This window comes from Balearica regulorum, chromosome 1 (assembly GCF_011004875.1).
Source record: "Balearica regulorum gibbericeps isolate bBalReg1 chromosome 1, bBalReg1.pri, whole genome shotgun sequence".
Lineage (NCBI taxonomy): Eukaryota > Metazoa > Chordata > Aves > Gruiformes > Gruidae > Balearica > Balearica regulorum.
Genome location: NC_046184.1, coordinates 48,695,346 through 48,796,959, shown reverse-complemented (window position 1 = coordinate 48,796,959; position 101,614 = coordinate 48,695,346). Strand labels below are relative to the sequence as shown.

At 40.5% G+C, this 101,614-nt stretch overlaps 2 protein-coding genes across 5 annotated transcripts; both read left to right on the top strand.

Annotated features, from left to right (window-relative positions):
• The first annotated feature begins 12,281 nt into the window (after positions 1-12,281).
• On the top strand, positions 12,282-72,636 carry POC1B (POC1 centriolar protein B). 4 transcript variants are annotated; one of them, XM_075748319.1, is made up of 12 exons: positions 12,282-12,430; positions 12,702-12,786; positions 21,381-21,552; positions 22,323-22,502; positions 23,787-23,894; positions 24,817-24,932; positions 25,318-25,451; positions 26,217-26,285; positions 31,430-31,582; positions 40,798-40,884; positions 70,133-70,315; positions 71,556-72,636. In XM_075748319.1, exons 1-12 carry the CDS (start codon positions 12,416-12,418, stop codon positions 71,658-71,660), a joined length of 1,407 nt encoding a protein of 468 aa, XP_075604434.1. In that variant the 5' UTR covers positions 12,282-12,415; the 3' UTR covers positions 71,661-72,636. The 4 variants fall into 4 exon arrangements, with proteins under 4 accessions (XP_075604434.1, XP_075604453.1, XP_075604445.1 ...); XM_075748338.1 differs by having other exon boundaries at positions 40,798-40,928; positions 71,556-71,696; XM_075748330.1 differs by lacking the exon at positions 40,798-40,884.
• On the top strand, positions 12,412-17,936 carry GALNT4 (polypeptide N-acetylgalactosaminyltransferase 4). Its single transcript, XM_075748296.1, has 3 exons — positions 12,412-12,430; positions 12,702-12,786; positions 13,260-17,936. Exon 3 carries the CDS (start codon positions 13,282-13,284, stop codon positions 15,031-15,033), a length of 1,752 nt encoding a protein of 583 aa, XP_075604411.1. The 5' UTR covers positions 12,412-12,430; positions 12,702-12,786; positions 13,260-13,281; the 3' UTR covers positions 15,034-17,936.
• Positions 72,637-101,614: the final 28,978 nt, after the last annotated feature.

The window sequence follows — 101,614 nt, the reverse complement described above, 5'->3', positions numbered from 1 at the left end:
GTTATGCTTGATCGCCGATGATCATTGTCAAAAAGACTGAAATGCTGAAACATATTCCTGCATGCTATCATAAACCTAATTTCAGATGTTGCACTTAGAATCAATCCAAGTTCAACAGTTAAGCCGTAGATAGTTATTTCCAAACTGACTACATTTGGGATATTGCCAAATACAAGACAAGTGCTCCTGTGGTTTTCTTGCCTTGTTTCAGTCTTGCAAGGCTCGATGGTTGTACTGTAACTTAGAAAGTAGGCCTTTGAGGAAACTTCACTGAGAAATATGTTCAACTACTAATCACCCTAATGAAATTATACAGCTCCAGAGGTTTGCTTTGAGGAGGGAAGAATAATGTTATGAAATAAAAGGGCTTAGCCATTTCTAAGAATGGAATTGGAGGGGAAAGTGTTATTTTTCTGTTAATGCTTGTTGCTGCTAATACTCTACCTTCTCCAAGCTTTTGAGCAAGCTTTGAGACATGTCAGGGAGGCTCTCCTTGTGCTGGGGCTCTCTTTTGCTTTCCCAGTGGAAAGCATGGACAAGTTGCAACCTGCTAGATATCTATATAGTCATCCTTGTCCGTTGTCCAGCAGAATCTGTGAAAATTGTACCTGTTCTGAGCAAACTGCGCTGCCTGGTTGCACGGGGATGCAGCTGGGTTGCAACTGAGCCTTTCACAGCAACCGTAATCCCTGATGCTGGCTCAGCTTACCTCCTCTGCTCCCGCTCCTCTCTTCCTGCAGTGTCCCCTCAGTTGTGCCATTTCAACAGCTTCTGTGACAGCGTGGTGAACCACACCGGAACCGCTTCTGGGTAAACTGCTGCTGCCCGAGCTGGCACTGCCCCTGCAAAACGCGCTGCACGGGCTCTTCTCTGGACAGCAAAACTCGAGCAGGAAGGTGCTCCCCTCTGTGGCTCCTAGTGCCCCGGTAAATGGAGGTGGAGGAAGCAACTGCTAAAATACTGTGGGTGAAGGAAGTTAAGTGGGGTCGTGGAAGGGGGGAGTGGAAAGAAAAGCATGAGCAGCAAGGAGGCTGCTGAGAGGGTCAAGGGAAGCAAAATAGGATAACAGGATAGGAGTGAAAGGAGCAAAAAGAGTGAATATGCAAGCTGAAAAGCGAGTAGCTTAGAGCAGGCTCCTCCAGATCGAGGCATTAATGTCAGGAGTAATACAAAAATATACCCTCTGTCAGTTCATACTTTTCCTGAAACATTTCAGTGCTCTCTACGTCTTGTCTTGGTTTAGAGGAGAATCTACTAGGGCTTGTAGTGTGAATCTGAATATCGAAATTTGACAACCAATGTGGATCATTGTATGATTTCACGTGAGTGATGAGAGGTTGGAGGGAGTGTAACAAGGCTAGAATACCCCATGTTCTAAGTAAACTGATGTAAGAAACTTAATCTAGTGCTTTTGATTTAAAATACCAAAATTAAATGTGGCTGACATAATTAAGTGGTGTATCACAGTAAAACATGCCCATCTGCAAGTGTTCACACATTCAAAAGTTTCAGGATGACATTCAATACTATGGAAGGAAAACTTCCTTGCAGCAGGTATGGTCTTGAAGGCAGCTCTTAAAGCACACAGGTAGTACCTGACAACAAGTGGGAAATTCAAAGCATGTCCTGTCTGTTCTATAGGTGCAAGAACAAGCTGGTTTTATTAACTGCAGATTGTTTTTCAAACCAAAGTTTAGTTAAGGATGGTATCTCTTAAACTAGAGTGGAAATAGCCAACAAACTGAATTTCTGAATAAGAATTAGTGCCAAAAATGCAAACAGTGCCCAGAGTAAGTTAGGTGCTATTGTCTGTAATCGTTTGAGCATGAATTTAATGTTTTGACTCCGTCAGAGAGCTTGTGTGGTGAGAAATACCTATTAAGTTGCAGCCTCGCAGCACACAAAAGGAAAACTGCCTGGGTTAGCTCTGAGCAGGCGGAAGCCATCAGAGCACGCTTCCTGTGCGATTCCTCCTACTGCATCTGCAAAAGCTGCGGCACCCAGATACCCTGTCTAACTCGGAAAGGGAAGGCGCTTTGACTTCTGTTTTCTCTTTCTGCAGTGCTCATGGATTGCAGTGATAGTGATGTGCTGCATATCTTGTCTGCTAAGAGGCCCTTTGGATCCTCCCACGGCTGGGACCAGTCTCCGTAGTACCTGTATGCTAACCGCCACCGTAAAACACCCTGCGGAATCCCAACTGGATCGTGATGGAGATTCTGGGTATAGTGTGTCCATGTGCAGGACCCTTGCGACTAGAAGTGCGCAAAATAATGAAAACAAGTAATGTTTTGTGATACAACAGACTGCAATAGGGAGCCAGAGCAGTGTTCTCGCAAATTTGTTTCAACAAGAAAATTGCGGGCATTTTTCCTTGCTCCATTTTGTGGTATTAAGCAGATGCTGCCTTCTGCTTCTTTCCACTGTACAGTACGTCGGTTGTTCAGCCATTCAGAAGTCATCCTTCTCTGAAACAAAACCAGTCATTATGCTGATATCAGCATAAAATTTCATAATGTTAGAGCCTCTGCAAGAAGTCTTAAAGCAAGCTGACGCACTTGTCAGCTAGGCATGTATACAGCCTTCCTGCAGGAGAAGACAGGGAGTTTAAAAAAGATGATGTGGAGTGGGGAAGATATTTGCAGTTTGGACTTTCTACCCCCAAAATGGCCCACTATACTTGCATGCCTCATCAGTGGAATAGGACCCATGAGTTAGATTTTTACCATTTCACAAGCAGCATTTGACAAGATGTAAATCAGACTGGTATCTAGCTGTCTCATTTATGGTGGCAGCTTTTATACTTGATGTAGGCATGCAAACAGAACAGTGTATTTAATAATAAAACTTCTGAGAGTCTGAAACTACTAGTACCCCCTTCATCTTTCTGTGTACACCAGCCACACAAGTGATATTGAAGACAAAAGCTAAATAATAGCAGCAGGAAGCATCTGTGTTACTCTGTCACGTTGTGGGTTTACCAACTGTCATGCTGGAAAGCTCTTCCTGCCCAAGCAGCCAGTGCTGCAACAGCAAAAAAAAAAAAAAAAAAAATCATTAAAAATTCTGTACAGATGCACGCTTTCCTTCTCTAAAGAAGTCCCTACCCTGCTCTGCTATAGCAATGGTGAACACAGATCAATTGGCATTTAGGGTTGCCTATGAAGGGGCAAAAATATAATCTGTAAGGTTTTCTTTCTCTCATGTGACCCAGCCTTCTCTGTAACGATCCTGAATCTGAAGCAGCTGCCACTGCTGCTGAGAAATACCTTGCCTTACTCCTGTCCCTCTGGAAGCTAACTGAAGGGGAGAGTGGAATCAAGTTCTCCCAGTTCCTTTAAGGGTACTAACAAAAATCTAGTTCAGCCCGGGTAAAATAAACTGGTGGTTCAGTCCTTAGATCCCTGACACAAAGGGGCAGCAGAGGAGAGAGCAATGACATTTCTAATTCAGTGCCCAAGTCATCTCTGGACCAGTCATGAGATAGGGAGTCAAGGATGACTTTGAGAGGATGCATTGGTGGTGCGGAGCTGGGAGATTAGCATGATGACATTGCTAAGCCAGTGCATATAGCGCAGCGCTGTGCTAAGCACCCGAAGTCTCTGATGGGTCAGACCCTGGCCTTCAGCAAGCATTTAGCAGAAGAAACTAATGCCAGAGATAAAATGCGGTATGTGCACCATGCTATGCAGCTGAAGACCATACTCTTCGCTGAAGAGTATGCTCTTCTGCTTCCTCCTCCACCTCTCTGTATACCATGGTGCCCCTCCTGTGCCACTATAAACAGGCTTGTTAAACTGGAAGTCACAGTGGAGGACCCAGAAGCTCAGTTGGCTCACTGACCTCCTCTTGTGATTTTTTAACAGCTACGTACTCCCTTCCTCCACTTGCAGCTGCAGGTGTTCAGGCACCATTAGGTTCTTTGTTTTCCAGTAACAGTGGCATATTGGTTTTCTTTACTTGTTTCTGTAATAACATTTATTATCATTTCTCATACTTGGTACCTGGCAGTTCTGGTCATTGGTTTCAAGCACTTGCTTTAGTTTTTCTGTTGTACCTTCACCGTTCACTCATATTTGATATGTTTATGTGTGTTTCCCCTAGTCGTCCTTGGGTAAGTGCAGACGAGCAAGCTTATGGAAGACAGAAAGTAAGGTAATTTCCATTTTCCCCTCCCATCAGCAGCAGAAAAAATAAGTTAGCATAGGAATCATGATCGTGGTTGTTACTGGTTGAGCATGAGGTAGCAACTGTATGCTGATGAAACTAGGAAAATTACTTGTCTAAGGGGTGCAGTTTGACAACTTCTCTGAGACAATGTATTGGCTAAATATCGCCAAAAGGATCAGTCCCGCACGCGGCAGCAACCTCCAACCATGATGTGTGCCAGTTACCATTGATCTGATCCCAAGAAGAACCAATTCAATGCACTAAACTGTCAGAACACTAAACCAACAATAAATAAGCAACCACCACGCTACTATTCATGTTGGTTTAGCTTTCTAAGCCACTTCACTCCTAGGTCAGATGACCGCTAGTGCCAATATGAAAAGAAGGAGTGATGATGCCCCTTTTGGCAGCAGCTACCCACTGGATTTATTTATGTCTGGTTTGGTGCTACAATTAAGTATAAATATGGTACAGAAATGCAAGAAAATTCAATATTAACATATTAACCTGATTTTAAAAGCACCTGAAATGAGCTAGCCTTAAACTAGCATATTGAGACATCCTGTCAATGCACAAACCTTGACAAACCTTGCTGATACCGGACTGCCCATTCACCTTCAGCCTGAGCTAGGAGACACTTAAAGCAAACTTAGAATTTATCAACATAAGCATAGGGTATTAAAAAACAAAAAAAAATCCTTGAGTTCTGACTCAGGCCTAAACCACGCTGTGAATCCAGGTACTGCCTACATACCTGTACACCTCTTGCTATCAACCGCCATATCCAAGGCAACGCAAGAAACACAGAAACAGCCATTCCCTTGATCTCCCATATGACTCTGATACCACCCAAAAAATCCCCAACAAATAGTTAGTGGAAAACAAAAGCTACAGCCATACTCAAATACAATACCACTGGTGTGAATTTAACCAGCTAAGATGACCAAAGAGACTATTTCTTTCTTAACCTTAACATAAAGTAAAGAAAGAGTACAATAAGAAATGGGATCTGAACAAGGCGTGACACAAAACATTGGTTGAATCTAAAATAATAGGAGGATCATGGAACAGAAAATGTCATTAGGCAAGTGGGACTGTGTTATGCTCATTTATAGGTAATTTTAGCAAATGGTCTTACTTAAAAAACAAGTTTTTCAAGTCTGAATTTTATTTCTACATAATTTTGGGGGGTAAGTATTCCCTGGAGGCACACTAGTAATTTCTTGGGGCCCTGAAATCAGAATTGGGAGTCAGACATTAATTCTGTTTCTGATTTTGCTGTAATCTCCCATAAAATTACTTTCTTTGGAGTGCACATTTTCAACAGCAGTCTTCAAATAGCCTTCACCACCATGTATGCTTCTACAGAAATGTGAAAGCAACTTCCTACCTGTAGAACAATTCTAGAACTAGAAAAATGCTTCACAATCTCTGAATAAAAAACACCATATTAATGTATCTGATTATTTTTGCTATAATATACACATCTTGTAATTTTTCATTTAAACCCACCAGTTCCCCAAAACCTCACAGTAACACCTATGCATCTCTTTCTGCATTGTTCTTTCAAATACAGAAAAAAACCCACATTCTTGTCTTTGGTCTTCACTGGTGTGCCATCAACTATCCGACCTCACTGATAATACTGTGAATTGTTACACAGTCTTCAGTTCATGTTTCTGTCTTATACCCCATTTGTCTATCTATGTACAAAGGAAAATCTGTGTATTTTTCTGAGTGTTTCTGACAGCTTTTGGGGTTCCTGAAATATACTGAACATTTGTAACTGGAGGTGGTAAAAACAGGTGCTTCTCTGCATTTTCTGTTTAAAGCAAATGCATATAGTAGTTTTCCTTTTGAAAAGCTGAGTCAAGCATGATGTATTAAGGTTTTATCATGCCTTGTAATCTATCTTCAGTTTAATAGTTGAAAACCTCACCCATACAGTTTTAACATAGTCTGGTTTAAACCAAACCACATGAACTTATAAAATACCTACTAATATGAATTCTGCTATGTGCAAATACTAAGTTCCTTGTTAACACCCAGCAAACAGATTTACTGCCACCTTTTATTCGTAAATTTGTCAGCTAAGCCAGAATTTTGTTGCACAGAGTTTGGACTTCAATAAAAGCTACATTTTTTTCTAAAATTAAGTGAGCTCCGATATCAAGAGCTTATTTTTCTAGTATAATTTCTGATTTATTAAGTTTCTCTTGGTCTTGTTTATTCCATTCTCCTTACCAGATTCTTTAGGTGAAGTGTTGCCTTGTGATACATACCTAAACAGATACTTCACCAAGCTAGGCATCTCCATACAACCATTCACTGTTCATCAATTTTCATCAACTCGCTCTTGCAGTTAATATCCGCATTATACTAGATGGTGCTGTTGTTAAGCAGTACTAAATGGAAGATATTCTATAAACACCATTCTATACGGCATCTGCTGAAGCATTAATAAATTTGTTCTAACCTTTGCTACATTGTACTAAATTCTTCCAAACTTGTTCTAACCCTCATGAACCCAGTAAGACAGATGAATAGCTCTTGATTTTAAACACACACTACCAAATAGTTTGCTAAAGTACCTTGATTCCAACACATTGAATTTTGCAGCGTGACAGTTTCTCAGGTATTGTATACAATGGCAAAGAGCCATTATAGCACATATCTATTTAGAAAACAACAGCTTTACTTATTTTAGAAAAGCTAGATGCAAGCACATTGAAATAAAAATATATTTACCAATGTACCCGTGTTACTGACAACACAGCAAACATTACCTTTATTGATCATCATTAAAACATTACCAACCACCCCCCCAAAAATAACCCCAAAAAAACAAAAGAGAAAAACAGAGAAAGATGTTCTTTAAATTTGGAATTTCATGTGGGTATCCAGCCAGATGATAGTGATTCCACTGCTGTAAAACACCATAATAGGAAAATATCCCAGAAAATTCCATAGTCAAACCAGTCCCGTTATCAGAAAACAATCAGTGGCTGCAAACATTCTCAGATTCAAATAACGCACATACATTTTGACGAGTATGAGTTGTAATCTGACATTGAAGGTAACACTAAGAGTGGTTTACATGTAGCTTAGTGTGTGCTTCAGCTGCATATTACTATGTCAGTCTTTTTACTGGGCTGTTTGGGTACTTAGGGAGAAACATTAAGGAATTTAATCCCTGCAGTCATTAGAAAGATATGTATCTTTTGTACAAAAGCATCTAATTAAAAGGAATAAATGGAAAAAAACCCTTTGGATAACACACCCACTTTTATACAAATTCTAATTACTTTAAAACAAGTTCTTTGGCAGAGTAATTGTCACTTTCAACTTCTAATCCAGCTTGTTATTTGGTATAAAGTGCTGGTTTAAAATTATGTAGTTTTCCTTTACACATTTCCCTTCAGGTACTTTAAGTTCCCTTATTTATCTTTCAGTATAATCTATATACTGAACAAGGAAAAATCTCAAATATCTATCAGCTACAACAGCCCTCTGACCATCTTCATGGCCCTCCTCTGGACTCTCTCCAACAGCTCCATGTCTCTCTTGTACTGGGCCCCCCAGAGCTGGACGCAGCACTCCAGGTGGGGTCTCACGAGAGCTGAGTAGGGGGGCAGGATCACCTCCCTCCACCTGCTGGTCACGCCTCTTTTGATGCAGCCCAGGACATGGTTGGCTTTCTGGGCTGCAAGCGTGGATCGCCGGCTCTTGTTGAGCTTCTCATCAACCAACACCCCCAAGTCCTTCTCCTCAGGGCTGCTCTCAATTCATTCTCTGCCCAGCCTGTAGCTGTGCTTGGGATTGCCCCTTCCCATGTGCAGGACCTTGCCCTTGGCCTTGTTGAACTTCATGCAGTTTGCACAGGCCCACCTCTCCAGCCTGTCAAGGTCCCTCTGGATGGCATCCCTTCCCTCCAGCGTGTAGACCACACCACACAGTTTGGTGTTGTCGGCAAACTTGCTGGGGGTGCACTCAAGCCCACTGTCTATGGCATTAATTAAGATATTAAATAGTATTGGTCCCAAATCAGACCCTTAAGGGACACCACTCATTACTGGTTTCCATTTGGAGACTGAGCCATTGACTGTAACTCTTTGAGTGCGACCATCCAGCCAATTCCTCATCCATCTAAGAGTCCATCTATCAAATCCATATCACTCCAATTTAGAGGCAAGAATGTTGTGGGGGACCATATTAAAGGCTTTACAGAAGTTCAAGTAGATGACATCAGTTATTCTTTCCTCGTCCACTGAGGCAGTCACTCCATCATAGAAGGTCACTAGATTAGTCAAGCATGATTTGCCCTTTATGAAGCCATGTTGGCTGTCTCTTATCACTTCCTCATCTTCCATATGCTTTGACATAACTTCCAGGAGAATCTGCTCCATGATCTTACCGGGCACAGAGGTGAGGCTGACTGGTCAGTAGTTCCCAGGGTGTGGGTGTGATATTCTCTTTTCTCCAGTCACTGGGGGCTTCGCCTAGCTGCCATGACTTTTCAAATATGATGCAGAATGGCTTAGCAACTACACCTGCCAATTCCCTCAGGACCCCGGCATGTTTCTTAGACTAAAAGTAACATCACATACATTCCAAATCATCCTTGCATTTCAAATCTGTATGTACCTACTTGATATCTTTTTCTTTTCTATTTTCTTGCTGCTGTTGGCAAACAGCCTTTGATGGGATTTTGATAGGAAAATTTCAACAAAACCAAAAAACCAATAGCACTCCACAAGTTACTTTACAGTCTTAATATTTATTTTCATAACCATTTTGATGCAGGAGAATAAAAGGTAGGATCAGAGGTTGGAAAGAAGCTGGGGGCATAAGGTATAATGGTTCTACAACTGCAAGACAGCTTATAATTAAATCTTTGTGCCCTGAGACTACATTCTTCTGCTCCACGTAGGTGGATGAATAACTGACACCACACTGGCAAAGCATATCTCACACTCCCCTCTAGCGCCCACAGCGCAGCACCGCCTGCCTGTGTCCCCCGTCTGTGAACAGCCTGAGGGGCAAAGGCCTCCCCGGGCGTCTGGACACAGCTGCTCCCAGTATGATCCCACATAATTAAAGCTGGGGTTCTCAGTTTTATTTTAAAGTAGGATTAAGTTAAAAAAGTCCTGATTTTAGATATGACAGAATTTTAAGTGGGCTAGTATATTACACTTGCTACTTGCACACATGAATTACCTCAAATATTATGAAATTATATGTGATCAGTGTAATTTCTGTGTGCATTGCAACATACACGCACAAAGGGTACCAAGTTTGTCTATGCGTCCTTGAATTCTACACGTACTTTTACTATGTCCTTTGCTACAGAGAGCACGTAGCCTGCATGAACCTTGAGCTACAATCTTAAAGTGCTCCTTCGTATACATGATTTCTGTTTGGACATATAATACCTTAACTCAGTGCCTGAGAAAAAAACTTCACAGCTGCTGAAACAACAGCCTACTGAGACATGACGCTTGGGAAAAATATTTTCTGATGTACCATTTATCATCATCACAGTGCACAACAACTTAATACAGTAGATTGCACTTGAATATCCCAGAACAGTTACTCTCAACCTTAAAAAGACAATGCCAACTCATCATCGCATTAAATTATTAGGAGTTACAATAATCTTAAAATATTTCTAAAAATAAAATTTATGCATGCTAATGAGAAAAAATAATCACCATAAAAACTATTACCTGCCAGCTTTATAACTACAACCATTACAGCTAATTATATGTCTGCGGCAAGGGAATACTTTGCTTCCTACGAGCATTTGGGACTCTTCAAAACACTCTCAGGTGAGGAGAAGCAGCAAGGAACGGAATAACTTTGTAAGCCCTACAATTTGAGAAACAATCTTCCAGCAATTTGTAGAAAGAGAGATGCCGCCCTCTTTCTCTCAGTAATCGCAGTCCTTCCTTTGTTTTATGCCTATCACCTGGCACTTTGTAATTCAGGAATTTTGTGGGTAGGTACAGATTTCAGTTTATTGCTAGCACCCTAAAATGAGTAAAGGATACTGAGCTGCTGGAAGTGTAGCACCTGCGAAGAAGGCAAAATGCAAAAGATTCAGTATGACTGGGAATGGTCATTTAGCTCAGCTTGTAAATAAAATAACATGTACTTCTGTCCACTGGGTTTTAAGGAGCTTCCAGAACACATCAGAACATAAGATACCAGAAATACTGAGATACCATAACACACAATTACAGCAGCACAGACGGTAATTTCTCTCATTCAAGAGAAAAGAAAGAAACGGAAAGGAGAATATGGAATAACTTAAGATCACTCAAAGTCTGGTACTAAACCTGCTTCCCAGAGGGATAGGATCTAAACATAGCTTGGCTGTCTCCCTCCTGCGAGGCATAATTCACAGCTGATAAACCCTAGGAGAAAGAGGATGGTTGGAAAAACAGTTGAGAAATGGCTTGAAGACATCAGTAGTGGTGAAGAGGCCAAGTGAATTTAAGTTTAACTAGTTAACTGTTTTTGCAATGTGGTAGAATGTGGGACATTTAAGTCTTATCATTACCAGCTTTTTTTAATGCTACATTTTTACTTTGTGCTAACTAAATAATGGGAGATAACACAAAGGGTTGGGTGAGTAAGCTGCGTGGAAAAAACACCAAACCAAACCAAGAACAAATAATGACATAAATCTGTAGCTTTACTTAGGTCCAAGTTACAGTCAATGATGTGCCCTGTGCCACCATTTATTTTTTTAAAAAAAAAACACCTTCTTTTGTGCTCTGAAGCTGTAAAGGCAAATTATCAGCCTGTGTAACAACAATGTAAGGAATGGCCAGAAGATTTTCATGGAAACCTTCTTACATACTTGTTGCAATAATCCTGCTTTTTTTAGCACTTCTAAAATTTTTATTCTAAATGTTAATTTCATGGTTAAACACAATTGATTTGAAAACTGTCATACAACTGACAAATCTTACATGTTGGCCTAATTATTGACCTGATTCTGTAGATGTATGAATTTTATGTCAGATGAAGCTCTATAAAATGCAGACTGGATTCAAAAAAGGGTAATTGCAGTATAAATTACTTCACGAACACTTGCATATTGAATGATGGTTTTGCTGTCACAGCCCTCCCTTTTGCTAATCGATATCATCAACCCTCTTTTTACTAGCATAGCTATTGGAGCAGTATTTTTCCAGCGAGATTGCTTCCCTTACCTAGTTTAACAGGAAGCTGCATAAACATTCACAGCACTAATAACACCAAAATTTTTGTGGGATTTTTTTATTTCTAGTTGTACTTTTTTAAACCATTAAAAGATGGTTTAACAACAAATGCATATGATACAAATACAAGCATTGACACGGCAATCTATAAAGCACTAACAGGCTACGAAACGATGGGAGAAAAGACAGAGGCCACTACTACCCAAGGTGACTTAATGCAAAATCAGACTGAGGTGATAAATTGATGCAGGATAGCTCTGTTTATAACAGAAGTAACATGGGCCAGACGGCCACTAAAGAAAAGGCCCTCAAGCCCAGGAAGCCAAAGCATGCTCCGCCTGCAAACAGGCCGGGGCAGCGCCTCAGGCCCCCGGGAGGAGCAGCTCAGAACGGAGCAGCTCAGAGCGCCGCGCTGCCACCCGGTTTGAGAACCAGCCCAGGCCGGGGAGGGGGGGGGGGCGGTGGTTCTCTCACAGGCTGGTAGGAAAACCTGTAGTTTGGGTTGATTTTTATTTTTTTTAAAATAAGAACCCTCAGGTCGAGTTTCCCACCTCCTGCCCCGCCTGCTCCAGCACCCACCGAACCGCGCCCCCTCAGCCCCTCCCAACCACGAGCCGCTGTGGCCCAACCAACGGACAAACTCAAGAGCCTTTAATTTGTCCGGCACGACCGGAGGAGGCCGCTCCGCTCCGCTCCGCAGCCACCCAGCCCGAGCCCGGCCCCCGCACACCCGGACACCGCTGAGGAGGCGCCGCCGGCTCGCGCGGTAGCCAGGCAACGCGAGGGGCGCTGCGACGCTACGCCTTTAAGAGGGAGTCGAGCACCTACACGACCGATAGGCGGCTCTGCGGCCCCGCCCTCCCACAGGGCGGCCGGCGAATGGGCGGATGGAAAGACGCGATCTTGGCGCCGCGGATGAATTCGGGGCTCGGCCGGTCGCGCCTAGAGCGCGGGGGGTTTGACGGGCTGCCGTGCCGCTCCAGCAGCCGCCGTTGCCGCGGCGCCCCGCTCCGCCCATGGCCTCCGCGCTGGTAAGGGCTCGGCCTCGACCCTGGGCAGCCAGGGCGGCGGGCAGGCGGGATCGGGCTGCCGGCCCGCGAGCGAGACCCGCGGCCGGCGGGTGTCGCCGGGCGCTGCGCGGCTGCAGCTGATGCGGCCGCCGCCCCCGCCGGTGGAAGCGCGCAGGGTGCAGGGACCACTCACCGCCGTGCTCCGGCCACGTGCGGGACGTTAACGGCTCCTGGGGGGGGACGGGAGCCGCGCCCCCGCCCGGAGCCTGACGGTGCGCACCCTCTCCCCCAGGAGGACCCCGTCTTGATCCGGCCTTTCCGAGGCCACAGAGCAGCAGTGACGGGCGTCGCCTTCAACGCGGACGCCGCGGGGCTGGGTGAGTGCGGGGGGCCCGCGGCGGGGCCGGGCGCCGTTTGCTTTTTCGGGCGGGGCGGCTCGCTGCCTCCTCCCTTCCCGGCAGAGCCGCCCGGCGGTTCCGGGCGCAGGTCCGGGCACGGAGGCGGGGCGGGCTCCCGCGCCGGCCGGGCGGGCTGAGGAGTCTCTGCCCCTTCCTTAAGCGACAACTTTTTGAGCAAACCACAAGGCGGGAGGAGGGGTTTGTCCCGCGGCGAGAGAGGAGGAGGAAGTGAGGGGAACGCCGAGGCCGGCGGGGCGGGGGGCTGCTCTGTGTGTCCCCTGCTGCCCCGCTCCCCTCGCGGTCCCCCTGGAAACCTCTGGGCCCTCCACGGCGGGACGGGCGGCAAACTCGGCCGGCGGCCCGAGCCCGAAGCTGGGAGTGCCTGCAGCCCCCCTCCGCGCTGGGGACGCGGGGAGGAGCCAGCAGTAGTTCACGGAGCTCCTCTCTGCTAGGGGCTGCTTTTAATCGCCTACGATGAGGATCCGTCTGGCGAGAAGATGGACGTGGGTCCGCAAAAGCTGCGTGTTTCTCGGCATCGTGATGATCGCTTACTTTGTGGTCGAGCTGTCGGTTTCTTCCTTCGGTGCCTCCCTCGCCGGGGAGAGCATCACCAAAGGGAAATGGGAGAGGCGCTTTTCTGACAGAGCAGAAGAAGCTGTGGATTTGGCTCGTCCAGTTTATGACAAATCCCCGCCTGATCCGTATGCCCCAGGAGAATGGGGTAAGCCCTCTCGCCTGCAGCTGAGTCCTGAGGAAAAGAAACAGGAAGAAGAACTGATTGAGAAGTATGCAATTAATATCTATTTGAGTGATAAAATCTCTCTCCACCGGCACATTGAAGATAATCGACTGAGTGGCTGTAAAACTAAATCTTATGACTACAGAAGACTGCCCACAACATCTGTTATAATTGCTTTTTACAATGAAGCCTGGTCAACGTTGCTCCGAACTATACATAGTGTTCTTGAAACATCACCCTCAGTGCTTCTAAAAGAAATTATACTGGTGGATGACTTGAGTGATAAAGTCTATTTGAAGGCTGAACTTGAAAAATACATTAGCAGTCTGAAAAGAGTTCGTTTGATAAGAACCAACAAACGGGAGGGATTGGTTCGTGCACGCTTAATTGGTGCTACCTTTGCTACTGGTGATGTCCTCACATTTCTAGACTGTCACTGTGAATGTGTTTCTGGTTGGCTGGAACCACTGCTCGAGAGGATTGCTGAGAATGAGACTGTTATTATTTGTCCTGTCATTGACACCATTGACTGGAAAACATTTGAATACTACATGCAAACAGCAGAGCCCATGATTGGGGGGTTTGACTGGCGGCTGACGTTCCAGTGGCACTCGGTGCCTAAACATGAACGTCTCAGGCGCAAATCTGAAACCGACCCAATCAGATCCCCAACTATGGCTGGTGGCTTGTTTGCTGTCAGCAAGAAGTATTTTGAGTACCTGGGTACCTACGATACAGGAATGGATGTTTGGGGAGGGGAGAACTTAGAATTATCCTTTAGGGTTTGGCAGTGTGGAGGCATGTTGGAAATTCATCCGTGCTCCCATGTAGGCCATGTGTTTCCAAAGCGTGCACCCTATGCTAGACCGAATTTCCTTCAGAACACAGCACGTGCTGCTGAGGTGTGGATGGATGAGTATAAAGAACACTTTTACAACAGAAATCCTTCGGCAAGAAAAGAAAACTATGGAGATATTTCTGAAAGAAAGATACTAAGAGAGCGTTTGAAATGCAAGAGTTTTAAATGGTATTTAAAAAACATATTTGCTGAGTTGCATGTACCAGAAGATCGTCCTGGCTGGCATGGTGCTATTCGCAGTGCAGGAATAGCTTCAGAATGCCTCGACTATGTCTTACCAGAACATCATCCTACTGGGGCTCACCTTTCTCTCTTCGGATGTCATGGTCAGGGAGGCAATCAGTTTTTTGAATACACATCAAATAAGGAGATTAGATTTAACTCTGTAACTGAGCTGTGTGCTGAAGTCCCTGAGCATGAAGACTTCATAGGTATGAGGAGCTGCCCAAAAGATGGATCTCCTATTCCAGAAATTATTATATGGCATTTCAAAGAAGATGGGACTATTTATCATCCTCATTCTGGAAAGTGCCTTACTGCTTATCGTACAACTGAGGGGCGTGCTGATGTGCAAATGAGAACTTGTAATGCTGCAGATAAAAATCAGATTTGGAAATTTGAGAAATAATCACTGCTGGTAGTACGAATCGAATGGACTGTAATCTCCAAGGTTTTTACATGTATGAGCAGATAGCAAGGTTTGATTGTATACCTCAGAATGTCTTCAGATGCATCTGTAGTGGTGTAGAAACTATATCTGCTGTGGTGAACTGTATGGAAAGCAAAAGTAAATACTGGGGTTTAATTTCTAAAATGTTGAATACAGATCTAATGCCTTTTATTTTTATAAAATTTTGATCCATTATTTTCTTACTTTGTCTTGATTATGGTAAAACAAAGGCTTTTGAGTGGACTGAGGAAGGATTTTTTTTTTTTTTTGTTAAAAATTACATGCATTAAACCTGCAAGATAATGTTATATGAAAGTAAAGAATCTTTACTTATACAAGTAGAAGTTAAGGTTCTTGCAGTGGAATTAACTGACTTAGGTTGCAGATACATACGTTATAATGTATCTAACACCCTGAGTAGTGCTACAGTAGCATGTTACTAAATTGACATTGATGTGGAAAGTTGACTCTTAAACCTTGTAATACTCAGCAATTTTCTGGGAATTTGCTCTTAAGGGTTTCAGAGGGACAACTAGTTATATTACATAGAAGAAAAGGAAGGGGTGGGTTTTTGGTTTGGTGGGGTTTTTTTTGGTTTTTTGGGTTTGTGTTTTGGGTTTTTTGTGGTTGTTTTTGTAGATGGGCTTTGGCATTGTTTTGCAGTCTTGTGCCTATTGTGGAAAACTTACCTCAAGAGGGTGAGTCAGGAGCTCTCATGCATTTAGAGAAGAGTGTGGTAGCAGTGGAACCAAGGACATGCTGGCAGTACCACAAATAGGAAGAAATAGGGGTGGCTACCAGTAAAAATTCTGTTTAAAGGTAATGGAGAATGAGAAAGCACAGAATTGCATTAGCTACTGCTGTTTCTTATCTATATGTTTAATATTTACATTGCCTCTGTGTAAGATTTTCAATGTTCAGCCTGGCATCCTAGGGACATATAGCTTATATGACTATAACATGTATCCATTTGGGGGTGTGTGTCTGTCAGCAGGGTAGAGGAAGGAAACACAGAGGAAAGCTTGAACTGTTTCATTTTGCATCATTTATTTTGGCAACAGCTGGCATACGTCAGCCTAGGTAGAGTTTTGAAATGATGTAGTGTACCCTGCCACTTTCTAGTCGCAATAGTACCATGGGAGACCTCAGGTAAGGTTGGGAAGCTGGAGTTCCTGAAGTGAAGGGAGTTGAGAAGGCAAAGGGCAGCTTGGAGGAAACCAAGATTTGTTGGTTAGGTAGTTCAGAGCAACTTATTTAGAATGTTTTCTGTATCCTATTATGCTGAGTTTTGAAGAATATTGATTCTTGAATCATGTCACTAATCTGTTTTGAGTGTAATTATAGACAGTAGATATGATATATTGTGTACTTGAAAAAAAAATCTTGTGTTAATATCTGTGTTTTTAGCTTTGTATGATTTAAGTTGAACACTTATCTTAATGTTTCAGGCATTCCAGCTTTTTTGATTACTTTCACTGAAGTGATAAATGTTCTTCAAGGTAGGAACTAGAGCTAGTGAGCAATAAGAATCTGGATGCTTGAGGAATGTAGTAGGTGTGCATTTGCTGCAGGTGTTAGTAGGTAGAAGGTTTAAAAGGGAGCAAGTGAGACCTGAAATAAGTGAAGATTTGCCAAAAATCAAGCAAGAGTAAATTAAAATGTGTTCTTGAATCTTAGTGGATTTAAAGAGTTGAGAGGTTTGAGTGGAAGCAGGGGAACATAGGAAGAGAAGAGAAGAAAATTTGGAGCTGTGGATGTAATGTTGAATCATGCTAAAAATGCTTGCCACTGTGTGGCATGGGTTGATTTAAGTCTTTAACTTATTTTTAGGAAGTTACTTGCAATTTGATTTTTTTTTTTTCCCTCTCTCCTTTTTTTTCTTTTTCCTCCTAGGCTGATTTTTTTTTTTTTTGAAAAAGGGAATTTCTTTACTATATAAGGGAGACATGCCTGAAAAATTCCATTCTACTCTGCAGCAAGAAATGTTTTCATAGACCTACAAGTTATAAACCATTTATCAAATTTTAAAAGGCAGCCAGTCATTATGTACTGGAGCAATAAATTAAACAAAGTATGTGCTTTTGTGAAAAGCTTGCTGTAAACTGTTAACATTCAATAGAAATGACAGGAAAAAGGCCTGAGTTCTTCCTCTACATGGCAGAGCATAAGTTGTATGTGCAATGCATGTTTCCTCAGATGAAAGTAATTAAATGGTGTGAATATAGACTATGCAACTTTTATACAATTAACTTTTTTAGGACTTGGCAAAAACTGCATTTCATATAAAGAACTACCTTCATGTTAAAACTGACAGTCAAAGTGTTCCTTATATATTTAAGCAATAAGTCTAAGTGGATCGGCCTGTTAAAGTGTGAAGTTACTCTCTATGTATGTGAACCCTTTTCCCCACAACCTCCCATGCTATTTATATGGTTATTTAAAAACTAAAAGGGAAAAAAAAAGGCAAAAATAAATAACCAGGCCCTAAAATAACTAACTAACTAGATTTGTTTCCAATGGGAATAAAAAAGGTTGGGGGGGGGGGGGAGGCGTGGCTAGAGAAGGAGAGAGAAAGAAGAAAAAACATTGCCATTTTAAGTTCCACTAGTTTTGAACTGAGTTGCAGCAATTCTGCAGAAATACTCCAATCTAGTTGTTTTTTCAGCGTGTACAAATTTCTCGAAAATCTGAAACTGAAAGGTTTTCTGTTCTGTTAGACTTTGAAAGTTTGCGGAACACCTGTATATATTTTAAACTACTGATTTTAAGTGACTTAAATTGAATGTAAACTTAACACTGAATAAATGTGGGAGGGCCTTGGGGTTTCTTTTGAAAAAATAAAATCCAGAGTGCTAATTAAATGTTGGCTGGTGTTCTGACTCTTCAATTCTCTTCCACTTGTGTAAGTGCATACAGTATACAGTAAAAACCATGATGAACTTGAACTTCATGGGAGCTATTAAAAGTTCCTCATAACTTATGCACTGTGCTTAGAATCCCAGATCAGTTCCTTTGACAGAGGTTAAATTAATAACTGTTTTCCTCCAAGTAGGATATCTTGTGAATCACTGTTAAATATGTTTGTATTATGACATTCCACCTTCTCACACTAAGATTTGCAGGGTTCCTGTAAAGTGTGTGGGGTTTTGGTGGTGGTTGGTGTTTGAATATTCACATTTATGTCATGTGCACAACCCTGTACTCCATCTGACCTGTAGTTCTTGCACTGGACAAGATAATTATATTGTGGATGCTTTGGTATTTGGGGAAAAAAAGGGTGACCAGGAGGTATATCAAGCTGTTACAGTCTGGCTGAGTATGTCTTTTCAGAGATTTTTCACAACTTTCTTACAGCCACCACTGTGGTATTGTGGGAAATGGGAATGTAATGATAATTCCATATTGCAGCAAATTGTGTCTTCACCTATACATGGTATACCTTTTCATATATATATCAATATTCACAACCTATAAATTGAACTTGGTTTCATTGCAAATATCATAAAAATTTTTTTCTTGGCATATGTGAAGCCCAGATATCTGTTTAGAGAACTGCAGCAAAGTGGTGTGTAAACTTGGCCTTTGGTGTTAAATTCTGATATGACTCATCACTAGAAAAGCAAAATACTTAGAGGTACGTCAGCAATACTTGGGCGTGTACAGAAAGCACTGATGTTTAAAAAGAAAAAAAGAAAAGGCACTGAGGTTATAAACTGGACTAAGTTTCATATTGGAGTCAGCTCAGTGTGAATCTTTAGCTTTCTCCTTTCTAGTTATATTTTGCAGTTGGTCAAATCTTTTCATTACTACAGCAAGGACAATTTTTGCCTTTCACCTCTAAATAAGGTTCTGCTTACGTCGTGTTTTCTCTGAGGAACATGTGCAACAGACCTCTTCTAGCTACAGACCATCTTGAAGAATTGTTCTGGACCTTCTGCGTTTCTTTTGTTTCAGTTCCAATACTTTAAATTAGCCATGGAGGTCTGTTGTGGACCATTTACTGGTAATTGAAAGTCAGACTGTAGGGTGCTGACAGACCATAACAACTGGGTTTGGTCTGCATTGCTGTAGAACCTACTGTAATCTGTCCTGGAAGGTCCTTGCTCCCCTCCTTTTGAACACTTAAATGCATAGACAGCATGAACTTGAGGGGACAAAAAAGCATACAGGGATAAAGCAATTCTTAAGATACTGTGCTTGAGTAAATTAGAGAAGCATTGTTATAAAGTAGGCAAAATCCCTTAAAATGGAATAAAAAGAAAACCAGAGAAGTTTAGCCATATGCACCAAAGCTGATTTCTGCCTTCTTGCATAGGGAATTGCCTGGCTTGGCTGAGCCTTGTTAGTGATAAAGGAACCTGGTGTCTTTGGCAGGATAGGGACCAAAGCTGAATATAGATTCAGAGTTTTGGCTTAGAGTTTCCTTTTCTGGGTTTATGCCTCTTGTACTGTTCGGATATAGACTTATATCATCATGTGTGCCTTAGGAAAATAATTCTGCAACAGATGTCCCGCTTACTTCCCCTTCCCCGTGCAGGTCCTGAACCTCTTGGGTGGTGTCAGTTGGGCTGGAACTGCAGCATCAGAGATAACACTAGCCTTTGAGTGTCACGGTAATGAGCGGGTGGCTTCAAGAGAGAAACCTACCTCAGGGTGGAGAGAGATGCTGTGTGAGTGTAGGCAACGGGTAGTTCAGAGGTAGAGCAAGGAAGATACTTGTGGATGTCTCAGGGAAAGCAGTACTTCAGGTCACTGCTATTGTCTCATTAACCTTGGGATAATCCATCTGTGAGAGAGCAAGCTAGAAGAAACCAGGCTTTGAATTTATTGTATTGTCATCTTCGAAAAACTGAAGGAAATATTTTAGAACTGAAAGCGAAGAGAGCTGGTATTACATGGCCTTTGTGCAGTTCATAAGGCACCTCTTGGTGTTGTCCAGGTAATTGGCAGTTAGTGCATTATTTGTTTTAGAAACCATCAATCTTGCTTGTTCTATCCTTCCAATGTGATGCCTTCAAACTCTGTTTTGGCTTACATTTCACTTTTTCCGTTCTGTTTTATGCCGCTGTATGTCACATTTTTCTGATTCAAAGGGGGGAAAAAAATCATTCAAGTACAGTTAGAAAGAGTGCTGTAAAATAAAGTTCTGAAAAATTGGAGCGTGGAAAATATCCTCTACTTATGTGTCAAATGTAGGTCTATTGATATGGATACAGGGATAGTCTGGTCCCACATCTTTTACCAGAAGCTAGTCTTTTGGGAGTAAAAATTTTTCTGTGCCAAATCCCTAAGGAGAGTTTAATATCTAATATTCGAGGCTTGCCTTGATACACATGCTAATAAACAGACTCCACTCCTTTGTGCTGAATGAGGTTGGAAAGGGAAGAACCATCATTTTCATGTCCTCTTCAACTTCCAGGAGGTCCCTGTTCTTCTTCTCCCTCCCTTTCTGTACTAGGGGTAGGATTTTTATAACTGAGAGGTAGGAGTGTGTATCCCTTGTTTTTATTTGACTTGCATGCCAGCACTTAGCAGAGATGAAGATAATAGGGGCATAGGAATATCACGCTCCTAAGTGTAATTCAACTGCTCATTGCTTTTGCTGCTTATAGTTTCCTAAAACTGATCAAGGTCTGATAAAAGCTATGTCTGTCTTCTCAAATGGAGATAGTATGGTCCACCTGTAAATTGACTGCAAAAAAAAGTTCCTCTCTTTCTATTATCAGACTGACAACTTCACGCTGTGTTTTGAACCAGAGAAACATTAATATTAAGAAATTGATTAAATAGGATTACAGAATTGTCATATTTGGATATTCACCTCAGCATAGATATCTGAAGTGTTAGAAATAATAGCTTGAGTTTAAGTTGACCTGTCTCTTCAGAGTTAAACACTTGATGCGTGAAACAAATTCCATCTCTGAGATGAAAGTGAGGTCACTGAAGAATTTGTCTCGTTCTTAGTATTTGGTAATGCGAAATCTGGATTCATACTTAATGACATGTGCATGATTGGCTTTGGATTTTTTGTTCTATATCTTTAAAGTACTTGTAAGCCAGTTTGTTTAATATGTGGGAGAGCTACCTTTTAAGAACTATCCTCTACTCCTCCCAGTTTTCTGATGTCCTTCCAAAAGCCTGGTGTTGGCATTGCTGGCTGCCAGGCTTCTGCTCAGGATAAGTATCCATTAAGACCCAATAACTGCTGCCTCCCCCTAATACTGGTGAATCCAAATCCATAGCCATTAGCTCTGATTTTTCTAACAACAGTGAGCGGACTCATAATATCTTTTATTTTTTGCCAGCTACCTCCTCTTTGGACAGCTTTCTTATGGTGTGGCAGCTGAAGACACAATGCAGAGCTTACAAATTTGTAGGCCATGCGGAAGCGGTGACCAGCGTACAGTTCTCACCAGATGGGAAGGTACTTGCTTCAGCTTCTCAAGATCGTACTGTCAGACTATGGATTCCTTGCATGTGAGTATAACTGGGCGATGCTGGCTGTGTGTTTCATTAATGTGCAATGTGAATATTGGAGTCTTTACCCAAGAGAAGTTTCTCTGTCTTTCCCACATACCTGACTGGGCTTTGACAGAAACAGAGATTGGGAGCACAAGCAACATAGTTCTTAACTGTGTTACGTTGTTTGTTACTGAATATTCTGTAGTTTCTGGGAGGTGGGAGGGGCAGGGAAAGCAATTCGGAGGTCATAATTTCATGTGTGTAGGTCTATGCTTGGTATTTCTATCTTAGAGGATATATTTCTTTCAATAAGGATTGCATGGCTGTACTTCATTTTGGGGAGACAAGTGACAAAGGAAACAAAAAATAGCATTTTTGGAAAAAAAAATTTTCAATTGACTCGTCTTTTTAGACTGTTCTCAAGTAGTAGTGATTACGAGCTATTCAGAATGATCTTAGAAAGATTGATGTTACTTTAACTCTTAAATGTTTTGTAGATTACTATATAAAAAAAATTCTTTCACATACTGTATGGAGGCTAATGCTTCTAGTTAATTGCACTGTTTTCTAAAACTAGTCATATTAAATACAATTACTGTTATTCTAATATTTAATATACAAAGAAGGCAAAAAATATCGACAACACTAAGATTTAGCTTGTATATGTTGCTTTTTCATTTCTGTAAGATTCAAATGTGTGAAGTTTTGAGTTTTATGGAGTTTTAAATTCTTTTCCATTTAATATAATTGTGGTTTTTGTGTTTTGGTTTGTTCCCCCCCCCCAGTCATGGAGAATCATCAGTACTGAAAGGTCATACAGCATCTGTTCGTAGCGTGGGCTTCTCACATGATGGCCACTTTCTAGTTTCAGCATCCAATGATAAATCAATAAAAATATGGAGTGTTCGCCGTCAGCGCCTTTTGTTTTCTTTATTCCAACATACTCATTGGGTTCGCTGTGCCAAGTAAGCATTGGTTTTATTCTTTTTGTAAAGAAGCAGAACTCCTAACAAAAGGGTTTTATTTCTTAGGGCAGAACCAAGAGAAGAAAAATCTGTGAATAATAAATGATGATCTATCACTAATAATAAAATTTTAATAAATCAATCTTACACAAACATTTTATATGTATCTGAAAGTTACAAAAACTTTGAAACCTGAAAGTTTCCTCTATGTTAATGTATGTACATATTAAATCTCTTGCTGGGTATTAATTCTTTTACTTTAAAGGATGAATAAGGTCTTCTGTATTTATTTTCAGTCAGGTATCCTATCTTTTTCCCCAGTCCTGTATGGTTTTGTGCTGTATTAACTTATTTCACAGCATTCACTTGTTTCTAGATTTATTACGCACAGTAGGGGTTTTCCCAACTATTCTTGGAACAGTAGTGGCATAAGAGAACGGTCGTGAGTCAAAATGCATTGAGCTTCCATAATCGGAAAAGGTAAAAGAAACGGTCTTTGTACTGCAAGTTAAGATTTGCACCCTATTTAAAGGCAAGGCAGCTCCTCAAAGAGAAGAAAAGATTGTTCTTTACTAATTTTTATCCCATATTAATGGGAAATCTGCAGCTGAGAGGCCTGATTTAAACCTCTTGAGAAAGTTATTTAACACTGGTGAAATGCAGAGCCCTACAAAGTTCCGAAGTATCTGATTGTTGAGAAGAAAAATAAAAGCTCTAGGAAATAATATGTGGAAATTTTTGAACAGTGTTCTAATGTCCTTGTGCAGTTGCTCAATATGAGAAATAATAAGGACTGCTGAAACTATAGAAAAATCAATCTTCCTGTTTAAAAACCTAGTCTGCTAGTCTAGGAATAATCATGAATGTTTTGCTGACAGTTTGTAAGTCTAGAGAGAACTCACAGGAGAATATATATGTAGGTTAAAATGGAACACAAGATTCTACTGTCCTCTTTGTCTTTTTACCTATAGTTTTCTATAATAATCTCTTTGGCATCTGAAGTAACAACCTTGGACTGCTGTTACCTTCCCTCCTCCTGCACCTTTCTCCTGCTCATGGCTGGTTTTAATTGTAGTTGACTGTGAAATGGCGGGGAATGGGGGGGGGAGAAGCTTTTCAGTTTTATTACTCCATGAGAAAAAGGAGAAATTCAAATGTTCTTTGAATGTTACGCATTTGAATTCCAAACAGACTTTCTTGGTTCTGGTGTTTTGCTACTTATTTCTCTAATGTTAGTCTAGGTAGTATCAGTTGTTTAGTAATGTATACGCTTATGTGTTCCAGATTTTCACCTGATGGAAGACTAATAGCATCTTGCAGTGAGGATAAATCTGTTAAGATCTGGGATACAAGAAATAAAACTTGTATTGATAGCTTCTTAGATTATGGAGGGTAAGTGTTACTACAAAAAAGAAGAAATGTAAATGTGTAGTTTTAATGAGATTAACTTAATATTTTGTGGTGTTAACATATATATGTTGTAGCTGAAAATAGATCAAACTTCTTCTGCCACCAATGTGAAACAAAATAATTAATTTCATGTTTTACTAAAGAGGTTTACTGGCTGCACTTATCCAGCTGTTTTCCCATAGTCAAGAAATAAGCCAGAGACAAATCAGATTGTTCTTGGATTTCTGAACATTTTCATCTTTTTCCTCTGTTTCATTTCCATCTTTTTCCTATTGTTTCATCAATAATGCTATTTGATATTGATTGCTTCAACAAGGAGAGGTTTAACAATTCTCCAGTTGTTGATGAAAACAGTATTCTGTTAGCTTCAGTGACCTGCCCTATTTAGGTTTAGAAAATACTTGCTTTTACTTATCTGCAGTTTTCTTAAACATCTCAGAACTAGAGTTTTAATTGGCACCTGCAATGCAATATTAATCTTGTATATATGCTTTGCTAATTTCATGGCTGCCATCTGTATCCTTTTTCCAAGCTAAAAGGTTACAGCTATTCTGCTCTTTGACAAAATTATTTTACTTGCTGCCTACAAGCTCTTTGCAGCACTTTCTTCTAGGAACTTTTGTACTCCAACATAAACTGTGAATGTATGCGTCAGGACAATGTCCTATCTTTTTAACAAAAGCCAGATTATACAATCTGATCTATCATGCACATCTTGTTTTCTCATGCTTATTTCAGTCGCTTGAAATACCTTATTTGAGTTTCCATAGATGTGAATTCCACACAAGTTTGTGGTAACTCAGTGTTAATATTGGGGGTTTTGTGTGTGTATGTATATACATCTCCAAATTTCTACATTTCTGTAGAAACATGTAATCAATCTATTTTCATTAATTATATTTAGATTTGCAAATTTTGTGGATTTCAACCCAAGTGGTACGTGTATAGCTTCTGCAGGTTCCAATCATACAGTGAAACTGTGGGATATTCGAATGAACAAGCTATTGCAGCATTACAAAGGTAAAAGCAATGTAGTTTGTTGTATTTTCTTTGGAATGGAGTTCTTTGCAATGAAATGTGATTTATTTAGGACATATGATTTCATTCCTTACTGGGGAAAGTGGACAAACAGGTCATATTGGCATTTTGTAAGTAATCTTTTTGTAGTCTAGTAACCCTAAAAAGCCATACTGAATTCTGATTGTTCCTTTACAGTGCTTCCCTTAATTTTTAGAACAGAACTAAGCAAATACTTTGGAGAGTCTGTTATGCCCCAGCACTTTGATTGTTTTTCCTTAAATTAAGTAAGTTGTTCTTTAGGAAGTAGAAAAGAGCAAAGAAATAAAGAATACATTTCCTGTTAGCAGATATCTATAGTCTTTGAATATTGTCTTCTGTAAATTAGTTCACAGAGCAGGGGTTAATAGTGTATCGTTCCATCCTTCTGGTAACTATCTCATCACTGCTTCTACTGATGGTACCCTTAAGATTTTGGACCTCTTAGAAGGAAGACTTATTTACACTCTTCATGGACACAAGGTATGCACAGTAATCCTATTTAAAGGGAGATCTTAACAGGTTATTCAGTATCTTTTTCACAAGGAAAGTAACATTTATGCCATTGTGTGTTGTATCTTGCAACTTGCAGATAAACATTAGTGAACAGTGAAGTGTATTAATATACCTTGTCACAAGTGCATAAGGAAATGTGTCAGTTTTACCTACAACCATGCAATTAATCTGTCAATATTGTATGCATACTTAAGTAACAGATCACTTTCTGAGTTAATTAATAATTCACAATTTTGACTGTCAAAATCAATTATTTGGCACATTTGTCTTTTTGTGTATTGAAAAACAGTACTTTCTAAGGATGGGGAAGCTTATGGAAGATGACTACTGTGAAAACAGGCAGACATTTTTCTCCCTTTCCTCTTAATGCAAAAACCCCCCTACTTCTGATATTGAATCACTCAAAGACATTGTCTTCAGCAATGTAATATATATTTGATAGTTTTTCATTACAGAGTTAAAGCATAAAATCTAAGGAAAATGCCACTATTTTCCCAGTATTGATTGTAGTAATTGTAATGCAGCATCTTACAAAGATGTGCAATGTTAACTCTTCAATCAAGTTGTTTTGTAAAAAAAATTCAATACAGTTAAATTCTTCCTTATTTTATTAAAATTGAAAAATTTATTTATATTAGATAATGGCATAAGTGGTTTTCTTTTTGCGTTAAAATACCATGATTACAGTAATAGTGTGATTTTTAGTGTATGCTAACTTTTTTTTTATTTCAGGGACCTGTACTTTCTGTGGCTTTTTCAAAAGGTGGTGAAAAATTTGCCTCAGGTGGAGCAGATGCTCAGGTTTGTGGTATTGTCTCTTTAAATTAAATGTCTCCATGTTTGTTAGTGGATAGGAGTTAAATATAGTATGTCACAGTATCATGCTAATTACAGTATGCTGACATGCATTCTGTCTAGTAGTGTGTTATACAGACTTTGTTTAGCCTAAAATTAATTTTAGGAGAAAAATCATCATAGAATCATGGAATCACAGAATAGTTTGGGTTGGAAGGGACCTTAAAGATCATCTAGTTCCAACCCCCCTGCCATGGCCAGGGACACCCTCCACTAGACCACGTTGCCCAAAGCCCCATCCAACCTGGCCTTGAACACTTCCAGGGAGGGGGCATCCACAGCCTTTCTGGGTGTCGTGGTTTTACCCCAGCCGGCAGCTGAGTACCACGCAGCCGCTCGTTCACTCCCCCCCATCGGGATGGGAAAGAGAATCAGAAGAGTTAAAGTGAGAAAACTCGTGGGTTGAGATAAAGACAGTTTAATAGGTAAAGCAAAAGCCGCACGCACAAGCAAAAGCAAAGCAAGGAATTCATTCACCACTTCCCATGGGCGGGCAGGTGTTCAGCCATCCCCAGGAAAGCAGGGCTCTATCACGCGTAACGGTTACTTGGGAAGACAAACGCCATTGCTCCGAAGGCCGCCGCCCCCCCTCTCTCTTCCCCCAAGCTCCTTATAAACTGAGCATGACGTCATATAGTATGGAATATCCCTTTGGTCAGTTTGGGTCACCTGTCCTGTCTGTGTCTCCTCCCAACTTCTTGTCCACCCCCAGGCATCCCGTTGACAGGGCAGTGCAAGAAGCAGAAAAGGCCTTGGCCCCGTGTAAACACTGCTCAACAATAAGTCCATAGAACAAAAACATCTCTATATTATCAATGCTGTCTCCAGCACAAATCCGAAACATATCCCCACACTAGCTACTATGAAGAAAAATCAATCCTCTCAGCTGAAACCAGGACACTGGGCAAATGATAAATACAGCATTTAAAATCTTGATCTTAACTACTTTCAATTGGATGTTATGATGAGAAGACCACAATGCTAGCCACTTCTAGTTTGCATATTAAAATAAAGGAATGGTTTTTAAATAGAAATATTTTGTGTTGCACTTCAGTGTCAATAAAGTAGTTGTGTTGCAATTAATATTAATGCCTACACACTCCATTAGGCTTTCACTTCTTTTAAAGTCACTACTCTGTAATTGTAAGAATTAAGTGGGAAAATTTTGGCTAGAATTCGGGGAAAAAAAAATCTTGTTAGCTTTGCTAATTTACAGTGGTGAAACAGCAAAGTACTGGATTTCATGTAGGGAAGAGTTTGAGCATTTAAAACAAAGTTATTTTAAGTTAAACAGCAAACAATACAATTAATCTTCATCTGCTGTGATAAATATCATAATTACAAAATTATTATCAAGCTTGGAATCATCTCTATCAGGTCTTTACATTCTCCAAAAAGAACGAACTTTTGTAGGCCAAGGCTTAGAATTTCGTGATCTGAAATGTTGCTTAATATTACTTGTCTTTTTCATTGTTTCCTCTTACAAAAAGCTACAATCTAAAAGCTCTATGTAGACACGGAAAGCCATGCCATAGAAATGAAGATGTTTTGAATTTACCATAAATCATGTTTATATTCTTTTTTGTGGAGTTTGAAATATGTTTCAGCAAGTAACAGTCTTAGAAATTAATAAATACTTTTCAATTACAAACTTCAGTATCATTAGAAAAAAATACAGTCTGTTTCTGGTTTTGATGCTTCAGGTAGCACGCTTTTAGAATGACTTGAAAGCACTCAAAGAAAAAAAAAATTAGAATTGCCTTCTATCACAAGGCATTAGCAAGAAGCAGTGCCAAGACTTGCAGTTATTGGAAAAGTGAAAATGTTAGTAAACTTCCAATATTAATTTTACAAGCAGAAAAAAAAAAATGAGGACAAGATATTTAGTCCTTGAGCCAGTAGTTTAATCTTTTATTTTCCATACTAAAAGTTTTTTAATGAGAATTTTTCAGTTCCAAAATGAAACTTTGATTCCTAGGTGATCATGAATTGTTGACCTTATTTTTCATGAGTCCTTTCTTTTGAGTTTTATGATGATTGGTATATTGTACTTAACTTGAGAGGAAGTGAAGTGCATGTATTAAACTAGGGTACATGACAGAAGATTCACCTGAGAAGTGGTGATGGAAAGGACCTACAGTATTAAGCCTAACTGAACCTCCCAAATAATGCCAGCGTACCCTGGAAATGTCTGTCTTATTGCAAGGTTCCTTTGAATTTGGGGTCCCCTGACATGACTGCACTGAACATGCATGTCATTCATTGCCTTTGTCCTGCTCTGTCTCCATGCTGTAGAGCTGGTGGTGTGTGGGATCATGGGGTGAGTAGGTATTATAGTGCAAAATCTATAAGATGACTCATGCTTCTCAGCAGTTTGGTATAGTGGTTTCATGCTGAATGCATGAAAGGGAAGATCCGATTTCATCAGGAAGTGCTTTTTTAGGTAAATGTTGAATTAAAAAAGTAGTATGAGTAGATTTAGTAATGAATCCTGGTTTTTATTTACCTTATATAAAAACATGCTTTTATATCTGATGTTTTTCCCTTTTTCTTGTGAACGTTCTAGCAGGAGAAGGCTACTTATTTTGTTGTAACTTTCAATTTTGTATTTTAAGTTTTAAAATGTGCAATGCTAACCATTGTGTGGTAACTGCCTATGTATATATATCTTTATAGTAAACATAGGAACTTTATTCCTCAGTGTCCCTTTTCTGTTGGTGTATACAGACGTGTACTCCACAAACATCCTTTTTTGCTGACCTGTCTGTAGCCCTCTTCCAGGTCTGCCAGGAGAATAGTTGTGGGACCTCTTCTCAACTCTCTGTGATAGAATTAGGTTGGTTTACTGTAAACATAGGGTGTGTTCATTTGAAAAGTTCTGCTGGCAGATTGGCAGTGTCAAGCTGATGAGGAGAGGCTGGCCATAAAAGTATCATCTTCTGTCCCTAGTGCAGTATCCAAAAGACACTGTCCACAGCATGAGTTGGAGGCAGCTGATTCACTGTAAGTTTACCACAGATTACTGGCTCTATACACATATTATTTCAAGATTATTACAATTTCAAATAACAAAAAATCTGTTTTTCCTCTATCAAAGAAGGAGAAACAGTATCTCTGCTTCTAGTTCCAAGTTTCTTTCTGGTTGGTGTAGAGCCAGCTGAAAGCTGTGTTCAGAAGCACATCAAGTATTTGAAACAAACACTGGATACTACTTCTGTTTCTTCCTGTTTGCTTCTTTCCTCAATCAAAAAAACCCCCCTGAACATGTAGAGTTCTGAAGTTCATGTTCTTCACACTTCTTACTATATGTGCACATGACAAATTATTTCATTTACCTGCTTCCATGGGAGATGTAAGACCTCTTACTTTGAAGTGAAAGAGCAAAGTGATACCTATTCCTTTGGAAGGTAGTAGCCTATGCTGTTAATTCAGGTCTTATCATATAGAAGATACAACTCACTGTGTCTGGTGACTGCCTTGATGTGGAGGGAAATACTTTCTTATGGAATAACTTTTCCTAGGGTTGTGCATAGTTGCTTTCACACTGTTTGAATTGCAGTTGAGATACTCAAGGCATATACGGATGTTTCCATGCTGGTTTTACTCTTGCTAATTTGTCATCTGTAATGATGAAGCTGCAGTAGCATGGCCTTTCACTTTAGAGCAAAAGTGCTCACCACTGATGAAAGGTCCTACTTCTGCTGTCTCCTGCCTATACCCTTGTTCACACTCAGTGAGCCAGTTCAAATAACTAAACCAGCAGAAAATTAGCCTGAAAAAAATGGGGAAAAGCCATATAAAAAATGTGAATAACTTTATGCTGGATTGGGTGATGGGGTTAGTGGAACTATGCAGCTGAGAAGAGAGGGAGAGAAAGCAGGACCTCCCTCTTAGAGTACAATGAGCTGCTGTGAATCAACTAATCTAACACCTAACTGTCCTGCAAGTGCCAGGTTCTGAGACAGGTTTCTATAGTTTGTACCGAGATCCATGCATCCCCCTTTAATCATTACTAATGTCTGAGTTAGTTTGGGTCTATCTTTATTGGTGCACTGTGTCTCCCAGTGCATATTTACGGTCTTCCACTCAACAGAGTCATGAAAGATATTGAACCTGAAATGAACTTGTAACAATGCAACTACTTAGGAATATATTAAAAATATGATATATTCTGCTTGGAATTTCTGTAAACAAATCTGTGATTTGTATTGCTTATGTATAGTTTATTAATTTCTGAAAAATACTTTTAATGGTTGCAAAAGATTTTTTGGCTGGACAGGCAAGTAATTTTAAGTCAGATCATGGTCCCATCTTTGTTTCCTCTAATTTAGGTAGCAGCTGTAGAAATCAACATTGGACTTCTGGAAACTGCCATCTTCTAAGTGTTATGAACTTCCTTTTTTATTTTCTTTTTTCCCTTAGCACTTAAAGTAACAAAGATGACACAAATAATGTAAACTTGTAGTAAACTTAATTAAATTACTTAAACATACAATTGTTTTGTGACATGAGAGAGCAATATCATGTGTTATGATTTGGTTTTCTGGCCTATCCATAAGGCTGCGTAGACTTCCTTTGGCTCTTACCTCTGCATTCTACTACCTTACTTCTGCATTTGGCCGTGGTGTGACTGTTGTATATTGTTTCTACCTTGAATGTAATTGGACAAGGTTCAGAAAACAGATTGCCGTTGCTAAAACACTGGAACCAGGTGCTTTAGAGTTCTGTGGAACTCTGTCATTTCTCTTATCCCCTCAAACTTCCTCATTTGACCTGCAAGCCTTTATAGGGGACAGAAATTTGATAGTGTATGACTACTTGATATGGCAGAAAAATAACTTACTACAGTCCAGTGCAACAGAAGTTTGTTTTGTTTTATGATTATTGAGACATCTTTTAAAGATTTTTTTTTTTTTTAATAGACTGAACCACTTCTATTAGACTTGGGGAAGTGCCTGTGTTGTAGTAGAGATCAGAGTGATGACAGCAGGCTCATCCTGATCTACTAGTAATAACAGACTTCACTGAATAGTTATTTTTTGGGCAGTGAATAGGCTTCAAGTAGTTACTGATATGATGTCTTCTTACAGGTATTACTATGGAAAACCAACTTTGATTCATTTGATTATAAAGAAGTTCTTAAACACCATATTAGAAGAACGCATATTGATGATCCTCCTCATCTTCTTGATATTTACCCGAGGTCACCTCATCTCCATGATGAAAAACTTCAGTCAGTTGAGGTGAGTGCAGCAAGTACCCTAATATAGGCAGTAAGAAGCTTTTGTAAACACTGTCTGTCTAGCGTTTATAGTTAAATGTGCTCTGTGTATACCAGAGAACTTCTTGTTATGTAGAATACTTTGGAAGCAACCATAACTTATGAATCCACATTAAGGTTACTAGGCCAGCTGATGCTGTCAGATTTATCCTAGTGAATTCCTTTCATGCTTCTTGTGTAAGTCTGTACTCTACATCTGATCTAAACAAAACATAGTCTGGTTTCTGAAGTAATGTGGCAACTGTTGCAGAAGATAGCTGAATCTGCAGTGAGCTTTAGGATACTACTCGAAATATTATAAGCAGGACAAGGTGGCGTTACTACTGAAAGTCAAATACTTGACTGTCACAAGTTGTCCCTTTTTCCAAGACCTTTAGGTATTGTAAGAAGATCTTGACATCTATCTAAAAGTTTAAAAAGCCTTTCTAGGTTAGTAGGGTGTTTTATGTCACTATGTAGTCCGATTTCCTGATAATTTTATTCTTCAGCTACTTTACTGTCAAATCTTCTACCAGCAACCCTTGGAACTATTGGGAATTAGGGAACCAAAGTGAAATGTCAAATATTCTGTGTCAGCGTTTGGAAAATGCTGTATTTGTCAGGTTGTCTGAAAGCTATGCTAAATAGGTAAACAGTGCTATTTGCCTTAGATAAGACCATTGTTTATGCAAAAACCCCAGGGATATACTTGTGACTGTCCTTGGTAGATCTGGCTAGCTTCTGCATGATAATTACCTATACTTTTATCTCTTTTTTTTTTTTTTTTTTTTTTTTTTTTTTTTTTTTTAGGTGCCTCTAGTGTCCAAGAGCTGTATCTGATACAAATCTAGGAACATTTTGGTTGCTGTCATATACTAATAGAGTACTATAGAAATTCAACATTACCTGTTCTTGTTCATGTAAAATGCAGATGCTGCTGCCATGGCACTTGTTTCCTGCTCAGACTTTTAAAACATTGAGATTTGAGGACATTGAGCTGCTTTTTGTGTGTGTCTATGCAATATGAATATATGCAATATGAGTAGTATAAAGATTGAAAATATTTTGGTGGAGGAGGGGAACCCTGATAGGATCCATCACTAAGTGTTCTCATGTGTCTGGTTCTGTTGTCAAGTTGGATGTGAAGCTTTCTGATGCTTAGCATTTTGGTCAGAACAAGAGCAGGACAAGCTTCATAAACAAACTTCTGTGCCAGACTGTCATATTCCTTGTAAGGTCAATGAATGAAGTTAAGTTTACTGGTAGCAGCCTACAGTACAGGTGGTCAGCGCTGGAACAAAGTCAATCACAGCATTTGCCAGCAGATTTAAACCACTCTTGTTGCATCAGCAGTTTGCTTCAAGACCCATTCAAATTGCACCCAGTTATAATGTGTGGCAAACAAACACAGTAGTTTCTAGGTGCAGGGTTCAGTTGCTTTCTTTTCAGGTCAACTTTTCCAGACTTCTGTTGCTCAGATGCCTGGCAAAGATATGAATAGTCTCTCAAGCAATTTTCCAGATTTTTTTTTTTTTTTTTTTTTTTTGGGCCCTGGTCCCAGGTAATTGACAAGCTCTGGAAAAGCATTAATGAGTTCAGGCTGAAGTTAAACTAAGGCTAGGAAGCACCTCATGACCAATAGTGAAAGAACACATAAAGGAAATTTGATAGTTGAATGTCAAGAAATTATCAGTTAGCTTTGACAGATTTCACTTAACCTTGTATCTGCATTTCTTGATGGCTGTAAGATTTGTAGCAGCTTTTAGACTTCTGGGTTAACTGCTCCATAGTAGTGAAAGGGCTCTATGGCTTTGTCATTTGTCATAGCAAAGTTTTGGACTCTTGTGGTATATTTCTGGCCTGATTTCAGGATATTGAGAATAAGGTTACTGTGTTTAGTTTTCTATTAACATCACATTATCTGTAGAATAATTTGCTCTCAAATTAACATGAAGTATATTATATTCTTTGAGACAGAACAGTGAAAGCTTCAACAAAACTGGTATTACTGTAATGTACTATATTTTTATATTTGTAATTTAAATAATACAATAATAATGATTAGGAACTCTTTTTGCAGCTTATTTTTACAATTACTGTAATAATATAATAGTTTAGATAGTTTTAAAGTGAAGTTAGAGAGTTTTGTTGCTGTATGTCTTTTCCTTTTTTACTGCCCCTCCTGTCTCTCTCAACAAAAATTATGGATTTTTTTCCTGTGATGAGGAAGAATGGACCTCACCATCTGGATAGAGACATGATTTATCCAGAGAAAACTAGTATCAGATTACTACCAGCAGTAACATGCTTTAGTTGCACTAACTATCCCTGAAATTTTTCAGTGTTCAATCTTCTTAAATATTTCCTCCTGTAACTGGAAAAAAAAAGCAGCATTTCTAGCCCCACTGTGCTATGCTGTACTCTGGAGAAGGAAGAAGGGAAAAAAAAAAAGGAGGGGGGGGAGATTTTTGACCCTCTTTTCAGTTAAAACAAACATAATTTTATTTATTTATTTTTAACATTCCAGCATCTTTCTAAGCAACAGGCAATAGAAAGCATTTTAGCACTTGGCAGTTCCACTGCAACACCACCCTCATCTTTCTGTGGCTCATCATATTTCTAATATACCAGGGAAAGGAGAAATTGAATCACAGGGAGCTTTTGGAGGTCATCTACTCTTGTTCCCAGTGGTACATCAAGTCAGCCATGGCTGTGTTTAGTTAGAGGGCCTTGAAGAGGGATGGAGATTCCCCAGTCTCTCTGGGTGATCCATTCCACTACAGCACAGCAATTGTAATTACATAGTCTTTCCTAGTATCTCATCTGCACCTCAGATAAAATGCAGAACTGCTTGCTTTCTGCTTGTTTTCTTTTTCATGAGGAACAGGGGAAGATGACTGATCTTAACTAAACTAGTAACAGTAAAGTACCAGTATTTTAAGAGACTTGGTAACATACACAAGAGTTACAGGCCAGCAGAGGTGGCAGTTCAAATATGAGTTATTTAAAAGTATAATGACTTTTTAAGGTTTGCTACAAGCCACTACAATGTCATGAGATATGTTACAATACATTGCCCTGAGTTACGCTGAGCTGGTTAAGTTTAGTCACCTCTGTAGCAGGAATGAAGATGGATTGCCTTAGGATAAAATTCAAAGTGGTACAAAACAAAAAGTTCAACAGATGTACAGTTAGAACTCAAGAGGGAAGTAATTCCATCCATGGTTTTTTTAATTCCTAATGTTGCATGCCTTTCCAGGTTTCTTACTGCTTTTGGATAGTTGTTCCTTCTCTATCCCTGCTTGTCTCAGTGTGGCAGAACTTGATTCTGGGAAAGTAGTATACACATAATGGAGCTGGCTTTGCTCAGAATTTATTCAGCAGGGTTCAGAGAGACAGTTACAGCATTTTCAACTGGTGATGTGTGAAAACACTGTCTTGAACAAAACAGCTTGCACAAGACCATTAAGAATTGCAGGTATTGCCTGGTATTTTGCCTTCAGGATAATGACTGAAACGTGGAGCTTGAGTGTACTTTTCACCTTTTCTCAGAACCTTTCCTTATTCACTCTTCAAAGCTATATATAGAGCCAGTAATATTTAAGATACCTTATCTAGTTTTTTTCTCTCTCCCTGCCTACTTTTTGAAGCATAATTAACTTTTACAAGAAATTGCTTACTTGTATCTCCTCCTCTTCAGACCAGCAGTAACATGAATTTTAACGCAGTGTTGAATTTCATGTTCTTGACTTATAAACCTTTACAACTGTTCTCCAACTGCACTGATCAATGTGATTCTTGAATATTCAAATAAGTAGAGGTTTAAAGCTTTTAATCATGACCATTTGGAAATGTAAGTAAATGCCTTGTTCTCTGAAGGCACCTACATTTTCCATTGACCATAGACGTAATCTTGGGTGACTAGCTCAAATACAGGTGTCTAGCAGTACATCTAATTTTAGCTGAGATAAATCCCAGTCATTGTCTCCCTTTTGAAATAAGGAGCTTTTGGAGATATTTGAAAACAGTATGTTTTATCAGTAATGCAATTTTAGTGCAATATACTAAAAGAAATGCATTCCATTTAGTGAAAGTTGTATTTCTGAATTTCCTGTGTTTGTACATAATTAATCTTTCATATACTAGAGACCTCTTTAAAGCTGATGGAAGATAGAAATAACAATTTCCATTAAAAACACAGCATTGAGGTTTAAACACATTAAGATGTGTAGAGTTTATACCTTGAGCATGAAAATCTACTGTTGCTTTAGTTTCATCTTAACTTTCAGTGTAATTTCAGTTGTAAATATTTTCTCAGATGAAGGAAATCCAAATATACGCTAGGTGGCAGTAGAAATAAGAATATAAGACTTGCTTGGCTTGAGGGCTCCAATCTAGCAGAAAGAACAGTGTTTAATCAAATTGAAAGCTAAATTTATTCTCGTTATGTTTGGAGAGACTATTTCACAGCCAGCTACATCACTTTCCTAGGAAATACTTTGTGAGTCATTTTAATTTTATTAATTTCTAGATTTTTTTTTTGATATAACACTAATGTCTTAGGAAATGTATTAGAAAAATAAAGTGAAGTGTGGGGGTTTTCTGAGGTTGGATATACTTTGTTAAAATCAACAGAGGGATATCTGTAGGGGCATAATCATTTGCTTAAAGCATATGGCTGAGAATCACATACTTAGTTGGGCCTGCTTCTTTCATTCCTCCCTTAGTTCTCTGTCCTAAGCAGTGCTCCTAATTCTTGCCTCTCTCTTTAAGTAATATGTTTTGATTTCATTCCACTTCAGTCTTTAGCAACCTCTAATTCCTGATGTGAAAGATTCTGTAGAAAACTTCCTTCAAATATATTTTCTTGTACTGTGGATCAAAAGTGTGATAATTGTATCATCATATTGGAAGAAGATAATGAAAATGCTTATATATCAGTCTAACAGATAAAGGAAAGCTTTGGAAGAGTGTTTTTGAAAATCTTTAATACATGCCAGTTCTCTCTACTTTGCATTTTAGTGTTTTGTTTTTTCTTCTTATTTTTTAAAGTTAAGTTTTTCCAAATATGTTTGGTGAGATTATTTGACAGCTAACTACATCACCTTGTCACAAAATGTCAAGTCATTTGAAACTTATACACTTCTGTTCATTCCATTATCTCATTATTTTTAGTGCAATATTAAACATGAATATTTGCAAGAAGAAGGGTTTAGCTACAGCCTTCATGTTTTTGTGCTCTTTTCTTTAGACACTTTGCTATTTCTGACTTGTTGCTTAACAGTTTTATGTATCTCTACATAGATATATCATTTAATATGGCCTATGACAGTTCCTGCACCCCTAGTCTCTGTTTGCAATGCCGCTCATCCTCCCCTTATCTCTGCTGAAGAGGTAAGCAAAACTATATGCAGAGGATACTTTCATTTCAGCTCCAGGATATGACACTTCCACATAAAGAGCACATTTTTCTTAACTTAATCATACCGTGTACTTATTTAGCAACTCTGTATCAAGAAAAGCATTTAACTCATTCTACAATATCTCTGATGTATATAACAAGGAGATATTATCTCAAAGAAGCTGTTTCAAGAGCTACTAGTAATAATATTACAGTAGCTCCTCTACAGTTGAATATTGATAGGTGACAGGCATCTGCTGTCCTTCTTCAGCAGAGTCCTGCAGCTGAATTGTCCTCTCTTCCTTTCAGTGCCTAAATGATACATGTCAAAAAGACTTTGGGCAAAGATACCGATAATATGATTGATGCTCAGATAATATATTCTTTTTATTTTAGGACTGACTGAAGGTCAGATGCAAATGACCGTGATTATGCTGGGCCTAAACAAATGTTTAGTACAGTGCCTGTCAAAGGACAAAAGTCCTTTAGTACAGTACCTGTCATTTGTTAAATCTAATAGACAGGGTATGTATAGAGGAGAAAAAAGTGAAAGTTGCAGTTCCTCTTTTCCTCACCTTATCTCTGATAAGGTTATATGCACAACTATATGCAGAGGAGACTTTAACCAAGTTTCTGTAGAGGAGAAACTAAAGGAGAAGTCTAATTAAAGTGGTAGACATTTCAGACGAATCATAGAATGGTTTGGTTTGGAAGGGACCTTAAAGATCATCTGCCATGGACAGGGACACCCTCCACTAGACCACATTGCCCAAAGCCTCATCCAACCTGGTCTTAAACTCTTCCTGGGATGGGGCATCCACAACCTCTCTGGGCAACCTGTTCCAGTGCCGTACCACCCTCACAGTAAAGAATTCTTCCTAATATCTAACTTAAAATCTACCCTCCTTCAGCTTTAAACCCATTGCCCCTTGTCCTATCACTACATGCCCTTGTAAACAGTCCCCCTCCAGCTTTCCTGTAGGCCCCTTTAGGTACTGGAAGGCTTCAATAAAGGTCTCCCTGGAGCCTTCTCTTCTCCAGGCTGAACAACCCCAACTCCCTCAGCCTGTCCTCATAGGAGAGGTGCTCCAGCCCTCCGATCAGCTTCATGGCCCTCCTCTGGACTCGCTCCAACAGCTCCATGTCTCTCCTGTACTGGGGCCCCCAGAGCTGGACGCAGTACTCCAGGTGGTGTCTCACAAGAGCGGAGTAGAGGGGCAGAATCCCCTCCCTCGACCTGCTGGTCACGCCTCTTTTGATGCAGCCCAGGACACAGTTGGCTTTCTGGGCTGCAAGTGCACACTGCCGGCTCTTGTTGAGCTTCTCATCGATCAACACCCCCAAGTCCTTCTCCTCAGGGCTGCTCTCAATCCATTCTGTTGCCTAGCCTGCAGTTGTGCTTGTGATTGCGCCGACCCACGTGCAGGACATTGCCCTTGGCCTTGTTGAACTTCATGCGGTTCGCACGGGCCCACCTCTCCAGCCTGTCAAGGTCCCTCTGGATGGCATCCCTTCCCTCCAGCGTGTTGACCACACCACACAGCTTGGTGTCGTCGGCGAGCTTGCTGAGGGTGTGCTCCATCCCACTGTCCATGTCGCCGACAAAGATGTTACAGTGCTGGTCCCAATACTGACCTCTGAGGAATGCCAGTAAGTTAGTACTTACTGTGGCTTTGGTTGTCCTTAAGATCATCATCTTACTTCTATTAGTTTTAGCCTAAATTTCTGCATGTAAGTTATAGAAATGCAAATGTACTGAATAAAAAGGCTTTAGGCAGTACAAGATGCTATTGCCTGCCTTCCCTGGCTACTAGTTCCAGCTTTAAGATCTCATTCTACTTAACAAATGGATCTCTGACCTAAAAAGTCTATATGTCAATGTATGGACCCTAGCATTAGGGATTTTTGCTTGTGGAAATAACACTGAAGCTGTTACTGAGTGAGCAGCTCTGGCTGACTCAGAGTTTTGACAGTCTTCAGGTGACTGAAGTGAGTTTGAGGGGTTTTTTTGGTTGGTTGGTTGTTTTGGTTTGGTTTTTTCCCACTTTAAAGTAAGATGACTGGAATTAATGTTGTCTCAAATAAGGCTGCTGTTGGGCTACTGATAAAAGTTGAAAAGAGCTAAGTTCATTTCTCTTTACTACGCTAGACTTTTTAGTGATTTGAAAGTCATCTAGTCTGTCTGTGAATTTTGTCAGTTCATAATATAGTAAGAATAGTACTTCCATACATAACACTTAGAGGACACATGATTTAGGCTGTAATACACCAAGATAATACAATGGTAGGGGAGAATATAGGGAGTATATTCTGATCCTTAAGTGAAACAGTAAGATAATTGAAAGCAGCGGCTTTCTCAAATATTATATTCTCTTTGTTAACATTTCACTTTCAGGAAAGGACATTAGCAAAATGTTACTAAAGTTACAGATTTACTCTTATAACCAACAATAAGCGAGTAGTCCAACTGTGATATTAAGAAGTCAAAATTGCTGGCATCATGATGATAGATACCTGAAATGGAATACCGCCTCTTCTGATCAACCAGCCTCTGACTTTATTCCAATATAAAACAGTTTTCTGTGTGGTTTTATGAACAGCATGGTTTGTGTTTGGCTGGTTAACTTATCACAGATTTCAGTGTTCCCTCCTACCTGTTTTCCACAACAGGTTTTTCCAAGCTATTTTGACAATTGGAGTTGGTGCATAAGAAGCAAGCACGTAGACAGTCTGGTTGCAATAGATGACTGAGGAACTTGAGTGTGATTTGAGAACTGATCGATCTAGGCCGCTATGTATGCGCTCACTGTTAGCTTTGGTGCTAATGATGTTCCCACTGCAGTAAGGCAACTCGGGCTTAGGGGCTGGCTTAATGCACACCTTCCTATGCATCACTGGGCCAGAGTAGCTGCAAACACATTGATCCTAGCTCAAGCTGAATGGTAGTGGGACTTAAACCGCAGTATGAGACCGTGAGTGAGGATGTGCCCTAAGTAAACCACAAGAGGCAGGGGACCAGTGCAACATCAAAAATGGGGTGCCACATAGTTGCACATGGAAACCTCCATGAGTGGAGGGCTGCTGCTCTCCTTGGACTGTTGCAAGCTAATTGCATTGCCAGGAGGCAGCTCCCGAGTCCAGAGTTGAGGGCGGTACACCGCTTCTGCCTGGGACAGTTCTCCTGGTGGAAGGAGGAGTGGGAAAGACAGCCTACCACTGCACCCACAAGTGATTGATGCTGGCAGGTAAAACTCAAAGGTGACTTTCATGAGCTCTTATAGTTGTGCGTATACAAAAACTTTCAAAAGCACATGCAAGTGACAGAGTTGAGAAATTGTTTGAATACTTCACACTGTTCAGTATTTCAGCAGCTTCGTTGGCTGCTCTGTTAATTGCAGGACTTCATCCTTGGGCAGGTTTTGAGTTAACTGTCCTAGTAAATCCATTTCAAACTAGTATTTATAACTTAATTTTTATTGATTTGTCATAAAACTGTACTTCTTAATACTTGCACCTCTTGCAGGAATCCTTTGAGTTTTGGGTGATAGATATTTATGAAGTAGAAAATATATTTCGGTAGTAAATGCGTGTCTGGATTCTCTTTCTGTATTATATGACCGTATTTTACACGGTTAGGGAGTAACATCCTACCTTTATTTTTACAAACTTTAAAGTCTATTTCCAGTCTTTAGTGAACAGCGGTGCCTTAATGCAGCAAGTGGTCCTTTTTATTTCAGTCTTACTTCCCTTTCTCTACTGGTCCTGAAATAATAATGATTATAATTAATTTTCAACAGGTCAACCCTACCTTTGATGTGACTAATACACAAACACTTGACCCACTTGTCATAGAGATTAGTTCCTCTTCATCTTTCAGCATTCCGGTAAGGTGCCTTCTGAGAGGGGGGAGAAAAAGAAAGACAAAAGGGTATAGCTTAAACCAACGTGTTATCAGAAATGTGCTCTTTCTGTCTGCATGAATGAAATATGTTTTTTAATGACCATCGACTGCTTAGAGTTCAATATCCTAGTTTCTCAATTTAAGCTTTCTGTCACAGTTCTCAAGCCAAACCAGAAGATGGTGTAATAGCAAAGCTTTCACATTATACTAGTAATTTTACCCATATACTAAGCAGAAATTCTAATTATAAGCCTGTGCTAATTATATCCAAATATTACTGTTAAAACTTGTGGCTTATTCTCAAACACTTTTTGTAATTCTGTCTTTATCTGCAAATAATGGGAAACCTAAAGAATAGTTGCCTCATTGATAAAATTCCAAAAGTGATGTTTTATTTTTTCTCCTTTTAAGGCATCTAGTAGTTCTGTAGGAGAGAAAAAAAAAAGTAACACATTTTAAGACAGAATCATAGGACTAGATGCTTCTAGTGTTAGCTTTTCACATGACATTGGTATGGCATGTGGGAGGAAAGGAAGGCAATGTTTTAACGGTAGTTTCGTAGGAGGAGAAATATGCTCTCCTGGTATGAAATCTAAAAGACGTACTGTTCTAGAATTAGGTTAAAATGAGAATTTCTCTTTTAGCTCTGAATCTGTTCCTGTGAAGGCATAAATTGTATCTTGAGCAATTTTAGTTACCATAGCAAGAGTTTGTGTGGCTGAAGGGTTAATACATGTGAATTGGCAGTAGATGTGGTTTCTGCTGTTCTATTTTGCCATGAACGCTTTATGAAAAGGTATGTTGTGAAGATACTGTATGAAATTCTTTAAGATCATTTGTTGAAGATCATGAAACAGAGGTTGATGTCTAAAAGAAACCTTTTCTTCAAAACAATCACATAATAATTTTTATTTGAGAGATGATAATATATTTTAAAGTTTAGCAGTTGTGTTTTCATAATGGAAATATGGTTCTTAAAGATAATTTCTGTGAAAAGTAATTTGCAGTCTTACAGAAATCTCTTTAGCAGGCTTGACAGATAGTGGATTGTGGTGGATATAATTTATTGGTTACCTATCACTTTAAAATATTCTGCGTTCATTACTTCCTGATCTTAATACTGATCACAGAATTCAAATGTGTGGTTACACTGTAATTCTTTGTTACATACCTATAAATCTGTCAGTCATTTCATCTCCTTCATTAATTCTTTTGATATGAAAGCAATTTCTAAAACCTCATGCCCAAAACTCATAGTAGGAATAAACTGGCCCACTAGAGACAACATCTTCTTGATGGCTAGCTGGCTTTGCAGTCATCTTCGTTACAAAAATGTTGCTTCAAAATTCATGCCTTTTTGTTTGTGTCAGTAATCACTAATTTTTTTTCCCATTCTCTTGATCTCCTGTTCACTGTGAATTGTCACCTTTCTGTATCTCAACATTCACTATTTGCATCTTTTTTTTTTTTCCATCTAGCAACACTTCTGTATCCTTGCTACTTGGACTACAGCCTTTACAGCAACTGCTCTGTCCAGCACACCTCTGTGGACACAAATCCAGAAACCATTTGCATGATTTCTCTGCCACTAGCATCCCTCCTCCCTCATAGCATGTTAACACTCTCCTCAACTTTAGTAACCTGTCTGGTCTTCCCTACTTTCTAATGTCAACTTATCTTTTAGTGTCGTCATCCTGTCCAGTGTCTGTCTGCATTACCAGCTTCTGTTGTTCATAGAATTATCGCCTGTTTCTTAATTGGACCAGCCATCCAGTTTCTTTGTGTCTTGTTTCCAGAGGGTTCTGGATCTTAGTGACTTGGACCTTTTCATCTGAAGCTATCTCAATTTCCCCAATGTTTAGAGGCCCTTTCTATAGCGGCTTCATGCCTTCTTCATAAAAATCCAAGGGGGAAGGTCAGATGCTGGATTTCTTCCCATCCCACCTTCATTGCCAGATTTCCTCTTGATACTGTTTGTCCTCACTTGAATGATACTGTGTTTCTGCATTATTTGTGTAATATATATATATTTTTTTAAATCCTCCTCTAACTTGAGGTTACCAACCTCTAGTCTAATTAATCCTCCTCCTCCAACCCTCCCCCTGATTCCAGCCCCCCTGGGTTGCTCCTTTTCTACTGGTTATCAAAGACAATATCACTGTACATTTTTTTTCCCTGCAAACTTGTCAAGACCCATCTTAAAGCTGTTTGTGGTTTTTTGGTCCTACTTCTACTAGAAGAATGCTGTTCAAACAACTAAAAATTTTTTATCAGGTTGCCAGGTTAATTTACAAATGTCTTGTCTATAGCTACTTATTCTTTTCAAAGTGTTTTGCTCTAGCTTAAGCAGTTCTTCTGCCCTTCTGATATGCGTAGAAAGAAAAATGCGTTCTGCACTTACATATCTTTAAGGGTTCTTGTTCAATGTCTTTATCATGCATGTAACACAGCAGGCCCCTAAGGGTTATTTAGAAAATACCTTGGCAAGTCTCTGGATCACTGGAAGTAGCTAATGAACATATTTAATTTTTCTGCTGAAGAAGAGAGATACAGCCTTTCTTGGATTACTGTCTCCAGTATTAAAAGACCAGTTTCTCTGGGACAAGTAACAACATTGAAGCTTTTGTAGGATCTGTGATGAGTTCCCTAAAGGTCCCTGAAATATCTTCAGGGAGATCAGAAGTCTGTACAAAACCTTGTAGTGTTTTATTGAATGGCTATCAAAATTCCTAACAGTAAGTGAGCAACCGCTCATAGATCTCAAGCTATTCCAGGAAGTAGGAGAAAGTGTTCGTCCTACTGAGAATCTCTTCTTTGGCTATTGGGACTGTGTCCTTTCATACTGGTCATAGGAAATATGCTGTTACTGCCCCTAAGATGACTTGTGGCAGAGCAAAAAAGTATTTCTTTTCTTCTCTTCTGTAAGGATTTATTAATAAAAATCATAGAGCAGTATAGGTTGGGAGGGATGTCTGGAATCATTTCATCGAACCTCCCCTTTAAGTGAGGCCAACTTGGATCAGGTTCTGAAGGGCCTTATCCAGTTCATTTTTTTTAATATGTGTAAGGATGGAAATTCCACCACCTCTCTGGGCAGCTTGCTGTAGTGTTTGACTGGTGAAAATATTTTTTTTCATAACATGCAGCTAGAATTTCCCGTGTTCCAACATGTCTGTTGCTTCTAACTCTGTCACAGTGGTCCTCTAAGAAGTGTCTGGCGCTCTCTTTTTCTTTATCATAGAATCATAGAATGGTTAAGGTTGGAAGGGACCTCAAAAATCATCTAGTTCCAACCCCCCTGCTGCGGGCAGGGACACCCTCCACTAGACCACATTGCCCAAAGCCTCATCCAGCCTGGCCTTGAACACTTCCAGGGAGGGGGCATCCACAACCTCTCTGGGCAACCTGTTCCAGTGCCTCACCACCCTCACAGTAAAGAATTTCTTTCTAATATCTAATCTAAATGGACCCTCCTTCAGCTTGAACCCATTAGCCCTTGTCCTGTCACTACACTCCCTGATAAACAGTCCCTCACCATCTTTCCTGTAGGCTGCCTTCAGAAACTGGTAAGCCACAATTAGATCTCCCTGGAGCTGCCTTTCCTCCAGGCTGAACAATCCCAACTCTCTCAGCCTGTCCTCATAGGAGAGGTGCTCCAGCCCTCTGATCAGCTTCGTAGCCCTCCTCTGGACTCGCTCCAACAGCTCCATGTCCTTCTAATGTTGGGGCCCCCAGAGCTGGATGCAGTACTCCAGGTGGGGTCTCACAAGAGCGGAGTAGAGGGGCAGAATCCCCTCCCTCGACCTGCTGGTCACGCCTCTTTTGATGCAGCCCAGGACACGGTTGGCTTTCTGGGCTGCAAGTGCACACTGCCGGCTCTTGTTGAGCTTCTCATCGATCAACACCCCCAAGTCCTTGTCCTCAGGGCTGCTCTCAATCCATTCTGTTGCCTAGCCTGCAGTTGTGCTTGTGATTGCGCCGACCCACGTGCAGGACCTTGCCCTTGGCCTTGTGGAACTTCATGTGGTTCGCACGGGCCCACCTCTCCAGCCTGTCAAGGTCCCTCTGGATGGCATCCCTTCCCTCCAGCGTGTTGACCACACCACACAGCTTGGTGTCGTCGGCAAACTTGCTGAGTGTGCACTTGATCCCACTGTCCATGTTACCAACAAAGATGTTGAACAGTGCCGGTCTCAGTACTGACCCCTGAGGAACACCACTCGTCACCGTTCTCCGCTTGGACATCGAGCCGTTGACCACAACCCTTTGAATGCGACCATCCAGCCAATTCCATATCCACTGAGTGGTCCATCCATCGAATCCATGTCTCTCCAATTCAGAGACGAGTATGTCATGTGGGACAGTGTCAAATGCCTTGCACAAGTCCAGGTAGATGATGTCAGCTGCCCTTCCCTTATCCACGGATGCTGTAACCCCATCATAGAAGGCCACCAAGTTTGTCAGGCACGATTTGCCCTTAGTGAAGCATGTTGGCTGTCACCACTCACCTCCTTGTTCTCCATGTCCCTGAGCATAGTCTCCAGGAGGATCTGCTCCATAATCTTGCCAGGCACGGAGGTGAGACTGACCAGCCTGTAGTTCCCTGGGTCTTCCTTTTTACCCTTCTTAAAAATGGGGGTTATGTTCCCCCTCTTCCAGTCGGCAGGAACTTCGCTGGACTGCCAGGACTTCTCAGATATGATGGCGAGTGGCCTGGCCACTTCATCCGCCAGTTCCCTCAAGACCCGCGGATGCAACTCATCAGGTCCCATGGACTTGTGCACCTTCAGGTTCCTTAGATATTCTCGAACCTGATCTTCTCCTTCAGTGGGCAGTTCTGCATTCTCCCAGTCCCTGCCTTCTGTGACCTGGGCAGTGTGGCTCAAGGATTTGCCAGTGAAGACTGAGGCAAAGAAGTCATTGAGTACCTCAGCCTTCTCCATATCCTGGGTAACCAGTTCACCCATTTCATTCCAGAGGGGACCCACATTTTCCCTCGTCCTCCTTTTATCACTGACATACCTGTAGAAGCTTTTCTTGTTGTCCTTGACATCCCTGGCCAGACTAATTTCTATCAGGGCTTTGGCTTTCCTAACCTGCTCCCTGGCTGCTCGGACAGTTTCTCTGTATTCTTCCCAGGCTACCTGCCCTTGCTTCCACCCTCTGTAGGCTTCCTTTTTTTGTTTGACTTTGCCCAGGAGCTCCTTGTTCATCCATGGGGGCCTCTTGGTGGATTTGCTTGACTTCCTCTTTGTTGGGATGCATCGCTCCTGAGCTTGGAGGAGGTGACCCTTGAATATCAGCCAGCTGTCTTGGGCCCCTCTTCCTTCCAGGGTTTTGTCCCATGGTATTCTACCAAGCAGATCCCTGAAGAGGCCAAAGTCTGCTCTGCTGAAGTCCACCCATTAGATATTTGAGATGGCAGTAACATCTCCCTGTATCCTTCCATCTTAAGGCTGAACAAACCTAGTTCTCTTCCTTTTCTTGTACATCATGTGTTCCAGCCCCCTCACCATCTTGCTTGCCCTCCACCGGACTTGCTCCGGGATGTCACTGTCTGCCTTGTGTTGAGAAGCCTAAAATAGGACACGGAACTCCAGATAATTAAGGTGCAGCTAAATATCACTGTCATCTATTCTTGACAACAGTCTGGAGAAGATTTGAAAAAAAACAAATATTTAAAAACTTAATGTTCTTGCGTCTTTATTGTGAATTTAAAATATATGTTTAGATATTTTCTTAGCAGTTCACTTATATTTTGAGCTTTATCTGTATGAGGAAATACTGGTATTATCTCTTCGTCCCACTCCTCCTCTTCTTTTCAAGGAATTTTAATTTGTTGCTTCATCAAAGCCAACAATTCATAACAAATTCCACACTTAAAATGCCTATTTATATGGGGGTTTTAAATTTACTTACTTTTATTTTCTTGTTTCAAAGACTAAGCCAAGATATGCAGGTATGAATGTTCACATAGGGATTTTGCTAGAAAATACTTGAATTATTAAATTCCCTGAACTCAGAACACAAGCTGAAAAGAGTAAGGTGTTTAGACTTAAAGCTGTAAGGCCGGTGTTTTTTGAACATGGTGAAAAATCTGTTTTTGTCTAAGATTCACACTGATGCAACTTCCTTTGTAAACTTAGTGAAGGGAATGTGGTCATTGTGTCAGTGGAAAAACTTCAGTGTAATCTTCAGTATGGAGCTGCTTTGTTTTTGGACTATAATTACAAAAACATTAAGAATTCCCATCTGTGTATTATTATTGTCAGGAGAATAGCTTTGAATTTGAGGATTCTTTTTTTTTCAGGTCTCTGTGTTAACTGAAACCAGTATAAATACAATCTATATATGCTTTAACTAACTGATATTTGTGTAATGCCCTGACTTTTCCAATGGTAAGAGCCTTCATATGTTTCAGGTGAAATGTAAAAAAAAAAAGTGTGTTCTAGCCTTTTACACTCTAAAAATGTTCACGGAATTAGGGTCAAGGTTTGGGGGCTGGGAGCAATATTTCTTCTTTCTCTGTCTCATTGAAGACTCTGAAAGCATTACTGCCTTTCTCCCATCCCCTCTTCTTCATGCATCAAGCAGCTTAATATTGCCTTTTGTTTCAGAGTTATTGAAAAGGAAAAATTGGAAGTCTTGTTTCCCTTTTGTGACTATTTCCTCATGTTTCATCCTCTGAATTTACTATTAGTTTTGAGGTTGGATTTTTTTTTCAAGTCTGTAAGGCAATACACTGGTAAGCTCTGGTCCCTGATAAGCTGTTGGGAACAAGGGAAAGTTGATGATGTTTCGGTAGTTTTTACTGACAGCAGCAGGAAATCACTGTAGAGGCTCTCTAATGTTCCATCCCCTGACCTTGCTCATGTAAACAGGATTTGGAGGAAGCAAAGCAATGTATTCTAATCTGGAAGTCAGAATATCTGTGCTGGCTGGGAGGTGTTTGCTGTTCTTTCTCTTCCAGTGCTAGTTAACACTGACAACAAGACATATTTATTGTTCATTTACAGTACAATTTCTACGAAGTTAAGATTGGATTAATTATTGGAAGGGGAAAGATAAGGATTGTTCCTGTTTGGAGCAAAAGGAACATACTATGTTTTAAAATAAAAGGTGACCAAATAAATTCCTCCCTCCCAATTTGTAAAATATGTGAAAGCAAATAAGAGCATATACAACTTTGATTCCTCAAGGTAGGACATTGTTAGTTACCTGTACTGCATTTGTAGTAGGTGTCTTGGTGCAAAAAGTAAAAGTATCTGTACTCTCAATTTATCCTATACACATTGTTTCCCCAGTATGTATTTTAGGGTTAAAGTATTTTTGACACAATTTTTTCTGCCTTTATTTTGAGTACAATTAAAAAAAAAAACCCAAAACCCACCCAAAAAACAAAACGCCCAAACCTAAAACCTACCCCATATATTTTGCAAAGATAGCAATTACAAATGGAAAATTTGCATCTATTCTTCCATCTCTGTGTACATGAAGGCTTACACAACTATTCTTCTTCTTCAAACTTCTTTTGAAAAGATCATGGAGTAATGTCTCTTCCTTGCATGGCTTAACACAACTCCAGAATTCTGTAGAACAGGATTACAAAAGAAATTTTATCTTAAAAGCTAAAAACATTGCATATTTTTCTTACGATACAACTTCAGTTTTATTCTGATTTACATCCTTTCCTGGCTCCAGCCTTACATGGAAATAAACACCAACTGTCTTCAGTGAGGTTAAGGGGAAGGGAAAAGGAAGAAAGGAAAGAATAGGATTTTTATACATAGATCATCTCCTCTGGGGCCCAAGTCCAATTCAGCAGGGAACAGCCAGTAGAACAAAACTCATATGGCGCTTCACAGCGCACAGTGGTTGCCCTTACTGCTTGTTTTAGCTCATCCAAAAGCACAACAGCTTTCTGTAGTTCATGGATATCAAATGTTCTTGGGCCCTCAGACATTTAGCCTTTCACTTAAACTCTGATCATTGCATGATATTCATACATTTTTTGCTACCAAAGGAAAGTTCTGGCACCATCCCTTTGAAAGGAAGACTGGAATCATTGTTCTCTAAGAGAAAAATGTCCTGCTTGTGTTCCTTGTCCAAAACTCAGTTGCCAGTTAGACTGATCTCTGCATTGAGGAGTGATCCCACCAGTAGAAGGGCTTTGATAAAAATTGGCAGTTCCCAGCATTTCCCATCATCTTACCTTCCTTGCTCCCAGATAGAGAAATGAGAAAGGCCGCTCCCTGAATAGCTAGGGATCTCTTCATATACTGCCATTGTTCTGATTACCAGAGAATGCATATTTGAGCGAACTGCCGACTCTGTGATCTGAACTCCAAATCACAAACACAGAGTGAAGTTAGGGAATAATGTGAAGAGATCCTGTTTCTTCCAATTTTGAGGTAGTGCTAACTATCTGCACCTTTTCCATAGATGAGCATACCAAAACCTCTCAAACAGGCTCTGAATCTCTGATGCTGGGTCTTATAAAAACATGGATTAAATGCTGTAAGTAGAGGAACTCAGAAGTGTTCAGTGCAGCAGAATAAAAATAAGAATTTGTAAGCTCCGCCTTTGTATATTTGCAAATGAATCCTCCTCTCTGTCCAATCTTGCTCTTAGACAAGCAATTTTTAGTGTCATCTTGGCTTACAGTACACTCCAGACAAACCTTTTTACTCTTTGCACGCTGTGCAGTACAGCATGTGGGGCTGGGGGAAGAGGATAGGCTGCCTTCTCCCCACAGCTCTGCAGCTAATACACGTTCAGCTGCGCTCAGGGAAGGAAAGTCTCCCGTCCCGCCCAAAGGCTGTACCTAATCTGTCTGGAACAACCATGAGGCAGCAGAGACAGCCTCTTCTGTTGCCAGTGAGGGACCTTCCACAGAAGGTATGGTGTAGACAAACAAAATGGCTCATCTTCTGCCACAAGTGCCAAAAGGATGAAGCGTTTGGCATATTGAACAGTGACTTTCTAAACTTGCATTTTGAGCCTCTGTAGAGGCACAAGCGTGTTTAGAAAGATTTGTGTACTTAATCTTAAAAGCAATATGCTTTGAGACCACTAGTATCAAATAATGCTTAAAGATCAGATACGTGAAGGTGAACTCAACATTTGTAATAAAAGAAGAATATGATCCAAATGGCCCTTGCGTTTTGCAGCGCTGCTATTCTAACACAGCGTGTAACTGCTGGTTTACAAGGAGAGAACAGGAAATGTGTTGTGCCGCTACATAATTAGGTAATAATACATGTCTTGATGTTCCTCAATAGGCTTCATTATATTCTTTGAGTGAACTGGAGCTTGAGAGAAAGTCAAGTTTTCATTGGAGACAGAATTCTGAATTTGGGCACTAGAGAGTGCAAGAATATATTTCCTATACTATTTTTAGCCTGCTTTCCTGAGGAAATGTACCTTATGAGATTGTACTGTTTATTTGTCTGTCTCTGTCCTATCTCGCTAATAATTTTTTTTAATCAAATAGTTGGTGTTCTGTTTGTTGTTTGTTTGGTTTTTTTTAACCAAGCTTGGAAATAAACAGTCGGTAGAATAATGAAACATATTAGTGCTGCCATTAAAGAAAAAGCCAGTGAGATGTGACACTGAATTCACTGATACTGGACTAGGCATAGACTAGCTACTGGTGACCTGCCCTGTGAGAGTGTCACAGCACATACGGAGGGAGCTCGAGTTACTGTAGGACAGGAAGCTCAGGAGAGCGACCTAACAAGGAGAAAAGTCTACCCACACACACCCCTGAAATAAACACCACCACCACCACCCCCCGCCTCAATATTTAGTTTCAATATTTAGGCTTCAATATTTAGTTTCCTCACAATGCAGTTTAATTATGTTGCCTTTGCCCATAGCGACACTATTAACGGATGCTGTGGCTGGACTATTGGTAGTGTTTTGTAAGGTAACTGGCTTGCTGCAGATGACTTTTAAAACTGGCAATATCTTAGTTTGTATAGGGTCTTACGGCAACAGTGCAAAGCTTCAGGAATGCTTTTCAAGTCGATCTATGTCTGTATATTGTTCCTTTAGCAAATCAGCACATTTCTGGGAACTAGAGGGATGGAAGTTCCAGGTATTATTTCTGTTTCAACTTCCTGAGATACTGTACATGTACACTCTGACCTTGTCTGCCCAAGCAGTGTTTTCCCCCGCTTCGGCTGGGAATCTAAGCAGTATTCACAGTTCTCACAGCTGATTCTGCGGCATGCAGAAAATGCCCAACAGCTATCAGCCCACACATCCAATAACAACTGGTTCCTTCCTCTTCCTGGGGAAGAGTAACATCCTCTGAGAAGAAGCGTCCCCTGAGGAATGTAGGAACAGCAGCAAGCCTTTCACACAGGAAATTACTACTATAGCACTTGTAGAAAAGTGTTTCTGTCACTTGGATTGTCAGTCTGTAATGAGCTTCCTGCTGACCTAGATGATGATTTACTACTGATCTAAATGCCATTTGTGAGTCATTTAGCTTAATGGAAGTTAATGAAGTTAGCATTCAGTAGTTCTGTTACTCTGTAAACACCTGTTTCAAATTTTTTCATGCAGCAGCACAAGTTAAGTTTTGAACTTCTTAGTATTCACGGGACTTTAATAATTCTGAGATCACACATTTTGTGGGACTGAAACAAAGGAATGTTTAGATTGGTTGGTAGTGTGTGACTCTCTTAGAGAAGGTTGCAAGGTTTTATTTTTGTTTATCTTAAGTTGGATAATAAAGCTGAGCTACAGATCAAGCATGTCAGAAAACAAGATGCTCAAGCTAAAATACTGCCCTTGAATTACCCTTTGTTCTTAAATACTACTGGAGTCTAAGTTTAGCACAGCATGCTTGCAACTGTGTGGAAGAACCTTGAATACAAAACAACACATATAGATATAAAACCAATATGTTATTTGAAATGGTTAATGCAAGTTTGTTACAAAAGCAAACACTTTAATACTGTTTAAATATTTTCTTATTTTTCCTTAATGACAGTGCTTGAACAAGGACTAGCAAATTGTATTTATCATTTAGATTACAGTGATATCTAAACCCAGAGGGTGCTTTCTGCCTAAAAGCTTGTTTGAGTGTTTTCCAAATATATCAATTGTTCTAATACAACACATCTCTCTTTGCAAACCATGCTGCTTTACTACCTGGTTTGCTGTAAGAGATGTAGTTACTTGCTTCGTGTGAGATAATGGAAACACTAAGATCCAAAAATTGCATAGGTTGCTTAAAACAAGACTGAGACTTTTCAAATAAAATTCAGCACCAAGGGCAAAAATGTTCCTTCATCAGATACATGTTTGATATAGGAAAACTCTGAAAGCATCTTGGCTTGTATTTTCCACCAAAATAGTTTTGGGGTCAGATATTAGGTAAGACAATGCTAAAGGATGATTTCACAGTCATTTTAACTTAATGACTGGTTTTGTCTGGTTAAATCCATCCAAGCGAATTCCCTGATCTGCTCAGCTATCCAAACACTAATACCAGCACAAAGGAAATAATAAGAAAAAAATATTTGGAGATTAAGTAGGAGGTTAGTGCTGGCTGCAACCTAAAAGAGGTTGACTGATGTCCATGGAGCCATGTGGATTGTGCTATAACATATACAGGTATGTTACATGTATGACACATCAGAAATCATCTTTCTTAAGATGCAATGGAAAAATACGAGCAAAGGAGGTGGTAGTAATGGCTTCCTTTTGTTCAGGCAGTGGGTGTGTTGGATTCGGTTATTTTTTCAGCCTAGGAGAATTCAGCTTGCTTTCTTCTGTCTGCATGGCTGCAACCTAAACAGCAGGTAACCAAGACAGAGGCTGAATGGAGGCAGCTCCATCCTTCATGCTTGAATTTGAAGCACTGTAAAGTAAAAGCTGAAAGTATATGGTATCAGAGGAAAGTAAGTGAGAAGCAGTCCATGGTTAGTCATTAGCGTGTTCTGTAGGGAACTACTGGATTCCATCACCTTTATGCATTTTGCAATAAATAGTATTGGGGAGGGGGGGAAGTAGGAGCTGTGTGACTGACGGGATGTGGAGATACATGGCATCACTGTTCTGAAAAGCTGTGTTGTTTTTTTTTTTAAATCCCCTCACAGTATGGTACTCTGGTTGTACCAGCTTGGGTTGGTGGGAGGGAGGGAGGGATAAGTAGATGCTGTCCTCTGGCATATTCTAACTGCGTGGAGATGGTGCTTCCTGAATGCCAAGTGTTAATTCCACACTGTGTGTCAGATTCCTGAAGCACAGGCATTGCAATGCAGCCCTGAGTTGACTATTGCATTTTTGTTGTAGAGGAAGATTATTTTCTTGATATAGAGATTTAAGAGAATTAATTACTTTATCCTTAACCTATTCTTAGATAAACAATTATCAAATGTTCCTCACTGAAAAGATTACTCTTCTAAGCCATGATTCATTCTTATAGGTGTTTCCTCATTTCTTACACATCTCTTAGGACAGGAATTCTGTGTCCATACTTCCAATTTTTGCGAGCAGTGTGTAACAGTACAATACTACCTCTTGCTTGGTACTTTCAGCTAGTTATAACTACATGTGAGAAGTTACTGTAATTCTTCACTCAATAACATTATTATGTCAAAGTTTTATCATTTCACTCAGTTATATATTATGTCATTGTAATTCTTTTCAAAACCTCTGCTTTCTATGGTGTACTATTCTAAGTGTCTTCATGTCTGAGATATTACATGTGTACATATGGTTGCATTTGGACAGTTGAATGAAGTCAGATTGCCAAGTAACCCTGACTGTTTTAGTAGCTTCTAGTATGCCTTTTTGTATCATCTGTAAATTTGATCTTCCAGATTGCTCATATGTTTTCCATGGGTCTGAAACAAGATTTCAGTGGAATCGCTAAAACCAGCATAATTCTTTAGTAATCTTCTGATTTAACTAGTTTTGAAGAAACACTAGCTAGATAATTGACTTCATACTGCATTACAACCCAAAATATGTTAATTAAATTTGTAGCATGCATATTATGATTTTTTTTTTTCAAAAAAGTACTTTTTATCAGCAATGGTTTGACTAGAGAGGTCTTCGGTTTGACACACCATTTCTTTCCTCTCTCAAACCATACTGATTTGCTTGACATTATGCCTTAAATCTTTGATATATATATATTAAATCAACTTTTCAGTGTTTTTCCCTGACACAGTTCTCAAGCTGACTGTGACCTGTGACCACACAGTTATCCTGTTTATCCTTTCTAACTACTGATGGAATGTCAGCTTCCTCACTCCCCTGGTATTTCTCTGTTATTCCAGGATATATTGAAAATCAACATCATTACCTTACTTGTTAAGTTATTTCAATACCATTGAGTTCAAACTGTGTAACCCAGGATTTAAAAATATTTACATACAGTGTAAATTGTTTAGCAGTCTTTTTGCTACAGTTGGAATAGAAAATATTTTGCCAGAAATACAATTACAGCATTTATTATCTTCTGAAATGGAGGACAAAAAGACTTCATTAACCACTTTAAAAAATTTTTGCATCACTTTTAAACACCTCTAGCTAATAAGTATGCTATTGCTAGGACTTCTTTTGTTCCTGATATTTGTAAAGCACAAATAATCCTTGAGTGACAGAAATTATGTAGCCTAGCTTCCTACAAATCTGTGTTTCATAGCTGACTGTAAGGTTTTATTTGAAGCTTTTCCCTTGCTTTGAGGTAATTATAAGTTCTTTTTTTCTCATAGGATTCTCTGGTCTCCAATAATGTGTAAACTTATGCCAGAGTCTTTCTCCCAGTGGGAGTACTTACTGATTTCTCTCCTTTAGCTGGCAATCTATCCTCAGGAAACTTATGAAATCAGCTCCCTCTAGAATATCTCTTCTTCCATCAGACCCTCTTAAATCTGCAACAAGTTCAAAACTTAGAAGTGGGGTGTGGGGACAAGCAGATGGAAATTAGAGTCTCAGCATTGTTTCCTTAGGAAAGTGGGCTAAAATGTCCTTTTTATTGCTTCTAATTCTGATGGTTGTAGAGTTTTTGCTAAGGCCTTCAATTATCCTGATCAGCTGTGTTCCACCACTTCTAACTTATGGTCATTTGTATTATCCTGCCTTTTACAGTTGTAAAAAGCAACAGTATATTTTATCTGTGAAGGCTCTAAATCCCCAGCAGGAATGTGGCATTTAGGACTGGAATGCCAGCTGTTGATCTGGGATTGTAGTGCCAACTGCTTTCATTTTTATTGTCATTTTAACATCAAGTCTGGAGTGGGGCACACAGTAGGGATATGCCTTCTTCCATATCCCACTGAGTGTGGCATCTTCGCATCTTGACTAGACCTCTACCTGTCATAACTGATACTGTACAATTGATTACATGTTGTTGACCTCTCCTATGCAGCTGGAAGCACACAGTCAGCCTTAATCAAATGAAATTAGTAAAGGGGATGTAATAGTGTGATATTGTGTTTTATGTCCCTTTTAGCATAGTTGTGTTTATGTTTCTTATCTATACCCCAGTGGATAGTATTTAATGCAGTTTTTCATTAATGCTAATTTCATGAAGTACTTAAATATTATTTACATCTTTATATCTCTTTCAATTCAGTTCTATCCCTAATCCAGCTCTAACCTGTACAACCAAACTTTTTGGAGAAATGTGCTTTACTTTCAAAGAAAGTTCCATGTGGTTGTGAGCACAGGGGAGCACAATCACATTTCAGAATCTGAACTGCTGTTCTTAGCAGGAGTATCCTATATGTAAGTGTTACGCACTTAACTTGATTGATCTCTAGAAATTATTTGTGTTAATGTTGTCCATTATTATTATTAGAAATTATTTTCCTTAAGAGACATAGATGACAGGGAGCGCCAGTGGTGCTGTGTTTCCATTAGAGTGTGGGAAATGATACATCCTCTTGTACTTTGCATGGACATACAGTTCCATAAATTGTTGCTATCACAAGGCTGCTGCTGGTGATAATAAAATACCAAAGTAATTTTCTTTTTGGAAGTTTTAAAAGATCATATTAGTACAAATAAGGGAGTTTTTTCTAAAAACAGGAAAGTTGTAGAGAGATTGCAACTTAGTTATCACTACAAAGCAAGAGGGCTTTAACTTGAATCCATGGTGATTCTTAACCAAATTTCTGTTCTGTTGCTCGGTAAAGCATCAGACCTCAATTCCAAAGACATGGCAAGCAGGAATAGAATAAAAGTTTCCAGTTTCACTTTGTCCTGGACTAACCAGAGGACCAGATTTCCAAAACAGAGGTGGGGTAGTTTATTGAGAAATAGTGACATGAGCAAGTTCTTGTGCTTCAGCTCCGAGTTTTACATGTACTGTGGCTTTCGATCCTACTTGTGGAACATACTGACACTCCTGTTTTGGCTTCCATTGTGATTAGTCACAGTAAAAGGATGTTCCTTTGCACCAAAAAGAAACAGTTGATGATGTAGAGTCTACTTTTTTTTTTTTTGTCAGGACTTTGATTCTTACAAGAATATACTGAATCATGTAGACCTATGTAAAGACAGTGGTTTTTCAATACTGTTTTAGACTGTGATGGTTCTGATCTGGATGTTGCTAATACAAATGTAATTCCAAGACACTTTTTGTACACTACAGCAATAGGAAGGTGTCGTGGTTTTACCCCAGCCTGCAGCTGAGCACCACACAGCCGCTCGCTCACTCCCCCCATTGGGATGGGGAAGAGAATTGGAAGAGTTAAAGTGAGAAAACTCGTGGGTTGAGATAAAAACAGTTTAATAGGTAAAGCAAAAAAAGCCACGCACACAAGCAAAGCAAGACAAGGAATTCATTCACCACTTCCCACGGGCAGGCAGGTGTTCAGCCATCCCCAGGAGAGCAGGGCTCTGTCACGCGTAATGGTTACTTGGGAAGATGAACACTGCCGCCCTCCCTTTCCCTCTTCCCCCAAGCCCCTTATAAACTGAGCATGATGTCATACAGTATGGAATATCCCTTTGGTCAGTTTGGGTCATCTGCCCTGTCTGTGTCCCCTCCCAAATTCTTGTGCACCTCCAGCCATCCCGCTGGCAGGGTAGTGTGAGAAGCAGAAAAGGCCTTGGCTCTGTGTAAGCACTGCTCAGCAATAGGTCCATAGAACAAAAACATCTCTATATTATCAACACTGCTTCCAGTACCAATCCAAAACATAGCCCCATACTAGCTACTATGAAGAAAATTAACCCTCTCAGCTGAAACCAGGACACAAGGTAAGCAAGTTAAACAATGACAGTATATATAATTGAGTTGTCATATTTTTTTCCCATTTTGAACACATAGAGAATACTAATGTTCAAAACAAACAAAACACCCCAAACATACCACAAGTGCTAGTAATGTAGCAGCAAACATAATTAAATATGGAACGTGTGCAGAAGAATTGCATGGGTGTTTAACAAATTAATTTAAATCTGGGTGGATGTATGAATAAAATAATACACTGTGACCGGTGGAATTTAATATTTATCTTCAAATGGTTAACCCTTTATTTAGTGTTTTGATTTATTTTCTTAATATTTCTTAGTATAACGTTTTAAAACTGTGCATGTTATAGGGGCTGTAGTTTATTTCTATTCTAAGGTAATAAGAGTTTGTAAGGTGTTTTATTTAAGTGTGTGTGTGTATGCATATATATATGGAATATATAAATATATATACACATACAAAAATATTATATATATAAAATACATACATAAAAGTATATGTATCTTTTTATATATCTCCTTATATTCTAAGGAGATACGGTTTGGGTTTTTTACTGCCCTATGTAAATTGCATTATTTTCTACTTATATACATAAAATGGAGAGACGTGCGAATCCACAGTGAGCCTGATCTTCCAAATCTCTTCTGTGCAAAAGACACTGCACCTTGTGGAATGAAGGACTAAGCATTGGTCTCATTTCTTGTGAGCTGGGTATCTGCTTGTAGTATCTCACCTTTTCTGGCCACATAAGCATCACTACAGAGAATAAAAACTGTTAGGTGGAGTTTTCTCTTGTACCAAGGAAGAGTAATAAGATGTGACAGCGATTGGATCCGGAACACAAAGTTGTGAATTGTTGTGGACACTAAACCAGGTTGCTTCCCTTCTGCTGCATTCGCCAACTGCCTCTGCAGCTTGGTGGCAAAGGAATGCTGTAAGAATCACGAGGCAGAGCTGCTTCAAGTTGTTGGCCTCGTAGCATTTTGCTGCTGAGAGAGGCAGGAGTTTGTATGAGAATCCCCCCCCTCTTTTGGATTGGCAGGGAGGAAAAACTGACTGCAAAGTAGCCAGCTGTGTCACGTCATTACTAATATGAATCAGGATCTTAATCCATAAGACGTTCTCACTAAGTTTTGTCCATATGCATTTTAAATTAGAGCCATGAAAGAAATTCACTATGAGAGATATTGTCAGTTCCAAAATAAGAGATTGCTCCATGAGAATGGTATAGATGCAAACTCCTTCTCGTACCCGAGGACCAGATTCAGTGATCAAGACCTCTTCTAGTAGTATGTTCCTGTGAAATTTAACAATAACAAATGTTCTTGCAATTGTAACTCACCGAGTCAGCCACCGTCCCTACCCTTCCCCCTGCTGTGAGTACCCAAATTCAGTCAGAGTGGTGTTGCCATTTATCCCATGCTGACAGTTAGTCACCTCCAATGGCTTGTTAATTTTTGTCACTTTAGGTAGGAAGAAATTGGCTAAAATACAAATACCAAATGTCAAATAGGGAGAAGATAAATCTTCAGAGTCTGGTAGCTACAAATTGCTTGAGCAATGAAACTCACTCTCTCGGCTTATCACAGAGAGATTTTTATTTTTTTAATTGAATTCTGATTTTAATGAACTGGCAGAACTGCAGAACATATTCTTCAATCAGTGAGGTGTTTATTTTGGTTTCCTCAAAGTTCCAGCTGTCACAGCCCAACAGTGGGAGAAAATTATGAAGCATTTCAAAATAAAGCTATTATTAGCAACCTTAATGCTTTAACTGTAATTTTTATCGTTGTTGAATTCTTTTTTTAATACCGCCAAGCAGAACCTACCTACCTACCAATCTTATGTGCCAACACATTTAGCATTTTAATTGGTGCTGAACAATGTGTGTATTTTGACAGAAGTTTGTAATAGAACCCTAATTAAAATAAATGATTTTTCAAGAGTATAAGAGGCATGTCAGACCACTCCAAAGTTAACATTTCCTGGTTATTTGTATGCAATTCTCGGTTTCTGCAGTTCCCTAATTTGATTCCTATCACGGTAAATTGTAAAACTCAACTGCCTTAAGTACAAAGTTATGCTAGCACTGGTGAAGCAATTTTGAAAATCCCACCTCTGAACTAAGCTCAGCAGGGCAGAGTATTGTTTTCACCTGGACAAATTGGACAGCTTGTCCAATCCTTCAGTGTATTACTAGTGCTGAGCACTGAAATAGCTCAGTGTAGACTTTTGCTTCTTTCTCCAGGTACTAAATGAAAGCTAACAAAAGCACATAAATTTGACTTTTCAAAGAAACTTTTGAAGCTTCATTTTATTCTTACTGGAGTTTTCTCTGACACTTTAACTATGGTTAAAGTATTTGATGTCCTTGTCAAACTTTTCATCGTCCATTCTAGGAGTAACATTTTATTAGCAAAAGCCTTGGTCAAATGCTGAGGAACAGTGTTCCTCTATTACATAGTAAATTTTTTTTTTTCCTGGTTAAAGGGGATTTCAGTTCCAAGCTGTGAAATATTTGGCATCTTTTCTTTCTTTTTTTTTTTTTTGGGGGGGGGGGGGGGTGTGTTTGGGTTTTTTTCCTCCTAATAATAGCATCTGGTTCTTTGGCAAAGTCTTCAAGCAGTCATGCTGGCCGTGTTGGATTTAACTTGGACTCTACTATGCTGGATTGCTAACTTAGTTTCTAATGCTTTTTACTCTTTGATATTTTCTTGTAAATAATTTGGAGGAGATTGTTTGCTCCATAGAAGTAGGAGTAAAAATCCAATGGTATTGTCGATAGCCACCCTGTGAAGTTGTAAACCCTCCTGTTACCCCTGCTCGGAAGGGCAGTCAAAGCTGCCAGATCTCAGCTAACAAGAGATTTATCTGTGAAATCTTTGTGTGGACACCCTGCACCTCCTAGCATCCCCTAACAGGAGGCAAGCTAGGTTTGTCTATACAACAGTTTTGTTGACACGAGTTATGTTGGTATAAAGTACCAAAAAAACCTAAGAAAATTGATACCGTAGCACTGACACTGTTACCCTGACAAAACCCATTGGTACAGGTACAGCTATGCCGACAGAAAGGAGCTTCTGTTGGCTTTGCCTGTAACTTTGAAAGAAGGTTGTGTGTAGAAATGTATGGGTATGTACATATGTATGGACTGCCAAAAAGAACTTATGTGGTCCTTCTACAGCAGGGGGCTCTGCTGATGTAGCATGTGTATGTGCACGAAGGGAGGCTCCACCTGGGTCTCCTGTGCAGCAGCCTCCCACCCTTGGGAAGCACCAGACCTCTGTGGAGACTGGGGCACAGGGACTGCAGCTCTTCTCAGCTTTCTGCAAGGTTTAGGAGGAGGTTCTCACGTCCTTCAGTCCTTGTCCTGGCAGAGTCAGTCTTCTCAGGATTTTGTCTTTCAGTGATTTTTTTTTTTTTTTTTTTCATTCTTATTGAGAGGTGGGGTTTAAGACAGAAGCGTGTTCCTTTAGCTGTTCTCATTTACACACAGGGTAACTTGGTAAGGATTAGTTTTGCCCCAACAGGTTAAGTATAAGAGATAGTTACCTAAGACAAATCAATTACATATTGTAAAGTATATGATTTAGTTTGAAAAATTGAACTTAAGAAAAAGGGCTTTGGTTTGGTTTTCCTAGGAGTAAATGTGCCTTCAAGAATGAGAAATCCCTTTGGGTTTGTTGAATGATCTCTTTTCATTGTAAATGCATTTTGAACAATACCAATGAATATTTCTTCTAGGTGACTTTGCCAGCCATTTGAATGAGATACATGAAGTGCTAGCCCTTCTATATATTTTAAACTCGCACAATGTATCATATTGTTACCAGCTGTTGTTTCTTTGTAAAGTTCAGTCGGACTTACTTAGCTAGCTATAGGTCTAACACAGAGACTTTCAGTTAGTTCCTTAAGTAGGGGGAAGAGGACAGAAAGAAGCCATGAGCAGGCAATCCAGAAGAAGGGCTGTCGTTCCTCTGAGTAGATGTGTTCCTGGTGAAGATGCTGTGCTGTCTCACACTCCTAGATAACCCTGCCTCCTTCCCTCCATGGATTCGATGCCCTCTGTGAACCTCCGCAATCTCCTACTTCGAGTATAGGGAGTTTGCCCACATACTAGGAAAGTCCTAGGTTTTTCTACTTCTGTTATTACTCATTAGCATTTGTAGTATCAAATATAGCAGAATAATCTATTTATAGTATTAGAAAAGAGGCCTTCTCCATATAGGGTCTTGCTGTTGTTATTTCATTTCTGATTTCTATTTAATTATGTTTCCAGTTTCTGTCACAAGTATTCCTCCTGCCCTTCTTCAACTTTTCCCTGCCCTAGTATGGACAAGAAGTTCAAGCAGAGTATGTAATATAAATTTTATTAGGACTCTATATGGGTAAAAACAAGTCATCACTTGAAACTTCAGCATTGATTTTAGCTGTAAGATGTTCCCTTGGATGTGCGCACATGCAGTCTAAAGTAATTTGCCTAAATTAAAATTGGCTACTTTATTTTGTAACTGTGAATAGTGGGAATGTTTCTATGGTTTCATGTTATCTGTCCTCAGCTTTACAAAGCTTCCTGCTGAAGCTGAAGATATATTGAAGATCATTTATTACCTTCCTTTACCTTTATTCCATAGGGTACATATTGTTATTTTTAGTGGATGTGGTGCAAGTATTTTTATAATTTATGAAGGTGTTTGAATATGGTCTTCCTGAACTGGTATATTTAGACGTCACTTCCTGGCAGGAAATTTCTCACCTTTAGAAATTGATCCTTTAATGATTTCTGTCTGTAGTTTGTGTGGGATGTTAATGACATTTATCTGTCTATCTATCTATCTATTTATTTATCTTTCATTAGTTATTCAGCAGTATTGCTTGCTTTATGGGGGAAACCCTCAGTATTCTCTAAATGCTTAAAATGTAGTGCTTTAACGAGAACATGTTTGAGGGGGCTGTGGTGGGTTTTTTTCCTTCCTTTACAAGCTGTATAGCTACTCTATTTAGGTACTGTTATTTCATTTTAAGGGTTAGGTTTATCTAAATTCAGTGGAAACAGAGCATAGCTATTCAGTGTTTGTGAATCCCTTTACTGAATCAGACTCTGACTGTGCAGGGAACTATTGATCTTAGAAATTAACATCAATGAGCAAACTAAAAAAAAATAATCTGTTTTTAAGTAATGCTTCGGTATAACTGATGATCTAAGAGTTTAGAAAAATATTTCAGAAATATTATTTGTTTCAAACTTGATGCACTCGAATATTTGTGGACTTGTATGAGGTTTTTTTATTGGGGAAATGTAATTAATTTTTATATTGCTTGGAGAAAACGAGGCTTATTTTTTGGCTCTTTTTCTGTGTTCTCTTGATGTGAATGGAATATAGAGAAAATTTTTTGTTCTGTACTAGATTCTGTACATGTGGAACTGCAAAATCCTAGTTTACAGTGTTTTCTCAGACCATCAGCAGCAATCTGGGAAAAAGCTGACATAACAAAACCACATAGCCAGTTTCTCACTATGTGTGTGAAAAGAACACTTGTAAAGTATGATATAATTTCTTTACATAAAACTATCTATTCAGGATATCTTGAGATATGCCTGTGAACAGAAGAATTTATTATTTCATGCCATCATAGCAATGCTAAATTTAACATAGCATTAATCCTGATAGCAATAAATAAATCTGATTAATCAGACCATAGCTGTAAGCGCATCAGAATTTCAGTTAATTTTGTACTGGTATTTAAAAAAACCCAAACAGCAAAACAGCAAAGTTAGCAACTAGTTTTCATTGTACTATACTGGCCTCGTGACCTCTATAATCTCAGTTAGCTTCAGGTTGAATTTGTTGTCTTCAAGACTTAAGAAGCTGCTATTCCATTTTAGGTGACAATGCTTGTTTTGCTAAGGAATACAATCTGATAATCTGGCTTGGTTTGTCAGCTGTGAGTTTGTAGCCTGACACCACTACTCATGGTCAGGATGTGCTACCTTCAGTATTGATGCTGGTGCTGGAGGAGAGCAGACCAAATAGTTCCTTGTCAGATTGGATGAGGTGCACTTACAGTAAGTGTTTTCAATTTTTGTGTTTAGCTTGGACATTCTTTTAAGAGCTCAAAAGACTGAGATTTATAAGATGCCATGAAAGACTTTCAATTAAATGTGAAATTCTGTGTTATGAGTTGTTCTGAAAGAGGTCTGCTCAAGCTAGAAATGCTTGGTAGAACTTTTATTTTAGATGCGCTGCATCGTTTATCTGTATTTTACTGCTTGAATGCAAAACTTCGATTAAAGTTCGCAACTAAATTATACCAGAACTACCGCATCAGATAGCAAGGGACAGAAGGCTGCAGTTTGCCACATGGCAGGTTTCTGCTGTGCTGATTCATGTGCGTGCGAGAGGAGAGGAAATGAAGAGTGCTGTCACCAGCTGAAACTACAGGGAAGTTTTCTGCAGTAGAAACTGATAAAACAGATTGTGATTTGACATACTCAGTGTTAGCCTAATAGATCAGAGAGATCTGTTTTATGTGGATCGCTTATTGACTGAAAAAAATAATTTCAAAGCAATAGAAGCGATCTGTGAATAATTATGGCCTATGAAAAAAAAAAAAAAAGGAGAAAAAAATCATCTCCCGACCAGTTCAGTTTAGCATATCCACAGTGAACCATTTTCATTCGAGGGTACGTTCACAAGATGGAGGAAAAAGCAGTGATAATGATCATACTGTTACTTCTCCTGAGAAACTTCCCATTATTTCAAATAACCAAAAAGCACAGGAAATAAAGATCTGGTAAGGTTGGAGGCTACTCTGTTATGCCTTTGCTCTTTGGTCTGTTTGAGCTTAATGCCCTACTTATGACTAATTGTTTGTAGTTGTTTTAATCACAGTATCAGAAATGTTTTAGTATTGGTAGGCAAATGTACCATGTGTTCAAAATTTAAAAGATTATTTTTAAAAAGCAGACCATGCCAATTTTTGTGATTCATTAGGAAGCTTACCAATGTCACTTTTTCATATAAGCCCATCTTAATTATAAGATCATTAAGATATTCATTTGGAAGCTGTTGTCTGTATTTTTTTAATTTGAAGCTCTTAGAAGATTGAAGAATAATGATTCTAGATTGAGTGACAGAGACTTGTATTTTTTCATATTTTTTTCCTTGAGGGAATTTTTTTTCCTCTATAAATAAAACTGCTCAGGCATCTTTATATATGGATGCATTTTACTCAGCTTCTATTCTTATACATCGTGAAGCGAAGGGAGACTGGGATGTAGTGTTTGTTTCTCTCTGATCTGGGAATGCTTCATGGGAAAATGTTTGGGAATAGGCAGAGGTGATAAGGTTATGTGTAAGGATTTTTCACAAATTGATTAAGTACCACCCACAGAGTTTTGGCTATTTTGCTTGACAGAAAACAAAGATGAGCAATTATGGTTTGCTGTTTGTGACATCATTTATAAGCTAAATTTAATTTTCGGCTGCACATCCGCTTGGTAATGTCATGGTAATAACTTCCTATTGATTAATTAAATCTATTCCTTCTCCTCCTTATTTGTAACTCACATGAAGTTGCCCAAATCTGTGTCCATTTTATTACTAACGGGCTGTGAATGAAAACACTGTACACATTTTAATTTTCTTTTTAGCTTTGCTCAGAAGTTACAATTTAAAATTGATTGCCTTATTCAAATTTATTCTCTCAAAATAAGCTATAGCTCTAAAGTATTTCAGAATAGTTTCAGTTTTTTAATTATGAGGCATTTTTACTACATTGCTGGCAACATAGAATTGTAGTTTATGAATTGGTAGTATTTAAAGTGCTTAGAAAGGGGCTAATTTGAAGGAAAGGGAACATCTAGTTCTTGAAACACTGTAAAATAGGCTGTTGGGTAGAAAGAGTTTCTTTAAAAAGAACTTTTTTATAAAAGATTATGCTGAATGAAAGTGGTGGACATGAACTGATCTGTATCCAAAAGTAAAGAAAATCTACTGAGACTAATGTCACTCCTTTATAACAAGGTTTTGGCATTTGAGTGTTGTACTAGATTTCAGCAGTTTTGGACCCTTCACTGAGCTGGAGGAGATTGTAAATTTAGATATTAGGAAAGCTTAAAATATATGGCAGCATACTTGATGTCTGACAACATTTAAAAATCTTTACAAATTTCCAGAATACGATAAAAATAACAACCATTCTGGCACAACTTAGATAACTTGAAAATTTGAAACGGTCTCACTTCATTTCTCTCTTACTAATTTTGAAAGTTCCATTATTTGCTTATCTGTATTTGATGCTTTCAGATTTGACAAATATCGAGGCCTTTGCCTTATTTACATAAGCATTTCCGTGTTGCCTTGTCCCTATACATCTTTGAGTATATAACAGAAAAATCTCAATTTCCTGCTTAACCCACTAAATTATAAGAAGACTTTTCCAGTACTCTGACTTGGCAATGTTGGTGGCAATTTACTGAGCTACAAAGCATTTTTCGCAGCCTATTATTCTGAGACATTGAATTTTGGATCAATTTTACTGTAAGAAAAAAAAAATGGTGAGGTTTTAAGTAGCTTAGCATTTACTCTGTTTACCTGAATTGACAGCTTTCCTCCTTGGGTTGGAAGAATCTATTAAGGTTGGCTTTAATAGCAAAATTTGTAATCACTTTGTGGGAGCTTAAACTGAAATCTCTACTTTATTTTCAGTCTGAAGTACAGCAGACTTGTTTGACTGAAACTGAGAAACAACAATCTAAGAGTAGAACTGTTTTTAGAAGAACTTGTCCATGTCTAATAACCTCAGATTATTTTCTTCTCCTGCTCCATTAATTTAAATTACTTCTAAATCCTAATACTTCAAATCACAGACAGCAAATTTTTAATTTGAGTGCCACTGAATGTTAAATATTTTTTATTATTTTTAAGTACGTGAGAATTAATAGATTATTCGTAGGACACTGAGCTTGCAAAGCAGTACGCCTTTAAGCAAAGTCAGTTGAAGTTTGCAGTTACATCTGTTTTGGCTGTGTTATTTAATTACTTGTATCATTCAAATGGCAGGAAAATGAATGTACTTTTCAAAACATGAGTACAAGTAGCTTTGTTAACATTGGAAATAAACCTAGTGTAGTTTGTCTAATGAGCTCATTCATATTGTTGTCTGGGAAGACATGGGTTCCAGCTCGGGTCTTTCTTGCACTTCTGGAACTCACATCCTTATTCCCCTCCGGAGCTAAGGAGTGTGAACTTCAGGTGAGAAACTCTGGCAAATGGTTCCCTGAAGCTTTCAGGAACTTAATTACTTCTGAGACCCTTATCTCTTCATTAGGTTTGATTAAAATCAGCAAAAGGTGCCAGAATTTTCAGAGGACACATACAGGTGTCTACAAAGAACAATTGCATAAGCTTTACAAATTGTTCCTGCACCAACTGGCTGTTTTTCACTGACACTTTTAACTTCCCTCATCAACTGCCTTCATTTTATAAGGCATGTGATAACCAGGCAGGTTTACTGCTGCCGTGCAGAATATACAATGCTTGAGTTCTGTCTTTCCTGCAGTGTGTCCCATCTACCCTGAAAATCTTTCCTGAAATTTGTTGCAACTTAATCAGTGAGCCCTCTACCTCTCTGTGATATTTAGCTAATCCTGGCTGAGGTTCGGAAGCTTCTGGGCAGTCGAGATTTACAGACAGAAGCAAGGTTTCTGTTATCTCACTATCTTTCCATAGAAATCTCACTAAGAAGTCCTGTTCTAAGAGACTCTCCTGTTGAGGTTAAATACAAGGATGTTCTTCATAGCATGATTGGTTGTAAGGCAGGAAATCTTTAATGTATGGCAGTATTTTTTTCTTTAACATTTGAATGCCAAATTGAGCTTAATCTTTTCCATGTTCATCAGCATTTGAGACTATCTCCATCTTGTGATTTAGTAAGCGTGCCAAAAAGCTTCCATTAATCCTGTTTCCCAAGGACCTCAGATATAACTTGGTAAGTCAGAAATAACACAGTGAATCTGAGCTCTTCTAGGATTGAATTAATGGTATCTCATATAACAAAATCTGTAAAGGGAAGACACAGACAGTCTTAGGATGCAATAATCCTATATACTTCATGTTCATCTAAAAGTGTATGGGATACATTGTGAGCCAGAATATTCTGAGATATTTGGAACACCTTCTTTTGAGGAGTTCTAACACTTTAAAGCAAGGAGCTAAAGCGAAGTAAAATTAAATGGGAAATTAATTTTCTGCCTACCTTGTCCAAAAATCAAACCATTTGTATTCTGTTTCATTTTGTGCTAACAAGAGACTCCTTTACAATGTACCATCTTTTGGAATAATTTGAAGTGGACATCACAAGATTTTTCATATTGAGAAGAAATTGAAATTCATGCTGCTGGAGAGAAAGATGTGATTAAACCATCTAGTTAGGAGTGGGGAAGTTCTGGGTTCAATCCTTTCTCCTATGGAGTTTTTATTCATGTTATCCTCTTATATATAAAATACAAAGTCTTTCATGGGAACAGGACTTACTGCTCCCGACTGAGCATCCTAACCATTGAACTAAAGCTGCTTTCTGTTGACCAGTGGCAAAACTCAAACAGCATAGCTGGAAAGAGTACCCTTTCCTCCACGGTTTCATGCCTTTAAAAGGCAGCAGCCTGGCTGACAAAGCATTGCGCTGAGGGCCATGAGTTTAAGTAGCCTTAGGCTGAGAAGGCCAGTTCTCTGTGGTGCGATGCAAATGATATAACCATTAGGACATTCTGTAGAACAGCCTCGGATGTTTAATGTTTGAAATCTGTAGTTTGATGTCTAGCATGCTTTTATTTTTTGACACAATCCAGTATCAATACAAATCACTGATGGATTTCAGTATTAGTTGCATCAGACCTTTATTACTTGACATGCTTAGTTCATTTGCATAAATCAGTCACCAAGCACAGAAAAGAAGGCTGAAGGGGAACTGGAAGTCTCTTCTAGTTCGTTTATCTGTTTCTTTCATCATAATGAAATCAATGAAAGTGACATATCACCAAATACCATAGTACTATCAGACCTGGAGAAGGGTTCCATGTGGTTTTGCAGCGTTTTAAGTTAAGGTCTGAAGTATATGCACGGGTATCTCCCCGTGTCCCTATCAACCCCATGCTCTGCACTTCATGGGTTTTTGCTTGGGGGCTGAGACCTGTCCTTGCAGAACTTCACTGCACAATGGAGTTTTTAACCCAGAAAAGGTGGTGAGACATTCTTCTTTGCCCTCCTCCTCCTAAGATACAAAACCCTCTTACCCCACCGCAATTTCTGCTTTCAGGCATTCCTCTCCTTAGACCCACAGTCTTCTACTGACTCTGTATGTGTGGCATTTTTGGTTTGTTCTTGTGCTTTGCTAGTAACAAAGATAGACAGTAGACATGACTTGTCTCTTGCTTAGTTCTCTCTCCTTGATGTAGATAGCACAACCCCAGCACTTAGGGGAAAAAAAGATTTTGGAAAATTAGCAACAGTGAGTGCAGAGAACAGAGCATGTTAGTTGGTCAGGACTGTGCAGGATGGCACTGAACACATAGGAATAGTATTGTGGATAATGCAGCAGTGTAAGTTCCTGATAATATTGATATGATTTATTATTACTTATATTTAAAATCAGGAGATTGTCATAGTAGTAGTATTTTATCCATCGCTCTGATCCTACTTGATTCAAAGTCAGGGTCAACTACACATAAATCATTCTTGACAGAAACTCATCAATATTCCTAGGTAATCTCATAAAGGTTTGTCACTAATTCTACCTAGCAATTTACATCCTACAAGATTATTTTATAGACTTAGGAGAATTTTTTTTAATGGCTGGCAATGATTTTAAGACTCTTTCTTTTGAAGATCCTTTCAGCTTTACAACATAAACATATTTTGAGTACATTGTAAATATTGTGTCTTTTAAATACATCAGGTAAGACTAAAATTTTCCCTTTGCATAGCTAATGAATATTTTAATCACCTGTCAATAAATTTCAGAGAAACTGTTAAATGGTAACCATTTAAAATTTTTATTTTGTCAATGTTGTAGATATAGGAAATATAATTACAGATAATAAAACTTTACTACCTCAGTTTATTTTAGTGTAAAAATAAACTAAAATTATCTGAAGGTATAAGAAGTTTTTTAAAAAAGTCACAAAAAGTCATTAATAAATCAGGTGAAGTGTTGTTATGAAGGACCTTCTAATGAATTAGTGATGATTTAACCTTTCATGATTCAAAAGTGCCATTAAGAACTTCAAGGCACAAAGAAAACCAGAAGTGATTGGGAAAACTTTCTCACTTACCCTGAAGCAATTTTTATACATCAAAGTTATTTCTCTCTTAATTTTGCATTGTGTGGGTCTTTTCTGTTGTTTCCTCCTCCCATTTTCTCAAGTAATCAGTTCCTCAAAAGGTAGTACCACAGAGTAAACAACTAAAAACTACTTAAGTTGGTTTTTTGTTGTTGTTCTGAAAGAAGAGGTAGTTCATACTAAACAAAGGTTTCATACTATGAAGTAGGAAGGGACCCTTGTGATCATCTAGTCACATATGGATTTTTCATCCATATGACTGCTGTGAATGAATTTCTTTGTGAACTAGAGCTATCTTTTTGAAGAAAATTCCAGTCAGCAATAGTATTTATTCGAGCTTTAATTCAAGCTCTAGTAGTACAACATGTAGTTCCTAAATCATATGTACCTGAAACATGTACCTAAAGACTGCTGAGATTTCTCTTATTGCCTCATCCGTCACAGCTGAAATTCTCTCTTAGGGCAGAATGAATTGAAGTGTTATGAATTGGACCTGGTACAAGAAGCAAATCTGAAGGCCCTTGTGTGTGTGCATATATGTGTAAATAGATTTTTTTTTTTTTAATTAAAAGCCAGACTTTTTTGTCTATCTTGTTGCATGGTTCCAATTAAATGAAGACAAAGGCAACTGAATCTTCAAATGGTGTTTCTGTATTCCAGGATGATGTCAGCAGTGAAGATCTGCAGTATGCCCCTGCTTCAGTCTTGGCAACAAGTTCAAAAAGGAAGTCGGAGAATGAGAGGGAATCAGCTGTGCGTTATGTGGACAAGCAAACAGGCATCTCCCCCTCCCTGAGTAACGCTTTGGAGCACATCGTAGAGCAGCTGGATGTTTTAACTCTAGTAAGTATGCAATAACAGATAACACTTGCAGTGGAAAATGATAATGCTGTCAATGGGCAAAAAACCCCAAACAAACCAGGAACTGTGTTCATAAATCAGAATGTTACAGTCTATGAGGTTATTTTGAATAGCTGTATTGTCAAGTGACTGTTTTGCTTTTTTTCCTTTCAGCAAACACTGATCACATGTATTGTGTTCACTAAAGTGAAAGCTTCCTGCTACATAATCCTAAAGATTATTGCTATATTTTTAACTCTGGAGGAAGCGAGTCACTATTTTTCAGTAGTGAGATCTGGCATAGATTTGCCAGAAGCCAGTTGCTTAGCAGACATTCTCAGATTCCAGCTTGAACGGTCATGTGTTAGCAGGGAATGAATGAAGTAAATTGGCAATATACCATTAAATGCCTTTTCAAACTTGGTGTTCAAGGTGTTGGCTTAGGTAGGAATCTAAGCAGTGGAATAATGATGAGTGTCGGTGAAACGGCACAAATACTAGTCTCCATCACTGACTCTGAGTAACTCGTTTGCAAATGTTCAATACCTCTTTTTTAGAAATCCAGATTTAGCCAACCTAAGTTTTAAGATACTACTCTGACATCTGTAATATATTAACATTAAAACAAATCTAAAGGGAGTGCCAAAGGGTTTTTCTGCATTCTTTTTCAATATATATGTTAACTCAACAAATAGGTTTTGGGAAATAGGGAGTCAAGTCATCAGTTGAAAATGATTTGTGTAGTGAGTTGGATTAAAAATAAACTGCCAGCCTGTGTCCAGAAACCTATCTTTCCTGATGAAAGTAATCTCTTGGAGAATGCCTTTTAATAGGGTTTTTTATTTTACTACTTTTTTGGGGGGATGCTTTAGAAGTTTCTTTTAGGTTTTTGGAAGACATCATTTAGGGTCACCCGTGATGGCTGGTTTTCTATTGAAATATAGATGCAACTTTCGCATAGTATTTCAGAATGATTTATATATGCACGTATATATTTGTCTGTCTTTCTCAGAGAAAATATTTTGTGAAAACAATTTTAAACCTTTAGACAATCTCCATAGATACAAAGCCATTATTTTTAAATATGGTTACAAATAGTGGAATACCTAAGGAAAAGCCATCTTGGGATATTTTTTTTCCTGTTGATTTAAAAGGTTTTTTCTTATGGTATTATTTAGCACACTTTTATAATACTGTGTGAGTAATATAAAAACAAATTGAAATTACTGTCCTCTTCATGCAGACTATTTCAATCCTGGAACAACGTCTGACTTTGACTGAAGATAAATTGAAAGAATGCTTAGAAAATCAGCAAAAAATGTTACTTCAGGGAAGACAGGAAGAATAAAAGATGAAAATGAACTCTATTGATGAATATATGAAATATATTCACAAGGAAATAATAAATGTTACTTCATTTGCTAAAAGCAAAAAAAAAAAAAATCCTCATTTTCTAACAAGTCAATGCCATAAAAACAGAAGAAAAAGAAATACAACACATTCTAAACATTGGTAGCAAGCAGATAGTCCGGTTATATATTTATTAAAGTACAGCCCAGCCAAAACTAACATTTTCTCAAAACATTCCCATTGAATGTTACAGAACTCTTATTTCAACCTAATAAGATCTTTGAATACAACTAAGCAACAAACTACATATTTTTAGCTTCCAAGTGAAATTTGCCTTCTCTTTACATAGCAATTATTATGGAAGTGCACTATGCAGGTTTTTTAACTCAGGTAAGGATTATGAAAATACTGTTCTTTGTGCTAAGGCAACATTACTCAAGTTCCTAAATTAAATAAGACCCAATTAGCCCTAACTGCAGAAATGCCAGAGGTTTTCTTTGTCCTTTACATACTCTTAAATATTTTACCAAAAAGTAGTGACAGTTACTCTATATCTTCTAAACATTTTAGTGATAATTGCAAGAAGATGTAGTGTAAAAACTTTTAGTTACAAATATGAAAATGAAGTCACTTAAACTTTGAAACTATAATTGCAACTGTGTGAATTCAGTTGCAAGACTGATGCAGTCAAGCACTTCTGCTTATCTCATCCTCATCAAAATTCATTTTTCATATTTAGAAAAATAAAAATCAGCTTCATAGTTCTGAAGAATATATTTGAACCAACAACAAAATGATGCAATATCTATATCATAAATACAAAAGATTCTCATCCTCCAAGGACTTCCACAGGTGCTCAAGCTTTGCATGCTACGAATGTCCCCCATCAGTTAATGTGTTATGAACAAAACCATAAATCAGGAAAGATTTTGCAATCTGTGATCATTTTGGTTTTATTTTTAATAAAAATGCAATTTTTAGAAAGACAATTGTACATCTTGGTTTTTAATGGAAAACATCTATGCTTCTTTATGTCTACCTATTATTTTTTAAATGGCAATTGCAGAACACCTGTGGTAAATTCACAATCAAAACTAGGTAGTCATCCGTTTCTGCAACTTCACATTTCGTATGTTGAAAAAAGAACACTTGGGGAGGGGGGGGGGGAGCATTTTAATCCAATTCTGCAACTGACTGTATATAGATAAAGCCCATTTCCTAGGCTGAAACTCATTAACATCAGTAGAGTTCAGCTTAAGTACAGAAGCTCACTGTGCGAATACTATTGCGTTTCAAGCCAAAGCAATGAGCAGACAGGTTTTCTTTTATCATTTTTCATTTTCTCTCATAGTAATCACCTTCGGATAGCCAGGCATCACCTCGCTTGCTTGGTAAACTCTGAATTTTACCAGCAAGTACTACATATTTTCAGCTCAGTCTTAAGTAGTACTGTAGTACTATAAGAAACAGTGTCCTCTTATAAAAAATCTTAAATGCAACTATTTCCATGCTACATCCTAGCCACAGATTTTTTGCGAAAGGATGATCTTACATATTCCAATGTAAACAACCTGACCTTTGATTATGCAATTGCTTATAATGCTATATAATGCATAATGTAAATACTGTCTTTTAGGTCAGATGTACTTTGCTTTATGCATTTGCAAATACTCTTGTGGTCTTTACCTTTTCTTGGCTCCATTAGAAGACACAAAACCATGTAGCTATTAAAATCCTTTGCTTGTTTCTTGTTTTCTCTGAGTGGACTATATATATGTTTTAAGTATGTAGATTATTTTTTTGGTAAGCTTTTCAGAATTATTTATCAACAAGATTTGGAAATTTTATTTCTATATTTTTTAATAAAATATCTGCTGAAAATTTCCTTTCTGTCTTAGCTCCTATCGCTAATCCTTCTTCCTTTTCAGTACCTTTTATCTGGAGCATTTACTACTTAATCCAGTTTCTTCCTCTACTGTTTGTGAATCTGGTGAACTAACATAACATTTCCAAATTAAGGTACATTCTTGTCATTGTATCAGGTGGCCTGTTGATATTGAAACTCAACATGCACGACACTCAGGATGTTTCTATAACTGGAGATGGTTGTTCGCGAACAGGACAGAAGAATTTTCCTCAGAGTGTGACACAACCACAACCAGCTAACACGGTGTTTCTTTTAAAGGAACATCAATGTGGGCTAGTTGTCTCATTCTCTTGATCCATATAATTTCAACTAAAGCTATGGAATAGAAAAACTTCCTTTAAAAGCACCTGAAGAGGCTGGTTAAACTCTCAGAAGTATTTACTCTAGGGTTTGTGCTCTCGCAAATAACTGGTGACTTGACTGATTTGAATTATCTTACAGGGCTGGAGGAAAATGACTGCTGTAGCCTTAGTTGTGCTGCTGCATCATGTGAAAAAATAACTGCACAACTTTTTAAACGATTATGAAAAGTATATCTGTATCGCAGACTGCAGTGAAGTACTGAAAATCCATACTTATTCTCAACCAGCTGAACCACGTACCTGATGCAGTCCAGCTTTCCTCAAGCTAAGTTATTCCTCTGATAGTAAATGTAAATGGGCCACCTTCTTGCAGAAGGACTGCTTCCAGCATCCAGGCCAGCTATTGCAAAAAATGGCTCAATTATAAAAAAAAAAACCAGCAGCAATGTCTGAATGACATGCAGTAGATCCCCCAGGTTTATGGAGGAGAGAGAGAAGGTGGCAGCAGGAATAACCTCTCCTGCCGGCGCTGCTGGGAGACTGTCTCTGGAGGAACCCAACTTCAAATTCCTGAAGTTTCAAAGTGTTATGCAGTAGCTCAGCAACTCATCGTACGTGCGCCTGCAGACGTTTTGAAACAAAAACGCTCTTCCAAATTGAAATAAATGCTGTCAGTTGCTACTGTGTCTTAAATTTTATTTCTAATTGCCATCAAAGTTTAGTGGAATTTTAATGGAATTTTTAACTTGACCATTACATAAAGCACCATGCTGAACCAATAAAGGTATTTTTCTCAGTTTTTCATTTTGAATGGCAATAGGCACTTCCTTTGGGAGTATGTTTAGAGGTTCCTAATTATCACCATGAGGACAGACACTGAATGGATAAATGTTGCAATGTAGGACCTTAAGGTACTTCACTTTTTCTTTTGATCTGAACATACTGGTTTTCAAATACCAGGGCAAAATGAGACTGAGACGTTACTTAGTGCCAATAATCCATTGTGCTTTATGGACCAATTTGACAACTCCACCTATTCTGGATTTTGTCTTTTTATTTTGGAGGTTGTTTCATTTTTGGTTTGGGTTTGGTTTGGGTTTTTTTTTAAACACACCACTACATTCTCAAAATGGTATTTACTTTTTACTACTGCTGACACAATTTTTATAAAATTATGGTTTTGGAAAACCAGTTCCTGGAAGCAAATGTATCTGAACAACTTTCTCCATCTTTGAGGGATTGCTGTATGTTCTTTTACGCGTGTAAGATAATAATTCATTGTTTCTTTATCACCATCTTTATGGTGAGAAACTTAAACTGTAGCTTTAAATTCTGATTAAACTAATCTTCTGGCCAGAGAAATTGTGGTAGAATAGGTTCTCCTCGCCATTTTAGGATGGCTCGAAGAGATCCCTGTAGCATGAGGGATTCTAGAAATACAACTTCCCATCTTTATTTATTTATATTTATTGAAATAAATAAATATGCCGTGCTATTATAAGCAGGAGGTTTTTTTCTTCCTGAAAGTCTTATTATAACATTGCTGAATTATTTTCATTGTCATATCACAGCACAAAATAACTCTTCGTTTTTTTTTCTGAGCGAGGGTAGCTGGGACCTGAGTGTATTTCCAAGGACATAACTTTATGTAACCTGTTTACCTTGTAAGACTTGTAAAAATCAGAAATTCTGTACTCTTTGCCCCAAACAATTAATGAATATGTATGTTCACACTGGATCCAGGAACAGTATGTTTTTGTCAGAGTGCCCCCTCAGGGACTTTTGCACGCTTTGGATGCATAATACAATTGAAGTCATTTCTTTGTGAGAAAATAGGTTAATGACTTGCCAAAAGGCAGATGTTAATTGGAAAAAGTGCATACAAGTCCCTTTCTTTACAATGTATATGGGTTGCATTTGTTATGACTTGCATCCAAGAACAGGTGCAATTTCAATTGACTCAGCTAACAGGATGTGCTGAGTACACTCCTCACCAATTTCACCAGAAATTTTAAATCCAGCATAAAAAAAATGAGTTTCTAAACTAGTCAGTGAGTGATGAGCTGCATTTATTACCTGTTACAGAACATATTTATAACTTAGTATTGCACTTAGACTTAAACATCTTAATAATATTAAAATAAGGTCTTGGATTATTTATTGGTATTGAAGAATTTTACTAGTGAGCACTGAGAAAAGTTACACAAGACAAAATGTGTCATCCCTTCTAAAATACTTCTTTTGTAAGAGAGTCAGCAGTTCTAGACAAGGTACCACCAGTGTATTTGTAAATGCAACTTAAAGCAGAAAAATTGCTTATTTTCACTGACGCGTTTCCTGTCACGAAGCTATACAATCAGATTAAGGTCTTCACCTTGCCTCGCTTCATTTTCCCTGTCTTCAGAAGCAAAAATTAATAAAACAAGTGGAAAAACACCACATCTGGGTGTGTCAGGATCAGAAGAGCTGCTGTTTGATAGTTAGTTAGATTCTGAGGATCTCTGGGAATATCTAGGCTACTCATACGAGTCCACTGGAGCAGGGACTTCGGTTTGGATCCACGTGCCTAACTTAACCTCGTCCTTCAAACGTCACTCTCTCTCACCTGAGGAGGGCTGAATGTAAAATTCATCTGCCTGGGAAGCAGTGACGATCTAGACCAGTGCAGGAACATCTAGTTCAGGAATGCCCCAGGAGTTTTGGCGTTAATGGGGGTACTGAGTCTGCTGGCGACTGGGGTCACACGATTTTCCCTTGCCTATAGCAGGGGACCTGGGCATCAGAGGGCTCAGTGCACTTGCGGAGGCAGGAGTGGGCTGAAAAGAAATGCTGAGGGTCTCAATGCCATCAAAAGAAAGGATTCTGCAACTCAGAGTAGTAATTACATTTGTAAGTCCCTTTATGTCCTGTGCCCTTACAGACCTGGGTAAAACGGAGGGCCCCAACTTCTCTTCAAAGCTACTAAAGAGGAATTGCCAGAAGAGAAGATGACAACTATTTGGTATCTGTTTCATCCTTTTGTGCTTTATATTGTAATGAAGTAGTACCTCTGTCTCAAGTTTTTTCCTCCTCCTAATCCCCAGAGGAAATTCCTGCTCCATTTAGAGAGATAGAACATTAGGACAAAGAGAAAGCAGCAGGAACTGCGAGTCTCTGTGCTAGAGGGTGTCACTGAAACCTTTTCTGGCCACAGTGGTGGAAGCCAAAGGCTCACAGTGCTTATTCAACACCTGTATCAAAAGTCAATTCTTTGGTAAGTCGGAAGACTTATAAGGTTCATAAGCAAAGGGTGTTTGCAGTGGTCTGCTGTTTATTTGGACTTTATGAACAAGTGTCATAGAGACAGAAGTCTGGGAAGGTCAAAGCAGTAAAATCCTTTCTCTGATTTCTGCTAAGAAAGATTCAGGTGAGCCACGTTGGTCCTGCTGCTTCGTGCTGCCTTCATCTCGCACATCTCAAAAAGAAACGTAAGATGCAATGCGCTTGGGTGGTGAAAAGGACAGAATGTTTCTGGCAGCAATTCTTCCTCATGAGAGCACTTGCCGAACAGTTTTTAATCATTATTTTTATTAATGTTTTCACCCTATGATACATGCTGGGAGCACAAGACACATGATATTTGCTAGAGCCTAAAAAGAGCAAATTGAAAGAGAAAGATGAGATGGTTAGTGATGGTTTCTAACTATGTTCAAGTTTTGCACTGATTACTGGGGATAGCCTGTTAAAATTAAGCGATGCTACACCTAAAAATTGACATTGTGAGCAAAAGCAGGGCTTAGCTCTTCATCTGTAAGACTTGAAAATGCTTGTACTTCACAAGACCAGCTTTCACTTCTAAGAAAATTTCATAAATGTAATAAGATGCCATTAGCTTTTCAGTTAAGCAGTGAATGTAATCAGGAAAAGCATAGTAAATTATAATATTTGATTATACGTAACTGTACTGAGTGGTTTTGGTCTGCGCTGCTGTCTCTCTGCAGCTTCATTGCTAAAACACTGTGAGCTTTTGTGCAGCTTCTGCAATCTATTCAGTATAGACCTAGCCTATAAATAGCCACATTATTGAAAGACGGTGAGAGGTTCATTAGAGAAGTTGTGACAGCCTCGTTTGAGCCAGGCTGATATAGTACCACTCCAAATTACCAAAGGGTTTCATCATGTGGGTAACACTGAGCACGAAGCTGGGCTTTTGGCCATGCAGTGGAGTAGATGCCCCTCCAGTCATCCCCTTGATCAGGACTCTCACAAAGTACACTGCACTTCTTGCCGGCTCTGGGCACAGGGATTTCTTTCCAAAGGAAAGCACAGCGTGCCGGAGCTCGTGGTCAGGCCGATCTCATCCCAGCCCAGGGCCAGGATGCAGCCAGGGCGTATGCCGGGGGCCGGGGCCGCAGGACATCCTGCCCAGTGTACCTACTCGCCAGTGCAGACGCAGCCAGGGAGGATTAGTCATCTTAAAATCACACGCAGGCATAAGTACTTTGCTGACTCAATAGGAAGTCGCTGGCTGAAATCAGTGGGACTTCTCACATGATTGAAGTTACATGCTGAAAATGTCTTAATCTTGTGCGCTGTATTCACATAACTGGGGGGCAAAGAAAGAAAATTTGAATAGCGGCTGATGGCTCTTTTCTTTCAAAGGTACATGAAAAACAACTACAGCCATTACAACTTGAGCTTCTGGTTACTTTAAATGGGTACTTTGCTATTTATTTCACAGCGCTCTGAATTAGAGCCTCCCCACTTCTGGCTCTGGCGCTCAGGTACATGAAGAATATGCAGGACCAAGACCTCAATTTGTATGCAGACCTTATCCTGTGGCCTTTTGGGTACTCCTTTGGAAGAGATGCTAGAATGAGAGAGGTTTCCAGTGTCATTCAAAACCATAAAAGAGGAAAAATCCCTCATTTTGTCTTTTTTTCTTTTATAAAGAAAACTGATCTCAGCTATTCAGCTATTCCAAGTTGTGCATGTGTTTTCTACATTTCTCTCTTTTCTGTAAAAGATCAAGTTAGTCATGTCGAAGTGAGAGAGTTATGCCCTTGTTACATAATCTGAGTATTGGGAGGGAACTACCCATACTTTTCTGTGTGAGGGATTTGGGAGGAACAGGGAGGAATACAAAACTAACAAGCCATAATATCTGAAAAGTGCTATTCAGAATGAAAAAAATGATGGATACAATAAAATTGTTCTATCCTCACCCAGCATCTCACCATTACTTTTACATTTGTGTACATTGTAGGGTAACAAAACTGAGCCTTCAGCATTCATCGTGAAAAACCACACTGAAATGCCCAAGGTCTCATTTTTAAGATTTGTCTCATATAAGGAGTCACTTACAAAACTGTATATATTGTGGCCCATTAATGTTAGCTATGACACACCCAGTTTGTTTGGGTTTGGTTGGGGGTATTTATTTATTTATTTAGGGAACGATTATGCCATAAGAAACACTGGTTGGGAGCTTTCCAACAGCACAGGTTTTTGTCAGAGAATGCCGATTTGTCGTAAGCAGAATGTTTCGCAGAAGCGTCTCTGTTTGGATGAACTTCCGATGAAACACAGGCAGGTTTCCATCACAAGCCCGCCCGATTTCCTGCCAGCTTGCCTGGCAGCTCTCCAGGCTCCGCGGCTCCGGGATGGCTCTGGAATGAACCTGTGATTCTTCCTGACTTTTTTTTTTCCTTTTCTTTTCTTTTTTTTTAAATTAGAGGGAAAAGGTCTTGGGAGAAATACACATTAGCTCTGCCTGGCTTTTTCTGATTGTTCAGAATTAGGTATTTTGATAATAAGGACCTCGCACAACCCAGTCCCTTGGTTCGTTACGTGGGAGGTCCAGAGCAGCTTTCCTCCCTTCCAGAGAAGCTGCTCAGGTTAAACTGCACTGGACGTGAAATCCTTTTTGTTCCACATTGAGCTTCATTTCCGAGCATCTTCAGGTGACCTCCCTGTGCCAATATTGTCTCTTCATCTCTATTTTCTAAAATGCCTGATTGCACTGCGGTCTCTCTGAAGTAGCAATGCCCTTCAGCACTGTCTCCTTCACGTGCTTCTCCCACGCCAGTTTCTTGTACAGAGGCTGCATCAACCGCTTCAGCGTCTTCTGGGCACTCGTGGCTGCTGCAGTTGTGGACATGAGGTGGTTTCTTGGGACGTTAAGCACAGAGATATACCCTAGAAAGCCACCTCAGCGGCTGGCTGCTTGTGCTTTGGCTGCTGCTCCCTGGTTTATCTGCTCCATCTTCACTTGGAGCCAGAGATGTTTCTCTGCACTTCAGTCTGAATCACCCGGCGGGTGCTGGTTGTTTCATTTTTTTCTCTTTAATGTGGGGTTATCTGAGGGCAGGACCTGGCGCAGGCGTGTGTGTGCCCAGGGTCCTGGGGGCTCAACAGGTGAAGCAAGCTGGGGAAGGCAGATAACTTCTCTTTCGCTTCAGGCCTCACGCTGTAGGCAGTCAACTTTATCTGCCTTTGTACTCCAGACTCTCAAGCTCTAGCAACCTCCTATACATTTTTTTCCTTCAGCCATTAAGTTTCATCAGTATGTTAATTGTGTCTGTGTACTTGGGCTAACTTGACTTTGAAAAGCATCTGACTGAGAAAAAGCATTCGGCCAACATTGAGAAGATCTGGTGATAAACTCTGGAGGTAATTTGGTCTTGGTGTTACCAAACAGCAGGATCCAGCTGTAAGCGGCATTTTAATATTCTCTTTAAGCATTAGAGTATCTATCTCATTTTTTCCAGACCTCTCAGTTTTAATGATATTTTCTCAATCAGGAAACCCATTACATCCGAAAATGGTTGGTGCAAGAGGCTGGTGCAGCCAACGGGATCAGACTATATTGCTGTCACAGCATGGCCAGGGGCTACAGAAAGAATGGGGAAAGAAAGGGATATGCCTCAGTGTAATTTTCTAAGCGATGCTGTTAAGCCCTTCCAGACACTGCAACCTCCAAGGAGAAGAAGAGGCTTTAAATTTTAAAGGTGTGTGTGGAAGAGGCAACACCAGCAGAAGCAGAATGCAGGCAGAGAGAGAGATAGGGAGAGGACTAACATGAACTTCTGCTTAAGTACAGCCTCTGATAATTAGGTTGACTGGTCTTCCCAAATATACCCACAATCTCTGCCTCCCTCTGTGCTAATACTTTGTCCTGCCTATATTGTCTGTCCTACTGTAGCCCATCAGTTCTTTGCTTATCTCTTCCTCTCTCTGTTTTCACACTCTCTTCTCTCCCGTCCTTTTCCTTTGAAAAAATATTTTGCAGCCTACAATTAGTGCGCTTGGCTGAAGTCTTGTTCGGCGTATCAGGAAGTTTTCTGGATCACTCATGGGTGGAGTTTCCCAAAAGCATCAATTTGGTATTAATGTTGTACAAACAATGAGTCTGCCAAACCCTGAATAGTGTGAGGCAACCTTGAAACGTTGTGCCTCCTTGCAGATTTCTCTCATGGGTTACCCCACACATGGCCTCCGCAGTCACACAGCAAAAATGACCCCAGGCATAACCTCAGCATATGCCAGGAGGAATCTGCCTTGGGTTGTTCACTCATTTCTTTTGATCGGCCTGAAGCGTCGGTGCCGATACTGTTGGGTAGCTGCCTGTCCAAGTGGCCATTAAGAAGTCACGACAGGTAACACAGTTAGAAGCACAGGCACATTTTCAAAGTTGCATGGGAATTACCAAGCTCATTTCTGCCAGCTGTCATGGGATAACGAGCTGTATAAATGACATTGTTTGCAGCAGCTACGGGATCGAGTTTGAATCAGTACGTTGTCTGCAAGAGGATTTTAAGTAAATATTACAGTTCATACAGCACTACTGTGGCTTGACATACAGAATCATCTCATTTGGGAGCCCTGGTTAGGAAAGTGGTGGGCAAGAGCTCCTACAATTATTTAAACCACACATTAGGAGTGCCACAAATAGCCCTCATTTCCTACATTTCTGTTTGTAAGAGGCCATTCCCACAAATTTCCCAACATTTGAATGAAATTTTCCATGCTGGGTAGCCTTTTCAGAATTAAATTTTCCAGAAATTTTCAGCTTTTTTGAAGAATAATATGTGACACACACACACACACACCCCTTTTGGACCTTTCCTGGAGACCTTCTGGCATCAGAAAGCATATGGACAGCTGATGGGAGCGAACTGGTGTAGGAGACATTTCTTCTGAGGACACAGGCAGGCAGTTCACTTAAAGCCATGGAAGAGAATGACCCAGGCCAGACCAAAAGCAGATACAGTGGGACGGACACCAGCTCAGTTGCTTCACCTGCTCAAGAGGCAATGGCCGGTATGGTGAACCTAAAATTAGAAAGAAAATACATACAGAGAAAACTATCTGGAACTGTATGTTAAAATCATTTTACTAAGGCAGCTCTTGAGAATTGAATTTTATCTCTGCATCTGTATCATCAACCTGGCAGCTGTACTCTGTGTAGGAAGCAGTGGGATGGAAATGTGAAAAGGCTGGCAAGGAGGGGGATGTAAAACCCAAAAACCGGAGTCTGTGAAGTTATAAGCAAGTGTTTTGAATTCTCGGTTTAGATCTGAGAGATGCTACAAGGGACAAAGGAACAGAGTTTGAAGCGAGAGACAAATAGTGAAAAGCAATGCTGTGATTACAGGTCTAGTCAATAGCTTTTATGTCAATAGGAAGATGAGGAGGAGAGGGAAGGGCCTTTAGAGGGAAATAATTAGTTCTGCATTAGAATTGTAAAAAGTGGAAATGTGAAAAGCTGCAGAGGAGGTTGCCTGCTATTCTGCCTAAGAAAAGAGTTCTGCTATCTATCTAACCATGGTTTTATGAACTGTAGACCATGTTTATTTGTTGCTCTTCCTATTCAATTTTATAATGGTGAGTGCATCCTTTTGCATTTTTTAAAATCAATTTGATGCTTGCAGATTGATTTGCCACACTAACATCCTCTCCCTCCCTTGATCCATTCAGCCTCTAATGAACAGTCCATGCTGCCTTCCTCTCATGTGTTCACCACCCTGCTGACTCCAAGGCATTTTCCAGCCTCCTAAGTACCCTGCGGCATTTTTCCCCTGCCCCCTTTTTGCCGGTGGCACTGAGTAGGTCTCACCCCGTGCGCCGTGCCTGCTGCTCAGTGCCTGTTGAAGGCAGAAGGTCCCGCTCGCCTGCTAGATGCTTCCCCGTGCGTATTCCTCAAGCACGGGAAGCTCCATGCCTGGGAAAGGTGGCGAGCTAAGCTCAGCATCAACAGGGAGCCCTAAAAGGTTTGATATCCTGCAAAGTCCAGCCCTGCCACTGAGAACGCTTTACATCAAGCCCTGTCTGCTGCTTCCCAGGTTGCTTTCTCCCAGAGATCCTGGCACAGTGCGCAATGCCTGGCTGTACGGAGAGAGGAGACAGGGCTTGCTTCGGAGTGTCCGGTGAGGGTTTGGAGCAGCAGCCTCAGGTAGATGCAGGGGCGAAGAGAAAGGAAACCTGCTCAGTGAACTGGAAATTCCCACACTCTGTTGTCAAACATGCTTGCTCACTGGTGTGGAAAAGGGAAGCTGAGGAGAAGAGAAATGAATTTGAATGCAGTTTAATTGGGATTACGGGCATATGGTGTGGTGCATTTGTTTTCCTCTTCCTGCTCTGCAGTGGGGCTCTAATACCTTCACACATTTGCCTTTATTTGCCATGTCAAAAGGGGAGACAGCAAGCGGCTTTTTTCTCCCCCCTCTTTGGGGCCATGCTAACAGCTTTCACTTCGCCCTGAACTTTGCCAAAGGAACAATCATGATTTTCAGAAAAAGTGCAGCCAGATTGCAGAAACAGATTAAGCAGCTCCAACTTATTTTTATTAAACTTTTCAGCTGCTCCTGGGAGGGCCTTTGCTATTTTCCAGCAGCAGAAAGGGATGGATTCAAGGGGAGAGAGGGGACGTGATGTCCGCAGTACCACATGCACATAATTCACCAGCAGCTGGATAGTTAGGTTTTATTGTTATGATAGTATATTTAGTGTTTTGTAAAAAGCTACTTGGGGAGCTGTTTCCCTTGTTGTACAGCAGTTTGTTAGCTGTAAGATTCAGACATAAGCCTTTAATTACGCCTAGCATCTCCGCAAAAGCAATTTCAGTTCTCTCCCCTGCCTCATGCAGCATCTTGGGATGCTCTGCATTTGAATGTGAACAAGCTATTGTTTAACATGGCTTTAAATTATTATAGAAATGTTCTGTAGCATCCACAGGGAAAGCCTGCTCCCATCTGCCCTGTTCATTTCTCACAGTTGCTTTGGGAACCAGGGCCAGTAATCACAGAAATTTTGTTTAAAGGTTAAGCACAGAGTAGTGTTATCTTCATACACTGTGCAAGCTAATAAAAGGTGAAGGTGTGGCTCAGAAACATTTAAAGAGAAACGCAAAGCTTAAGATTAAGCATCTTTCCCAGCCTTCACATAAGCGTCTTTCCATTCATTTTCCAGAGCTGTATATGACACAGTATAGGACTTGCAGGGGACTTGCAGCCTTCTCCTGCCTCCCCTGACACAAACCCTCTGCAGTAGACTTCGGTCAGCTCGGTGCCGTGGGATCCCAGCCTGACCCTCACACTAAGTCTGTACCTCCTGAATAAAAGTCGAGACTTTTATTTTTCTTCTGAGAAATATGTACTTTTTATTATGGCTTAGACTTGCAGAAAAAGTATACAACATTGCCTAATGTTACTCAGTATACCCTATATTTGATGCTCCTTTTGTCCCAGAGTTTCTGTTTCAAATAATGATGAAAAAAGTTGTATTAAATTTACATCAAAAGAAAGTTGGGTAAGCAGAAACATGAATAACAAACACATGCATAATGTGATTCTGAACAAAGAAACCTGTGCTGTCAGTGTGGGAATAGGCCACGCAGGAACACATGTATGTCATTGTAGCATATTGCTAACACATGTAGGGGTCATCCAGATACGTTCAGGGGCAGCTGAGAACCTTATTTGAAGATAAATTTGATAGAATCGGGGCTGTAGGTAGTGAGGCAATGACCGCACATTACATCTTTATAGAGTGGTTACCACAATTCTCTATGTATGTGTTATCCTATGCAGGCTTCCATGTACAGGGTGTACCAAAGGGAGAGTGTAAAGAATATGTAAATAGTCAGCGTAAAGATTCACTGAAAAAAATTACAGATGATAATAACATTCTGAAAGTAGTTCATACACATCTTTAAAATGAATGAAAAAGAATTATAATGAATTTCACCCACCCAGACCTCAGAGCTTCAAAGCAGTATCAGCAGCCTGCGATATTACCAGCTTTCCCAGTGCAAGGCAGAGCATGGCCAAGGGGCCACGGCTCTGCATGGAGGTGAGGATGCATTTGCCCAGAGCAACTGGAAGGCTCTGGATTCAGGATCTTAGTTCAGAGCTCTTCTGCAGGAGCTGAGGACATGCGAGTCTTTTGCAAAGGTAATTCAGACTGCTTGTTCTGGAAATGATTTAGCATTTTATACTTGTTACGCAGAAAAAGGTATGCTTGACATTTGTTAGTAATACTCTTGGTTTGGTTTGGTTTGGTTTCACCAGGTATTTGGAGTCTTGAACAGACACTGTCTACTACTCTGAACGCATTTCTGCTTTCCTTGACTAGCAGCTCTGGCCCGTTCTGCTGTCCTTCATGTCACCCTTGAACCAAGACTCCCCTAACTGGCTGGTCTTTATCACCAGATTTTCCGAATGTTCAGCACCCATAACATCGCAGCAGATTTTCAGAAGTGGGCAGCCATCAGCTATGGCAATTACAATTAGGAGCAAATTCTCAAAAGAACTTGGCATACTGCCCCAAATCTGGTCCCAGCCATGGATACGTAGTGCTTTCCTGCAGGAATCACATCTCCGATTTTGGGAGTCACCTAATTCTGTGCCCCACAGGGTCCCGGATGGGAGGTGTGCGATCAGAATGAAGGTGGCAGGTAAGTGCCTGTCACAAGTGGTGATGCTGGTTTGTGATGCTTGTGGTGCCAGAGAAGGACAGAAAAAAATGAGAATCCAGCTATTACGAAATGATAGTTATGAATAGGAGGAATCCATAAACACAATACACATTTTATGTTAATAAAATCAGGTGGCTGGCCCACTGCATGCAGGGATCGGTGTGCAAATAGCCACTTAAGTTTTGGCACATTATAGCTAAACACGCTAGAGCAGGTCTTTAAACCTTGGGCCCCTGAATTATTTTTAATGGATCTCCAAAAGGTACCTAAGGAAACCAAGATTTATATTCATTATGCTAGGATCTTAAATTTCCATCTATATCATCACTGAAAGATGCTTAGAGCTGCACAAATTCAAAACAATTGAAAAAAATCACTGGAGTAGAATTACAATCAACCTCAAAATAGTAGTTTTCAAGACAGTAACCACTGAAAAGTCAGTTGTAGAAGTTGGTTTCTTGAACTTCTGCCGTACCAAAGGCAGAGCCAAGGATAAAATAAACTGGATTGAATCACTGAATGTAGGATCAGGGTTATCCAAGGGCCTGCTGGCCCTTCTAATTGACCCTTGAAGCCTATCCTACCTATTTTGGGAGCAAAGTAAACGAAGGCTTTTCACCAATTTTTAGACTAATCCAAACAAATGTCAAAAAGACAAACAAGGAAGCAAATAAACAAAAAAAAGTCCCCAAGCCAAAACCAAACAAGCAACCAAAGACCCTCGTCAGTCCCTTGAGGTAGGCAAGGTCACTGCCTGGGAACGCTCTCGTGACTCGCAGGCAGACAAAGCTGCTCCAGCTCAGACGTGACGCAAAAAGACATGACAACACGGCGACATACAGCTGCTGGCGCGTGGGGCTTGGCTCAAGGACGAGCCCTCACTGCCCAGCTGTATTTCAGTGCATCGCTAGCATGGCTCGGACTGCCACCCCTCAGGTCTACAGTGAGTAAATGCACTCACAGTGTGTCTGAACGCTTGCACAATGTCCCACTACATGCACATACGGTTGCTAAAGCCCTGCCCTGCCAAGGTCAGTGGGAATTTTTGTCACTGACTTTGGTGCAGGCAGGATTTCCCTCCACGGGGACACACCTCCTCCCGGATGCATGTGCATGTGAGTGTTTGTGTATATACATAATGTTTTACAGTACAAAGTACTTACAGGAAGGCATCTTCTCTCTTTAAATGTTTTTCTTCAACTTCGTATTGCATGAAGTCAGACCCTCACTGTCACAGCCGCAGTTTCTCACAGCTTAATGGTGTTGAAGAGCCCCTCTTGCTCCCAACTGCTGCAATAACAATCAGGCTGGGAGGAAGGGGAAATGAGCAGTGTAGCACACACTGTACCTTCTACACACCAGCTATTGTTAAGAGCACGTTGCTCCAGACAGAGTGGCAGCAAGGCATGGGGTGGGAAGCAGGTGTAACCTGCCAGGAACACCAGTCTAGCAGAAGTCAATTTTTACTTCAGACAAGTACCCCTCCTTCGCAGCTGCCTCTTGCCACCAAACCAAATGAGATTTTACATTCCTGTTGCCCAACACTTGATAGCTTAACAAACGCCTTTATGGCAAATCAAGAGCTCATTTTGTCATCTCGGCACTTTGGTCATTCATCTGCAAAGTCACTGATTTTTTTTTTTTCCTTCAACTCCGTATCAGAGCAGAGCATTTCATGTGCAACAGTCTGCTCTCAGGAAGCACTTTTTCAGACACTTTGCTACAGTTTGGTTACTTTACAGAGGAGTCTGGAATCTCTCCTGCTTGCTTGCTTGCCCTGCTTGTCCAACTGATTTTAATCCTACTTTCTTCAGAAAGCAAAAGGCCCACCAGCAATGGCTGCCCAGTAGTAGCAAAGTAGCCCCAATGGAGTACTTTGCTTAAGCAAGGCCTACACAGGTGTGCAGCCCAGCATGGCTGGCCAGGTTTGGACTGCTGCTGAGTGGCCAAAGCCCAGCTCAGTTACCTCACCCCCTAAATTCAAGTGCAATGCATTGTTGGAGAACTCATCTGCCTTTCCAGAGTCCCTGTGCTATTCTCAGACACCCTCTGGGATGGTTTATAAACATCAACGTGATAGTCACAGATTCACAGAATCACAGATTGGTAGGGGTTGCAAGGGACCTCTGGAGATCATTTAGTCCAACCTCCCTGCTAAAGCAGCATCACCTACAGCAGGTAGCACAGGATGGTGTCCAGGTGGGTTTTGAATATCTCCAGAGAAGGATACTCCACAGCCTCTCTGGGCAGCCTCAGAATAAAGAAGTTTTTCCTTATATTGAGACTGAACTTCCTGTGTTCCAGTTTGTGCCCATTGCCCCTTGTCCTGTCACTGGGCACCACTGAAAAGAGTCTGGCCGCATCCTCTTGACACCTGCCCTTTAGATATTTATAAGCATTGATGAGATCCCCTCTCAGTCTTCTCTTCTCCAGGCTAAACAGACCCAGCTCTCTCAGCCTTTCCTCACAAGAGAGGTGCTCCAGTCCCCTGATCATCCTTGTAGCCCTCCACTGGACTCTCTCTGGTAGTTCCCTGTCTTTCTTGAACTGGGGAACCCAGAACTGGACACAATATTCCAGATGTGGCCTCACCAGGGCAGAGTAGCGGGGGAGGATAACCTCCCTCAACCTGCTGGCCTTGCTCTTCTTAATGCACCCCAGGATACCATTGGCCTTCTTGGCCACAAGGGCACATTGCTGGCTCATGGAGAGCTTGTTGTCCACCAGGACTCCCAGGTCCTTCTCTGCAGAGCAGCTTCCCAGCAGGTCAACCACTAGCCTGTGTTGGTGCTTGGAGTTGTTCTTCCCTAGGTGCAGGACCCTACACTTGCCCTTATTGAACTTCACTTGGTTCCTCTTCGCCCAATTCTCTAGTCTGTCCAGCTCTCGCTGAATGGCAGCGCAGCCTTCTGGTGTATCGGCCACTCCTCCCAGTTTTGTATTATCAGCAAACTTGCTGAGGGTACACTCAGTCCCCTCGTCCAGGTCATTGATGAATATGTTGAACAAGACCAGACCTTGCCAGAGGGCATGAAGCCAGCGACTTACACATTCAACCCCCATCTTTGCTGTAGCGCAGGAGCTACTGTCCTGCAGTGCAATATTAAAGCGTACTTGTGCTCAGGTTTAGTTCACCCTGCTCTTGATCCACAGCCTTTAGAAATATTTTGTTTTCAGATACCTGCCTCTTTGTTTGCTGAGCACTCACACACCATGCAATGCAATATAAATGAGCATGTTCAGCCCAGCTGTCACATCATAAACAAGCATGATGAAAGAACATCACATCTATGCCTACTACTACCCATCAGGACATTATCTCTGCTCCCTTTCCTCCACTGAAGCCTGGAAATGAAGTACTGCCTCGTATACACTCCACTTATGAAATGCCTTCCCTGGCTGGCTGTTCCCTGTCCAGGATTATCCATCAGCTGCAGGACACAACTGCTTGGCAAGAGAGTCAGTGGACCATGAGAAGGCCTGGCATTTTCTGTCCCTTACTAAGCATTTTCTCCACTGGTCCCTTATATTTCTTTTCTCCTTATAGTTATTGGTCCTCTTTTACCATGGGATCATTTTTGGGAAAAAGAATCCAGCCCTGTCTCCTCCTCTCCCTCGTGCAGCAACTGTTGACTCCAGTTGGACTCTGCTTGGTTTTCTTCACGAGTTAGATCAACACACTGCCAAAGGCCCCAGGTATCTCTGCCAGCAACTCGTCCCCGATGGTCTTCCTCCCCTTCCCCAGCTGCTCTTGCATCACTCACGGGTGATACTGTCCTGTTCTTGGTAGTTTGGCTTATTTAGCTGGGCTGGAATGATGCTGAAAAACAATGGAAAAAACCCCTCAGAAATGGTCTTTCCCCCAAGGAAAATTCTCCTCTTTAAATAGCCCCTTTGCATTTGGGAGGAAAAATACAATTTTATCTCATTAACATATGATTCCCCCGTCATCTGCACTTCTGAGTTCTGTAGCTATTTTATTCTTGCTCCTAATACATATGATTTAATCTGCAGCTATGATGTACAGATTCAGACTACAGGAAAAGGACTGGAGACTCTGTATTAGTAATCAGTTCAGCTTTATTTTTCACTCAGCAGTGACACTGGACAATTACAACTTACAAGCAGTTTTGGACTCAACAAGATGCATCTGTCCCTGTGCTGCAGTGGAGATGCATCCGTCTGTGCCCTGAGAGCTGTTGTCTCCTCATCTATCACTTCCCACCTGTGGCATCGCTTCATCTAGTCAACAGTAACTTGCCGTCAGCGCTGCCAAGAAACTTTGAAACTGTTCTGGATTTCATAGCAGGAAGGGCCCTAAGGTGCACTTTGTATGTCAAATGCCTCAGAAACCGGTTCTGTGCTACTGCAAACTCTTACCCAAAATACATGTGGATACAGTGGGGTTTGCTGCATTGTTTTAGAGCACTGGTATAATGTACTCTAATAAATCATTTTACATTTTGCTTTGCACAGTTCAGTGTTGCACTGCTTACGCCTGATAAGGGGTAAGAAGCCATCCCTGTGTGGGACTGGGCTGGCACCGTGCAGGCCAGCGCATGTAAACTCAGTGATGCAAAGTCCAATCTCCCCTGTACTGCAAGTGCCCTTGTAAGAGTAACAAACTTGTCTAATCCTTGCAGAGGTATAATTACGCCAGATGGTCTCCCCGCGTCTGTTTCTATCCCAGTGTCTGGGCTGCTGAGCTGTCTGGGGGCCAACAGTGTCATCGGGATGATGGCTTGAGCCACCCGGAACCTGGCTCTGGGGAAGCACCACGCAGACATGCCTGTACTGCTTCCAGAGCCAGAGGAGGCAAGAAGTAGGACGGCTGTGTCCCCACGGGGCTAAGCCCGAACCTATCAGCGCTACGCAGAGCTGGCTGGGACACGGGTGCACCACCTCCTGACGCGGAGAAGTGGCTGGGACGTGGGGCAGAGAGACCCAGGCTGTCTCTGGTGTGGCTCTGTTGGAGCATGAACCCTACACCCGTGCCAGCTCTTCTTCAAGCCCCTGAAGTGCCAGTGTGCGCCCAGCCCCGCTCCCGGAGGATTTATTAGCTGCTCTGGGGAGCGCTGGCTCACTGCCACCGCAGCCAACACATCTCTTCAGAAACCAGAGTGCTGGGAACCCTCTCTGAGAATTAAAGCAGTTGTACCTGTGTTGTCTGTATTATTTCCATTTCCAGGAGTAGCTAACCTCCTGTAAAGGAAATCCGTATGTTGTTTTATAATGTTAGGAAAACAGGCACTTACCATAGTAACCCCTGCACTGGGTGCTCCATCATCACGCCTCGCAACTCAGGTATAACTGATCATAGATGACACGTACCACTGGAGAGATGCTTACCCGCAGCTCCCATCTTCACAGTTTTTTTAAAACTCCTTGTGCTAAATAGCATGCTTCAGTGTTGGGCTTGCTAAAAGCACTTGTGTTTTTGTCACGTTCTGTTCCCAGAAGTCAATGACAACTTCAGAGGGAGCAGCGATGCCGGTGCTGACTCTCTCAGAGTCCTTCCTCATGCACTGTTTTGAGAATCTAGGTGGCCAAAAAAATCAAATTTGACTTTTAAAAATCAAATTATCTAAAATAATAAAAGGAAGTTATCAATGAACATCTTGCTTTGAAGCACTGTTTATAAAGATTAATAAAACATTTACATATTTTACAAATCCATTTGTGACAGGATTTCTAATTTGTAGGAAAACTTGACACTTGTAGCTTGTCTAGATTGAAATGAAAACGAATTTCAACACGTTGAAAATCTCCCCAAAGTGGAAATTCCCAGTTCTAATCTACTCTGAAGATCACACAAACAAGATCATATTTTTATGGCAGTAGATCAGAACGGCATCATTCCTTTCTTCCATATGGCAGGGATGATGCAAAATAATATCTGGAGCAAGAAGAAAAAATAATCTGTGACTAGCTGGAATACAAAGAAAAAGAGCTTCATTGAAATGATCTTTTCAGAGCATCATCCCTCGTAGCTCAGCACCTCTCAGGATGAGTTTGGCGTATGCTGTGCTATGCCAAACTTCTGGCTTCAAAGTTTCAAACTTCAGGCTTGCTTCTGCAGCACTGACAGCTAGAGGTGCAGGATCTGGCCCTGGGCAACCTGCTCTGGCTGACCCTGCTCTGAGCAGAGGGCTTGGACTAGATGGTCTCCAGAGGTCCTTGCCAACCTTGGCCTGTTGCTTAAATAGCCACTTTCCCCAAACCTTAATCACAGCCTGCTTCCCCTTTGCTCTCTTCCCCGCCGTCTTCCCTCCAGGAGCCACCTCCCCACAGCTGGCTCGGGGGCCAGTGGTGGCCATGACTGTGCCCTGCCAGGGACACCAGCATCAGGCTGCACCTCTCTGTGCCCAGCACCATCCTCCTGCTGCCTGGCTGGCCCTTGCAAATGGCACCATCCGCCTGGAGAGAGGGTGGTATTGTGGAAAGGCTGTGTTTTCACCGCCCAAACCAGTGAGCAAAAGAGTTGGTTTGAATGGCCTTTCTTGTCAGTGAAGAAGGTCAGTGCGTTTGCAGGGCACAGGCATGGCAGCCACTGAGGGAGCAATACTTGGCCAAGTCGGAGATCCAACTGGGCAGCACCAAAATAGCCAATTAACTTCATAGCCCATTAAAGAGTGAATGGCCTAAAAGTTATCCCGCACTAATGGCATCAGTCCTCCATGACTCCCTTCCAAGAGGCTGAGGTAAACAACTCATTTGCAAGAGTTAAATTGTCCTCAAATGCAAATGCAAAAAAAAAAAAAAAAAAAAAAGGCTCATGAGATCCACTGTTCAAATAAAAAGTGACAAACAAAAGCCACTACCTCTTACTTAAGACAGAGCTATGGGGAAAAAAAAATCTGCAGAAATCTAAGCAGTCACCCTGAACTCACCATTTTTTAACATAAATGAAACATTTTTTCCATGTTAGGTCTCCAGTGATGCTGCTTCTGCTGTGTTCCTTTGACAATTTGTGAGATGAATTTGAGACCTGGGACATCTCACCCAATTTGTATTCATTTTAAGGCAGAGTTTAAAGCATCTCTTGCTTATGGAGAAGGAATTAACTTTTTTTCCCCAGTGATGTATTTAAGTATCTTGCACACTTATTTTACAATCTTTTTTAAATGAAGCTGTCACCGCCTTGACATGTCTATTTAGAATTAATTTTTCTTAGACTATAAGTGATAACATGTCGTTGCTTGTCCGAGGAGGACAAGAACATCTTGTAAGAATAAAATTCTCAGGATTCTTTCACAGACATGCTTATCTACACCCTGCAAGTAGGTCTTGTGTGCTGTGTTCATAGTGAGCTTGGAAGTTATAGAGGCAAACCAAAGCCTGCTGCTATAGCTGTTTGTGTCCCTGTGAGCGTGCGTGTGAGGATCAGATAATTAGGTAACCGGCAGACTAAGCAGCTGCTATTTCTATCCATCTTGATTAAATAAAAAATTAATTCCATTTTAATTTCATTTCTTGGAAATTGAAAATTTTTCTGATCATAGCATCTATTATGTAACACTTAAGTAGTGCAGTGCTGAAGGATGCCACAGGTCATGGATAAGTATTTGATCTACAGTCAGTCATATATGTTAATAGTAGCAAATCACCTTTCATTTCTATCAGAGCAAAGAAAAAACTCCATGTCTGTTACATAATAAAAAAGTGAATGCATAAAACCCCGTGCCCAAGGGACTCGGGCACCTGAGAAAACAGGCGCAAAACCAAATGGTGCAGGTGAACTGATTGTAAATCAAAACCAAACAGCTCCTTGGTGGGAAGCGTTTTGCATCAGATGCAGGGGCCAAAAAGGCATGCAGGGGTGGCCATCGCCCCTGTGACCAGCTGCAGAGCTGGGAGCCCAGTATGAGATGCCCAGCTTCAGAGCAGCCCTGCGCCCGCAGCGCTCCCAGCGCCTGTCCTCCGCCTGGGTGAGCAGAAGCTGTTCTTTGTCAACCTTAAAGGAATACCCAGAAGAGGGTGGAGACTAATGTCTTTTCCATTATCTGAAGAGCTCACAAACAAGTGTCAGCTCTTTGCAGCTCGAGCGCTGTGTTCAGTTTTGGGCCGCTCACTATAAGAAAGACATTGAGGTGCTGGAGCATGTCCCGAGAAGGGCAATGAAGCTGGTGAAGGGTTTAGAGAACAAGTCCTATGAGGAGCAGCTGAGGGAACTGGGTTTGTTTAGCTTGGAGAAAAGGAGGCTGAGGGGAGACCTTATCGCTCTCGACAACTACCTGAAAGGGGGTTGTAGCCAGGTGGGTGTTAGTGATAGGACAAGAGGAAATGGCCTCAAGTTGCATCAGGGGAGGTTTAGATTGGGTATTAGGAAAAATTTCTTCACTGAAAGGGTTGTCAAGCACTGGAACAGGCTGCCCAGGGAAGTGGTTGAGTCACCATCCCTGGAGGTAATTAAAAGATGTGTAGACGTGGCGCTTAGAGACATGGCTTAGTGGTGGACTTGGCAGTGCTAGGTTTATGGTTGGACTTGAGCTTAAAAGTCCTTTCCAACCTATATGATTCTATGATTCTTTCTCCCCTGCTTCCCCCACCCAAAAGGGCTGGAGCCTCTCTGGAAGGCAGCCTGGTACAGAGGGACATGGAGGCACTCCCAGGCCACAGCTGGTGAACACTCACAGGGAGCCAAAGGAGCGCCGGGGCACCGGATGTGCATCACCAGGGATTTAGGGCTACATCCAGGGGAGGCAATCCAAGAGCCTCTCTGTAATTCCCATCAGCGTCTGTAAGGCCATAGATGTTTTTCTCAACTATAGCATTTTCCGCAGGACCCACCAAAGCAGAAAAGCTGTGCTCTTTTGGCGAGTGCAGGAGCATGGCTGCCATGGCAAGCTGACTGCACAGAGCTGCCTGCTGCCCAGCGGGGAGCAGCCGCCGTGCCGAAAGCCCCAACACAAAGCCAAATCACTGACACCGACCCCAGCTGCTTGTCTGCCTTTTGGTAGGGGCCAAGCCCTTCATTTGAGAGGATGAATCTTTTACTGTCGGTGGATTTTACAACCTGTTGAATCCGTTTCTGGCCACATATGAACACAAGCTGCAATAGGTTGTTATTTCAGTTCTGAGGAAGTGTTTGACTTGGGAGCAGCACCGAAGAGAAACCTGCTGTAAAGGAATTTGCTGTCCCTGGGTCTGATGCTGCATACATATCTCATCATGTTTATTGCTATGGGTGTCTCTCTGATGGTGTGCGGATTGCAGTGGGAAACTTGCTTAGTATTTAAGTCTGCAAATTCTGCCAACAAGCAGAAGTTGTCAACACGATTAAGCCTAAATATCAATATCCTGATTCCTCAAAATAGTATTTGGTTTTAAAATTCACCATCAGAAAACAGCAATAATAGGGTTTTTGGTCTACCCATTATGGTAAGCTGCCTTTACGATTTCAAGATTTTCTTTGTTAGGCATGAAGGCTAGAAAGACTTGTTTCAGATACATGAAAACCAAGACTGTAATGAAATTACAAGACTTGAGGAGCTAAGGCTTAGTGGAAAGCACAACATATGACATGCGATTCACACTAAAAGTGGGAGAGTGAGCCATACTGCAGTATAACCGCAGCACAGGTGTGCAGAACTGCAGGAACCTCATCGTCAGGAAATACAGTTACGCAGTAGAAATGTCTCCTAAGCCTGTATTTCATGCAAGTCTGAAATGACACTTCTTTACAGCCACTGAATCCAGCCAACAAAACCTGCAGAGCCCGTGCTACTCTCCCAAAGCCTCCATACTACTGGTACAAAGGCACACAGGAACTAGTTGGCAACTGCCACTCAAAGCTGCACTGAGGCTGTGTTTTCACAGGGACTTTGTCCCGGGGAATATTAAGAAATCTTTCCCTTCGGTTTCCATATCAGGTTTTCAGATCAGTGCTCTTCCTGGCCTCTCCTCCTCCGGGCTGCTCGCAGTGTGGAGTGCTCTTTTCCTGTTTACCCTTATATCCCTTTTTATTACTAGGCGGGATTTTTTTTTTTTTTTTTAAAGCACACTCAGGCGCCTGCTTGTTTTTTCTAAAGCTCTACAGGGATTTGTTGGCGTCTTTTGCAGCAGGTCATCCTGTTTTCAGACAAAGTTCCTGTCTTGTTAAAAACAGTCATTTCTGGATGTCTCTGTATGGCTCCTGCTTTTAATCATCCTGAGTCCCTGAGCCATGCAATCCACACTCCAAATATTTAGGTTTTGTTTGTTTGTTTGTAGCTAAAAAAAAAAAAAAAAAAAAAAAAAAGGAAAATCCCACAGAACATTTTCAAACTGCCGCCCTTCTGCAGAACAGGAGACCTCTGCACGCCGCAGTAACAGAGGCCAGCTGTGCACAGGCGCTGGCACACTCAGGACAAAGGCTATGACTAGCAGACAAAACAGCGGCGGCAGCGACAAGCCCCTTTACCACCACTAACAATGCCCTTGCTGCTCTGGGTTAGAAGCAAGCTGGCTGCAGACGCCTGACTCTTGGGTAAGTGCCGGCCAGCACAGCTCCCTGCAGCCACGCTCAGCCCCAGGGACAGACCCGCAGGGCACAGATACAAAGATGGGATGTACCAAAGGAGGCCTGGCCCATTTTTTGGGCATAGTCTGCACTCTCAGCACCCAGCCAATAAAAAAAAAAAAAAAAAAAAAAGGATGACGCCGTCTCGTACAACGGCAATAATTTTCAGAGCAGACCAAAGCTCTGCATGGCTTTCAAACCCATGGATGGACTCTAATAGGGCCAGTATAATGCTATGGAACTTGTTGGGTTTAAATTTTATGTTGAGAGAAAAACTCAGTCATATTCCATCTATTTTAATTCTGTACATGCCCCCTACTACTGCAGCAAGGACAACTATCCGTGCTGACAACACCTCCTGTGATGAGGGGACCGCTGTCGGTTTAATTCCACTGAGGCTGGGACAGATACTTTACATGGCTTCGTTTGAGACAGCAGCAAGAGATTACTCTCCATGGCTCCCTTTATAGCCAGAGGTAGAAGTTACTCTCTCTTGGGGGGCAGCTAGTACCCCTAAATTAGGATGCCCTGCTGAGCTCTGCTCTGTGGAATCTCTCCTCACTACCCTAGTGAAGGAAGCCAGGGTCCTACCTTTTAAAAGTCAGAGGATGTGAAAAAACCCTCAATAATTTGGGATGAAAGATGCCAAAGTGTTTAACAAGCATATTTAGTACCCTTTACATATAAATAGATGGGGGAAGTCAGTTCACAGAAAGGGATGTATCTCACCATAAGCTGGGACAAGAAGTCAAGTCTCTTTTATCTATCCTCGGAGCAAGGTCCTGCTCTATCTGCTGGGCTGTGCTGTTGCCTGCAGTGCTGCAAGGAGGACTCACTGGAGCAGAGGACTGAATCTCTGAGCTCCGGAGCTAGCACTTTCCAGCCTCCTACCTATTGGGAAATGCTGTTATTACAATGGCAAAAAAAAAAGACAAATAACTTATTCTCCTGACTGGCTCCCAGTTTGCACTACAGCAAGCCATATCTTAAAGGGTCTTGGGTCACCTCCTTGAAGTCCAGGAAAAGCTCACTTTCAAGTGTACCTCCAGGGTTTTGTGTACTGTTATGTTCCAGGAGGTGATGAAATGTGTTTCAAAATATGTATGTTTAAAGGTGCCACAGCCCGCAGCTCTGTTAAGAGAAAGGGTCTATTGTGTACTTCCCGATGCTGAACGCTCATGCAAAATCATCATCAATCAAAGTTTCAGGCTTTGGTAAATTTACCCCTGACAGTTCTTATAGGAAGATGTTACACAATCCCTAACCCAAATGCTTTGATCTCCTAAGTCAAAGTCAATATGTCCAGCTGGATAAACAGCATTAAGCCTAGCACTGCTTCCTGTGTAAAAGTGATAAAAAATTGATAAAATCCTGACTTTCAGAAGGTGCTTTAAATCAATGGAGTACAGTTCACCAAAGCTATTAATACCACCCCTGGAAGTCCTGAATGGAAGCAAAAAGCTTTGAAATTTTCATGCTCCTTAGTTCAGAGACAGAGTTTAAATTAGGTTGGGTTTAGGTGGCCACAAACACTGAGCCATACTCTGGGCCAGTAGCAATGAGAACTGTGCCATTTGCTTAACTGGACCAGAGTCCCAGAGCTGAGATTCAGCCTCCTCCACTGCCAACCTCCCTGCAGCGCAACAAGATCAGCTTTAAAGGATGTGCTCACAGAAACAGATTTACAGCCTTGTCCCTAGTCCCTGTCCTAACCAGTCCTCTCTTCACATGTATTAGATATGTCGCCAACATTTCTCCTTTCAGGGTCCTACCATTTTTCAAACCCCACTTAGTCTCCTTGGACTCATAATTGACCACAGTGAGAATGCTTCCTCCTCCTCCTCTTCGTATTATCACGGGCCCACAGCTCCTCTTTCTGGGCAATAGCAGGGCTGGTGGGGTTCAGGCAGGTTTCCTTCCCTCCGGCTTACTCAATTCCCAGCATCAATAATCTGTTACAGATCCTGTCTTACTGCCCATTCCCCTCCTCCCTCAATAATAATGACATTCTTGAAAGCTTGAGATAAATATCCCGTTACAAAACAGATGATCAGGATGAATATTACTTTCATCCTCTAAGTCACTACTTGTGGGGGAGTGGAGATAGTCTGTTTAGCCATATGGATAGTTTTCCATCTTTCACAAATGTCACTGACAGCAGGGCAAAAAAAATTTTTTGACGTGAACTTTGGGTTGCTTCAGCTGAAGTTGATTCTTGGAAGGTAAAATTCACCCTGGTCCAAGGGCCACTCCAAATATAGCCCACATGTTCTTATGAAAGCCCTGAAAATATATGGGAAATTTCAGAAGAATGTGGACCTTGTGCTAAGAAAACCCTTGGAAGAAATCTTTGACATACAGATCTCAGGAATTCATTTTGATTCCTTTGAAATGATACACCCATCTCCTCTCTTCCAAGTATACACTGACTGTAGGTTCCTAGAAGTGCTATGTCTTCTAGAAAAACCCCAAAGTGCTTCCTAGAAACCCTTCTTTGGACATCAGCGAAGGAAAGGAGGCAGAGAACAAAGTCTTCCCTCCCACTTCTCAAGAAGCATTTCATACTTCCTCCAAAAGTGAGCTAGACCATGGCCACAATGAAGTGTGAGATGTCCTCTCACCCAGCAGCAGAAACAAAACCAAACACCTTGAGTTTCAACAAATGCCCTTGCTGGACAGATTATGACGAGCTAAAGAAAACAGTCTCTGTCTACGAATACATCAGCTAAGGCATTTTCTCCTCATGCCGGTAAGAAGAGCTCAGACAGAGACCGGACTAGGTGGGCAGCCTGTTCTCAGACAGAGAGACCACGTTTCATGGAGCACTGTTATCTCAGGTTCCGTGGCCCCATTTTGTCTAGACCTTGCTCCTTCCTCCCTGACCTCAGCCACAGTTCATAACCCCACCTCCAGCGAGCCAAAAGTCTCCTGGCTGCTCCCAAACAGGCTCTTGCTCTAAGGGGTGGCCTTAGGCAAAAACAACCTCAGCAAATGCTCAGTTCCCTCCTCGCTAGCCCGTGTAACCCTTTCATCAGTGTGCCTCATGACAGTGCCTGCAGGACACACGTGAGATGCCCAGGAACCGCTCTCAGGCAAACTCTTTAACCCACAGTCAATGGAGGCAGCTCACACATTCTTGGAGGCCTGAGTATGAAGGTCGGGTGGGAATTTGGGAGGAAAGGAGACAAGGGGCACAGGGCTGGAGCTGCACAGATCCACAGGGCAGCTGTTCGCATAACGGAGGTTTCGGGGTCACTTTCACCTTACTCGTAACCCCTGCTTGGAGCTTACCACAGCTGGACCTGATCCCTCTGGCATGTTGTTCCCATGTCATCTCTACTGTCTCGATGGTCAGAAGTTCATTTTCCCCTTCTTTCTAAAGGCAATGTGCTGAATCCAGCTTAATGGATGATCAGAGCGACTGATCAATTCCAAGCCCTGAGAATAAAAAGCTCTTGGTTAATTTGTCCACAATTTTGGCCTCATTTACCTTCTAAAGTAATATGCAATATATTTTTGCAGGGAATCAGTTGCAAAATCAATATGTACTATGCTTATAAGAGCAAAAAGACAGTCAACATCATGGTTCCTACTTCAGACGCTGGTTTTGCCTTACTATGTCAGCTAACCTAGCTGGAAAAACTGCTGTAACACCACTCACAGGGACGTGAGGCATTACACCTAAAATGGTTTTCACAGCACACAGACAGCTGTTATTCTAATGGCTATGAATTGAATTTTCCTATTGTTTCTTGATATTATTTTAATGTTACAGTTGTTATTTGTTGTAGAACATATCCATGAAGAGATTCGAGTCAATTTACCTACAGTTGCTTTGCCACTAAAACCAGAATACCTACTGCTCCATTTGTTTCCAGTTCAGTCTCTAGCTCAAGAATACTGATCATCTTATTCAGATGAGATAAATGCCATCAAAGTGATTGAATCAAGCAAAACTTCCTCAATAGAGACAGACAAGTGTGCATCTGACAATTAGCAGATTGTAATCAGTATTTTCCCATAGCAATATATCTCTTAGCTTTACCAATCAATAATGCAGCATTCATACATTTACTTTTGTAGGTTTTCAGAAAAAAAAAAAGTCCAGCCAACAAGACCCTTCAAAGGAAATATCCTGTTGTAGGTTTCTGAGTTGCCCTGAAGATGAATGATGCAGGTGGGTGGGTGAGCTTTCCCTACCTGTACATAAGAGTTCTTGTCCACCCGACATAGCAGAGGCATAACGTGTGTTGTTAAAGGAGTGGGAACAATTGTTTTTAAATAATTAGTCTGTGTCTGAATCTAAGAGAGATTAATTTTATCAGTGAGCATACAGAGCTCTTGGTATGCAAGAACTCATGCTTATTTGCCTCCAGTTCTCTTTGAGTAACAACATGAATTGACACGGGTGGCAGTTGAAAGCACTGGGCTAGAGTGAAGAGTGCTCTCGTCCCAAGCACTCAAAGCAGAAGTCTTGTTTCCTTTATTTACTTTGCATAAATCCTGGGGAGGAAATATGAGGCACTGAGAGTCCCTTTGTTTTTGCTCATTGGACTTAAGCAGTTCCTCGTGCACACATCAGAACAATGAATCCCTTCAGTCCACCAAGCTGTGCGTAATATAAGGCCATGGATTCACACTGCCGATCTCCAGAATTTTCTAAGTTTTGGAGAAGCAATTGGATGATTGCAGCAACTTCAGATTTAAACTGAGTCTGCTATTTTCAGAGACAAGTGATAAAACGTACCCCCTTATGCTAAGAGTCAGAGCTGGCATACTATACATATCATTAAGCCAGAAAATCCAGGCTGAAGTTGTCCTTACTAATTAGGAAAATTCCTGTCCAAAAATATATTGGTTGGAGCCCAAAGAACACAGGTTATCCCAGTGATTCCTCACCACATACTGTCACTGGTAGAGTCCTCATCTTACCTATTTCCAGTCTCGGTAAGGACTTGCTAACACAGCCAACGTGCTGTGTGCGGACAAGCACCCACACAGCTGGTAGGTTCAGTTCTCCCTCTGAACCCACGGAGAACATAACAGAGCCCTTCTCTCCGGCTGATTTCAGAAAATACACTTTTCAGGTGAAAAACATCCTACAAACATTTGTTGACTCTCCAAGAGCCATGAACAAATGCTGTTTTGCTAGACAGTCACTCAGGCGTGCCAGCTGGATGTCCAGCACCATTCAGAGTTGTGACCTGGCTTATTAATTGTGCCATGTAGAAGAAGAGACAGTATATCAAGGTCATGATCATTTGGA

Excerpts from the sequence above, each read along its gene's own strand:
- POC1B (XM_075748319.1), top strand. Across the intron at positions 12,787-21,380 it reads CGCGGACGCCGCGGGGCTGG|CTACCTCCTCTTTGGACAGC; the intron begins GTGAGTGCGGGG and ends ATTTTTTGCCAG. Across the intron at positions 21,553-22,322 it reads AGACTATGGATTCCTTGCAT|TCATGGAGAATCATCAGTAC; the intron begins GTGAGTATAACT and ends CCCCCCCCCCAG.
- GALNT4 (XM_075748296.1), top strand. The coding sequence starts at position 13,282 with ATGAGGATCCGTCTGGCGAGAAGATGGACGTGGGTCCGCAAAAGCTGC.